The sequence below is a fragment of the Haemorhous mexicanus genome, chromosome 11 (assembly GCF_027477595.1).
Source record: "Haemorhous mexicanus isolate bHaeMex1 chromosome 11, bHaeMex1.pri, whole genome shotgun sequence".
NCBI classification, from domain to species: domain Eukaryota; kingdom Metazoa; phylum Chordata; class Aves; order Passeriformes; family Fringillidae; genus Haemorhous; species Haemorhous mexicanus.
Genome location: NC_082351.1, coordinates 18,692,803 through 18,830,085, shown reverse-complemented (window position 1 = coordinate 18,830,085; position 137,283 = coordinate 18,692,803). Strand labels below are relative to the sequence as shown.

At 44.3% G+C, this 137,283-nt stretch overlaps 2 protein-coding genes and 2 long non-coding RNA genes across 6 annotated transcripts in view; 2 read left to right on the top strand and 2 right to left on the bottom strand.

Annotated features, from left to right (window-relative positions):
- The first annotated feature begins 40,390 nt into the window (after window positions 1-40,390).
- Window positions 40,391-107,028, top strand: LOC132332435 (uncharacterized). The gene is made up of 3 exons (XR_009487900.1): window positions 40,391-40,766; window positions 48,511-48,623; window positions 103,287-107,028. It is a non-coding gene; the product is annotated as an uncharacterized LOC132332435 (long non-coding RNA).
- Window positions 87,743-114,565, bottom strand: LOC132332434 (monocarboxylate transporter 2-like). Of its 3 annotated transcripts, none has more exons than XM_059856777.1 (5): window positions 114,546-114,565; window positions 113,437-113,680; window positions 98,990-99,133; window positions 92,411-93,259; window positions 87,743-89,691 (listed from the first exon to the last, which is right to left on the bottom strand). In XM_059856777.1, the coding sequence occupies exons 2-5, from the start codon at window positions 113,651-113,653 to the stop codon at window positions 89,399-89,401; spliced, it is 1,503 nt and encodes a 500-aa protein (XP_059712760.1). In that variant the 5' UTR covers window positions 113,654-113,680; window positions 114,546-114,565; the 3' UTR covers window positions 87,743-89,398. The 3 variants fall into 3 exon arrangements, with proteins under 3 accessions (XP_059712760.1, XP_059712757.1, XP_059712759.1); XM_059856774.1 differs by lacking the exon at window positions 114,546-114,565 and adding an exon at window positions 114,302-114,531; XM_059856776.1 differs by lacking the exon at window positions 114,546-114,565 and adding an exon at window positions 114,320-114,531.
- Window positions 114,566-122,598: 8,033 nt separating this feature from the next.
- Window positions 122,599-129,217, top strand: LOC132332436 (uncharacterized). The gene is made up of 2 exons (XR_009487901.1): window positions 122,599-122,884; window positions 127,371-129,217. It is a non-coding gene; the product is annotated as an uncharacterized LOC132332436 (long non-coding RNA).
- A 3,115-nt stretch (window positions 129,218-132,332) lies between these two features.
- The window catches only part of KBTBD8 (kelch repeat and BTB domain containing 8), a 9,349-nt gene continuing 4,398 nt past the window's right edge, over window positions 132,333-137,283 (bottom strand). The window contains exon 4 of the mRNA XM_059856773.1: window positions 132,333-135,990. Coding sequence (XP_059712756.1) covers window positions 135,527-135,990 — 464 coding nt within the window. The 3' untranslated portion in view covers window positions 132,333-135,526. The remainder of the gene's footprint in view (window positions 135,991-137,283) is intronic.

The following is a 137,283-nucleotide window of genomic DNA, read 5'->3' as shown; positions in this document are numbered from 1 at the left end:
GGGGTATCTATCAACTTTAATATGTTCAATTTGAAAAGGAACAGGTTGCACCAACGATTTTTTTTCCTACTTAATGAGGCCCATTCATAAGTAGAATAACAGGATTTGCCTGTCACCCAGAGGAAATCATGCCATGTGTATTTGTTCTTTGGTGCAAAACTTGTGTTGATCGCAGTGATTTAAAACTTTTCCCAGCCCAGCTGCAGCCAGTTTGATGTCAGGATCCTTTCATCTGGAGACAGATGCACCCTTGGTAGAATCCTCAACATGTCTTTGTTCAGTCTCACAAAGTACCAGCAAAAGATTAAAAATAAAAGTATACATGGATTATTGCATGTTACTCCTCAGAGATAACTGCTGTGAGGTAAGATTTGACTTATCCAAGACCTGGTAGCAGATTGTAGAAGAATCTCTAGTGCATAATGTGAATTTGGCCTTTTGCATTTCTGTTCTGGCTGAGTTGGTGGGTGCTGGGCAGTGACAGTGACCATTGCACAGCACATGGTGCTCCCCATGTCCTGAGCCATTCCTCTGCTGCAGGACTGAGACACTGAAGAGGGAAAAGGGTTTCTGTGTGTCTTGGGTGAGTGTCAGGCTGGAGACAGGACCTGTGTCCATTCTGGACATTCTGGCTGCTGCCACTGAGTTTCCCCTGCCACGTTTCCTTTCATAAGCACAAAGTGGCCTTGCTGGGCAGGCAGAGGGCAGGAAGGCAGGGAGCTCCCAGGGCTGGCTGGGGATGGCAGGAGGATCCTCTCTGGGCCTTGGGAAGGGCTCTGCTTCTCCTGTCTGCTGTACCTCACTCTGCCTGCAAGGAGAATCCTCCACACTGGCATTGTGATGGTTTCCCACATCTGCCCTCCTTGTGTCCTTGGAGTCCTCACACATTGTCAAGAAGGAGAAAGTAAGAGAGAGCAATGCCATGAGGATAATAGTCCCTGGTACAGAGGAATGAGGGTTTGTGTTTTCAAAGATGGGAATATCTTTGAAATATGGAATGTCTTTGAATGAGCCAGGGAATATCCTGGCCCTCAATTCACAATTAAATCCTTGCTAATTTTTAATGAAATCTATCAGAGATAGCCAGGCTTGGACAGAAGGAAGCAACTGACAGAAATAGGTTGCTCCATGAATAAAGTGCTGTTGGGATGTGCAGATTTGGAAACTGGGACCTATTTATTTACCAGAGCAACTCTTCTGAATGCATGGATGAATACAAGCAGGTCATCATCAAGGAGGTGACAGTGACAAAGTATTGGTAAGCAAATCTGGTAAAGGAGGGCTCAGAGAGATCAAGTAAAAGAAATTTTGCATTTCTCTAGATACAGAGGTGAGAAAATGAGAAATTTGATCTTTCTATTATAATCGACATAAAGAATTACAGGGCAGCCAAAGGGCACAGAGCTAAACAAAGCTGTTCCCTTTAAGTTTATTTCAAATGTCTCTCTGCTTCAGCACTGTGTCCTTCAAGACCTTCTCTCTGTAATTGCATGTGGCAGCCTCGTTAGAGCTGGGTGCCAACTGCTGCTCCAAAAGAGACACAAAAATCAACAGGCAAGAAAGGGCATTGCAGCGAGTCCTTAGGAGGGAAGTTGCTCCTTTGTTTCACAGACAGGTCAGTAAAGGGGGTTAGGAAAAGCCACTTGGTTCAGGGGCACTGCTCTGCTTGGCTCTGTGACTGAACATGGCCAGCACTCAGCAGCTCCATCCCTGTAACAACTCTCCCTCCCTGAGCTTCCATTGAAGACCTGACCCTGGAGGGCAGCTCAAGAGGCATTTGCTCCCTGCCCCACCTGCCTGCTTAGCAAAACTGACCTTGTGGCTGAGCACTGTGGGACCAGGGGCCTCATTCAAAGGGGATGGGCAGCACTGGGGGCTGAACCCCACTGCTGCAATATCCTGGGCTGGGGGGGAGCCAGAGCTGAGCACAGAACCCCCTGCAGCTGTGGGGGGACTGCTGCCCTTCAGTAGGAACCCTGCAGTGCTGGCACTGAGCCTCACAGGGCTCATCCTCCCTCTGCCACCTGCACTGGGGGAGGTGGTTTGCGTGGTGAATGCAGAGCGGCTCTGTCCTGCCCCTCTGTGCCATGCACAGGCAAGCTCAGACTTTACTAGGAAGGTGGGAATGTTTTCTTTGTCAGGCCTAAGCTCCTCTGACCCTGCACAGGTCGTTAGGATGTCCTGACTTGCCCCTGAATGGGTGCCAGGGAAGTGATTTGGTGTTGGCAGCTCTGTGCAAGGAGCTCCTGGAGATGTTTGGGCAGGATGAGTGTGGACTTTGCCCCTCCCTTTTTTCCTTACAGTGAAAGGAAAAGTTGGTGGGGTGATTTTCTCTCTGCCTGTTTTGTTTTTTCCATTTTTTAGGCAGACATGGGAAAAGGGGCCTTTTGGGAATTCTGGTTGCAGCATTCCTTTCTGATGTCAACAGAAATTATTAGGGCTTGCCCAAAGAATCCAGTATTAATACAAAGTCAGACAAACTCCCATTATTCCTCTTGGACTTTCTTAATCCTGTCCATTCACTGAAGTTCAGCTTCATTGAATGGCACTGCTCAGCCTAGATCTTGTATTCCTGAAGTGCTGGAAAGCCCTCAGTGCCAGAGGCCTTTTCTGCTGTTTTCCCAAGTGATTTTCCCATATTGTGCAGCAGGAGGAATGTCATCCCAAGATGTTAATCCCTTTTGAGATGTGCTCTAAACAAGTGTGTGCAAAACACGGGGAAAATGAAGCAGTACATTATTTTGCATTTAATCTTCCATGCCTATTGTCTTGTAGCCCTGGTGGAATGCTTGACATAACACACCTCCACGGCTTGTCCACTGAACATCTGTCAGTCAGTCCTTGCATTCACTTCAGAGAGCACTCAGAGCAGAAGGGAAATGTTCTCAGATGTGCAGAATGTCACTTGCAAAAGAATGAATCTTTTTTCTGTATTTGCCATGGTGGGAGCAGGACAGTGCTGCTCTCATTCCAATGTTCAGAATGCTGAGTGCTTCCTCATCAGGACAAAACTGTTGAGGGCACCAGCAGAGCAGTGGGACTGTCAGTTCTCCATGTGCCCCACTCAGCCCTGGAGCTTCAATCCTATTGATTTCCTTAACAGAAACCATCTTGATTTCCCCCCCCCCCCCCCCACTATCATCTAGATTAAATTCATTGCAGCAATTTCTGCCCTCAGACCTGAAGGATTCTCACTGTCATGCTCCATCTGCTGAACCTGGCTTGTTCTGCATGGCAGCTGCATTGGATTTTCAGGTTGGGAAATTCCCTCTCCCTGTCACAAGGCTGCCCCTTGGAAAGGGCTCCCTTTGAAAGGACACAGAGGGGTCTGCCAGAGCACTGCCTCCTTCTAATAATTGATTTCCAGGTTTCATGATTGAGCTTGAGTTTTTTCATGTCACAGCTTAAGTTCTTCCCCAGTTGTTTCCAGATCTATCAAAGATCTGAAAATGCAGTAACAGCAGGAGAGCCCACATTTGCAGGATGTGTGTATGTAGGGTTCCTTTTGTTCTGCTGTGTGCTGTGCTGTACCAGAACCACACACACCCTGTGTTAAGGTGGCCATTAAAAGCAGGTGGTTCAGAAAGTGCCTGTATCACTTCCAGCCTTCAGGACAGAGCTGTGCAGTGTCTCTATGGTGTCCCAGGATCCCCATCCCTAACTCAGGATATGTGAGTCACAATTAAACATTCATTTGGCAATTCAAGAGCAGGTGCTGCTTTAATGGTTTGCAATAATTCCCAATCACAGAATCACAAAATGATTTGGCTTGGAAAGGGCCTTCAAAGATCATCCAGCCAAACCTGCCCTGCCAACCACCTTCCACTGTCCCAGGTTTCTCCAAGCCCCATCCAGCCTGGCCTTGAGCACTTCCAGGGATGGGGCAGCCACAGCTTCTCTGGACAGCCTGTGCCAGGGCCTCACCACCCTCACAGGGAAGAATTTCTTCCCAAGATCTGATCTGAATTTACCATCCTTCTGTTTCAAACCTACACTTCCTGACAAATGGTCCCGTTTATCTTTCCTGTAGCCTCCTTCAGGCACTGGAAGTGGCTTTTTCTTGTGGCATACATAAGTGCCATAGCATGATGAAAACTCCAGTGGGTAGGATTTTTCCACAGACTTCACCCCTTCATTCTTTATTCAATTCTGTCTTTACCCAGGAAGAGTTAAAAAAAAAAAAAAAAAAAACCACAAAACCCAGACTGGTAAAAGCAGAATAGTGACTAGATCCATAACAGTGTAATGTTTCATTTCTCAGGCCTAAAGCACAAGTAGGAGTGCAGGGTGAAGGCTGTCTTTGCAGCCCTGGTGGTTCTGATCTGCTGGCACTGGGGGAGCTCTGGGCTGGGAGCAACCTGCTGTGGCCCCTTGGTTCCACTCTCTTCCCTGCATCTCCAGCCTGGCTGGATGCCAGCAATTAGAAACTAATTGAGAGGCTTTCAAAATGCATCTCTTCCCCATTCCTTCTGCTCTGTTTAATCCTCTCAGAATCCCAGCAGAATTCTTCACAGGGGATTTTGCACCGTGTTTGTGTTTGCTCAGTGTGTGCAGTTAAAGCAGGTGTCTCAGCAGAGTGGGGCTCTTTGGGGACCTGGGAGAGACTCACTTCTCTTGCTTTTTTCTCTGCTGCTCTGTCCTCCTGGGCACTCTGTTCTGGCACAAACTGGGATGGCACCTGCCTGCACAAGCAAGTCCAGGTCCAATACCTGCACTGATCTTGGTGCTGTGGAGAGCAGGACATGGATCTGTAACAGTGGCAGGTGTTTCTGTGCTTTTCCCTTGCCTCAGTTTAATTTTGAATTCTGTTGCTGTTGATAACCTGGGAATTTCCCAGGAGCAGGGAGAAGGTGGCTTCACCTCCTCACTGTCTCCTGGCCAGTTTTTGTTGCACAGATTGTTGCATCCTTTGCCTGAGGAGCCCTGATCAGTGACCACCATTGTACCCAGCCATAGCCAAATATGCAACACTAGAGCCAGGCAGTGCCTTGGGGGGCCAGAGATCCCCTTCTGCTTTGGAAGTCTTCCCCCTGACCTGCAACCATCCCGTGCTGTTATGATCATTCCTCAGTTACAGATGTTTATTCCCTGCATCCAGCAGGGAGTGCAAACAGCCCTCCACCCCCTCCCTGCAGCTTCTCCCTGGCTCTGCATCCCCTCCCTGCTCACCCCATCCTCCTGCTGCTTTTGTCCAGGCCTTCCAGATTGCCAAGGGAGGGTCAGGAGAGTGTGGAGCCTTCATTTCCATCCTCAGCCTCTGCCAATTCCATGGAGGGTGGGTCAGCCCCCAGGTTATTGCTGTCACAACTCTTGTGGGTGTTGGGAGATTCAGCCCAAGGAAGAACTGTTTGAGCACAAGCATTTAAATGCCTGGCAAGGGGAGCACAAGAAATTGCTTTGCCATTTAGACCAAGATGCTCCCTAGCAAGGGGGAAGATGTCTGCAACAGGTTTTGAAAGCACAGAACAGGCATGGCCACCCTCAGCCTTCCTCCTCCTGCGGGGTGACTGCTCAGGAGAGCCTGGGATTGGGAGGAGGCAGCTTTGGGTCACTTTGCTTTTCCCCCTGTTTGCTCCAGCTCCCCAGCCCGTTTACCAGTGGAGAATCTGTTTGCATGGGTTTAGTGCTCACCTCTGATAAAGCTCATCAAGAGATTTATTAAAGTAATGTATTTACATCGTGGTCTGTCAGGTGTCAATAAGCAGAATAAAGCACTCAGACACTGCAGTTATAGAGACCCAGCAATTAAAGCCTTTGATGAAAGTATTTTATGGGGGTATATATTACCATTTGGTTCAATTATTCTGCCATTAAACATTAAGAATAATTGAACTAAATGGTGCCTGATAGAAGGAATACATCTGCTCTGATGAATTCCTGCCAAAAGGCACTTGGAATCTTAGTACAAGCATTTTGTCAACCAAGATAACAGTATTTTTCTCTCCAGCTGATAAAGCAGGGCTTTTGAATCTTATTTATGACGTATAAATTGGCTAATTTGTTACTAAATATCAAACAGCCCATAAGAATCAGGCAGTGTAATAGCTAACAAAATACTGACAGCTTCATCACTTGCTGACTGCATGGAGTACAATATATGCTCAATTAATAGAGAGTGCAATTATCACAGAAACTGTGAGCAAGAGCTAATTATACAGAAGCCAATCAAAACCAGCCCAAAGCAAGGCAGAATCTATTTCAAGGAACCTAAGATTTTTTTTCTCTCTCTTTTTACTTTTTTTGGATTCTTTTTTTTTTCTGATCTCCATAATTTCCCCACCTCCACAAGAGAAAAGGGGATGTGGCACCAACAGGAAAAAAAAGTCAGCCAAGTTTCTGTCCATAATGCTGTAGTTCCAACTTCCAACAGCACAGGTTCTAATTTCCATGTGAAACAGAAAATCACAGTGGTTTGCTGTTTAAACACATTGCAATTTTGGTGTAACAAGGGATAACCAAAACATAGCTACATCCTTTTCCCAGGGTGTGAGAGACTTGCACCCAGGGACAGTTTAAAGGAGATTTAAGAGAAAATAATGTCTTGATATGTATTTTTAAAAAAATGATGTGTTCAAGGGAGTGGGAAGGGAGTGCCCTCTAGGAAGGGCAGCTCTTAATTATGGGATAAATAAAGCACTTGGCCTGTTAAACTCCTGATGATCTCTTAAATACTCAGTGGTTGCTGAAGTGAGAGGTCAATCTGCTGCTTTCATTGGAGCTGAAGGAAAAAAAAGTCTGTATGAAAACATGGATTTAATGGATTTTCCTTGGCCTTGATTTCCTGTAGCTCTCATACTCTGGGAGATGTTTGTCAGTCTTGGAAATATCCAAAAATATGAAAATCTGGAGAAATAAAAAAAAAAAACACCCAAACAACAAAAAACCATTAGAGGCAAATCTTGTAAAGGGCCAAGAATTCTCCTTTGTTTCAGAAACTGAGAATATTTTGAATGATCCTGGTTATGCTCAGCAAATTAGTAGTCATTCCTGACCCTGGAATTATTTAATTTTCCATTAATGGGCGTTTTAATTAGATATGTTGATCTTTTACCTACCACCACATTTGAAGACCACAAAATTAAATGTAACACACACCAAAAAAAAAAAAAAAAAAAAAAAAAAAAAAAAAAACCAAAAAACAAAAAAACCACCAAACTAAAAATACCAACCAACCAAAACCAAAAAATCCAGCCTTAAACCACCTGAAATCCATGATCTGGCAGCCACAGGTAGCTTTCTGCTCAGTAGAGTCCTTTCTGGAATTAGGAAGAATATTGTTTTTACTCACAAGTGACTGGAAAAGGGACTTGGTTTTTTTCCCCTCTGAGGACAATAATCTGCACTTGAAGTACTGTGGTTGAAGACTTATTTTTTCTCTTGAAGATAAATGACCATTTGGAACGGAAGCTATTCACTGAAAGTTAGGAAATAACAGTTTATACTGAAACCAAAGGAATATTGTCCTGGTTTGATTGATGCATATGACAAAACCTGAGTTTTCCTGTGGTAGAGCCAGTGCCTGTTTGGTTTTGTTTTTTTTTTTTTCCTGGAATTTTTTGCTGCTGTTGTTCTCTTTTGATAAAAATACTTTGGATGAATGAATTGTACTCAACATGTGATGTTACATTTTGGAAGATGCTCTGTGTCCTTGATTGGACAAGAAGCTGTTGGGCTCCAAGGGATTTCAGAGAGAGGTGGAGTCAACATTTTTCTTTCCTTATTGACTCTTTTTTTTTTTTAAATTTTATACTGAAGTTATTCCCTGAATTTGCTGGCTGCAAAACCCTCTAGCTCCCAGCCTGCATCTCTGCATCCATGCAGCCTGTGCTTGGTGAAAAACAAGGTTGTTTACCCATGGAAGTGATCAATGGCTCCTGCAGGCCCAGCTCTGCAAACACATCCCACAGCAGGACACCACTTCAGCATGTGGGATGGAAGGGAGAAGCTGTGTTCCCTGAGCAGCCATGGATAGGTGCTGATGGGGTTTTTAAATTCAGTTTTATTTCTGAGGGGTTTGTTTGACTTTCACCTCCTTCCAGCTGTATCATAACCAGGACCTGCAGAGGAGTTCATTGCTCACACCAGCCTGGGAGGGCACCTTGTCCCCCTGGCCCTGGTTCTCAGAGCTGTCACCCAGCACTGCTGCTTTAGGATTAGACCCTGGTGCTGGTTTTTTGCTGGAGAGCTGATTCTGGTAAGCTGCACCCCTGGCTTAATGCTGGGTGATCTCACCTGGTGGGATCAGCCTTCTCTGGCATCCCTCAAAGCACTTCCACAGGGCTCAGTGACCCTCCCAGGCAGCTGAGCATCTGCTCCAGGTCCTGGCAGGACTGGGATTTGGGAGATGAAATCAGTGCTGCCCTTGTGTGGCTGGTCCTGCAGGCTGGCTCTGAGCAGGGAGGGCTTCCCCTGGCTGGGAGCAGAGCTCAGGGCTCACCCATGCCAGGGCAGGGCAGGGCTCAGACCCTTCAGCCCCGAGCTCTGCAGTGCTCCTGAGCAGCAGCAGCAGCCACAAAGCTGTGTGGAGGGGCAGTGCTGCTCAGGGCAAAGGCACTGGGGTGCTCTCCACACCTGCCTTTTGTTCCTGGCTCCCAGCTGGTCTCCTGGGGTACCAGGACAAAACCTCTTTTTATTTCTTTGTACCTCAGTTTGCTATCTGCCAAATGACATTGGTTTCTTTTGTAAAACCCGGGGCTGAAGAGTGATATTCCTATTTACTGCTGAATGAAATTCACCATTGTTAGCTTATTCAATGTCATTTTCCCATGATTTAAAAAATACCCTTCGTGGTTGCATTTATTTTCTTCAGACCTTTAGAGCTGTGAAGCCTTTTCATTTTCCCTGACAGCTATTTAAATCTAGCTTTTTTCAGTTGCTGGTATAAACTTCCAAAGCAGAATAATGTTGGCACACTGGGTTAAATAGTTATTGGATGCTCAATATCTTTGCACTTGCTAGTTCTCCAAGAGAACTCCTCTAAACTCCATGATGAGTTTTTCTCGCTCCATTTATGACTAATCCCATTAATCCTCTCCTCTGGCTCTGATGCTGATCATGCAGCATTTCTGTGCTCTTCATGAGACACAGATTGTCAGAGCAGAGAGACTGGGGTGGGTAATGATGCTCCCCAGCATCCAGCCCCCTGTTCCACCTCTGCCAAGAGAAATTCCAGGGGTGTTACAATTTGCATGGGCTATGAGTGTTGAAAGGATTGGGAAATCTTCAGCAAAAGCAAAACCAGCTGCTCCCAAACATTTCTTCCTGTGCCTGGACACAGCTGTCCAGCAGACAGCAGAGGCTGGGCTGGCTCCAGGCTCCTCTGCAGGCAAAACCAAAGGAGAGGTGAGAGCATGGCTGGCTTTCCTGGGCATAGAAAGGGAAGAAGTGCTGTGAGCAGGGAGGAGAAGACTGTAAGTGTTGTGGGGGGCTGCTGTGACAGTTCTTTTACTCCTGGTGCAGCTCAGAGCTGGTCTCTGCAGTTTTTCATAGCTGAGAATTGTTAAGTGGGGACTGAATTTCATTTCCTGCTTGAAAATAATGTTCCACTGGCACTGGGTGCTTCCCCAGATGGGAAGAACCAGACAGGGCATTTTCCTGCCCAAATGACCCCAGTTCATTTATTTACCTGCACATGAGTCAGCAAGCCTCACTCTGAGCAGGTGCTAAAGCTTTGCTGGGTCAGAGCTAATAAAGCTCTGAGTGTTTTCCAACAAAAAGGGAACAGAATCATTTAGTCCAGACTCTCAAGAACACCTTGTCAAGAGCACCTTGCAGCTCTCTCTGCTCCATGCTTTGCTCCATGCATGTTTGATATTCATGTTTCCTCCAACATCCTTTGTCCTGTGGTCAAACCTCTGCCAAGGTTCAGGGCCTTGGCTGGGGACAGCTGATTCTTTGGGTTGTCTTCTCCTGTGGGGACATGAAGATGTATGAGTGACCCAGCCAAGTACTAATCAAGGCTTGAATGGCTCCCAGTATCCCTCCTGTTCATTCTGAGTTGGGAATATATCAACCACAGAGCAAACCCGTGCTCCTCAGCAGTGTGTCACAATGATTGGTTGTATGGGTGTCACAATTCTGCAAGAAATACAGTAAGTTCTGTTCTACTGTCAGGAGTGCTGCCTCATGGGGAGGCATTTGTAACTAAAACTGTTGCTCATTTGCAGAATCTGTAAGAAGAATGAAACCTTGACTGGAAATATGCTGGAAAGCTGTCGTAATAAATTTGACATAATATGCATGACATGGATGGATAGATCATTGTTTGCCAGGCCTGGCAAATAAAACTGGTGGTGTGGAGTCAGAATTACAGGGGGAGAGAAACATTGTTCTACAAGGCATGTTTCAGAGAGGAACCAAATCTGAAACAGCTATATATTTTACTTGTGCTTAAATTGAATAATAAAAAAGGCTTGCTCAGAAATCTTACTGTGCCTGGGAGTAAGGCATTTTTTGTTCTTGTGAACTTCTAAGAAAGTTTCCTACTCATAAATAGAAGCACCTGCTTTCTTTTTAATGTTATTAAAAGATATTGAAGAAGTTGGAGTGAGATACCTAAGAAAGAAAGCAGAGAATCAGCAGTGTAGTGTTGTACCAGGGAGAGTTTTAGGACAAGCATTTTAAATTTCACTTCAGATATCTTGCTCCCATTCTTGGAGCTCTGAAAATTCCCTGTGTGTCTTTGGCAAATTGCTCATTCTCTTTGACCTGTGTTTTCAAAAGTCACCTCGAGGTTTGATGTTTGCATTTCCAGCTGGGGAGCTCCTGGAGGACCTGTGTGAAATAAATAAAATGTATGCAGCAGTTCCACTCTGGAGTTTTGTACCCTACCATTGATCTGTCTGCATCTCTCAAACCAGGATTATGTCTTACTATGTGCACATGTAATTTCTAGCCCAAACCAAATCTGAACACTTGGATGATGTGTAGCATTTACAAGAACACACACTCTCAGTAAAATACTGCAATGATGGCTAAAAAAATGAATTGGAATAGCTGGGAATTGCAGGCTAGAATTTTGAATTTTATTGTAGAAAATAGCAATTTGCTGCTCTGGAGATTTTAGCAAAATATCCCTGGAATGCAGTACCACTTCTGGCATGTACAGGGCTTGATTCTGGAGTGGGCTCTGGTATTCACACTTTGCCTTAAAAAGCAGCAGTGGGTCCATCCCAGCCACATCCAGAATCCAGCTGGGAGATTTAGGGCAGCAGTTTTCCAAAGTTCTGAAGTGAACTGGGCTTCAAAGACTTCTCTAAACTGTCTGTGTGTTTTCTGGGAGCAGTTTCATCCCACCAGGGCAAGATGGGCTTTCAGCAGGCAGCTCTGTGAGAGCAGGGACAGCTGGAGGACAGAAAGTGTTCTTCCCAGAGGAAGTACAGGAGCTGTTCTTCCCAGAGGAAGGGCAGATTCATTTTGGCCCCAACAGTAAGAGATGCAAAATCTAAGCAAGCATGGAAATTGCCCTCATTAAGCAGCAAAGCAATTTGCTGAGAACAAACTGCAGCTGATGAGATTCAGGGAGAGGTGAGGTCACTCTTGGGGTGTTGGAAGCAGGAAAACACCTATGGAAATGCTCAGAGAGCAGGGGCAGGCACAGACTCACTCTCTCTGCCCTCCTGGTGCTGATGAGGGGCTCTGGGGCTGTCAGTGCTGCCCAGCCCAGACAGGACATCATTAATATTCCTGTCTTGTGGCTCTGTGCTGCTTTGACACCAAGGGAAATGGATCAGTGAAAGAGAAGCTTGTTTTTCCTGTTGATTTTTTCCTGTTGATTTTTTCCTGTTGATTTCTACATTAGGGAGCATGGTGTGAAAAGCTCTGTTTCACCTTGGAGCAAAATTCTGTGGAAATATCCAAATGTTCAGGCAGGAAGATTCTGTGTGCTGCCCCAGCCTGTGGCAGGTGTCCTTCAGCTGGGTCAGGGTGGGCAGTGCCAACTCAGAGCTCTTGGCCTTCCTCAGCCTCATCCCAGGGATGAGATCAAGTTTCCTGCCACAGAAGGTCTAGGGATGATTGTTGGGCACTGTCCTCTGCTGCCAGCATGGGACTGAGCCTGACCTGGGCACAGGGACACCAGGAGGGACAGTGAGAGGAGGCAGCTGAGGATTCAGCAGGGAGTGACTGGGATGTGGAAACAGCCAGTGCCACGTTCCTCAGGACATCCCCAAGGCTGCTCTCCCAGCTGCAGAGCTGTCCCCATGGCTGCTCAAGCTCCCTGGAGGGTTCTCCTGGAGCAGGGAGAGGTGCTGAGGTGGCAGCCAGCCCTGCAGTGACAACAGGGACTGGCCTCTGCTGGCTGCCCAGGAGGATGGAGTCCTGCAGGCAGGAGAGAGCTGGGATCCTTCCCTCCCCCCTGGAGACCTGGTGATGGTTTTGGGATCCTGTGGCTGGCAGCTCTGCCTGGAGTGTTTGGCAGAGGGGTGCTGGCACAGGGCAGACAGGCAAGATGTGTCCCCTGAGCAAATAAATAACATTATGGAATTAGGAAATCCTGTTTCCACGTCCATGCCTTTTCCAGGGTGTTTCCTCAGCCCTGGGGACAGGCAGGGACAGGGAATGGAGCCCTTGGTGGTGCTGTGTGTCTGTGTGTCTGTCTCTGCCAGGGCACAGGCTCAGCCCTGATAACATTTCATGTTATCAATGCCCTGCCTCACCTCGAGTTTAATTACAGCCAGTTCATGGTGCAAGTCAGGAGTCAGCTGGGGAAATCAGACCTCTGAAAGGGGATGCACTCAGGAGTGGGGCTCTGCAGGCTGTGAGGGGCAGCATCCAGCTCTCACAGCCTCCTTCCCTGCTTGCTGGAGGAAAAGGGAGCTGTGCTGGCCATCAGCACCTGTTTGTCAGTGCCCAGATCCCAGACAGCTGCTGACAGGAGAGCTGCATTTACACCTCTGGAAGGTTTCATGCTGAAGGTCTCTCTCCTTACAAACCAAATTTTTGGTCTTACCAAGGGGACTAGGAAGCCACCCAGACAGTAACTGTTGGGGAAGCCAGAGGACAGCTCCCTTTGTGCCTGGATAAAGGCCACCATCTCTCCCACCTGCCCACAGACACAGGTCAGAGATACTTTCTTAGCAGCACAGGCTGGTTTTGATGTGCCCATGGAAAATTGGGAGAGATAAATGTTTTTGCACTCTCACCAACAAGCTGTCTGTGTGGGGATGAAGGTCACCTTGCAACAACTCAGAGCAATTATCTGGAGGAGGTTAGATCTCTGTCCTCTGCCTTCATATTATTCTCATAAACTGCATTTTTGGCATCACTTAGAAGCCAGGAACATATCAAACCTGCATATGTCAAATGCAATTGACATCAAATACCTTTCATCCAGCCCCAAGCCTCTTGGCATCTTTTGAGCTCTGCACCCAGGAAAGTGGCTTGTCAGAGATGATTTTTCCAACTGAGGAAGCAAGTAGCATAATGAGACAGTGTAGCTTCAGCATACACCTTCCAACAAGTTTCCCAACTGCTCAGAAACCAAAACATGAGCCTGAATAGTAATTAGCCCATGAAGGAAGCTGGGGATGCAAGGAATGTATGAACTTGTGTTTATGGCCCCTCATCACCATTCCCTAAAAGCATTTCTGCCTGCATTTCCCATTTTCAACAGCCAAGATCATAGAATTATAGAACAGAAACACAAAACAAAAATCCAGCTGTGTCAAGTGGCCCAAGCATGATCACTGCAGGAAATTGCCAGATGTGCCAGGTGCTGTGCAGATGTGCTCAGCACTCAGGAAAGCCCTGGAGCTGCTCACAGAGCTGTTGCTTCTGGGTTTCACAGCAATCAGGAGGTATTTTTCCCTATCCAGGATTCCACCTTTCCCAGGCTGGGGCAGCACACCTGGTCAGAGGGGAATGCCCACCAGTGTCTGCACAATTTGATTTGCTCACAGGTAACTTTGTTGGGTTTTTTTTACATTTCTTCTCCAGAGCAGCAGAGGGTGAGCACTGACCTGGGAACCGACAGGCACCAGATACAAAGATATTGTCAAAGGTGCAAAGGACCTGGGAACGAGGCCCCTTTTTCTGATGTCAGCTCTGAGCTCCCCAGGTGATGGAACTCAGCTGTGCTGAGCTTTCAAGGGCTGCCTGGTAGAAAAGCTGAACTCCAGAAAGGCTGCTGGAAGAGCTGGATGCTGCTTTAATGGGCTCTCTGGGATAAATCAGCCTTGCGCTGGATAGTCCTAGGTCTCACAATGCCTGAACAACATATATTACAGGTATTTCCCTTTTATCCTTTTCTTTTCCCATTTATTTTTTCTTTTAATTTTCCCATTTTTCCTCTGAATTCACATAGTTTCAATATTCCACACTTTATTTTTATTCCTTCCCTTCACATGTGCTCAGGGGAAGAGTCTTTTTCTTTCATAATAATTTTTGAGGTTCTTTATATGGGTTTATTTTCTTATTTAAGACTTGACTTAATTCCCCAAGAAGGATAAAATGCTTTCAGGACTCACCTTCCTTGTCTGATGTTATGAGGAATCAATCATCTTCTCTAATTACCTATTAGCTTTTATTTTCCAAGATAAAAAATGATGTATTTTAACAAAAGCTCTTGGCAGTGCTGGAGGATAGAGTTGGGAAAGGGAATGAGAACTAACACAGTTTTCTGGACAGTCACTTGTGAAAACATTCATTTACATGAGCTTCCAGTAGAACTTCACTTGGGAGAGTTTTCAGTAAGAGACCAATACTGGAAAAAACTTTATTACTTTTTAGTAATGGCACGCTGGAAGCTGGGCTTCCCCCAAAAGAGTCGATTTAGCAATTAGCACAGAAATTTGTGGATAGATTGGCTTTGAAACTGCCCAAGCCTCAGGCAAAGTCCAGACTGGCTCTGGCCTGCTCCCACCTTGCAGCTGCTCACAGAAACTCCCTTTTCATCAGCCAGCACAGAAACCCCGACTTCCCCCTGCTGCTGTGACCTCTTCATTCATCAAGCCACTAGCAGACACTTTGCCCTTGCCTTTCCCCACTCATCAAAGGTTCTTTCTTCTCTGCCCTCCTCAAAGCCTAAAACCAGGAGGAAATTATGCATTCTCCCTAATTACCGTGGTGACTTTTACAGAAATAATTTCTGTCTCCATGTCCTTCACCACTGAGAGGCTTCTGTGCTCATTAGGTTTGCTCCTTCCCTGTCTGGAATGTTTGGCTGCTGGTTCCAGTGGTGGCCAGAGCTGTGCTGTGCACTCCCAAGGGTGAGATGCTGAATTTCTAGAATTGGGAGAGTCTGGGTTTCTGCTGGAGCTTGTGAGCACTGCTGGGAGGAAAGGAGCAGGGAAGGAAAATCCCAGCCCTGATGCATGTCCAGGGTCACCCAGCACCTCAAACACCACCAGCAATGACTGGGGTGCCTCCCAAGTCCCTGCTGGTTATTTAAAAGGTTGTTTTTGTATAAAAATAACTTGCAGGATCTGACTCAAGCTGAGAGTTGCTAATAAGATGCTGAATGAGCAATTGTTTAATGGTCTGACACAGCAGAAATTATTGTTGTCCCCTACTTCATGCTGTTAGCCCTGATCCATCAAGGTTTGAGGTGGTGGAGCTGCAGGTCCCTTTCAGATGTGCTCAAAGTTTCTTTTTCCCAGGGGATGAGAGGTGTGTGCCCTGACCTGATCCAAAATCTACAGGAAAACCCACAAATTTCCTGTGTCAGCCATTAAATGAGCAGTGCTGCTTAAGCAGCAGTTGTGTTCTGAAATGCTCCTTCAAGGACTTGTTGGATCAGTTATGTTAAAATTGCAGAGCAATAGTGTCTGTAATAGACTTGTGCTGGGAGAGTAGCTTGCCCTACTTAATGTATTCATGGAAAGCTGCAGCTGTAGGTTTTGCTTTCATACAGGTCAAGCAGGGGGAATCACTGCTGAATCAATGTACCTAACTCCTCCAACGCCCAAATTTACAAAGAATACATCCCTTCTAAAATTTCTATCTGCTTTTTTTTTTTTATTCAGTCTCACCAGAGCAAATTCACATCAGGTGAGCCTCTAAAAAGACTGATTTTCTGCTCCCCTTGACTGCACAAGATATTCAAAAATTAATGAAAAAGTGACACCCGTCTGGCTTCCAGGGCATCACATTTATGACTGCATAAATTCTCCCAGGTCAGCTCAAAACCAGTTCAGGGTTAAAATCTCATCTAGTCACCTAGATTAAAAACTAATTTCTCTAAAGTATATCCTATATTAGAGCCTTTTCATGCAAATAAATAGCCAAGGGCCTCATTCTCTCTTTCTCTATTAGTTGTGCATGTCATGAATTTGAACAGAACATTTTGTCCTGTACTCTAATTACATGCATTATAAAGAAAAATCTATTCCTTGCATACAGATTATTAGGAGCAGTATGGAGGCCCCATTCCATCAGGGTGGCCGTCATGGTGGCTCATGCTGATATTGACAGTTTAATCATTTTGTTTCATAGGAGATTAAAAGTCAGATGATGGCTGCTCCTCTGTGGAGCAGCCAGCGAAGCCAATTGGAGTCAATCTGTGCCTAAGTGCCTTTTCTGCTCTGAAAACAGACTTGCAGTTTACAAAATATATTAGGTAATTATCAGTGGCTATGGAAGTATGATAAAAAAAATGCTGGCCTGATGGCAGAGTAAATAGGGTTACTGTTAAAAAAAAAAGCTCATTTTGCTCTCAGCTGTGCTGCAGCACGTGCACATGAGGACTAACTCAGTTGTTTCCTAATGTATTCATGTGCATGCTCATTAGCAGCTGCAATTCCCTTCACTTTATCTCACTGGAGAAGGATGGAGCAATTGATACACCAGACAGCCACCTAACACCTATTGCAATTACAGTTGCCTTTTATCAAAGGAGAGCATCACCTCCTTGGAAAGATGCTGAGAATTTCAATAAACATAGCAAAATATTAGACCTCTACCCTTGTTTATTTTGGTTTACAACAGCCTGAATTAGCTTCCCAAGGCAGGATGTGATTTAGCCTCTGTCTTTCAAGATGCAGCCTGGGAATAAGGAGTGTTGAGCTCTATTCATTCCTGGGTTCTCAGTGTGAGACATGACTCAAAGGGTTTTTAGAGGACTGGATAATGCTCTCTAAAGATCAGTCCCCTCCAAACCATCACATCTGGGGCACCACAGATCTCCACTTGCCTGGAGAAATGTTGATTAGAATGAAATCCCAATGGACCCTTCACCTCCCCAAGGACAGGATTGTATTCCTAAGAAGGCAGCATCTGAAATTCAGTGTGGGTCTTGTGTGAATGCAGCTCCAGGGTGAATGAGACTCACTCTGTACCTGCACCAGGTGATATGGGAGGGCTGCCAGTGTGTGTGTGAGATATCACCTGACTGTCTCCAGAGCTGTTCATTCAATTTATTTCTAGTCTGGGACAGCACAGGAACCCGATTTCTTTATTTCTTTTTTAAATCACTCAATTTAGTCTTTTTCTCTGGTATGTTTCAGACATGATATATGCCCTGTATCTTCCAATGATGACCTTAAAAGTTGAGAAAGATCAATAACTGTCCACCAAAAAATTTGTAACTTGACTCCCTTGAGTGCTTTTCCTTCAGTGGAGCACCTTGAAAAGTGTAAACCAGCATTCAGTAACTGCCTTGTTACTGTGAGAGTGCTGTATTTGTGGCCACAGATTTTAAAAAACCCAAACCAATAATTGATAAAATATCTTGTCTCTGGCTGAAATTCCTCTTGGAGTGGATAAAATGTAATTATTTTTATCTTAAATCCCTTTTGGTGCAGTGCCAGGAAGGCACATTTCAGCACAAAAAGGGGAATCAGAACTGTTAAAGATTTTCAGAGGTTCATGGGGTTTTTTGTTGTGCAGGGTCAGGTGTGGATGACCCAGGGAGGCTCCTGTCCCTGTGTGCCAGCTCTTGCTGTCTCTCTCAAGCCATGTTTAGCAAAGCCCTGGCACAAGGGCTCAACAGGAGCTGGGGAGAAAGTTTTATTGCACGCTGAATGTCTTCCTGCTGGAAGAAATATTCTGGCTGCAGCTCCCAAGCATTAACCTTTCACTTGGCTAAATCAGCCAGAATTGCCTCTGTGCTGTCAATGTTTGCACATAGGAGCAGTAATTATGAGAGCAGATCACTCCTCCTCTCTAGCAGAGTGCAGTCCTTGAGTAAATGAATTGTGATTGGGAAACAATTGGATGCTGGAGATGTTTCTAAGGAGAGCACCTTATTGACATTATTTTCAAACTAACAGGACACATCCTTGCAGTGCAAATATTGCTTTCTTTTGCAAATGTGAAAGAGTTATTACTTACTGCTCTGTGAGAGGACAGACCTGCCACTGAGATAATGGCAACTTAGTGTTCTGTTGTGAATCCTTCCACACAGACTTGGGGATGTTTATGATAGCAATTGCATAGACAACCCATTCTTCATTTCCAGCATAACTAAATTACAAGTGACAGCAATATAAAGCATGATATTTAATTGCCTCAATGAGCATTGACTTCCCTGAGCACACATGATGCACTCCCTGGCTGACACTCTCCAGGGCTATGTGGCATTTTGGGGGTCCCAGCTTGAGTCACTGGCAAGAGTTCTGACCTTCTGGAAATGCCTGTTGTGAGAGAATCTTTTAAACTGAGTCTTTTGTGGAAGGTTTTGGGTGCTGTTCTCCATCCCCCCCTCCCAGGCTGTGCTCAGTGTGACCTTGGCAGGCAGGGCAGAGGGGTGGAGGCAGGTCCCAAGCAGGGAAGTGGGAGCTGTTCTCCAGAGCTGCACATCCTTCTGCTGAACCCCCTGCAAACCAGGAATGTGGGGAAAGCAAAACAAGGCAGAACCAGTGTGGCAGCAACATTCTCTGAAAAAAATCCCTTTGCCCAGGATTTTTCTCCTGGGAAGCTGAGAAGCCTCAGAGAAAAGGAAAACAATTCTTATCTGGTTTGCTGTTCCTGTGCTGTGCTCATGTGGAATGTGTTTGGAGATTGCTCACCCACAGGTGATTGTTCCATTGCATTCTGCTGTGAGCTGTTTCACTCTTTGGCCAGTCAGGGCCAAGCTGTGTCAGGACTCTGAGAAGAGTCAGGAGCTTTCATTATTATCTTTTTAGCATTCAGTAAGTATCCTTTCTGTATGCTTTAGTTTAGTATAGTATTCTTTAATATAACATAGTATTATAAAGTAATAAATTAGCCTTCTGAGAACATGGAGTCAGGTGCATCATTCCTGCCTCTGTTGGGACATTCCCAGCTCATACAATAAACCAGCTGAGAGGAGAAGAGGAACTCTGTTGTGGGAGGTTTTCAGGAGCAAATTAGCCAAGCATCTGTCACTGATCCTGTGAGAGGATCAGAGGTTCCCTTCCCAGAGCCATTGATTTGGGCTCTGTGGAAGACCATGCTGCTCCTTCAAGGGTTCCCTTCCCTGACAGCATGCAGAAGTGCTAAGAAATACATTTGGAAATGTAGAAATACATTTGCCCTTCTTAACCCGGAGGCCTGGGGATGCCTCTGACAATAATAACCTGACATATCTGCAATCAGTGCAACCAACTCTATTTTACAAATACCTCTGTAAGTCAGTAAATCAGACATACCTCTTATTATTCCCAGACCCTTTAAGTCCTTCTGCAAGGAGAAATTCTTAGTATTTGGGAGCCCAAAGCATAATAAAGCCTTCAGCTGTTTTTTTTATGAATTGGAAATTACTGGAGCTATAACTTTTAAGAGAGTGCTGAAGTTTTAGCTGATGTCCTAAATTATTTAAAATCATATACAATGTAGTACCAGTAATTATTTTCAAATTTAAAATGACACTTTTAGAGAATGTGTTGATGATGTCTTCTGTTCAGGCTGTGCATAGCATGTGCATAACACTGTGCAGTTATAAAACTTTTAGTGGGACCATTTAATAAATTCTAGTGTGTGTTTCTCTGTAACTACACCTGATATAAATATCTGATGTCTGTTTATCTACATCAGATAAAGACACACCTAAATATCTTAATTGGAAAATATTCCTATGCCAGCTTGTCTACCAAGACCTCATTAAATGTGGATACATGGTGGCCCATTTTGGCATGTGAATATATGAGATGATTTTATTTCAAGAGCACAGAGTTCCATAAACGTCCTCTAAGATTTATCTGCCCTAGAGACTGAGTTAGTTTTTGATTGATTTCTAGAATTCCTGAGTTAAAGATGCTTTAAACTGATAAGCCCAGCTTGTACAAACACTTGGGATCCTATTAGACACACAAGTAAAACACAAATAGTTTTAAACTGACTGATTTGGGTTCATTGTTTACAGATTTCTACAAGGAAGGGATTTGTCCTCCTCTGCTGCATTTGTGCTCATTTCAGAGAGAACAATTTCCTTCAGGCAGAATTGCTATGGCCCTTTCTGTGTTACTGGTGTGGAGTCCAATCTGAGGACAGGTGAAGAGCCCAGCACTCATTATTGCAGGCACCAGTGCATTGTGAGAACATTGGATGCCACTAGGATTGCACATTTTTTGTCATGAAAATGGGGCACCAGAAATCTCCTGTGTCACAGGCAATGCTCTGTTCTGACTGATGCTTTGCAGCTTTCTGACTTATTTCACTATTTTGTCATTGGATTCTCTGACTGCTGTGTTCCCTTTTTGATCCAAAACAGGAAAGGTTAGAAAGTGGGTGGCAATTGCAAGCAGTCTGTGGGAAGAAAAATGTAGAATTTTTTATCAGCTGGATGTAGATCCACTGATTTTTTTGGATTCCTTTGGTTTAGTCAGGGTTGGCCATGTCTGCTGAGGACATGTTGCTGGAATGCAAACCAAATTCACACCACAGAGAATATTATCCAGAGAGATGCAGGCTGAGTGTGTCTGTGACAAATGTTGTCATGAGGAGGAGAAACAGAAGGAGTTCACTGTGTCTGAATTCCCTGAGTCTTCAAAGAATGTTTTGACCTCAGTGCTGTTTTCTTCTTTTTTGATGCTTAAGAAAGCTTCATCTTTCTTCCTAAGAAATAATCTTGGAGAGATGAATGCATTCAACCTTCTGCTGAGTTTTTCATCCCCAGGTTCTACAGAGCAAAGAGATCATCCAGCTGCTACTCAGGAAAGTTTATTTGATATAAAAACTACCTGGCTAAACCTCTAAACCTGTATTTGGAACGCTGTTGCAGGGTTTCAGCATTTCCCCCACTCTTAAAGGGGGCTGCCTTGGTTGGTTTGTGGAATTAATTAAAATGAATTGTTTTGGCAGCTGTGGTGCTCCATGCCTCACTTGGCTCAGCTGCATTGTGCATGTCAGAGGCATGGTGAGGGGGAAAGGCTGGCAGAGAGAGACTGGAGGATTCATTCTTCCCTCAAATCCATCAGGTGATAAAAGATCCACCTTTTTTTATGGCCATCATTGGTGTGAATCTTCACATCAATAACACATTAATATTGGAAAGAAGCCGTGCACTGTAGGCCAGAGGTGCAGGCAGGTTATTTTTCCCAGCAAAGCAATCTTGGCTCTGGTTAAGTGACTGTCTGGGCTGGGTTTGAGCATCCCTAGGACAGCACAGAGCAGCAGTTTGCTGGCAGAGTCTGATTCTGTGCATTCAGAGCCTTGGTTTCAGTCTCAATCCTAGCAGCTCCTAGTAATTCTGAGTCTGGGAAACCTCTCCCATTTTTCTTCAAGATTCCAATACCTTCAGGCAGAGAAATACACTCAGGTTGAAAAATGCTTCTCATGGAAGGAACCTGCACTATACATTATCTTACTGAGGAGGAAGGCCTTTATTTGGTGCTGGCTAAAGCTTCTTCAAATGGACAGCAAAGCTTTCTCTTGTCATGGAGGGACATTTAGGTGGTGCAGAAACACATTTGCAGGCTTGCTGTGAGCTGAAAGGGACATTTTGGGGTAATTCTGGGGAAGAGAGGCTTAGGGCATCTTCCCCTCCCCTGACCAGTGCAATAGATCTCAGTGCAATAAAAGTTGCCAACAGAGATGGCTCCCACCACTGATCTTGGTGGCTCTTGTCCAGTGGCTGAGTGACAAACTTGAATGAAGAATTTTACAGCCATTGTCATGGTTCTGCTTGCCATGGCTGATTTCCTTCAAGTTTTAGAACCTTTGCTCTAGACAGACACTCAACCCTGGCTGTAGCTGCAATGGCTGATGTCATTTGGCATTTATTTCTCAACATCTTCATCTGGTTGAGGACTTAAACCACTAAAATGATTTATTCTTTGAAGTACTGACAGACTTGGTCATGAAGTCATGGCACACACCCTAAATCCCCAGTGCATGCCATTGTCAGAGCAGTTCTGCAGGTTATATTTTCTAAAGGTGCATCTTGGGAATGTGTTTATGCCATCATCAGAGCTCATTCATAATTGGTGTGGAGTTTTGGGGGGCTTTTGGTGGTTTTTAGGACCCTCTGCCAGGAGCAGTGGAAAGGCTCAGAGCCTGCAGGTTCCTGTCCCAAAAGATGAGCAAACAGGAGAGCAGAGCATGGGCACAAGGAGCCCTGGGAGTCTTCATCAAATGCAAGCAGAGCTGCAATAAAATCCCTCTTCTTGCCCACTGTCCTGCCAAACCCAGCCTTTATTTCCCTGTCCCTGCACCCCAAGTTCTTTTGACATATCAATCAGAGAAAAGCTGCTTCTTCTCCCCCCACTTTTCTGCTAGCCTTAGTGAAAACTCACATCACACAGTTACTCCTTTTGTTCATCCCCACTTCATTTGCAGAAGAGGCAATCTTCCATCCTTAATGGAATTAATATTTTTGCTGATGTGTTTTGTGGCAAGAGCTCTGGCAAAACCCATTCCTTCATGTAGCCCATGAGTTCATGGTGCTTAGTGCTTTATGTGCACTGTAGGAGTGGCAATAGGTTTGATTAGCCATGACCACTTCTCTGGGGAGCCTGTTCAGTGCTCCAGCACCCTCTGGGTGAAAAGCCTTTTCCTAATGTCCAGCCTAAACCTGCCCTGACACAGCTTCATGCTGTTCCCTTGGGTCCTGTCCTGGTCACCACATCAGCCCCTGCCCCTCCACTTCCCCATCCTAGGAAGCTGTGGACTGATCAGGTCCTCAGGCCTGGATTCTGTGAAGCTTTAGGTGTGGTCTGGAAGCTGGAGGTGTGGAAGGTCCAGTGCAAAGGCTGCAGAGAGAAGGGGAACTTCATCAGAGTAAGAGAAGTGGACTGAGCTGAAATCCTGGTGGGTGAGACCAATGGTAGCACACTTGCTGCATTGGACAGGCTGCTAGAAATGAAAAGACTAAAAGTTCTTACTTCTTGTTTATTTTTTTGCTTGCTGCTTTTAGTTAAGCCAGTGGGAATTGTTCTAAGTAACAGTGAGCAGCCCCAGTGCTGCTGCTGTCTCCTTGGCACTGCATCCTTGTCTCTGCTCTGGGGCTCTCAGAGGATGCAGGTTTTGCTGCTCACTTGATCATTTTGATTTGTTACCCCTCAGCTGGGATCTCAGTTTCAGCTCACAGAACTGAGAAAGAATTTTTAAAGGTGGTATGTGAGCAAATTTTGTTGACATTTAAACATTCATGTAATTTCTACAGAGCTTTGGAAAATTTTGTTGTAACTTACAAATGTTATAACTTTAAAATGTCAACCTGATTGTAATTACAATGCCCCTTTCTCATGTAAGCTGCAGAGGAAAATAATTCAATTTAATAAAACCACTCACTGTTTAAACAAATGGGGGAATAATTAAATGTAATGGATGCTGTGGCTTCTGTACCAGTCTGTGAAATCTCTAACGAAATCTGCAACTCCATCGTGAAGCAATGACAGATTAAAAATGGAAAAAAAAAGAACAGCAGTCATTACTTTTGTGATCTTCAACAAAAATGTGCTCTGCTCCATCTGCTAGTTCTGCAGCTGTGGTTAACTAATAGACAGTATTCCCAGCCCTGCAGTAACTGCATTTGATGTGGCTGCTGCACAAACAAAGATGTCTTGGCAGAATAAGGTGCTTTATGATTTGTTAAAGAAGAGCAGCCTCGTTGGGTTTAGATTCAATGGAAGCAAGGGGGAAAGCTTTGTCTTTGACATATGGAAAAGCAAACAAGCCAAAAAATATTTTACTCACAATTTTCTGAAACTGTAAAACATAATATAGAATAATAGTAAGAATGTGCTCGAGGCTATGGAGGACTAACATCAGCTTTTAGAGCACCCACAAGCTGTGGTTTTCATTTTCCTTTCTATTTCCAGTGGCTCTGTTGGGTAAAACCAAAGACATGCCTGAAATGCTTCAGAAAATTTCCCACCTTACTCCAAAACCTTTGTCTTAGGTCGCTCATTGCTCTGGGTGGAAGGCAGCTGGCACAGAGACTCCTGTGATCTGAAGGAAGCAGAGCTGCCTTTGGCCTCTTTCCCTCTTGCTCCATGCTCACAGCCTCGGTGGAGATCCCAAAATTGTGAAGGCTGTGTCCAGGAGCCTTGCTGAACTGCAAGACACATGTAAAGCCCACTGGAAGCAAAACTTCAAAAGGTAGGTTCTCTGCCACAGTGCTTCTCACAATGCCAAAATTTCTTAGGAAGTGATTGTTTTTCAGAGATTTTACCTCCCACAGCCTTGACAGGAATCACAAGTAACATGTTACTGTAAAGCAGAATCTCTTTTACACAGATCAGCTGTGCATTCTGTAGTTTAATCTTAATTAACAAAGTTTAAACCACTTGCATGTCTTGGTTCAGGGACACAGCAGACAATGCAGGTGCAAGGCTTCTCCTACTCTTGTTTTGCATGGATTGAAGTGGTTGGTTTCAAAAGTTAATTACTCTTTTGTTGTCACAGAGTTGTGCCTGAGCATCAGTGAGATTTTCTCCTCACTGGCAGATATTGTTTTGCCAAAGTGGCTGTGAGATGTGCTGGCAGCCACAGTGCTGGTTCAAGCCTGGCACCAGGCTTTGAAATGAAAGGGAAAATGTTTCTCACAGAAAACTGCTCTGTCTGGAATGCTGCAGGGCTGGCAACAGGAAAACAAGATGTAATTCTGCTGTCCCTTGCATTGGCTCTTCAACCCAGAGAGAGAGGATTTATGTCAGACCCAGTCTAAATGGAGATTTTGGTATTTCTTCTGAGAAAGAATGATTGTTGCCATCCTCAGAAACCAAAGTATTTACACTGACCTAGCTACATAATGAGGCATGAATAAATATTTGTTAGTACCTGACAGAAGTGAACAAGGGACTTTTACTACTTTTTGTAGAGAGGCCTGACTGAAACAGGGCACAGTGAGTGGCCAGGGTAGAGCAGGACAAGGTTCTGGTGTTTGCTGTCATTGCTGCTGCCAGTGGCAGCAGCAACCTGGGGGCATTTGTGCCCCTCCCCAGCTGTCTGGGGCAGGACTGCCTTGAGAAAACTCTGCTCCTTCCCTCCCAAATGCTTCATTAATCTCCAAGCCTTCAGCTGCTTGCACCTGATTTTCTTTGCCTTTATGGATAGCTTTATTCAGCTCAGTGAGCCACGACAAGTTTAGGACCCAGGCTGCAGCTCCTGGGCTCTCTGGGTGCACAGAGCACAGAGATCCCCTTGAGCAGACCCTGCCTGAGGTGACAGGGCCTCAACAAATACAGATGACACTGAAATTCTGAATTCAGGAGGCAGATGGGGAAGCTGTGTCTATAGAAAATTAAAAAAAAAAAAAAGGCAATCTGAGACATGTTTATATTTATCAATATAAATACCAAGATGTAAATGCATATAGAAGGATGCAGCACCAGCCCACACAGACAGTCACACCAGGCCTTGGCTAGTTTGTGAATTGTAAGTGAACCTCAGGAGGGCCCAGCTCCTTGGGGATGTACATCCAGCAAATCCACATCAGATGAACACACAGCCCAGAGCCTTTCTTGGGACACAACATGGAAAAGCAGAGAAAAGGAGGTTGGTCTCTCTTATGAGTTTCTCTCCTTTGATCTCTCAAATGTAAAATTACAGCTCCTCCAGTCCACTAAAAACTACCCCAGAGATGAGGCCACATTTTTGGTCCATGTGCTCCTCTGCAGCTGTCATCTGTGCCTCCCCAAAAGACAGCTCAGAGGTTCCAGCCTGGTGTTTGTAAACAACACAATGATGAAGCTAATCTGGAGGAATGCACAAATGAACTGTGTTCTGTTCAGCCAGGAGCTTGCTAATAACTTTCTAAAATTGTGCTCCAGCATTAATTGAAATCATAAATCCCAATCACATTCAAAGCATAACCACTGTATGCCAGAGGCTCTCTTCAGTTCTTAATCACACTCTTCTGGGGAATTTTCTTGCTGCTTCTTCCTTCCCTCAGGAGTGGCCATATTTATTATTGCAGTTCAAATACCTGGAGATATTTCAGTTGAAAAGCCATAAAACATCTCTCTAAGCATGTCAATACGTGTTCAGCTTAACGTGAATGTCTGTGCCATTCCCACTGGAGAAAAGTAAAAAATGTCAGGGAAATATATTTAACTTGATTCTGCACAGAAGCCTCCAGATATCTTGTATCTAAAGAATATTTAAATTCTGTTTTGTTAAGACAGGATACTTACATTATGCAGTGGAGCAGCCAGGAGGTTATAGTCTCCACTAGACAATTTGCCAGACAAGAAAGATGGCTTAGTTGCAATGTTGACAGCTTTATTCTTGTGGTTTTGGCAGAAAAATAGGCAAAAAAGATTGCAGAGGCGTCAGGACAGAATACAACATGTAAGTTCAGAAAAATATTAACTGGTTGTAAAATGAGTGGGTGGATGCACTAAAGGTGGTGGCATTTCAGTTATATAACAACTTATTGCAACGTTTTTATGGCCAAATTATGCTCTTTTTCTGTGCTGTAATTTTGCATCTGCTGCCCAGCTCCAGTGGAGAGGGACAAAAATGTTTATTTGGAGGAAGAAAAGGGCAGTAGCCATTCATCATATTCCCCTGAATCATCCCACTGGTCTCAGTGAAGGTCCCCCTGAGAATTGTATTCCACTTCTAATATATTATACACTGTGGCTTTGCAGATCTGCTTTTATTTCCTGGAGCAGCCACTTGAATAAAGCCCCTGCAAGCACCCCTGAGCTGAGAGTGGGTTTAGGAGCTGTGAGGAGATGCTGAATGCTGGGCACAGCAGGGGAGTGGCCATGCCAGTGTGGTCTCCACAGGGGTTAATATCATCATCTTTCAGGCTGCTGAGGACCAGGCAGCCTGATGCACTCCACAGCCCCATCCCATTCTCCTGAGCAGGGCAGAGCCAATTCCTCCCCAGCCAGAGCAAATGCCAAGGTGTGCACAGGGCTGGTTGCACTGAAGGGTTGGTTCTCTCCTCCTACACACAGCTCTAAACCAAATTTTCTTAGCAATCCCTTGTGCACATCATGAGGGACCTCCCTGGCACCGTGGTCTCTATTCTAAAGAGCATCAGTCTTGAATAAAAGGAAAGAAAAGAAATGTGAATATTCCCACTTCAGACCTGGGAACTGATATGCATTCTCCTTTTCTTCTCCTTTTCACAAGTGTGGAGGCTTTCAGTGGAGGACCCTTGGAGCAGCTGTAAAACTTTATGGGGAAGATTGTTTTGTCTGTTCTTCAGCTGGGGCCCCCAGAGGTAAATTTTATACACTGAATAAACAGGATCTTGGAGCACTCCACAGCCCAGTCTGCTGCATTGTGCAATATCCAGAGCAATAATCTCCACAACTTTGGAAAGGCTCTGAGTTGTTGCTCCAAGTCCAGGATTTCAAGAGCCACCAGCACCAGCTCAGTCCCCTGCACCTCTCTTGGTCCCCTGGAACTTAATCTTTAGCTTCTCAGTGCTCCTCAGTGCATCCAGCCTGGTTATCTCAAGAACTGCCCTGTTTTCCTGGGGTAAGCTGAATAGGAAAGGCTTTCCCAACAAGAGAAAATGTATGCATGATTTGGAGTGGGATAATGAAAACCCCTAGGTGGTGAGATAATTCAGAGTTTTGTAACTTAGTGTTAAGAATTCCCTTAAAATTGGGTCCCAGAGGCAAGTGTGGCAAAGCTGAAGACCTTAGACAAGAGCAGGGATTTAATCACCAGGCTGCACACATTCCTAAATCCAAAAGGTGACAGCCTGGACAATCTCCTCAGAGACACTGTGCTTTTCTGTCTCAAGGATTCAAAGGTTGTGTGGGAATTTACTACAGCAGGAAGGCAAGAAATAATGCAAGAGCCAAGGTTCAGTGACCAACACAGGAGAAAACAATACAACCACCATGGGGAAAAGTGAATGAAATATAAACCAGGAGACCAGGGACACTTTATAGGAAAAACTTAAGACTGATAAAGAAAGAAACTAAAATAGAAGCTTGAAAATTGTCAGCAGAGTAGGAGAAAATACCAAAACCAATTCCTACAACTAGAGAGAAGGGTCTGCCTGCTTTGATGTGCTCCCTCTAGCTCAGTTCCCAGGAGGGTGGGAGGCCTGGTGAGGAGACAGCTGATGGGGGACAGATGCCTGGAAAATAGGTTTGCTTTCCCCTGTGGAAAACATGGAGCTTTTTCTCCAAACAAAAAATATTTTTGCAATTAAAAGAACAAAATATTTCCAGTGTACTTTCAGTGGAAGAAATCTGGCGGGTTGGAGATAAATTTTTGTTAAGAAAAATCATACAAAAATGTTATCAAAAAATATTGACACAGATCCTCTGGGAGCTGAGCTACTGACAGAGTAAATATGAGAAGGGAGCACAGCTTTCAAGGAGAAAGAGCACCAAAGGTCATTTTCCTGGTGCCAATCTCCCTGATATCATTCCAGCCTACCACCTGAACCAGGTTTTTTCTTGATTACCACTAGAATTTTATAGTCTGGTGCAAACTTATTTACTGAGCTCTTCTCTGTGTTTTCTAAACCAGTGTTTTCTGGTCTGGACATATTTCCATTGCATGAACATTTTATTTCCCATTTTTACCAGTATGCTGTGTGCAGTTTGGCTTAGAGAAACTTGTTTTTTCAATAAAACATCTACAGAATGTTATTACCAGGCATTTAATGGAGCATTTTTACAGTGATGGAGTTTTGTCAGAAAAGCAGAAATTGATTTTGTCTGTGTGTAAACCTGATGGGTGTGAATACTTCTGCCCTGTCACAAAATAAAAAGAGCATTTGAACTTCTCTGCGAGGTAAACTACTCACAACAATGGATATTTTAGCAGACACATGGGCTTGAATTTCTCCATAAAAACCTCAGAAAACTTTCAGGGAATATTAGAGATTTTTGCCCCTCCATTCATCCTCATGCAGCTCGAGTGCTTGCTGTGCAGTGGGTATAATTTTTTAGCAGTGTTCAAGACCAATTCCCATGGGACCATTTTCCCCTCAGTTATTCTGTGGGTGTTCAAAACAAAAGAGGAAAAAATATTCTATAGCCAGTGAAGGGAGCTGTGACAGGAGTAAATTTATTTAGGGGTTATCACTTTTTATTCCTGTGCCTTACAAAGATTTGCTCCTCTAAATGAGTTTAACCGAATCTTTTATGATTTTACAGCTATTCTGAAACTGTAAATTCTGGGATTCTGAGATTCTGAGATACTCAAGGAACAGAGAAAATCCAACCAAGAAAATCTCTAGAAGCCCCCATGTGGGTCAGAGGCTTAGGCTGGCTCCCCATTCATGAAATGCTTTGGTACTTAGTCTCCATATTGTAAAAATATTTGAAAAAAAGCAAATAAATTACACTGTCGTGCATGTTGAGAATTTTCTATGTACAGCAACACAGCATTTCAGTGGAAATTGTGGCTTTTCTGTGCAGATATTCAGTACCTTTCTCATGTCTGCAAGGGTTTTAAAGCCTAGACCTGGTTTAAAAATCCTCCAGTTCAACTTTGTGCAGAGATTTGTGTGTTTTACATGGACCCCACCCACTGAAAGTGCTCTGCTCAGAACGTCTCTGGGTTTACCCCTCCCCTGGTTTTTTTCTTTTTTTCTATCATGTTATCATCAGTCATACCTGACATGGCTAAAAGCAGGATTATCATGAAAAGAAGGCACCAGGTAAAGATTATTTTAAACCAAGTGGAAAGCAACACAGGAGAGGAAAAAAAAAAAAAAGGGGATAAAAATCTTTTCAGTGGAATTCTTTCCAGGATTGTTCACTTGGAATCCCAGGGCATTGTTGGTGTATTTTTATAGGCAAAAGCACTGTGAGCTCTTCAGCCCTGGGAGGGTGGAGAGCTTTGGTGTCTGGGCTGTTTGTGATCCCAGCTCACCACTCAGGGGTTTTTGCTCCAGTGACCTCTAAGCTGCCTTTAGCTTATTGACTGGCTAATAGGGAAAATTGATTTTTAACTAACTCACCAGTTTTTAGACCTGAACACAGTTGTCACTTCCAGTAAGGGTGCTTTACTCCATCATAGAAGTTGTCTCAGCCATCAATTCATCCTGGATGCTGCAAAAGGCAGGGATGTGCCAAGAGGTTTGGCAAGGAGCCCAGGCACAGAAGACATAGCCCAGAAGAGTCCATGGATAAAATGTGTTTAATATCATGTTATGCCTGTCATACATGGTCTGGCATTGGCAGAAAACAGCTGGCTGTGCCTAAGGGGCAGTGGGCTGAAAATCAGGAAATTCAGGGACAGGTACCAGGGAATACTAGAGGAAGAATTCTGGGGAAGTGTTTCTGAAGTGAAGTGTTTCACTTGCAGGTCAGACATTCTTGCCCTGAGACCTTTGAACCTGGAGTAAAGAGGCAGCTGGAGATGTAATAAACAGAAATATTGGTCTGAGCTGGACCTACTGCAATTTCAATATCAACAATCTGAACTGGGAGATTTCACAGGTGGAACTGTTGCATCATATTTCATAAATGTCCTGCAAGATCCAAGTTCAAGGGTTCCAAGTCTCAGTTTCCTGCTTCTTCTCATCTCACCTGGACCCTTGGGAAGTGCCAGCCAGGCTGAAGAACAGGGTGACTGAGGTGGAAAACACTGTTTAGTTTTTTATTGTTGTTGGGTTTTTTTTCTGTGGAAAAAAAAAACCAAAAGAAAGTGATTTTGGCTTCATCTGAAACAAACAGTTTGCCCAAAGCAGTGTATTTTTATCTTCAGGCTGCTTAATCAAAACAAATCATTAAGTTTTACAGGAAAAAAATGTAATCTTGAAATAGAAATTGAAGGAGCATCAGCTAGAAATGACAAAATGAAACATGAGAAGAAAAAAGTGAAATGCATTCAATTAAAAAAAAAAACATTAGAAGTAAAGATTCAAAAATTTTCAGAAACATCTTTTTTCTTTGTTTAATTGAAAATATTTCTCTGTGTCAAACCAAACTGGTGAGTAGCTCTGTGCTTTCCTTTCAAATTAATTTTGAAAGAAATTTTCATTTTCTAAGTGAATTTAATATATGCAATTCTTTTTTAGCTGCTTCTAGGTTCAGTGCATAAACATTAATGTATTTTAATTAACATGATGACATGAGTAGCTCCAATGATTTGATTGAAGTGATTTGATTGTTTAGGATAATAGCAAACTTTGCTGGGAAGGATATTGCTGTTCTGGTAAGTTCAGTCTGTGGAGCAGCAGCTGTGCAAACCAAGCCCTTGGCATCATAAAAATCCTAATTTGCAGGACCCCATCTCATAGCTGGGTGTTAAAATGTTGAATTCTATAGGTGGTCTGGAACATATAATACTACCACAAAGTGCTAGTATGGAAATCATTGGTTAAATTCTGCAAAAAGTTCCTTGAAATGAACAGTAAAATGTGTGTGGATGGAGCAGGAACTAAAACAACAGCTGCTGATTTGGGATAGCCATATAATGTAAGTTTAACTTTAAAAATCCACACAATCCATAATCAGAGAGAGCCCTAGGCCCTCCATCTTGGTTCAGACACTTTTGTTCCAAGCACAGATATTTCCTGACCAACATTTTTGGACAGATTTTTTCCTCAGTACATCTGAGCTGCGTCTCCTCTCGTGACAAACAAGACTGTGAGCTGATAAAAGCCACTCTGGTGCACTTGGCAACCTGGTGCCACTGATGAAAAGCAGCAGCTGAAACCATCTGAATTTAATGAAAATCCTCCAGCAGGATCACTGGGTGTCATGCAAAGATGCTGCTGGGAAAGATGGAATTTTGGAGCCTCAGTTCAGGCTGGCAAAGTCAGGGGGTTACAGAGATCATGGTCTAGAGAAGGGATCATGACCCCTTTTCATTTATCCATTGGCACATGCTGAAATTCTCATTCTTGTGTGGTTTTGTCTCCTCTTTCTTGGTCTGTCAGCCTCACAGAATTGGAATTTAAACATCTTGTTGGGCTCACAGCTAGACTGCTGTGCTTCAAGAGATGGAAAGCAAAGAAAGTAACAAAGCTCTGAGGTGCTCTCCTGGCTTTGGACCACATCTTAGCCTGTAATTTGTGGACACAGGGGCCTGCAAAAGAGGAAAAATCATAGAGCAAATATCTACAGGTAGGATGTGGTTCTATATTTATAGCTGCTCTCAAATATACATGCTGGTCTTCATTATATAAAGTGTGTGGCTCAGTGTAGCTGGCAGCATGGCAAATTTTAAAGGATACTTTTCCTTGAAAGCTGTAGATTTTGATTCTCTATCAGAAATTTTGCTCTTGTTATACACTCTGCAGCATTCTCTAGGGGCTGAGTGGGACTGCAAATGTGTTACAAGAACATTAAAAAGTAATGTCTCACAGTTGTGTCACAGAAAGGAAAACTCCAACTCATTTGTGGATGATTTTGAGAATATGTTACCTCTGAAACAGGACATAAATGCACCTGCAGTCTGCAGGCATTGAGTGCTCCCTTGCTCTGCAGGAATCTCACTCATTCCTCTGGGACTACTGGAGAATGGTAACACTGATCCCTGGGTGAGGAAAAGAACCTGATTTTCCTCTGAAATACAGACATTGACCTCATCACTCCTAGATGATGCTGTAGGCAGATGTGAGTTGACTAAAGGGAAGCAAACACCCAGCCCAAGATGTTCCTTTTAATCTCTCATCTGCATCTCTTTCTTGCTTTTCTCTGATGTTTAAGGGTGTTTTATGCTCTTTGTGTGAAGTGTTGCCCCCTGTCAGAAGCAATCAGACATGTAATAGACTGTGGGCAACTTAGCTTAGCTCAAGACTCCAAAAGGCATCAAAAACCTGCTTTTGAAAAGATGTGGTGTTTACTTGGTGGTTTAGTTTGTTCTCAATAATTCATTACCTACTAATGTCTTTCTTTTTTTTTCCTTTATCTTGCTTATTCTCAGTGGAGGGAGTTGGATATTATCTGAAGGCAATGGTTACTGTAAGGATGTGGAATAAAGACCCCATGATGGTTTAGCCATTAGTTGGAGTTTCAGATTTGGGGGTTTGCAACATTATTCTTTTCTTTTCAGTGAATAATATCTCTATTAAATCCATCTAAGTAGGCAAATGAGGAAATAACCAAATTTTTTGTGAGACAAATACTCTTGAATTGTGATGTTTATTAGAGTTTTGTGTTGAGTTTCAATCTGCAACTTCATTTAAATGTGCTAAATGCTATGAACTGTCTGAAGCATTACCTGTGTGCTTTCTGTCAGAGGATCACCACTGTTTATTTTACCCTGCTAAGGAAAAACAGTTTAAAATTTCATTTTACATGAGCCCATTGAACAATTTTAGGCAGGATCACTGATTAACTGGGTGGTCTGCTCTTCTGATCCTGCCTAAAATTCTTCAATGGGCTCATGTAAAACGCAATTTTAAACTGTCTTTCCTTAGCAGGATAAAATAAACAGTGGTGATCCTCTGACAGAAAGCACACAGGTATTAAATAATTTCTGTTATTTTGATCTCACCAAGCTGATAGATTCCATATTGCAGTGTGAACTGTGCAGCATAGCTGAGCTACCAGGAGGTGCTGTCCTCATATTCATATTGCACATATGAATACATGTGTATGTGTGTGTATTCATACATAATACACATGTATTTTTATTCTATGTTCTATTTATACATGCTGTGTTTCTCAGGTTTTGCTCATTCCTTTTTGTTAATTATATGGCTGCTGCATTATAGTGAACTTGTGTTTTGGCATCTTTTACAAGAACATGTTTCCTTGTGCAGTTGTTTCTCTAAAGGTTAGAACCCCATAATCTTATTTTTCACGTCCAGTGTTCTGAATTCAGATGTACAGAGAAATACATCCCTGCTGGAGAAACACTTCAGCCATGATTTTCAGTTTTCACCTTTCTATTGTTTGTCTGTTCTCATTGGCACTCAGAGGCATGGCTGGAATATCTGGCTAACAGAACAGCAGCCCCCCTGAAGTCTTTATCTTTGTTGTCTCTCTCTACCTCCAGCATTCTGATTGAGCCAGTTTATGCATCCTGAAGGCAGAAATCCCTGATGGAAACATCTCACTTCAGCTCATTCATAACAGGTATTGATGAAAGCTCTGGCTGCCTCTGCCAGGGTTCACAGAGCCCCTGCCATTACCCAGCAGCATCTGCACCAGCTCCCCTCTGTTGTATTTGCAGGGACCCCTGTGGCAGGGAGGAATGATGAATCTGACTCCATGCTCTCAGAAGGCTAATTTATTATTTTATTAATACTATATTATATTAAAGAATACTAAACTCTACTAAAGAACACAGAAATGATACTTACTCAATGCTAAAAAGATAATAATGAAAACTTGTGACTCTCTCCAGAGTCTTGACACAGCTTGGCTCTGTTTGGCCAAAGAGCCAAAACAATTCACAGCAGAATCCAATCAAACAATCTCCAAACACATTCCACATGAGCAAAACACAGGAGAAGCAAATGATATGATATTGTTTTCTTTTTCTCTGAGGCTTCTCAGCTTCCCAGGAGAAAAATCCTGGGCGAAGGGATTTTCCCAGAGAATGAGAATGGCACAGCCCTCTCCTCCATAGCTGGGGTGTGCTGGGGTTGTGCAGGATGCAGGAGTGGAGCTGAGCCTGGGCTGCCTCTGCACTGGGACCTCACAGGTGCCCAGGGCAGCCCTGGCAGTCCATTAAGCAGCTGCCTAGTTTATCACTCTAGAAACATTTTAGGAGGGTTTAATACCCTGAAATTAAAACTCTCTTGCTGCTCACTGCAGTCTCATTCTCCAAGAAACTCAGCCTCGGTGGAAAATCCAAACAAGTTGCAGGAATGTCCTTCCCCTGTACCTGTGTAGCTCTGGAGAGCTTTGTAGGCTCAGTTTTACTGAGCAACATCAGCACTTCATCCCCTTTGTGTTCCTGTTGTTCCAGTCTGGCATTCAAGTACTTCCTCCTGCAGATTAATTACACAGGAAATATCAAAGAGATTCCTCTGAATCCAGAGTACATGTTTTAACCCAAGGTGAATACATAACATTCCTGCTGTGTTTCTTTCTGTATACAAATGTGCCTCCTACTCAGAAGGATTTTATAGGTGTAGTTGTGTTTATCATGTCAGTGCAAAGTTTTGATTTGGAGAAGTATGTTTAGACCTTCAAGTTCAAGTTTTTTGTTGAGATAAACGCAAGATGTAAAACCATCAAAGCAGCTTACACAAGAAGAACTTCACTGGGTTCCTCTCTGGAGAATAAAGGGTGCCAGGAAGTGGTTTCAGTCTGATTTAGTGAAAGGTCATACTTGGTCTTTTCTGACAGAGATTTAAACTTAATACAGAAAATAATTTCCATTGCTCACACTAAAACTCCCTCATGTCTGAAGATGTCTTGAAAGCTGAATAAAAGCAGGGAGTCCACCAAAGACTGGAGCTGCAAACTGAAGCAAACACCTGCTGGAAGTGAAGGGCTGTTCCCATCACCTTGTCTGCAAACCCTGTTCTCCCCTTTATTCCTAAGCCATCCAGGGGCCTCAAAACCATCTCCCATGATTGCCCCAAAGAGAATCTCTTTGAAGGCTGGCACATTTTAGCTATCTGTAAACTGGCAGTGAACCCCCAGACCCCACTCACACCTCCTTCTCTTCCCATCCCTCTGCAAACCACAGCTCCAGTTCAGGGTATTGGCTTTGGTTTGAATCCACACTGACTTAAGGGAAGCCAGAACAGGTCAGACAACACCACCAGGATTGCAAAAGCATCATCATTAAGCAAATCCCAGTTTTGCAAAGTCTGCTTATCCCCTTGTTGGGTCCTTGTTTTCCCCTGGAGTGTGTCTGGAGCTCACAAGATCACAGTCCTCATGCCAAATGCTTTCTGCCTCACGTAGCACCTCCTGTAATCTTTTTTCTTGTACCACAGGAATGCAGCTGCTCATGAATAAAGCAGCTCCATTGTGGGAGAAGGGGGAGATTGCTCTGATACCACACTGCAGTGCTGAACTTCAAGTGAGATAACTAGAGGTCTTCCTGATTTACCATGCTGCACATAAGGGCAAAACCTGAAAGAACTAGGGGTTTGTTTCTGACATGGGAAAGCCATGGTCTTAAAATAATAAAAATGAGTCTTGCCAACAGCCTCTAGATGGCTCTTGAGGCTTGCTTTGTCAATTAGCAAGTACCTGAAACGAGTCTGCATCAGCCTATAAAAAGATTTTCTTATTAATCTATTGCTTCTTGCAAAAGATGAAACCCTGGAGTTTTTTGAACCCAGTGGGAAAGCCTCCTTTGGTTTTATAAAAAGCAGTGAGACCACCTCAGATGAAGAGAGGGAAATTCTTGTCTCTCTACCCAGAGAGTCCTGATTGTGGATTCCACCTGGGCATATTCTGCTGTAGTTGCTTCATATTTATTCCCTCAGGTGTGCAAATTACCACTCTTGACTGAAGATTCTCAGGTAAAAAAAGGAGCAGCCACCCATTTCCCTGAGCAGAACTGCTTGGAAGCATCCAATGTGCCTGGTTTTCAGAAATTCATTTTAGAGGGGTGCATCCCTTTTTCATATCTCAGAGGGCATCTGGTGTTTGTTGGTGACTCACAAAGGAGTGGGGAAGAAGGGTGAGGAGGGAAGGAGGCAAAACCTGTTCATAGTTTTGAGGGAAATCATCAGTCCATGCTTCATCTGAAACAAATCCTGGGAGTTACTTGCTGCTCAAAGTGTTACTGAGCAGATCATACTGATAATTGTGATATTTGTAACCCAAAGGGCCACAGAGCAAACTGGGGGGTAAAATCTGTTAGGAACCTGGATCATTCAAAAAAAAAAAAATATTTGTACCAGAAAGTGCCATGCACAACTGAGAGCTCCCATGGCTCCTCTAGAGTTTGCTCCAGCACAGGAATTAGTTATTTCTAAAAGCCAGATGTGATGAGAGTTAGATACTTAACTTCAATGCTAACTACTTGAAATTAGTTTCTCCTCTGGATTAAAATTTCATCATTAAAATTCTAGGGCAGAGCAAATATTTCTTCCTCCCCTAATCAGATAAATGGTCAAAAAATATCAAAAAACCCCAAACATACTTGCACAGATTTGAAACATGTAGTTGGAATACCTAATAGTGCTTTCAATAGAAAGAAAAGTTAAAAGATCATGCCTGCAATGAGAATATGTGTGTGCTTCTTCCCTTAGGTACTAAGAAATTATACATTGTTTACTAACACTCTGAGAACTAAAAACAATGGGTAGCATTAACATTATTCAAGCACCATGCAGCAAAGAATTCAGTGTATTCTTTGTTGCAAAGGTTAATATCTCAGTGGGTTTTATATTAAGAAAACCTGTAAAATATTTATAAGGTTAAGTACAATACAGAAGTGGCCAGCAGAGACAGTTACAGTAATTTCCTATAGTTTTGGGGGGGAAATTAAAAAAAGGTCTTTATAAGTCAAATGTTCCACTTTAATCAGAGGGACAGATCTTTGCCTGTAACTCAGCTGCTGTCCACAGTGCTGGAATGTGTCCCTGGACAACCAAGAGGGACACACCTTTCCCCTGTGAATGTACCTATATATTGTTTGGCACAAAATCCATGTATAGAACTCTTCTTTCTTGGAAAAATTTTGATGAGAAGGCTAATTTTGAACAAGGAAGGCTAATTTTGAACTGGTGCATCCAAACCAAACAATTTTGGATGCAGCAGTTGACCACCTTTCTATGCTTGGACTTTATTCTCATCCACCAAACCTGTGCTGTTATTTAGGGCTGAGTATGCTGAATGCAAGGGAACATCACAAAAAATACTGAAAAACTACTGATCAAACTCATAATCTGCATGTATCTTTTGAGATAAACTTGTTCTGGATTATCTCCAGCTGGGAATACCACCCAAGCTGATCTGGGAGCAGCTATCTGTGCTTAAAGCTAAAATTTATGTTGGCATCAATATTTTTGTTTTATCTAAAAAGGATTGTGCCTTAAGACAAGAGTTTCATTCTTAAAACAGCATACAGGATTAGCCAGCAGATGCTCACCGAGGGCAGAATCTCATTTTTTCAAACATTGGGAGAACAGTGTGCCTGGGACCAATTTATAGAAATTCACTCCAATGTCACATTTTTTTACAGGTTATATAAATAGGTATGAAGAAAAAAAAAAAAGATAATCATGTAACCACAGAGCAATAGCATGACCTGCAGATTACAAGGTAATTAAATTTGAGGCTACCAAGCACAGTGCTCCAGGAATAATTTACCTCTTGGTGTGGGGAGCTGAGATGTTCTGATGTTTCTTGCTAATGCAAAATGAATTAGCACTGGGAGCTCCAGCCTGCCAGGGCTAAGGAATTAAGGAGTTCCCCACCTGTATCTCTCACTCCTGAACACTCGTGATGACAATCCAATTTGGAAAGCAGCAATAACCATGTGGTAACTGTCTTTAAGAGGCACTTACTGTGTCATTTCATGGTGGGACTGCTTTGAGGCAAGCTGCCCTCATTAGGTGGCTGTCACCTGCACAGACCCCAGTGCCTTTTGCTGCTCATTGGTGCCCTTGGTTCCTGCCTTGAGCCAGGTGGAAAGCAAATGTGAAGAGATATTTGATAAAGGGTTTAGACAAGGTTTAGGCTGTGCTGTTAATTTCTAGGTGAGTAATCCAATCCCTTCCTCTCATTGCCCTAGGAAAAAAGGTACTGGAAGTGTTTTAGAACATAAAGATGTGCTCCCACAAAAGGAGGAGCTGGATCAACATAGATATATCACTCCATTGGGTAAAAGATACTTTTGTTTTTTCACTTCTGACTTGCCTCTGGTCAGGGGCTGAATGGAGAGTAAAATGAAGGTGATCACACTGATTTGCTGTGATGTGCTCCCAGCTCCATTGCATTTCATTGATTAACTGACAATTTAAATAAACAGCAGTGCCAGCAGATGCATTTTAACAGGAAATGTTTTTTTGAACTTAAAAATGTGGAGTCTTTTTGATTGTAAATTGCTGATAGCATGTGTCTGCTCAGGCTACAACAGTTGGTGCTGAAGTCACTGGCTTATGTCCATAAAACAAACAAATTGATGTTGTCTTTGACACCTGGACTCAAGAACAGCCAGTGGCCAGGTTTTTAGCTCTTCTCCAAACACAATGAGACTTAAATGAGTTTTAAGTGCTCTGCTGGCTGCAGGTGTTTCCTGTATCTGGGGCAATGGATATTTTTAGCTTTTTCATTGTTTATGTCTTTGCCAATGTGTCCCTGAGAAGAGATGAGAGCATTCAGAGTGCTTCCCTCTGTGCAGTCCTAAGGAAACATTCAAGGGAGTGCTCATGAACTCCTCCCCAAAGATGAAGTGGGGCTTTTGCACATTGCAATTATTAATCTTCCACAGCTGGATGGTTTCTGTCTGGCTCTGAGCTATCACTCAGCTGTGCTGGTGGAGGCTGAGTGCCTTTCCCTAAACCTTGCAGCTGTAAATGTCAAGAATGTACAAACCCAGGCTGCAATCTGCAGTTACTTGACAACTCTTACAATTAAAACTCAAAATAATTTTGATTTAAGTGTATCAGAAACTCCTAGCCTGAATGAGAGTATCCTTATGAGGAAAATCAGGCAATCTGAATTTTGAAACCTGTTCCTAGGCTCTGTTTAACACTGGCACCTCCAACCTATCTGTTCAAGTTCAATGACAGCTGGGCATGAGGGTGTGTGAGCTCCTCTTGTCATGAAAAACAATACAGAGAATTCCTAGAGGTAAAACTGACCCTCATTTCACTGTGTGCAGGACACACAGAAGCACTGAAAACCCTAAAAATACTGATTGAATTGTTGCAATGATGCATTTCTTCTAGTCTCCTGGAAAACAAGTAAACAGTGCTGTGAGAAACAAACCTGGTATTTCCAGAGGCACTAAGCTGTTCCTCTGTGTCCAATGTCAGAAATTTGACACATACTTTATATATATATATATATATATTACAATATCAGTGTATACATCTTATCTTTTTATTGAGATGTTTCAGATTTCAAGACTATTTTTTTGTAGAAAAAGTTTTTTTTTTGTAGAAAAATCCAGCAGCTGGCCAGCTGTCTCTTCAATGCTCTGAAGATTCCCAGCTGATACTGGGAAGGTGAGACAAAGGGAAGAGAAGGCAGTGTGAAGCTCAGCATTGCATCCCACTGCTCCCTGCTGGTTTCTGTTTGAGGCCATGTATTGAAAGACAAAAACGTTGTTGTCTCCCTTCCCTGAAATGGGAAATCTTTTGGTTTATTCTGGTTTACAGATGAGCCTGGAGCAAACCTCCTGATCAGAGGAGTCCCACGGATCAGCCTGGGAAGTTGCAGCAGGGCAGAGATCAATCCACCTAGGGGGGCAGGTCTGCACTAGCCAATGCTGTTTGCTTAATTTAATTAGACTTCTGGCTAAGTGAAAGTGAATTTCAGCCCCGGAAAAAAGGAAAAGGAATGTTATGGCAAAGGAAGGAGCACTCATTTCCCCTCCAGGAATACCAGGTCTGATTCCCACCCCAACTCCTAAACGTGGTGTCAGGAATTAATGGAAGGATTCAGCAGGAGGCAAAGGTAGGACAGAGGGTGCCTGGGATGGGGTGGGCTGGGCACTCCCCCTGCTGCAGGGCTGCTCTGTGGGCTGCAATTTCCATCTCTGCTCTCTTTTCCTATCCCATCCTCGAGCCCAGCTGGCAGGCAGTGGCAGCATGCCAGAGGACTGGCTCTGCCCTCCCTGAGGTCAGCACAAAATGCTTCCTCAACACAAACAAGGGCAGGTCCAGCTCCAGAATGGGCTGTGCTGGCACTGCCAGCAGATCCCTGCAGAGCTGATCCTGCTCCAGGCCAGGCAAAGGCAATGCTGCCACACACACCTCCCTGCCCCCTGTTTTCTTTTTTGTTTTTTTTCTTTTTGTTTTGAAAAATGACAGTGAATTCACACAAAGCCTCAATTACAGAAGATTATGGGCTTCAATTTAGTGTGTGCTGTAAAGTTGTATTAAATGATCAAATGCTAATGAGGAGAAAAGTTCTTCTAGAGAAATAAGGAATTAGCATAAATTAATAGACTTCCATATGTGCAAGTTTTATGGGGTAACAAAGTATCTCATCACCAAAGCATAAATATTTAATTTCATTCTTGTTGGGGCCAGTACACAGCATTGCAGTCAGCACAGAAATATGAATTAAAGCGTGGGAGGGAGCAGAGTGCTGCCCAATTCAGGTTCACAGAGAGGTCACTGTCATGGCTCTGCTGCTCTTTCTCTCTGTTTTCCAGCTTCACAGCTTGAAGCCAGGTCCAAATGGCAAAGCAACATATGCATGGCCTTGTCTGCAGCCTGGGGAGTCTTTTGCTGGCTTCCCTTGGTGTGTTACCACGTTCCCCAGCTCTACCCAAGAGTAAATCTGCTGGTTAGCCCTGGATCCTCCTGCTCCTACAGCTGAGAGAAAAGGCTCCAGGGGCATTCTCGTGGTGCTTTCACAGCACCTTCCCCAGCCATGTGGAAAAGAGCTGCTGCAGGTACAAATTGAGTTGAATTTGTGATTTACATACAATGTATTTCACATTAATGCTGTGAATGAGTTGCTATAATTAAGATTAATTTTACTGAGGTAAAAAGCAAGCTCAGTGCTATCTGTTACCTTCCTGAACAGCTGTGGCACTGATTAGCATAGGCTGCTCCAGCCACGCTCTGCACACACAGGGAAGGGTCTTTGTGCCACTGAAACAAACAAATGGGACTCTTGGGCTGGATTTTTCGTGTACAGCCCAATTTGTGGGACTCAGGAGAAAAACATGTTCCAGTCCTGCTGTATTTCTCATGCTCTGGTATTGCATTGCTAGAAGAATCTCTCTTCAACAGTGCATGGGTGTTCATGGTGTGTGTTTGCTTTCTCTCCTACAATTGTGTAAATAAGGAGGTGTCTAAAGGGATAAGTTCATTTTTAGCCATAAATAAATATTGTTGTGCCCAGCATTTGGATATATGTATTCTGCTGTGTTCTGTAATTAGGTGAAACTGGAATTCTAATCTGAAGCTGTACATGTGAGTACCTGCATGCTTGATACTTGAGATGGAGAATTGTGGTTTTGAGAGGAGTTAATCTGATCATCCTCTTACATTTTGCAATAGAAATATGAGCAAATTGTTCTAATCCATGACCACAGACAGATATGTCATCTTCCAAGTCTTTTGGGTCATTAGGTCTTATTTAATCATTTTGTTAATAGGGTTTTTACCAGTTTTCTATATGCTGGGCTTCAGGAAATAAGGGTTTTTCCTAAGTGTTCCATTTTGAATTCACTTCTTCATTAATATGGCACTCCAGGGCAAGGATCCCATCAGGCTAAAGGCAAACTGGACACTTGTCCAGCAGGGAGAAAAGGCAATTTCTTTTGGAGCACAGAGCTGTTGGATATGGATCTGGTGAATATGCACCTAAAAATCCCACTCAAACCTCTCTGCTCTGGTGCATGTTACATCAAGGAGAGCAGGAGAGCAGTTCTGGTATTTCTGGGGGTAACACAGAGACTACAGCTGTCTGATGATATTTTGATTGATCTGAGTTGATGCACTTGCCTCCAAAGGAGGGACTGGTTTTGACTTAGCAGAAGAGAAACCCTGTCTGATATCACTGCCAATTACACCACGTGTACCTGCTCACTGTCCATTGGTTTTCTACTTTGATTTTGGCTTTTTTGAACCAGCCCTGGGCCAGGAGTGTGGGTGCTGTGTCAGTGATACCTCAGTGATCTGATCACAGCCTGAGTGCACAGAGGTCCAGGAGAGCAGGTTTCTCTTTGGGGACTGGAGAGGAACTTGCTGCCAGCAGGCTGTTCATGTTTGCATCTTCCCCTTGCACCAGCTGAAACTAATTCAAATTAGTCCCTTTTGAGAATCATTATGTCAAGAGCTCTGTCTTGATGGCAGAGCCTGGGAGGGCAGAGGAAATGTCAGTCCTGTCTGGAGCACAGTGCTGACACTTGGTGACTTTCTGCCAGGTGAGGTGTTTGACAGCTGTTGTGGGGTGTGTGCCCCCAGCCACTGGCCTGACAACCACCATGAAGCCAATTACAGTCACAGGCAATTAATGTTCCCCTCCTCAGGTTCTGGTGGAGATGATAGCACAATGCAGGGGATCAGCAGGAAATCTGTGACCTTTGGAAACAGAAGCCTGAGACGGGAGCTGGGCTTGTGTCTACATCAGCTGTGTCCAATTAAGGCATGGAAGGGAGATGGAAAATTACATGTTTCATAAAAGCAACAGGAACAATTTTTCCCTCTCACTTCCAAGCACAATAGCTTCTAGCTGACCTGAAAATACCAGCCCTTTCCCCACACCCTCCCTGCATCTGTTGCTCAAATCTTGTGGTTGGTCTCTAACAACAGCTGCAAATTGATGCAGATTTTCTGTGCAGTGTACAGCCCTGAGTGCACCACGTTCCTCCTGTCTGAGCTCTGCAGGGACAGCTGCTCCCGTGGTGCAAACCAATGTCAGCCACTGAAATGGAGAGAGAACTTTCTCTGCTGCCTTTGAGCTCCTTCCCCAACATGGATTTCAGCCTAACAAGGGAAGAGAAGATCCTCTCCAGGGTGACATAGCAGATTAACACGTGTACAGCTATCCCAGGGTGGGTTTTTTTGGCTTTACACTCTAGAGAGAGATGGGAAACAAACCACGAGAACTTTCAGTTTAATTACTGGGTGACATGACTTCATTTTCAGTTTTCCCCTCCTTCCCAGCTGCACCAAAATCAGGGATGTTGTTCTAGTCCAAGCTGAAGCAGAGGCATCTCTTTCTGTCCTGGTCACTGTGGGTCATGGTTTTTTTATTTGCCTCTGTGTATGTGAGTGAATGGCCCATTTCTGGTGTGGGCAGGAGCAGAATCAATGTGCAGAGGTCCAGTTTACCATGCAGAAAGCCAACAAAGAGAGGTTTGAGCAAATAGCTTGGAATTGAGGGAGTTCTTAGCAAAGAAATTGTGTGACAGCAACACCTAGAGTTCAGATGTTTCATCTGCTTTACTCCAGATGCAGAGAATTTTCTTATTTACTTTGAGAGGAGCAGGAAGTTGCCATGAAGCCAACTGGGATTTTAGGCCAAAATATTTTCAGGATAATTGGTCTAAAAGGATGTTGTCTGGATAAAGCAGCCTGGAGCCTTGCCTGTGTAGTTTTAAGGGTTTTCCCATCAGGTCTTACAAAAAAATATGCAAATGGAGAAAACAGAAATTTTAAAATATTTTCTAAATTTCACAGCTTTCAGTTCAGCTCTGCTATTCTTAAGAATCATGGTTTTAATTTGTTGGGTTGGGTTTTTTATTGCTCAGCATTTACCATAGGATATATTGGTCTGTTCCTAAATTAGCCTCTGGATTGTCAGGACATAAAATGCCAGATGAGATTGCAAAGTAGATATTTCTGAACACTTATCAGTGTCTTTTTGAACATGACTGTGTATTTTGGGGGGAATCTCTGATGTTAAATGGTTTAACCTTCCCAAAAGCATTTCCTGTGGTGAATAAGGCACTGCCTGCCCAGTGCAGGAGGTTTGTAGCACTTTAGGCTTCAGCATGAGCCTGTTTAAGCCAAATGCAGAGTTGGTTGGCTGCTTCTAGCAGCCTTATGCTGAAATATTTCTCCTCTTTAATAATAAAGGTGATTCCATGAGAAGGAGGCTGAGCTGCCAGAAAGGGCTGTTCAAGTGCCATGTGTGTGGGGACGAACTGCAGAGTGACACCCAAAAGAGGCTGCCAAGAAATCCCCTCTGCACACTTCCACAAATTCAGGGTACAGTGAAACCTTTCCCCTTAAACCCAAGCACATCCTAATTTGGCAAGTCAGTTTTGTGCTGATGTTAGCTGAGAAAGAAGGGGGGTGAGTGAGGAAGGGAAGTTTATTTTGGTGTGCCCATAATGCTGGGATCAATGAGGTTGCAGATATTTGGAGCATGGAAATCCCCACTGGAACAGCACTGGTGGCTGCTTGGTGCCCTTGGGCCACAGATGTTGGGTCCTGGTGTTGATGTCCAATATGTGCAGCTATTGAGGCAGATGGTGTGCAGCAAAATATTCCTGAACTTTTGGAAATATACCACCCTGGAGCCCAGCAAGGGAGGCAGCTGAAATTGGAAAATAATGTAATAGAATATTTTATTTTTCACAAAAGGCTTTAGGGCTGGGAAGACTGCCATTTCTGACAAAGGGCACTTTGGCTGGCTTCCCCATGTTCTGCACTGCTTTGCTGTGACCCTCCCTTTGCAACCTTTCCTCTTTTAGACTGAGACAGAGGTTTGCACTTCATTTTATACACATACACTCACAAGGCAGCAGCCACTGATACTGAGTTTGAAGCCTTATTAAATGAAACAGCTTAATGAAGAATTTAGCTCAGTCTTTCTGCAGCAAAGGACAAAAATAACTTTCTGCCAGAGTGAAATGTCTGCTTTCTTTGAAGGTGTGTCCATTCAGCCACAGGTCCATCTGTCCTCTCTCCAACAGCAGAGGAGAAAAAAGACAAGGGAAGAGCTTTAAGAACCTTGATTCTTCAGAAAACTCAAAGATTTTATTAAGTTTGTGAAACTACATGGAAATCAACAGGATTGGTTTCCATTTATTGACAGGAAAACTGTGAGTTGCCACTATACTAAATTTGTGCCTCACAGTTTTCTTCAGGGCAAATATAATGGCTTTTTAATACACTTATTTGTTTTGTAATGAATAGCTTTCTGGAGGGATTGAGCTTTTTCAGTGTGTTGGGAGTGGTGGGGCTGCACTTCCTTCTCCCCCTTGCAATGATGTAATTATAGTGCTGCTGGAAGGAGCTGGATTGCTTGCAGGATTTTCCCACTGAAAAAAAAAAAAATAAAAACCCTTTTCTGTTTCAGTGTTATGAATTCACTTTGAGGCAAATTCATTCCTGAAAGACAAGGCCAGGTCTTTATCTTCTGAAGAGAATCATGGAGAGAGAATCACAGTTCCTACAATTCCTGCTCCTTTTGGGCTCCTGAGATTCAGTAGTCAGGTGGGATGCAGAGGGAGCTCCAAGCAAAACAGTGATGATGAGCAGCCTCAGTGGACTTGGCTCACCTGGCAGGTGAATTTGCTGAGCTCTGTCCAGGGATGCTGCTAATGGGAGCTTGAGGATAAGCAGCACCAATGAACTAATACAAAGTTCGTGTGCAAAATGTATTTACCAGCTCTGTTGCCAAGAAAAGTCAAGTAAAAAGCATTCTAGATAATTTCTATGATTTGGATTATCTGAGTACAGTTTGGGCATAGATTTAATACAAAATTCGGGGTGAATTCTCCAGGACAGTTTAATTCATTTCAATGTTGCACAGTTCTGTAGTACAGTGAATGATAACCAAATGCTGTTTGGAACGACAACAACAACAAAAAAGTAGAATGAATAAAGGAAGCAAATATATAATTTTATTGGAGTAGTTCTAGGCACACTCCAGAAAACCACCTCCTGGTTTCTAGAAGACTCTGAAACACTCTGCTCAGAAGAGATTTTAAAATATTTTACCTCCAGAGTTTTGATTTTTTTAGTTTTCCCTGCAGGACAGACTTCTCTTGAGACAGAGAATTGTTGCTTGAGCAGTCACACAACTGGCTTTGAAATGTGTCTTAGACCTTTTTCACCTGGAACTGCAGTGATGTTTTTAAGTTTTGCAGACTTTAAAAAAAATTCTACTAGAGAACATGTAGGCATGCAGATCCCTAAGATATTAGCACAATTGTGAACTATATTTAAGCAGACCAATGCCTTCAAAGTGCATCCTGAACATTAAAGTTTTATTTGGGGCTCACTGACATACATACAACTGGACTTTCCTATTTGTGTCTGGGAAGGTGTTCCTGACATGAAAGGTGTTGTTTAAATAAAAGACAGAACACATAAAATTCCTTCTTTATGTTCAAAGCAGACCAAAGAGTTTCTAACTGCAATGACTATCAGCTATTCTTGCTACTTATTGTAATGCACATGAGTGCTTTGGATTAAAGGATGTGCTCAGTCCAGGACAGAGGGATTTACATGTGGGTGGAAGCTTCCAGTAGAAGTTAATATGCATTTGTAGAAATCCATTTGCATAGGGATGAGACTATATTTTGAGCCTTCACCATCTGGTCTGTCCTCTAATGATGAACCCAGCATCATAATATTCAAAATCCACTTCTTCAAATGCAGCTCTACCTGCATTTCTCCTCTGTAGAGAAACTTGCCTCTGTCTTGTTTACTGAGAGCAAGGTACCCTGAACAGCACTGAGAATTTCCATTTTCCCTTGCTACTCCAATCCCAGGAAGCCCAAGAGCTGTTGATGCAGCTGCAATATCAAAATTTAAGCTTAGTGTCCCTCAGAAATGGAGCATGAATATTCACTGAGCTGTGTGTTTAGGAGCTGTGTCATGAGCAGGGCTCTGTTAATGTGTGCTTTGCTCTGATGCTGTCAGCCTCATTTCCTTACAGAATTATAGAACCTGCTCTGTTTTGCTGTGATTCTGACAATATAAGTTTAATGGCCACCATTAAAGGGTAAGAAAGGGGAGATCTGTTTAGCTCCTGAAACCTTATAGCCCAATATTACTGCCTTGTGCTGTGCAAGAAGCAAGGAGCTCAGCAGCAACATTAAAGTGCCTGCAACTCTAACACACAGTGACAGAAATGCTTAAATATGTATGCCCACGTCAGAGAGAGCTCATTTCAGTTTTACCTCTGGCTCAGATTTTTATCAAGGGTGCCAAAATTGTTGGGAGGGAACAATAGTGACAACCAGAGCTGGAGCAAGGAGCTGTTTGTGGAGCTCTCCCAGAGGAGCAGCATTCCCTGCTCCCCCTGGGGAGGCAGTGCCACAGCAGAGTGGGATTGCTGGCAGAGGGAAGAGTATTTTTGATGTGTTCAGAGCTGTCTGGAGGCTGGTCTCTGTCATGCTGACACACAGAGGGGTCTCCCAAAGCTGCACTGAGCACCTCTCTGAGCACATCACTCCTGTCCTGTCTAGTGATGGGGTTATGCTCAGATTTCTTACAAGAAATCTGGTGCTGTTCCTTGCCCCTTGCAGTGGGTTTAGGAGATTTGGAGATGAGAAATGAAGAGTGGGTGGCTCAGATTTGCTTTAAACTCCCTGTTTGCCCTTTCCACTGTGAGTCCCCACTGACCCTGGCCAAAAGCAAGGGCATCACTGCAAATCCCAGGAGCACAAGTTCAGGCTGGAGCAGCAGGGATGGAAGAGATAGATGGCATAGTGCATGCAAGGAAGGTGCTATTTCTCCTTTTTAATCTTCTTTTCTTTGCCTCATCTGTTAATCTCCAGAAGCCAGAGGAAGCAAAAGTCCCCCAGCCCTGGGACAGAGTGGTGGATTCCCAGGGACTTCCCACAGGACTGAGGGGGAACAAAAGCAGCCAGGGACCAGCAAAGCTGCTCAGGTGAGTAAGAGCTCTCCACCCAAGAGCACCCAATCTCCTCTTGATTTCTGTCCCTCTGTCTGCTGGATGCAGAGACCACCCTGCCAATTGCCTGGCTTGGACATTAAATATTCAAGCTCAGAATTTTCTGGGAGCGCTCAGGGATTTAGACACACACTTTGCATTAATTTTAATGGACAAATCACCTAAATTACCTGCTGTGCTTGGGAGAGTCTCAGCTTGGGGTTTTATTTATTATTTATTGAGTATTCCCTGAGTAAACAGAACTTAGTAGCACAAAGATGATCTGGCAGGAAGAACAGTCTTAAAACGTAAGCTATTATTCATGCAATTATACTGCATCCCTCATTCTTTGTTATTATTGTTTGTATTACTGTAGCACCTTGAGCCTCAACAGAGACAAAAGTCTCTCCATCTCAGCTTCTGTTTGAACACACATTAGGAGCCAAACCCCATCCTAAGAGCTTCCAATTTAAATGGATAAGGAAAAACAAACTGTGAGAAAAGCAAGTGTGGAACAAAAAAGTTTGCTTGTCCAAGGTCATCCAAGAGATTGTCAAAGAGACCTAAACCCCAGGAATCTCAAACTCTTTGGACAGTTAGACCCCACTGCTTCCCCTCTTTGGCATCATTTCCATGTGTGTGTGTGCCAGGATAAGGTTTGGTGGCTGAAGTTGCTCTGTTCTGTGCACTCTTCCCCACACATCCTCCTGCTGGAATACAGCTGTGGGATGGCCCTGCACCCCCTGTGTGTGTGAGTGTGATACATCTCTCAAGGGCTGGAAGGGTTGAGATGCAGTTCTCCTGCAGTTCTCCTGTCTTTGTTGTTTATTTATAGGAAGACAATGTATTCTTAATTTCAGTTTTAAGAAAGGGGTGATTCATAGAGAACCTGCTTATACATCAGTGTGGAGCTGAAGGAACTAAATTAGGTGGAAAAGCTGGAAGAGAAGGAAAGAAGAAAAGCATTGCTAGAGGAAAAGAGCTGCCAGAGGCAAACCAGGCTCTTCCACCCCTGATAAGCCATTTCTGAAGCCTCCTTTGCTTTTAGCTGACCTCTAATGTCTCTAGCCTGCAAGAGACACAAAGGCAGAGGGTGTTATTACTATTCCTGAAGGCACTGGGAGATCTCAGTGCTGCACTGCAGAAACTTAATAATATATTTCCAAATATCAGCCACTGAGATCTCATTAAAGTCATTCTTTCCCAGGTCTCCACCCCATTTTCTATCAAATAGTTATTTCTTGAATTGAACAATTAATAAGTAATGGTGAGATCTGGAGTGATCTCATAATACTCTGTAAACTTTTGAAGACTATTTCAATTTATATTTCAACAGTGCCTTGGGAGAAGGTTTGGTCCTGCATAGAGACAGCCTTTTGATATGAGCAGAGTCTCATCATCAGACAATTAAATCAGATGACTTGTGAGAGGCAGGAAAAGGACAGGGGCTGAAACAGGCAATAATGGTTCAAATCAAACTAAATCAATGTGGGCCCTTTGCACACAGAGCTGCTGCTGGATTAAATGGGGATCTGCAGACCCCAGAAATCTGGCAGAGCTGTAAGTGTTTAAAAAACCCTTCAATACCTGCCCCTGGTCCAGGTCAGAGGAGACATGTAGGAACAGTTCAGAACAAACAGCTTTCTGAATGGGAGAAGTCCATAAGCTGCTTCAATACTTCCAGCAGTCATTTTGCCTTTTCCCACGATGGCCCAGCAGTAACAGGGATAACCTGGAAGCCAAAGTGCAGCACTGGGCTCCCACCCTCCTCTCCAGCTTGCTGTCCAGCTGATGGCTCAGAGGCAGCCTGGCTTGCAGCTCTGCTGCCAATCTCCCTCTCTGGGGACTCTAACCATGCCCCAAAGCAGTCCCTAATCCCCAAGGTTACTTATGCTGTTTTCCCAGCTATCCATTCCTCATGGGAATGTTTCCATTCCCTAAGTCTGGTGGAACCCCACAACACCTTCCAGCAACAGCTGTGCCCCTTCCAGGACAGGACACTGAGGAAGGAATCCTGAGCCAGAGCATCCTGTGGGCACCTACTGCCTCACCAGCCCAGTTTCACACAGGGAGAGATGCAAAACAATTCCACTGAAAGGCCCACTGAACCTCTTCCTTCCCAAACAGCAGCTCCCTATTCAGGCTACCTCAGCATGAGGAATGGAACTCTTTCCTGCTGTCTTTTTTTTTGGCTGTCCCCACAAAGCACCCATGTCACAGGGATAATCTCTCTCCCTTGGTAAGAGAATAATGTTTGGTGTCATTTCTCTCATATGCCCTGCAGGAAGCAAGAGCAGGATTTGACTCAGATAAAAGTCTCAAATGACCCTTGTAAAAGCAGGGAACCATGCTGGCTTTCAGAGTAACAGCAGCATGGATAAAGTGCATGTCAATCCACCAGGTCTGTGGATCTCAGTGCTTCTCTCTGACTCACAAATCACTTTTCAGGTAGGCTCAGCACTCTGGCATAGGGCAGAAATCACAGTGAGGTCATAGAAGCCACCAATTACAAAAGCTCTCTGAACTCCTGGATGGAAAAACCTACTCCTTTCAAAATGTGCATGCTCAGAATGCCCTGGGTGGAACTTCTGTTTCACTTCACTGCTCTGCAGTACACAGGAGGCAATATTGCTCTGTGTGAAATGTCTCTTTGTGTTCCAGGGAGTGACTATCTCCAAATACTCTGGGTTTGAAAATTAACCCCTCCTGGATGTGTGTGCATGTGTTTGTTTCATTTACATGGAATTGTGAGAGGCCTGTCGTTAATCCAAATCTCACATCAGGCATAAATCCTTTACCAGTGATAAAGAAGCCAAAATAAATGGAGTTCTAGGGAGAATACCCTGGGATTGGGGTGAGAGTGGGACAAGGCTCCCTGCTGGGGCTGCTGGCCCACAGCATAAATTATGAAAGCTGTGCTCTTCCCCTACCATGCACTAGATCCCACATTCTTTTTATTGTGTCCATTGTTCTCTTCATAGCTTGTCCTGCCCTATTTTTTTTCCTTTTTTCTAAAGCCTTGCTAAAAAGAAAACTCTCAATTTTATAAGGGAAAGCAATATATGACAGTTCTATTCCAACCATTATCTCCCAAAATAAATTAGAAAAAAAATGCCTCCCTTCTGTCACACAGCAACTTCCAAACTGTTACTAACAGCAGACAGAGTCCATAAATCATTCCCAAATTGCCTATCAGGCCACAGTTGGGTTTTTATCTACAAAATAAAGTAGGGCAAATATATAAGGTCTATAAAGTTTAAGGACATAGTATTTACCATTGGTAATTAAAGCCAAGTGCTCTACAAGCAGCACACTGTCACAGTGGACTCCAGGCTGATGGGCATGGGCACAGCTCCATTAGGCACAATGAGGCAAATCACATTAATTTTAGCTGAAGATCTGTTTCTTACACATCTTATTTTGCTACCAAAAGGCCAGGTGGTTCTTTCCTGCCTTGCATTCTGTAATCCCAAATTGATTTCAGTGGGAATATTTGAGTTACAAGGTACTGCTCAGCATGAGTGGGGATGGTTGTACTCAGGGCCTTTGTGTGCAATAGATTTGTTTTTAAAGCCTATAAAAACAGACACTTTTCTTTAGATATTCTCTTCAAGGGCTATAATGCAAATAGTTATAACTCTTCACACCGTTTGTCCTTCTTTTATTTCATTTAATTTCATTTAATTTTCTTTTTATTTAATTTTGTTTATATAATAATGGCAACAAGCTGGAATATTCCTAATCATGGAATGAGAATGTGCAATTGGCTTCCTCAGGCACTCATCCACAGAAGGGTTAAGGGAGTGTGGTGATCCTTGTCCCTCTGTGGGACACATAGCGTGCTAATGTTGGATTTCTGAAGTCACACTGCTCTGTCAGCTCTCTCCCTGTCAAGCAGGTGCTGAGTGAAAAGTTATTCAAGGATGGTGTTATGTACCCTTCATGAATTATGCATCTTAAACAAACTTACATGATCTGAAGCACTCAAGTGGAAGCCTTTTAGCTGCAAGCAGGCCACTGGAGAGCTCAGCTACAGATCTCCAGTAATGGTTTAAAGCAGCTCTCTGGAGCACACTGCTCTCCTTCCCTCCTGGACTCAGTGGCCCATGCTTCACTCTGTTGGCTTCTGCATCTGCAGTGGGGCTTCTGAAATCCCTGAAGGAAAAGTCCATCTCAAAACATCTTCAGTGGTGAAAAAGGCTGTGTGCTTTGTCTTCTGGTGGGCTTGGGGGAGAAGTGCTGCCTTGGCTGAGTTTTATTCTGAAAGACTGAGAAGGAGAGACTAATTCTGCCAAGGTCACTGTTTTCTTTCCCTTTCATGAAAAGATAATGAATGTTGTTTTAATATTTGCTTTCAGTGAAAGGGAGCCTTGCTGTTTCTTCATTGCAGCTCTGAGCTGGTTGGGGAAATGCACTATGTCACCTAATCAGCCTGTGACAATATTACCTGGCACTAATTAATTGTTTCCTCTTCAGAATGGCCTACTTGGGTGCAAGATATGGCATTTCATTTCTGATCCTCTCATGATGTTAATCTGGTGGGAAGATGGGTGGACTGTCTACTCACACTCCATAAATCACAGATATTCAGCACTCCTCAAGCAGAGAGAAAATTTAACTTTTATTTATTTAATTCAATTTGATCTTGTCACCTGTGAAGGCAGGCTGGAAGAGAGCTGCTTTGTCTAGACACTAAGTTATGATTTCATTGTGGATTCACCACCAAACTTGCATTGGGTGGGGCTTTATTCCACTCAGAGCTCCTCAGCCTGAGATAAGGTGCTGCACAGAGAGCAGCAGCACACAAAGCAGGACATTATAAACTTATGACAGCCTGGCTCCAGGAGCTCCAGTCCCTGGGACTCAGTAGTGTTCATCCTGCATCTGGCTTCTCCCTGGCTCTCATGTGTTCCTTAACCATCCCTCTGTGCAGAGAGCAGCAGCAGCTGTGAACAGGACAGTGTTCATCCCAGCTGTCCCCACCCTGGGCAGCCACAGGCCCTGGGAGCATTGCTGCTCATTTTTGGGGGTAGAACCAAGTCCATGTGCATTGATCCCACAGTGGCAGCGTGGGCAGCCCCTCCTCCTCAGGTGTTGGTGTCCAGCCTGGAGAAAAGGAGCCTCAGGGGTGCCCTCACCACTCTGCACAGCTCCTGAAAGGTGCCTGTGCTCAGCTGGGGCTGGGCTCTTTCTGCAGGCAGCACTGACAGAACCAGAGGTCACAGTCTCAAGCTGCACCAAGGGAAATACAGGTTGGATATTAGGAAAAGGTTTTTCACACAAAGAGTGATAAAGTTCTGGAATGGCTGCCCAGGGAGGTGTTGGAGTCACCATCCCTGGGTGTGTTTAAAATTAAAGACTGGATGTGGCACTGGATGCCAGGTTTAGTTGAGGTGTCAGGGAACAGGTTGGACTTGATGATCTTGAAGGTCTCTTCCAATCTTGTGATTCTGTGTTGGGGAGTGACCTGGGGTCTGACCAATCCCCTGTGGACCAATCCCCCTGCTCCTGCCCACCCTAATAGGCTAAAAAGGCTGTGGGGCCCTTTCCTTTTGCTTTCAGGTGTGACCTGGGGCTTGACCATGTTTGTGTCTTCTGGCCCTGCTTCTTCCTGCACAGCAGAGCAAGAGGCAAGCTCTGGTGTAAAAGGTCAGATTTTATTTTTATTGATTTTATTTTTATTTTTTGTTGGGTTCAGCAGTGCTGTGGTTGAAGTTCTTTGGGATCCATGTGGCTCTCAGAGATGAGCAGTCAATAACCCTTGGGCAGTGGCTTCCTTGGAGGAGCAGCTTTGTGGGGCCTTGAGAATACAAGTTGGAGATGTGAAACTTCATGCAAACAGCTTTGCATATGTTTGGGAACAGGGATATGTTCAGAGTAATTCTATTCTTTCATCACTGCTTTTGAGGAACTGGTATTAGTAGGTTAAATTGTTATGTAGATTTTTGAAGGAGCATCATTTCCATCTTGTCAAGCACTTGGTGAACAAAATCTTCATTGGTTGGTTTGAAATTAACAAGTAATTTTAAAAAATTTCTTTCCCCACTGTGGTTTTTTTGTTTTGTTTTTTTCCTGTTTATTTTTTGTGTGAAACCACAGAGTGGGGGAAAATTCCATTTTCTTTATTGGTTTGTATTGCAGTGGGCAATGGGCCTTTTCTACATTTTATGCTATGTCTAAGATGGGGTTTGTGTCAATCTGACCAAAAAGCAAGAAAAGGAGAAAAGAAAAGAGAAATTTGAGATGCCTTAGTGCAGAAAGAATTGCTTGCTTACATGTTGCAAAACACATTGCTGATACTTAAAAAATATACAAAATATTTGCATGTCTCTCTGTAGGGACTTTGTGCTGTGCTTAGAGTAAGCAGGGCTCGTCAGCCCTGCAGGAAAGATTTGTCTTTGGGAATCCTGGCAAAGAAAGTGAGTTTGTGTCTGAGTTTCTGCCTCCTCTATCCAACTTCTGACTGCTTGGGGCAGGTTAGGTGGAGCAGGGCAGCAAAACAAGATTGACCAAGCTTAGGTGAATTGTTTCAAAGGATGTTGCTACAGCTCAGCAATTTTAAGGTTCTGGTTTGAGAAACAAAGGCTTTGGAAAACAGGATTCACTTTTTTTTGCTATAAATTTGCTGGACTGGATTTGTGCTTTTCCTTTTATCCTGAAGGAGATGCAGTGGTTAAATGATGAGGACTGCACTTAAAAACTGGCATTGCTTATGAAAATCACAGCTCATTCCCTGCCTGTGTGCACATTTAACAGGCTCGGTTTCATCTTTGGAGTTTCTATAGTCATAAAAAGTATATTCCCTTCTAGCCAAACTTTCTTGAAGTCCAGATTATTTGTGGGTGCTGCAGCCTCAAGTGTGATGGGGACTGCTGCAGATTGCTGCATTTCTGGTGTAATTAGCCTTTGTTATTGCAGTTTTGACTGAAGGGCATAAAGAAAATGCCTAAATGTTTATAATAGTGCTGAGTGGCTGAGGAAATACATTCTTTCATTGGCTTAACTGCATAGCCAGCCTATATGGAAATGTGATTTCAAATGAAACTTCAACAGCTTGAAAAAAAGTGAATGACCCAGAGAGAATTCAGGTTATGAGACTCAAAGATGCACCTTTTTCCTCTGCATTTTTAAAGTCAATCTGAGCTGGTCCAGCTGTCCAAGCAAGGGTTTAATTGCCAGCATGTCCTTAAGAGAAGAGCGAGCTTTATTGAGTGCAAATGTTTTTTAGAAGAGTCAGAAGAACAAAGGAGCTGAGTTTGACCCTGTGAGATCCCCCTTTAATCAGAGCTTTGATCAGCCTTTTCCCCAGAGAGCTGGCAAACATCCTCCCTGGCAGCAAGCAGGCTCTTTTGGGCTGGAGCCCACACAGACACCCAGGGAGCTGCTCTGGGGGGCTCTCACTGCACCAGCCCTGCCCTTTGCTCACCCTCATTGCCATTTCTGAGCATCACATCCTCAGACAGGGATTACAGCTGTAAAACCTGTGTGAACCCAACCATTTGGATAATGAGCCTGTGAGTAGAATCCAGAGGACTTTTTTGAAGTGGATTTGAAAAGTCAAATTTTCTCAACAGTGGTTGTAGTAAAAATACAAATAAGAATTTTGGAGAGCAGTTACTGCAGTTATTTAAGAGTGGCAGTGAGTTGGCAAGCCTTGACTTTTTTGGGAAGAATCTGCTGCCCATATTGTTATAAAGTTTTCTTCTAGAAGGGGGAGAGAAAGAAATGGCAGTGTTTGTCACTGGGAGTGTGACTTGGCCCTGATGTCCCTCCCTGACTCCCCCACTGCTCACAGTTGCTCTGCTTTGACATTTTGCCTTGGATGCTGTTCATATCTGCCTAGCACTGGACACTTACTAAAAGGTTAAAGTAATTTCTCCAGCTGCTCTTTGACCAGATTCTGTTTGGAGGCTCCATGAGGCAGACTGAGGCCAGAGCCCCTGGTGGGGAGTTTGAACCCAGGTGGGAACCCCAGCAGGGATGGCTTTGCTGAGGCCACAGTTTGACCTTTAGCTGAATACATCAGGTCTGTTTTTATTCCATCCTGCTCGTGCTCCCAGAGCTAGTTAAGTCATTATGAGAGACACTAGAAAGCCAAGCCACAGCTAAATCATCACAGCAAATAAAGGGAAATTGTAATTACATAATGAAATTAGGTCCCAGTCCCCAGTTACCTGGCTAATCCCATGGAGCAGCGTGGGGCTGCTCCTCCCATCTCCCTTGGACATTCCTGGGAGCAAGCCTGCAGTATTCTTCTGAGAGTTTAATTGGGATTTTTCCTTCAGATAAAATTCTAATTTAAAACCAGCTATTCTCGGTTTATATGGTAAGGAAAAAAAAGAAAAATAAATCCATAAAACTGAAAAATTATTATTAATTATCACAAAAGGGTTTAAGTAAATGTTTAAGTATATGGAGTGCCCCTGGTCTAACTTGGAGGCCCTCAGCAAAACCATTCCAAAGGATCTTTTAAAACCAACTCACTGAACAGCATTAAATCTCTGAAAAGGCAGTCTTATGCAGAATTAGACTGGATTTAATTGAGCTTACCTTAATTCACTTTGGGAACAAAAATCAAATTATTGCTCTCTTAGTCATGAATAATGATCCCTACAAAAAAGTAAATATGATTCAACAAATTCATTTTATGCTGGTGTCTACTTTTAATGTTGATATATTTCCCCAGTTTTGCTATGTAGACAAGATCTCTACCAAGGTAAATTTGGAATAAATCAGAAGTTATTTCATGATTTCAAGATTCAGGAAGACAAACACAGCTGACCTGAGCTATGCACGTTGGCTCTTGCATGGAGCAGGAGTTTGCTCCAAATGACCTTAAAAAAATCAGTCCCTCTCCCAAATACTGATGTGCACTGCTGTAACTGAGCACATTGTGCTAGGTTTTTTTGCTGTCAGCTTTTTTTTAGGGCAGAATTTTTATAATGGGGTTCCTAACATTTAAATATAAGTACAACATTTAAATACAAGTACAGATCCTTTTTTTTTTTTAAATTTCCAGAACTATTTTTTAATAGAGAGATAGAAACCATGTATTTATGGAGCTAAGCTGGCATCCTATCATGTGATGATTTCTCATCTAGGTTTTTAAAGTCCTGTACTTGTTTTTAAGGTCCTGAACTTTGTTTTAAATTTAAGCAAACTTAATCTGTCAGAATAAATCTGCTTCATTATGTATAATGTTAAAGCCTTGACTTTATTTGGCATGTACAAATAAAAAAACTGAAAAATTTGATAAGACTGTTAAAGTGCTCTGGAGATAACATAGTCCATTTAAATCAATAGGAAAAGAGTCAGAAAATCTGCTTTTTAGAGATTTTGGATTTACAAGAACCCTTGGGGAAGAATTTTTGGTAGCACTGTGTTGCTGAATTACAGAAGTGCTTTATAAATCTCAGCTGTTATCTCCAGTAGAGTCTCACAAATGCAGGCTGCTGGGCTTGATCTGCCCAGACTGGCTGGATTTCACATGGATTTTTCACAGACATTTCCTAGAAAGGTGCTGAGCCAGTTCCACAGGCTCTCCTGGAAGGTTTGAGTTGCTGCTTCCCAGCTGGGCTGCCTTCACTTCCTCTGCCTAAACCTTTAAACCTCTTCAGAGTTACACCTGTTTACCCTTATCAGGCACTGAAAAAATGGATTATTTCTGAGGCAGAACCTGGTTTCCATTCACCCCAGCACAGAGATGTCTTTGGGTGCCAGCCCAGGCCAGCTCCCACCTGGACAAGACCCTGCAATGCCTCCAAACTCTGCTCTGGCCACAGCACCTGCCAGTTAAATGTGAAAGTTGAACAAAACCATTAGCACTTCACTGAAACATTTCATATGACCCAGACAGAAATAATCAGGTTGGCTTTCAGGTCTTTTATTGCTGTCTGCAAAATGCCTTGAGTGCAAGTGTCAGATATTGGTTGCAAACAAAAAGAAAAATGAAAAGCAGCCAGTTTGGGACCATGTGAGTTCTTCCTGGGAGTGCACAGTGCTGCAAGGAGCCAGAGCAACAAATCCTGTAGTCCAACCCTTTAACCAGGAGCATTCTTAATTTGTGGCCTTTGGGAAAGGAGCCACTTAAACAACACCTAAACAACACATGGAGCAAGAAACTGAAGGGGACTTAATTTCCTTTACTCTGATGAAAATTATCCTTCTCTGCATCCTAGAGGGTCTGGCTTGTAGGGAACCAATCTACCCCTAGAAAAATCAATAAATGGTGGCTGACCTGAATGAAACAGGACATTTGGTTTTACCAGTTTAGGATTCTTTAGATGAAGGAGAAATCTGTGCTTACAACAGTCTTCCCACCAGACCTCATTTATTCCTCTCAGGTCACACCACACCCATTTTTAGATGCATTGAGCTGATTGTCTATTTTTTAATTGCATCAGTAATATTTAATATGTGCTGAAGCAGTATTAAAATTTAAATTATTTCATCAAGCCAGTAATTTATTTTCCACCTGGCAGACAGACAGTCTCTCATGCATAAGAGTAGACAAGAAGAGTGAGAGATGCTGTATTGGATGTACTTGAAGACTAAAGCACCTTCTGCAGTCCTGCAGGGTGAAGAACAGACACTTTGATGTAGTCATTGTGGTTTATTGATCCTATTAACATTATCTTCTGGTAAAATCAATGCTGGAGTTTGTCTTGCAGGAGACATGTAAATGAGAAGATGAAAAAGAATGCCAAGGCAAATGGTTTCCTGATGGAAAAAGAGATATGAAAGGAAATAATGGGAGGGAAGGGGGTGCTAAGCAAGGACAGAACCTGGGGACAGGGCAGTGAGCACAGGACCTTGCCAGGAGCTGTCCTTGCAATTGAAATGTGCAGTGCCTCCCTGTCCTGTGTCTGGTGAGCCCCTCAGTCACACAGAGCACTGAGAAAACCCAAACATCTTGGACAGGAGAGACAAAAACATGAAAGGAAAATCTTGGGAATACCTTGCACTCCTTTCAAAGGATTTTAAAGGATTTTTAGAGTCAGATTTTCAAGTAACTGGAATCACAGAAATAACTTGGAATAAAATAGTATTTTTTCCCCCATCACAACAATTGAATATTTTCTTTTTTAATATGACCAGCTCTTTGCAATCACCATGAATTCATGCAGTCATTTGGCTGAAGGATGCTGCATTTTCCAAGGGAGCTTTAAGGACTTTCAAGGAGCACAGGAGGTACCCAGGAAATGAGATCTGGAGGCAGCTCTAACAGGACCTTGACCTCTGTGTGTGGCTGCAGTGGGGCAGCATCACTCACAGAGAGCAGTGGAGGCTCAGGGAGGCACCCAAGCTGACAGAGCCAAAATAAACCTGAGTTCTGTGGTAGCTGAGTCTGGACACAATGAACCATCAATGTCCTCTGCATTCATCTGGAGACAATGGTGGCTCCTTTCTTTCAGAAGTTTGGGAGTTTTGTTCTTCACACACCAAGAAGTCCACCTCTATAACAATGTGTTCTTAATGGCCAATTAGTGAGTTTCCAAGCCACAATCCATATTACAGAATGACAAATTAGAAGTTTGGTGTGAGATCATTTTCCTTCTGCAGTACATTTAAATTAGTGTGGCTTCATTTGCTGGGCAGCTTGGTCAGATGAGGTGTCTTTGCATGAGTGAGTGTGTAACTATGTTAGTTTTTTTAAAGTTCATTTCATCTGTAAAATATGAGCTTATCCAATTCTCTGCTCTACCAGTTCAGCCAGGTTATTAATGAAAGGTAAAAAAATATTTCTGGTAGAAATTTCAGTGATGACACACAAGCTGTACATTAAATCCTCATCCCCCCAAGCCCCTCTCATCAATATTTACCAAACCATCACCCAAAAAACAACCAAGGAAGAAAAGAGCTGTGCTGGTGAAAAGTGTCCTGTCCCTGACAGCATCCAGGTGCAAGTGGGGGAGAGCACAAGGATGGGCAGGTCTGGGTGTTCTCTGATGTCTTTGGGCCATCCCTGAGTTAGGGCTTCACCAAAGTGGCTTCTGGACCTTTAGGAGAAAACCTGCCTGTCCCTCTTCCCCTTTTGAGTTCCCTCTTCCCCTTTTGAATCTATTGATGGTCTTGTTCTTCAAAATATATTTTTGTCAGAACCTTTTGTGAGCATGTTTCTTGGGGTTATGTTTCTTTTGGTTACTTTCATACCTGCTCCCTGCTACATTCATCAGGCTATCTAGAGCTCCTGCTTGGATGAGAAATAGGGAATAATCTTTCCAGCCTAGCTTTGATTCACCATTCATTGAAGATTTGTATCGTGTCCTCACTCAGTTATTTATTTTTAATTTTAGTACATGAGCGAGGCAGCCCTTGTGCAGACCTTCTGCCTGTGGCTCCTGGAGAGGCTGAAGGTCTCCAAGGTGTGTATTGAGGACCTGGAGCTGGAGGATTTTGATCCTGGAGCTCACCCTCTCCTCTGAACCTGAACCCAGGCAGGATGAGGCCACAAGCCCATCTGTGTTGCAGCATCTTTCCAATAAAAGACCCACAAAGCCCCATAGTTCAAAACCCTCAAAATGACTAAATAAATAGATGGACTCATTAGTAAGCTCAGACTCCATTGGCAGTTTAACATGAGGAGCAATTTAATTGGGGCCTAGACTGCTTTGTGTAGCTTCATTAATGTAATTGAGTAATGCATATTGATTTTTCATGGGGCCCAAATCTTCTTTTCTTCATCTTGTCTAAGAAAGCCTGTTAAGGAATTATTAATCACATTATAATTGCTTTAAGATCTATGCTCTAATTAAAACCATAAATTCTTTATTACATCTTTATTTTAATTAGACATCCAGAAAGACAATAATTTTTACAAGAAAACTCATGCAATCAAATTACCCCACTTAGCAATGCTTCAAAGGGCCTGTGCTCAGGACACACAGGCTCCAACAGGACTTTGTAAATGAAGACAGGCAGGATTCCAGTCATAATCAGAGTTAGATGTCCCCTGAATATCATTAAGTAACTTTACAAAAAGATCTTCTCTGTGCAACAAAACTGGGTTCATCCACAGGAGTCAGACTTTTCTTTTTCTTTTTGTTTTTCTTTTGTCTTTCAAAAATGTAGGCACCGAGAAGCATGTTCTGAAATTTTAAGAGCCTAATGAAAGGTTTAAAATATAATCCTACTGTAATGAAAATAAGCTTATTATCATAACCTCCTTCTGGTATTTTCTTCTGGGTGTCTTTCTTCCAGCTGTGAGAGGTATTCTTTAGTTGCCAGAAGGAATTAAAAATAAGTATATTTCCTCATCTGTGGGGAAGGATCTGGTATTTCTCTCATTTATGTTGAGAAACTAAATTCTGGAGATCAGAGCCTGGCCTAGAATTGGTGTGGTTGATTTTTTAGTTTTGGAACTGTGGATGCTATGTGTCTGTTTTGCTAGAATTTGAGGATTCTTTACACACTCTTCCACTTTTTTTTTTTTTTTTCAGATTAAGGTTATGTCTGTAATATGAAATAGCATTGTGGTTTGAAATACTTGCTAGCCCACAATTTACTTGGTCTGGAGTCCAAAATTCTATCAGAAAGGTTAAAGACTCAGACTGAAACATTTCTTACTATCCAAGCATGATTGAGAATTCACCTTATCCCACATAGGGAAAAAATGCCTCAGAGTGTTCAAAACATTCACAAGGTTCAAAACCTTTTGGATTCCCCACCTGTAGGTGGGGCTTGTGCCAGAAATCTTTATCACAATTTTGGAATCTCTACCTGCCATGGGTGGTTTAGTCATGGCCAAAGTCTCATTGCAGCCAGGAGAAGAACCTTTGCCAAACAAAACATGCTTTTTTCTGTATTTATGGAGAAATGTGCATTCCTTATTGCCAGGCAGATTCTAAACTGTGGCTGTGAGCAGAGCACCAGGTGTAAACCAGTGATGTGCTGCTGCAGCAATGAATGGCCATAACCCATTTTCCTTGAAGGATCTGGAGTGTCTCCTTTCAAATCCCAGAGCAGCACTCCAGAGTGTGCTGCTATTTAGGCTGCAAGGTCTGACTGAAAAGGCAGCTCACAGCCTGGCAGTTGGTAAATGGTGAAAAAATGGGTTTATTTGCCACTAAGTCCCCCACTCATCACGGGGAGAAGTCCAAATACACAGGCAGAGCATTGCCAGACACATCACTTGTCAGGTAATGCCTTAATAGCTGCAATAAGGTGTTGCTGGAGGGTTTGTGATAGTGGCAATTGCAAGTGCAGCTCTGGCTCAGCTGTGACCCTCACCTGTGCTGGGCACTGCCTGCCCATCTCAGACAAATTCAGGTATGCAGCCCCAGGCTGCTCTGAGGTCAGCTGAGACACAGAAAGAGGGACTTGCACACATTCTGCTACTGTCTCTCCTCTCTTCTGCCTCCCCTTTTGAACACCTATCACTGTTTCCCAGAATGTTTTACAGTTCTGTGTAGCTATAACTTTGATTTAACCTCTGCTTATTTGTGGACTCAACTGCTGATGTCTTTCTCATCTCTAAGGCATGGCAGATGGTGACAGAGTAAATGAGCTCAGGGTTTGGGTGCCTCATCCTCAAAGTACTGCCTCCACCTGGAACCTGACCCCAAAGTCACTGCCATGGGGACCTTTCCCTTTGTTTCAGTGCACTTTGAATCAGGAAAGCTTGATACAGTGGAGGGGAAAAATGTGCATGGAAATGTTTGAAAAATGTGTAGATATTCCCTAGAAACACCTGACCTGGCAATGCAGAGCAGTCCCTCAGAAGGGTGATAGTGCTGGCTTCCATCTGAGTGAAAATGGAGGTACAAGGGTGGGAGGGTGCAGGAAAATCTCTCTTTGAGATGCAGAGGACTGCCTGGCACAGGCAGGTTAGCTAATAGATCTAACAGCCCTTCCAGGAGAGCCCTCCTCTGCCTCTAACCTTTTTGTGAAGTTTGCAAGATAGCTCTGCCCTGGCTCCTGCTTTAGAGAGTGGGAGCATGATGGGGTTTCTTTTTTTAGACTTGAGTTCTGAGGCTTTGCTTTCCTGATCTGTCTTTGCTTAGGCTGAAAACAGCACACAGATCACGGTGCCAGCTGCTCACACAAGGTAACTTCACCTGCCCACTGGGGGTCCTCAGCACCAACAATGGGACACAGTCAGTGTAGCACTCAGGGGTTGTGTTGTTTGGGAAGCTGTTTTAAGTCATTGTGTGTTTCTTACCTCCATGCAAACAGGAGCCAGTTGATGCCAGGGAGCTTCACACTCTCCCTCCTCACCACTGACATCTCTCCTCCCTTCCCAACCTCTGCCTGGCTCTGTGCTTTTCTCCTGACCTGCCACCTGATCAGAGGCAGAATCCATCCCTTCTGTCTGTGATCCTGGTGAGACAGCAGAGGAGGTGGCCAGTGCTGCTCTGGTGCTGATGCTCAGGGCACTCAGGGACCTGCAGGGAACTGGGACCAGTCTGTCCAGCCTGCTGCCTCCTGCACTGTAAGAGTTACTTTAGCTGTGAAACCCCAGAACTGAGCACTTGTGTGTGAAAAAGCCCTCAGCTGTCAGGTTTGGGGGGTTGAGATCCATCAGTACAACTTTACCTGAGGATGGGCTGCTCTGTGGAGGCTGTGCTGTGGCTGGGTGAGTAACACCCACTAAAGGCAACAAGAGGAAGAGGCAGCCAGAGTGCAGCAAGTGTTTTGCCCATCAATTACCCCCAATTCTTCACCCAGAAAGATTAAAGGCTGTTTGTTTGCAGTTATGTGTAATGTCATGCTCTGTTTGTCATCTCATCAGCCCTCCTGGGATCACAAGGCAGGCCTGAATGCTGCAGTGCCACCTTTCACAAAACAGCCTACTGAAACTAATTAATAGTGCACCCTAGTTAACACATGCAAACTTGGCATTATTAGTCTAATTAAAAGGATTTTAACAATCTGAGTTTCCTTCTCTGTCCCCCTCACAAATTCCAACATATGCAAGTCGAGTAAATTAAACCCATTAATCACCATTGGTGCCAATGATATTGGTGCTTATAATGCAGGCTTGTCTCTGAAGAGAGGCACTAACAGACCTCGTTATGTTTAATTTCACTCCTTAGCAAAGGATAATAAATACAAATTGTAACATCACAATAAAATATTTAATTATTCACGAGTTTGGTAAGAAACATAATTAGCTCGCTGGTATGTGTCTTCATTTGGGTGATAATGGATCCAATTTAGGAGCTTAACCATTTCTGGGTAAAGGCTGAAAATGTGAGGTTTTCTGGGACATTATTGCTTAAATATAGAGAAAATGAGCCCGTTTCCACAGTCTCCATTACCTCCTGTGCAGAGAGCTGTGTGGACATCCCAGCTCAAACTGGGAAAACTGGAACTCTCCTGCCTGTGAACAGGTTTGGGTTGATCTCCTCAGTCTTGTACAGATAAGGAAAGCTGAGGGCTGATAGTGTTTCCACAGATGATACTGGAGTAATCCCAAAGAACAACATTTTAAGCTTAATAGTGGTGTATTTTTACTGTGCTGCAGGAAGACTTTGCTTTGGGATTTGCAGGTTTGAAATTGGGTTTTTGCTGGTTTGAAATTTGGGTGTTTTCATTCAGCTCCATGAAAGGTGAGGCACAGCTGTCACAAGGGGTTTAGGTTTGCCCTGTTTGCAAAGGGGAATGGGCTGGATGGAGATCATGCTTGTCCTTCTCACCTCCATCCCTGGACACAAGGCTGCAAATAATGAAAATACCCTGGCAGCAGCTATGGATGGGCCTGTGGCTTGCAGAGGTGCTGCTGCTGCAGTGGGGGTGCAGGGGTTAACCTGATGTAGGAGGCACCCAAGCTGGCAATTCAGCTGCTGCTGTTTGCTTTTATGGGATCCTAATTTTATTTATTTTATGTTCTCCTTATTGCACGTATTTAGGTGACAGATGTGAGCGTTCCTTAATCTCTTTCTCATTACCCTATGAAATTGTGGCTGTGTTCTGACAGCTTTCAGACAAAGATAAAAGAGGAGAGAGGAACTTCAAACATATGGAAATTTGCAGACACCCTGGACTGACTCCTGGTGAGGAGATCACTGAGCACAGTTAGAGGAATTAGTTAAGGCTGGTGGCCTTTGAGTTCCTGGTGTCTGCCTGCAGATGTGAGGGGAAGCACTGCCCCACCAGCCATGATCCCAGCTTTTGATTCTGTATCCTCCAGGAGTGAAGGGAGCTTAGGAGTGGATTAATGCTCTGAACAGATTAGTTCAAACTGTGTTTTCAATGCATTTGCCATGCACCCCCACACTGTAACCTTTGCTTAAGAAAAGCAAAAACCACCAGGAAACCCAGGATGTCTGAGCACCTGTGTGATGCAGCCAGTACAATTCAGATTTCCTGTGCAAGGTAATTAACAGTGGATTTCTTGGTTTGGCAGAGTATGCTGTCTTACCACAAAGGGCTCGGGAGCTTTATACCAAAATGAATAAGAACAAGGTGCTGTATTTTTGCTTCATCTGAATTATTTTGCTTTATTTGCCATACCCATTTTCTTTACCCTATCACCTTTACCCTATCTTTACCCCCCTCACCATTTCCAACCCAAACAGATTTTCAAAGAAACCCTTAAACCATAAATTTTATTATCTCTCTAAAGAAGACATTCAAATTAGTGCAAGAGAGAGTGAATATAATCTTGCAAGCAATGTAATAAATGTAGTGTGTTATTTCTTTCTCCACTAATTCTTCTGAGCAAGATTTACTGCCTTGGCGAGGTTTTTTTAAATAAATTAAATATAACATGAACTAGATAGTTGTTCACATGGAGCTAGAGCTGGAGAGGCTCATTAATCACTAGTTTAAATCCCAGAGTATCCAGTCATCCTAATTAATGATTCAGGGCTGAACTTTACTCTGGCAGAGGCAGCAGCACCAGGCTGTTACCCAGCTCAGCTGATAGGGACTGAGTCAGCCAGAGGAAATGCAGCAGCCCTTTGGGCTGGAGAGGCTGAGCTGCTGCCTGGGCAGCTCTGCACCCTGTGCTGCCCAAATCAGCTGTCCCTGTCACCAGGAGCCATGCTGGCAGCAGCTGGCTGGTGCAGGTTTGGGGTTTGGGGCTGCTCCTCTGGGGTGAGCTGCACAAACAGCAGCAGGCTCCTGAGGTGTGCTAGGGAGCATCCTGCAGACTAACCTGGGCACTTCTGTCTCCAGCAGGTGCTCCAGGGACTCTTGAAGTGGAAGGGGGCAGATTTATGGACAGGGAGGGTTTGTGGATCCCTGGGAAGCTGCTTGGCAGAGGTGCAGGGACCTCAGGAGACAATCCAGGACAATTCATGGTGCCTGAGCTCTCCCCTGAATCCTCTCTGGGCTCCTGGTGCTCCGTGCATGGGAGCAGAGCAGCTTTTGTGCAACCAGTGAATAATTAAGGGTTGTGGAGTTGAAGCTCGCTCTTGCAATAGGAAAATCATAAATCATAATCCCATTATTCAAATTAATTTACCTGCTCTTTAGGGTTCCATTTGTTCTGCATTTCATTTATCTGTGTTTCTAAAACAAATAATTCACTCTGTTCCAGTGCCTTTTTTTTTTTCCCATGTAGTGCTTTAGCATGTGAATTTTTTGCATTCCTCATAAGTTCCAGGGAAAGGACATTGTCTGTTGGTGTGGTTGTAGGAGTTTATTATATATTGGCAAGAAACTCCACTAGGAAAGTGTTTCATCCTGCCTTGGAGAGTGAGGGACCCACTTAGGCCCTAGATTAGCAAAGCAACAAATCACCAACTCCTTTGCTTTTCTGCAGCCCTGCTGCCTGGAAGTTAATTAATTAGGTGGTCTTGAAGGGCTGAACTTTGCTGACTTTGGGGATAGCAGAGGTTTTGTTCCTCTTTTGTTTTGTTACAGGCAAATTCTTACAGGAAAAAGTGAGCCTGAACTCAGTCTCAGCACACTTAAAATCTGCATAAAATGAGTTTTGCAGTTGCATCATTATTTTAGACTTGTAGTTTTTCTCAACTGTTCTTATAATTAATTTAACCACAAGAGCTCTTAGGGCTCTACTTGCTTAATTCCTAACATAGAATCAAAGGTTTACAGCAACAAATAATTTTTATTCTTGTTGATTTTTAGCCTGGCTAGTGGAAGCTGGGAAATTTTAACATATGTAATTTCAATTATTTCATGAAACATTTAACAAGAGCCTATTTCATTCTTCACTAAGGCAAGTTGATATAAGAAGGATGATGTTATGGTTAATGTAAATCATAATTATTACCAGGTGCATCACTGAACTGGGAAATTGTGCTAAAAATGTAAGTTTTGCTCCATTTCGTATTGAAAAATTACTTTGCAGCCTGACAGCCATTAATCTCTGTTACAGGAATGTTATTCTTTATTTTGGTGAATTACAGAGCTAAGGCATAACAAGGCATAAATTATCAGGCCACAGGAGTCCACTTTGCTGAGCTGGGCTCAAGCAAACCCTGGTGATGAGAAGAACCCAACCCTGCCCACCCCAGTGCTGCCCACCCTGGGCAGCCCACCCTACCCAGGGTGGGCACCCTGCCCACCCCACCTGCCCACCTCAGCTCCACACAGAGCCCTCACTGCTCTGCTCCCCAAAACTTTTCTTTTGGACAAACCTAAAATGCTTTGCCAGACCAGCATCCCATCTTTGTAGCTGCCACAAGGAGAGATTTGTGGGCTGGGTGCTCTTCTGGTTGCTAAATCCTCTCTAGAAATAGGTTTCCTCATAAAAGAGGAAGAATTTAATCCAACAGCTTCACTCCAAAGCAGGATGGGATATCTGTGTGTGGTACTCAGCTCTGAAGTGGGGGGAATGCAAAACTCTGTTGCTTTGTTTGTTCCCAGGGGGTGAATTTGCTATTCCATGGTAGATGCTTGAAATAGATCCTACCTTGTAATAAAGATGCTTTTCCAGAAGTGATTATCTCTCTGTTGGGCTGGGTGGGTGGGGAAGCAGGGCTCTACCAGTACTGTGTGTAGTAAGGTCTGTCCCACTAACAGGGAGAGTACTTGTCCAAGGGAATTTTTATCAGAAAATACCTAAACGTCCTCAGAGCAAAGTGCTGCTCACCTCAGTTTATGCCATAACATCAGAAATATAGAGCCCTACTATTCTGTGCTTTATGAGCAGCAGACACAACTAAACATGAGTTTCCAAGCACTGAATTATTCAATAGGAGTGTGTAGGTTTTTGAGATGATTCTCCACAAGGCTTTTCATCTGCTCCCACTGAAGCAGTTTTGGTTGACCCTGCTCTATTTAGTGTGAATCCAGCTTCCAGGCTACTGATTCCATGGAAGGTAGGAAATTCAGAATACACTTTTTGATGGTTATTTCTTTCTGCATACAAATGATAACTCTTCTCTTCCTCTCACTTTTGGCAGCTGTTCCAAATCAGGGTAAGCATTGTGACTTTTCACAGCAGTGTTTTAAAAAACAGCCCAGGCCTGTCCATCAGCACATCAGCACCTGCCACACAACACCTAAACCTAAGCAGGTGAATCTCAGTGCCCCCTCTGAAATGCCTGTATTTCCCATTTTGTTGAAGCTCCTTATACTCAAATTACTGCCCAAAAAGCCCTGAGAGCCCCTCCAAAGCTTTTTATGGATTGTGCAAACAATATTTCTCAGCAGAATCTTTATTAAATCCACCCTCATGTTTTTTCTGCACACTTCATCCTTGTCAGTTTCCCAGGACAGGATGAGCAGTTTTGATAACATAACTGAGGGACAGACCAGAGCAAAGTCTGCCTGCCTTTAGTGACCATTTGTAATTTTGGCTGTCACCCTCAGGCTGCCAGGGAAGGGAGTTGGACTGGACACATGGGCATCTCTGCTCTCCTCACTTGCAAAATGCAATATTGGAAGTGTTAGAAGTGCACAGCAAAGCTGAAATGCAGCCTGTGAAAATGATGATAACAGCAAATAGGAAAGCATTTACTACAGGATGTGTTGGTCAGGTTGACAGCACTGTGAGAGTCTTGGCAAGCCTGAGATGTGTGCCCTGACAGTGCAGAGTCAGCAGGAAAGTCCTGAGGCAGCTGATGGCTCTGTTCAAAGAAATGGCTCAACAGGTGCAGCTCCTGTTGCATCCAGGGTTTGCTGCAAGCAGGGGACAGCAATGTGGAGCTGCCCTCTACCTTAGCAAGGCAAGAAGTGAAATTAAATATGTTTCCATAAAGTTGGTGCTTAACCCAAATGGTGCTCACAGGCTCATTAGGAACTAACCTGATTAAATTTGATTTGCCTAGGAATGGAATTCTGGGCAGCTAGCTACAAATGATTGCTGAAAAATTATTGGCATTTTCCATGCCTTAGCATCTGGCATATTGTTCTATAGAAAGCTTATTTCTCCTGGAAAATGTTGAAGTGAAAGTGGTTCTAGTAGGACCATTGCCTGCACCACAAACATTTCTCTATGTGCCATTTTCTGGGCTCTTAAAAGAAATGTAGTGTCTGAGCCTGAAAGAACAGATGTGAGGAAATTGCAAAATGGATGCCAAGCATCATGAATTAACTCTGCTGGTCAGATGTTCAACACCCCTGGATGATTGTGTGCTAATCTAAGAGCAGAGTAAATCAATCATTATCCAGGCTTGGGATATCTAGGTAGACCATAGGAAGCCTCTTGATTAATATGCACATCCTCACCTAGATGAGGGTTAGCTCTGCAATTCATGGTTAAACTGAAGGCAGGAAGAATTGCTTTTTAATAACCTTGATAATAACCCTTCTGATAGCTCCATTTAGGCATCATTATTGAATAATAGCCTGTGCATGTCATCGAGTCACTCTGACATTAGAACAGAAAATACACAAATATCCTGGTCATGCCACTGATCAAAACAAGAGACAGATCCTCTTCTGAGGCACATTAACTCAGTTCCCCTGGTAGTAACAGAATGGAGTCGAATTTCTAAACAGACACCGAGGCAAAATGATGCTTAAAATTTTGATGCAGTATCTGAAAGATTTTATAGATTCTTTAAAAAGCTTCTCTGCTGTCATTCTGGCACTGCAGCAACAAAACCTGTGCTCAGTGGGTTTGGGATAGGCTCAGAGGTCCAGATGGATGAGCAGCAGAGCTGGGGGGAGCTGAGCCACTGCAGATCCCCAAGCTGAGAGATAATCAGGGGTCTTACAGGGTGCTGAACCAAAGTTTCATGTCCCCATGACTTACAGAGCCATCTACCACAGCTGCCTTTGTGGCAAAGTTCAGCAAGTCTGGGGAGGTGTGGTACACACAGAGAGAGAACCAAAATTTGGGATATTCCTGCACCCCTTGGAGCACCTTACAGAGGCAGGAGATGATTTACTCCTGGAACAGGCTGCCATCAGCTCCCAAGTGCCAGCATCAGTAACACCACAGTGAGTTACATCAACTGCTCATTATCTGCTCCTGCATCTGAGCTTGCTCCCACCCTGGAATATCTCTGCTGCTTTCACTGGGAGCAAGGCAGTGTCCAGCACAGAGCACTGGTGCTCTGCACAGTTAGCATAACTTCAGCCATGCATGGCATGTGAAATGCTCATTTCATTGAGGTTTTTGTTTATTTTTTCTTCCATTAAACCAATTACTAGCTAATCACTTTGTATAAAATAACACAGTATGACACTAAAAGATCTGATCCATGCAAGCCCTTCATGTATAACAGCTTTGGTTTAATTTCATTTGTAGGATTAACAAACAAACAAACCAGCCTAACAGCAAAACTGGGATTAATGAAAACAAAAATGAAGGCAAATCATTGTCACCCGTGTTCAAGCAGTGTTAAATTATGTAAGTTTTGTTTAAATGTTCAGCTCTGGTGGCATGAACCTAAGAGGAATCTTCATACCAGATAGACAGCAAAGAGAACTAAAATGGTACACTTGTATTATTGGCTGTTTCTGTCAAGCTAGCACTCCATGGTCCCTGTCAAACCCCTTTCCCTTTTCTTTTTGAGGTGATAATGCATTTGTTGTGGTACCAGCCCTCTGTGTGTGCACCCATCCCCCTGAATGAGGCATTTGTTGGCTGGGCAGAGAGGTGAGACCTGGGTGAACAGTAAAAATCAGTGACAGGAGAACAAAGAAGTGGATGTGACTCGAGGTACGGGGATGTGAGAGCACTCCCACTGCCTTATAATTTGTGGACCCTAAAGATTGCTGCCAAGGAGCTTGTAAACCTCATTTCACTGCTTGGAAATTAGTGCCAGCCACTGATAGCAGCTTTCCAAGGAGATGAGGAATGTCCTCCAGTTCCAGATGGGCAGGATGAGGGAGGAGGAGGAGGAGAAGAGTCAGTGTGCTGAGGTTGCTCAGCATCTGTAGACCAAGCCCTTCTTTGGGATGCCTTGTGCACCAAAGGACTGCTCTGTCCTGCTGCAGAGAGGGAGCAAGAGGTGCCAAACAAAGCCAAGGTGGTGATGGAAAGGAACAGTGTTCCAATCACTTGACCTCTTCCAGATGTATTAATCAGGGCAAGAGGCACTTTTCCTGATTTGGGAAATGAAGGACATGTTTGCTCAAAGTTCTGTCCTGGGTGGCTCCTTACAGGCTGTAAGATGGCAAAGAAATGCTGCAGAAGAACCAGATTTTTTTGAAGGAAGGTTTGAAAGAGATTTTTCAGGGTAAACATTTCTTATTGCCCTTGCTCAGAACACTCTGGCTCTGTAAGGATGTACAGCATCCAAGTCCTTCAGGACCTGCTGTGCTCTGGTGCTTTGCAAATGCCAGTGCAGAACTCCCTAAAGAAGCAAATCCCAGCCCAAGTAAATCAAAGCTGTAAACTGAAAGGTGCCTGTAAATCACAGCACACTTTCATAACTCCATTCACATGTGAACAATATCTGAGGGTCCCTGTATTAGCAAGCTGAGGTGAACAGCTCTGTGGACAAATCTCTATTAGCTGCCAAGAAAATATGATTTATCCAAAAACTCTGCAACGCAGAAAACTGATGCTCTCTCCCAGGTGGCTTTTCCCCCCATCCCTACTACTTATGGCAGAAAAGAATATTTAGAACTGCCTGACAAGCCAATTAACTGTCAATTAGCTGCTTGGTGTGCCCAGCACTGGTCACTGTGCAGCTGGACAGATTGTCACAGGCCTGGAACCAGGAGCTCACTTTCAGCATGTTCCTTCCTGCCCTGCTTCCTTCCACGTGGGTGTCTGGATTCATCCAGAAGTAGAAACAAATTTTAGTGAAGAAGGCCCCTTGGGTTTTGCACTTGCAGTGCCCCCTCAGCCTTGTGTTTGGGTGGATTTAGAAGGATTTTTGCTTCTCCAGGTTTTACTTTCAAAACTTCAGAACTTGTGGTAGCAAGAGTGAGGAGGATTTCAGCATGAACCCATCACTGCTTACTGGGTTGGGGGATTTTGTTCCATTACCTCTAGTAGTGCTTAGTTACAGTTACATTTATTCCCAACAGTGCTGAGGCAAAATAACACAGTTTGCTGTAAAAAAAGCCCCACAAATTTGTGTTTTTTTTTTTTTTTTAATAGAGTACCTTGAGTTCTTTATTTATCTTCTCCTGTGAACACACAGTCAGAGCTCTTTTTTATGCATTGGTTGTACATTACAGACCCCTGTATCAGTGGCTGTTTAATCAGCTACCCTGTAGAAGGAAAAGGGACACAAACCTGCCAGCATTAGCATCACAGGAGCTAAATATACTCCTTTCTTGCTCCCTCTCTCTCAATGGAAGCTGACTTCTAATTTCCAAGCTTCATGCCTTCAAAAAGCCAGATGATGCCCATTTGTCTGCATGCTGGCATTGTTCAATAGCTAAAATATTTTTCTCCTTCTCTAGGACTTGTTCCCCTTATGTAATGGGCTTTACAATTTTCCAGTGCTTTAAACCAGTATTTGCTGCATTAAGGTTTTTTTTTCCACATTTCCTAAAGCTTCTCTTTAAAGATGAAGATAAAAATGAATCCTTCTCAACAGTGAGTTGGTATCTCACTTATTAGTGTGATGGTTTTGAGGTGCTGATGGAGGGCAGTTAATCCTTATGGAAAAGGGAGAGGGAGATTCCCCCTGCATATCCCTGGGTCTGCCTCAGTTTCCCCTCCCTTTCTGCAGTGTCTGATGGGGCTGTTTGGCAAAGCAGTTGAGTAGTGCCCACAGAAAGTGTAAAATGCAGCTAAGCCAACAACTTGAAGCTGTGTCTGTGCATTGTTTTCAAAGCAATATTGGATTTTAAACTCTTATCTCCAGATGTTAATCCTTAATGGGAGCAAAGATGGAGCTTGACTTCCAGAACTCAATTTGTAAAATAGTGGCCACATGTTCCCTTCGTCCCCTCATTGCTTTTATTACATAAAATGCAAAATTACAATTCCCCTGCCTAATTTTTTCTGCTATACAGAGAATAGACTGGTCATCCAAAAACCCATTAAGTGGTGGGTTGGTCTCACATGAAGTCATATTCTAAAGGGATACAACTCTCAGAGGGTTGAGTTGATGTTTATTATGAGCTTAAATTTTTGATCCATTTTGGCTTCTAGAGGCCACATTTTTACCTAGCAGGGACTTTCAGTACACCCTGAAGGGTGTTGTGGTATGTGCTGGCCATCCACACCTTCTGCCCTGCTATTTTGGGCAGCAGAAGACAACTGCTAGTCCCACTTGTAGTCATTACATTATGTGTGATTTTGCACATAGCTGCAGAAAGACTAAATCCCTTTTTTATTTCCCTTTTATGCTTTTGTTTTAGAGGATTTTTCAAGTTTAAATTAGTCTGTGCAATGAGAAATGAGCAGCAGTGAATATGCAGGTCTCTACTTTAGCCCTACAAGGAAGAACACCTAAAATTCAGCCCCTCATTTGTTTGTGTGTACCTGGGTAAAAATTGCTTTTCTGCCACAGTGGCAGCCCTTGAATTGGAGGGAAAAAGGATTTATTAAAGGTGGGAAGCAAGAAATTTGGAGAGGATGGAGAAAACGATGCAACACTCAAGGGTAAATGATTCATCAATCCAGTCTGCAGCTTTTTGGGGCTACAGGGAAGAGCAGTAGGTTGAAGTTGGTGGATATTTAATCCATTTTCCCTGCGTGGGGCTGGCAGTCCCAGTGGCAGGGTGACAGCAGTGACGGGAGCGCTGCCATCGCCGGCGCCAGATGGGACATCTGCTCTGGCTGGAGGAGGCAGAAACCTCTCACTGCCATTCCTCCTGCTTTGGGTTCCTTTAGGTAAGATCTGAATTTCCCCCAGTTCCTCCAGAGCCTGGGGAAACCACAGGGAAGGCAGAAGGAGGCACATCTGGAGTGGTGCAGCAGCTGGGACAAGCCCGATGCTGCAGGGGATGCTGGTATCGTGTGAATGGCTGTGACCTTTTCAGTATTCCAGATTTTGATTGATTGGCCATTTCCCTTCTTTCCCATGCTGTAAACAGGGGAGCTGTGAAATAGGTGGCCAAAATAAACACAGACTTACGTAGGCTAAGACAAATTTATATTGGATTTATTAGAGAGAAAATTTTGCTAACTCATTCTACCCATAAAAGTTATAAAGAGGAAAGAAAGTGACATAAAATCAATCCATTTCCATGACAAAGCTCATTATGAGAAGAGAAAATATAGTCCCATACTAACTTGTTCTCATTACTGTTCTAAGATTTATCATGTCTGGTGCAATGTGCAAGGCAGGAAAGAAAAACCTTCCTTACCCTTACCTTAAAAAAAACCCAACAGACAAAATAAGCCAAACCATCCTCATCATATCCAGTGAGCAAATATTTTGTCAAGCCTCATAAGGGGCACGATTAATTCAAAGGTGGGACCTTGGGGAGCCCTTCCAGGCTGGATGCTCCAGGGCAGGGCAGGTCACCCTGTCCTGGCTGTCCCTGTCAAACCAGCTCTTCCCTTGGGGTCAGTGAAAACTGGCACTCTGGAAGGAAGATGCTGCTTGTGGGCTTGACCAGATGAAGGAAACCCCAGCTAACACCTCTTAGCTGGTGGGAGCAGGATCTGGAGTGGGAAAGAGTTGATGGGAAAAAAAAAAAAAAACAAACCAGACCTGAGTTGCTCAGAGCTGGGAAAGGGAATGGCCACATTCAGGCCAGCCCCAGGGTCAGTCTGCTGCATTTTACCTGCAGTTCTCATTCTCATCTCAGCTTAAACACAGCAACAAGTCCAGGCTGGAAGCCCAGAGCTGCCTTTGCAGATGGGCTGTGCTGCATTTGCCATGCAAGCCCACAGCCCTGGCTCTGAGGGACCATTCCAGAGTCTGCTCTCATCCTCTCATGCATTGCTCCTTGTGTACTGCTGAACAGATGCAGTTCATTTTGGAGCTGACATCTGGTGCTGTCAGAGTACATAACTGGTGCTGATTTGCAATGCCAGCTGAATCCTCTGACCTTTTTGGTGCATTTATAAAGGATGCTAGTTCTGTGTGTGCTCTATGGATACACCAGGCAGTGTGTTTGTTTGCAGGGATGACAAGGAAGAAGTAAACACCCAAAACAAAGCCTGCCAGATCTGGCCAGAGTAAAATCCCACTGGTCAGCTGAAGAAGGGAAGAGATGACAGATAAATGGAGGGTGTAATGCCCTGATAAACACAGGCATTTCCTTAAATCAGGATTACAAGTGTTGCTTCTCAATTCAGTCTTCTCCTCATCCATGCAGATAACATTCCAGCCATCTCCTCTTACCTGTGGAAGATGGCACAGAAATACTGGGATGCTTTGGCTGGATGTTGCCTTCATTGTCCCAAAATTTGGGAGGGCACGATGAGATATCACTGCAGCTGGAACAAAAATTCAGGGATAACCATACTTCACGCTCAGGATCTGAATCCTGAGCCGTCCTTGAAACCTAACCTAGAATGACTTGAGTGGGAATTGTATTTGGGGCAATGCAGCACCCTGTAGCAAGAACAGCTTCACTCTGGAAGTAGGAGCCCTCAGGACAGGTTAGGATTGCTTCCCCATCAATTTTTCTGGGATTTATATTGTTGTATGGCTGTAGTTGATTAAGGTTTTTGTTTGCTTATTTTGTCTCAGTTTTGTGGTGGGGCCAGATTGGGACCCGGGGAACAGAGAGAGAGGCTCTTTAGGGATATGCTTTGCTTTACCTGGCTGTTAGCATGCAGCTCTCCCTCACCCCAAAGCCTGTTGGCACAGGAAAAGGCAGGATCTAACAGTGCAGACCCTCAGCTCTCAGCTGAGAAGGGCACCTGGTGCACTTGCTAGCTGCAGTTGTTATTTCCTGTCCCAGTACTGTTACTTGTTACTCAGGTCATGAGGATTTTTGGTGTAGGATTTTAAGTGCTGCATGAGAAATCTACTAACCTTTACCTCTAAACTGGTTTTTGCAGCCACTCTGTTGCTTACCCTCACAATGTACCACCTAAGCCTTGGTAACATCTGCTGGTGCACTGAGCACTGATGCTCTCCAGTGCTTTGTGATCCCATGGTATGTTCCAAGGGCAGATGAATGAAATCCTGCAACTGCAAGGAGCTCATCAGCAGCTCCTGTTCATCCCCAGCACAACCTATTTTGTGCCTGTCAAGGGTCTGCAAGAGCAAAGCTCTAGCTGGTGATTTCCATCTTTCTAAAGTGGCACTATAAAGTTTATACATTATAAACTTAGGAGCTCATGTCTAATTTCAACTTGCTTCTGTCTTTAAAACCTGGCTCCTGGAAGTGTCCCCAGTTACATCTCGTGCTGGGATCAGGCCAGACACCTCATGCATGGATTCCCTGCTTCCCATGGCTGTGTACAGAGTGTGGAAACATTGCTGGCTGTCCCCATAAATCACTGCTGAGTGAAATCACTGCTGAGTGTGTCCATGGTGGGTTTTTGTTCTCACAGCACTGAGCAGACATCTGAGCCAGGGGACCCTGAGGCACCACATTCAGCTATTCCACTAAAGCTCCACTCTTGCATAAAGGTAAAACCTTACAAAAGGAAGACCTTGTGAAGTCGTGGCTCAGGTCTGTTACTTTTCCTAAGTAGAGGAGAACTGTGGGAAAGAGACTCAGCTGAATTAGAGGTAGAAAAACAATTTATATCACCATCACTCACATCGTGGTGTGTGGTGGTTGATTGAATTGTGTTTGTTTTGATTTAAAACTGTGTAACTGAGAAAAGCCTGACTGCTTAAAGAGGCCTGGTTTTTCCAGTAAAGCAGCTCTCCTTTACACCTGCCTGGGGACTTGGTGTCACTGCAGATCCTCACTCACACTCGCTGTTAAATGTGTCCAGGAGAGAAATCCCTCGTGCTGCAGCCCTTTCCTGTGCCACAGCTCCCACCCAGGGCTGCCTTGCAAAGCTGCCACTGTTGGTGCCTCAGCCCAGGAGCAGGGAAGTGGCACCAGGAAGCCTCAGTCAGTCAGTCCAGCAGCACGCAGGTGTGCAGAAGGGCTGCTCAGCCTGGGCTGCCAAAAGCCACAGCTGACTCAAAACACATCTCTTTTGTTCTCCCTCCTTGTTTCATGCAGTAAATAAAAATAAATCCTCCAAGGAGCAGAGCATTTAGGCTCAGCATGTTCCTGCTTGCTCAGAGCACATCAGTCTGTTGTTCTTCCTGGCTAATCAGATAGAGCGGAAACTAAAACATTCTAAATTTGTTGTTCCCTTTTATTCTGTACATAATCACTGCTTCGTGTTTGCTTCTAAATAGCTGCATAAATACACATTAAATGCAGTGACATCTCTTTTGGGACTCAGCCCAGTGTTTCCTGGTTATTTTCTCACTTTTAAAGAGATTGGGTGCTCAGATATTGTCACATTTCTTGTAAAATCCTCTGTACTGTGTATAATGGATATTATAATGCTGGGCTCGTTCTTGTCCTCTGCAGGCATAAGGGAGTTGGTGACACTAAATGAATGTGGAAGAATAGCATGTGCCCACATACCATGTGTGGAAGCACAAAAAGAGTCTCACTCTGGGCAGATATGAAGGTTATTTGGGACTGACACTTCTTGCAGTGTTCCCCCTTCACCCAGCCTTCTCTCCTTCCACTCTGACTCTCAAGCTCTCACCCCAGATTGCAGGGATCACTTTGGCTTAGTGGTTCATGGTTCCTGCAGAACTGCTGGCTCCTCTTTCAGTCTGGTTTCCATCAGCCAGGACATGTGCTGTCACTTCTGGCTTTTTAAGGAGCCTTCCTGCACGTCACAAGCCTAATGGCACTTCAGGATTTCAAGACTGAGGTAGATAGAGGTCTCAGAATCTGAATTTTTGACTGGCCAATAACTGTCCCTCCAGTACAAAAAGAGATATTTAATGCTGTATACACTGACGGCCGCCTCTAGAAAACTGAGCACTGCAATCTTGGCAGAATTCATAAACAAATTTTGGTCACTTTCCAGTGCTTTCTGAATTTGTTTCCCAGAGATGGGAATATTCTCAGCCCCTGAGGACAGTGGCTTTCAAATTCACCCATTCAGGCAGTTGCAGAGCATTATTCCTAGAGCAGCAGTGGCCTCAGGCAGGCACATCCCTGGGGGCTGACACATCTGGCCAGCTGAGAGCTGGAGGAGACTGAGCCCACATGTGTCCTTGGTGTACCACTCAGTCACATTTGTTTTTTAGCTTTCATTTCCAGTTTGTTTCATTTTATTGGAGAGTAACAAGAGCAGTCTCATCAGTTTAATCCAACCCACAGGTAGGTTTTTGCAGCATGGCACAATGAAAACTGATGAACATTTTCTCAGAAAGGGCTGTAATTGGTTAAAAATGCCTATTGCAGTTTAACCATTTCACTCTAATAGGGAGGCAAGTGTCCAAAACAAGTACACATAGGTGAGATGCATGCATGAACATTAACAGCAATTTGGTAAAGAACTGGGACAAATCCTGAGGGTGAACAGAGCTCTGCCTGAGACAAACCTGTAGCTGAGGTGCTATAACACAGATGAAGGTGGAGCCCAGGCCTTGGCATTTTGCATCCTTTGGTATGCCAGGTGCTCCTCACATCTACACCACAATTTGTCACAGCTGGTTACATCCTCACATCATGTTCAATACATTTCCTGGGCACAAAATGAAAGATGATCAGAGAAGTTCTGAAAGACCTGACACGGGGAAAGTGGGAGATTAATTGCAGCATCAAGGCTGAGTGTGGCACAGAGTGGGAGCTGGAAGAGCTCTGCTCCAGGGGAAGAATCTGAGGAGTAGCTCCTTGTGGAGGAGCACTGTGCACCACTTTGACATTTTTGTTACTGATATCACTGTCCCCAGCGTCCCCAGTGCAAAAATGAATGGGTGTGGGCATGGGGTGGGATGGGGGATGGATGCCCACCAGCCCTGCCCTCAGCCCACAGAGAAGTGCTAGGCTTGTCCTACTGCCCACTGCCTCCAGCTCAGAGACCATATAGAAAAGTAAAATATCCTTCTCCTTCATCTGTTTTTATCCCTCCCTCTCTGATCTGTGTGTATTTTAGGATGGAAAATGTCAGGCATAGCATTAAGGCAGTCATCTCTCAGCAGATGGGAGTCAGGGGGGAAACAAAACTCTTTAAAGTTTATAGCAGAGGGTAGTGTGAAAAAGCAGCTAGACCAAAGCAAACAGCCTCGGGGCAGAGGGAGTTGGGCATCTCCGCTGCAGGGAGACGCACACGCTCCCTCTGCAGGAAAATGCACCTCTGTGCTGCCGGCTGATTAACCTCAGCCGGGCCCAAAGGTTCCTGGGGAAGCACGGGGGAGTGCGGAAACACGCGGGGAAAAGCACGCACATTGCAAAGGGAACCCGGCGGGATGAGAGCATCCCACGGGGGAAAGGTGTGGCATCCCACGGGGGATGGTTTGAGCATCCCGGGGGGAAAGGTGCGAGCATCCCGCGGAGGATGGTTTGACCATCCTGGGGGGAAAGGTGCGAGCATCCCGCGGGGGATGGTGTGAGCGTCCTGGGGGGAAAGGTGTGAGCATCCCGTGGGTGAGGGTGTGAGCATCCTGGGGGGAAAGGTGCGAGCATCCCGCGGGGGATGGTTTGAGCATCCTGGGGGGAGAGGTGCGAGCATCCCGCGGGGGGTGGTTTGAGCATCCCGGGGGGGAAAGGTGCGAGCATCCCGCGGAGGATGGTTTGACCATCCTGGGGGGAAAGGTGCGAGCATCCCGTGGAGGATGGTGAGCATCCCGGGGGGAAAGGTGCGAGCATCCCGCGGGGGATGGTTTGAGCATCCCGGGGGGAAAGGTGCGAGCATCCCGCGGGGGATGGTTTGAGCAGCCCGCGGGGCGGGAGGAGAGCAGGGTGGCCGCAAGCACGGGGCAAGGCTGATCTCTAGCGGTGTGCTCCGGCTGCACCGCTCAAAACTTGCCCAGATTTTTTTTTATTTTCACTTTTAAGTAACACATCAGAATGTGTTTTCTCCCACCACAGCCGTTTCTGTTTTAGCACTATGTGTATCTGTTGGAGCAGCACTCCTCTAGAGTACCGGGCTTCCTGACAAAGTTTGTTTGGATACAAAACGAAAATGTTGATTTTTGATCTTTCTAGAATTTCTCAAATCGTTGTTCAGAGTGATTGTTTCTCTTTACTCCCTGCTGAATACTTGTTTTTTATTTACTTCCCTGTCATGTCCAACCTAGCTCCTCCTATGACTGATGGAAGGAGAAAAGGTGGAGGAAGGAGAAGAAAATGCCAGGCTTGACATGTTTTTCTTTTGTTTTAAGTGGATTTCTTCCTAGTTCCAACAAAAATAAGTGGTGGCCCTTGATGTATAATATTTTCAGGGTGAGAGGAAAGTGTGCAGGTCTTGCACAATGTAGAAGTTCACGCCTTGAGCTGGTCAGGGCTGGGCTGGGCAGGAGCCTCTGGAGGCTTGAGGGCATGGTGTGGAATAATATCCATGCCAGCACAAGCTGGGAACACAAACACATGTAGAGGAATCTCTCAAATTTTTTCCAATCTCTCCAATTTTATCCAATTTTTTTTTGGTTTGGGCTTTTGTGGGGTACACACTTCTTCCAAATTCCTGCCATGAGGGCACTGTGAAAAGCAAGCATTCAGGGCTCACACCCCGGCATTTCAAAGCAACCCTGGACTCTTTCTGCTGCCTTCTGCCTGTTATTCACCTTTTGCCACTGGCTGTCTCTCTCACAGCCCTGGCAGCCAGTCCTGACAGCATTTGCTGCCCTGTGAGGAGGAGCTGTGTGACAGCCAACAGGTAATAATAGTCCTGCAGCGAGCTGCTGGCACCTGTATGGATCCTTAGGCTGATTCATGCCTCTCCCTCTGACACCCCCTGCTCTTCCTGGCATTAAGGAGAAGCCAGTGAAGAGCTTTGCAGCTGGAGGAAGCCACATGTAGAAAATGCCTCTCGCTGAGTCCTGCTGGGGAATCCTCCTCACTCAGCTGTGTTCACAGCTCCAGAGGCCAAGGCTCCATTTGGGGGCCTCTCAGGCACAGGAGAAGGAAAGAATTGCCCTACTTCCATTCTCTTTTGGGCTCTTCCACGGGATGAGTGATGGTTCCCCTGCAGGGTTTGCTTTTCTTCCTGCATTTCAGACAGGACAGGCTGTGCTTCACCTCAAAGGGGGCACCAAAGTGGCTTTTTGTCCTCTGTCCCCCCTCCAGGTAAGGCTCCTGTACTCCCTCCTTTGGAGGCCATATTGATGGAAGACACACTTAAAAGCCTTCCTGCTTATTTATATAAATATTTATATGGCTGCTTTGAGGCATTGAAGTTTTACCTGTTACAGGCTCCTGATTTTCTAGGTTTTCCTGCCCATATTAAAATCCCAATGTCATGACCTGCACATTAAAGTAGGATGTCTGGGAAGTGCAGAATGCAACCTGCAGATAAGTGCATGGAGGTCCCAGGTGTTCTCTGCAGCTCTAGGGAGCACAGAGAGGGTAGGAGCCACCAGGCCAGCAGAGTGTGGGGCCCATGGATGGCAGAAAATCCACAATTGAAGCGATAATGGATCAAAAAGAAGGACCCAGGGATGTCTCAGGGTGTTGTTAGGGCCATGAGAAAGCTCTAGAAACAGCCTGCACTAGAAAGCTCTAGAAACAGCCTGCACAGGTAGGACTGTCTGTCACATACATACATATATATATCTATTTATATATATGTCTATGTATATGTATGTATATATATTTATATGTATGTATATATATGTGTATATATATTTTATATATTTATATATGTATATATATTTTTAAATTTTTTTATATGGATGGTATCTATTGTCTGCATGCAGCACGTGCACAGGGGTGTGTGCAGTGTCCAGACACATCTGCACATCTGGATGTTCTGCCCACTGGCCAGAGCTGTCCTAACTGGATACCTGGGGCCTGGGCTCATGGCTTACAATGGCCCTGAAGCAAGAGCTGGTGCTGGCTGTGTCCCTGGTGCTGCCTCCAGCTGTCCAGCAGCTTTGTCCCCTCCTGCACTGGCTCTTGGAACCCTCCCTCACATTTCTGTTCGTGTTATGCAAAGCAGGAGCAGAGGCAGCTGCTCCCAGCAGTGCTCACAGCCTGAGTGTGTTGAGGGCAAAGCCCTGCTCTGCTCATGCTCTCACTGTCATTTCTCACAGGTAATGGCTGCTGCTAAATCAGCCCCAAATTGGTTCTCCAAACAGTGCTTAACTGCTTACATGCTTAGAAGTAAACCACGTTTAGCTGCCTTTAACGCTTTTCCATCTTTATTTTTATGCATTAAGATCAATTTCATGAACTTTCCTAGGTAAGATGATTGCCATCGGCAGGAAGAATGTAGTAAATTAATTATAGATGTGTGTTAAATTACTTTCATTACCACTCTGAGTTCTGGGAGGGAGTTGTGTGAGCAGGATGACTGATGAAACAGTGTTTTTACATATTCCCCCAGTAATGGATATTTTTACTTGGCTGCCAGTGCTGTTTCTCAGCTCAGAGAAGCTGGAATTGCACATTTTAGAAAATGGAGGTTCAGTTTAAAATTGATCTCCAAAGATTGCCAGAAAACTGTGGCTAAGGCAGACTGGCTGGAGCACAAGCTGTCTGTTGGTGAAGCACAAAGGTGAATGAGGGAGGATTCATCCTGTTTGCCTCAGACACACCCAGATCCAAGGGAGTCACTTGCATTTGGGGCGTTGTTCCTACACACTGCCAAAGGCATAACAGCCAAGACAAAAGTCTACATGAGTGGAAAGTTATTTTCCATATTCACCTTATAACAACCTTGGTGCAGGGTATTTTCTAGGGATTGATGGTCAGGCCAGTTTAATAGCTCTCTGCTGAACTTCAGGCTATCAACTTTCCACAGTGTGTCATTAATCCCTGGAAAATATCTAGGTTTATAGCAGATATGAGTGAAAAATAATACACATGTGAAGGTAAGTATAGTGTTATATATACTGGGATTGGTGAAGGTAAGTGTTTAATTATGTGCTGGCCCTAATTGCTAACTCCAGATGCACTTCAGAATACAAGTAAATGAGGTGCAGCTTAGTTACACTGTAATTACAAAGCAGCTTCACTGCACTTTTATTTATATGGTGTATAATTACTGTCTTCTCTGGCTGAAAGCTGAAATCATAATATCATTGTTCCTCATGTGTCATACTGAAATGTGCTACAAAATACTGTATTTTAAAGGATTTCTGTAACAGGTAAGTCAGAGCACAAATGCCTACTCAGTAAGCTAATTCTATTTATTTCTAGCCACTACACTCACAGTCTTTTTTGATTAAAAAACCCCAAAAGTCTAAAGAAATAAGAAATATGAATCAACATACATCACGTCCCAGGGCATGAGCTGTTAACAAGTTTTATTACATGGTTTGTCCTCCCTGGAAGAGGGGGAAGTGGAGCCCAGACATGGAGAGCAACCTGTGTTCCCTTCCCTGTCCCTGTCTGTGGTCTGGGGTGATGCTGACAAGAGCTCCCCTCTCACTTCCATTGCCACTGCCACCTCTGGGATCAAAGATGCACCATCAAAGATGCTTGAGGATTCCTTCTGGTACCAGGTTTGAGAGACTCAGTCCTTTAACACATCAATCCAGGCATCCCAGAGGAATGCAGCCCCTGCTTGCCAGCCTTCAGCAGGTGGGTTTCCCTTGGATCTGTCCCAGTGCTGGCTGTGGGTGTGTGCATGTGCACACAAGGTAGGTAGGGCTATCTCAGAAGTCTGAAGCACATCACAGAGATTTCCCTGCCCACGCTGCCTCTGTAGGAGCAGGGCTGTGGAGGTTTCCATTAGACTTTTACAAGTGCCAAAAAACCCCTCCACAGTCTGCTGGGAGAATAATTAGAGTTGGCAAGTTTGCTCAACAAGCACTTCTTATACATGGTATTAATGGTGATAGGTAAAGTCTGTGGTTTTTTCACTTAATAATGCATGGAACCTCCTAGATAGTCCAGGGATCTCTCTCTGGAGTAGTGCTTTGTGATCAGGCATAACTAATGGTCAGGAGTGATTACATACTGATTAAAACTACTTAAGAATCTCATCTGTCCAGGAAGGGAATGCCAGGCTCTGCAGCAGGAGGCAAGAGCTCGTCCCTATTTCATTTTAATCACACCCATCCATCTGAAAGACTCTGCTTTGCACATCAAACAGGGTCCAGGACTCATGAGGAATCTGATGTGTTAGAATTAGACCTTGAAGCTGCCATCTTTGGTGAATTATCTTCCCCTTCTTGGCAGCCAATGGATTTGACCAGGGAAGTGTAGAAGCACATTCTTGTTTGGTGCCTGTCCCAAACAGCAGGATTCCCACAGGAGGGGGGAGTTGCTTCATTTGACACATTTTGTTGGGATACCTTTGCACCCAACAGACAGGAGTCTAAAACCCTTTGGAGAGCCTATGGGAAGCCTGTGTTTCTCTGTGTCTCTTTTTCCATGGATTTAGTCTGCAAAACCTGTAGAAAGATGACAAATTCATGGGCTGGGGAGTTGGACCATGGGCTGTACCATTCAGAGATGATGATGGTGTGAGGGTGGGCTGTACCCACTGAGGTGTTTGCACCATTAGACTGTTAGATGCTTTATATGAAGTAGATGCAGACTCTGCAGGACAAAGGGTTGTACAGTGTATAAAAGGGAATTTTGTCACTGGTGATAGCAGGGTCTTGACAACAGTGACACAGAACATCCCATTTACCCCTGGATGTTCATTTTTTGGTGCCAGGATGTAAATGAGCCTCTTTTCAAATCCAAACTGAAGCACAGCAATACTTTAGTGAGTGTCAGAGAGGACAGCAAATCAAATCTGTGTTCCTGAGCCACGCTGCCATTGTGGGAAGCTTTGCTGACAGTTACAAATGTCACTCATCAAAACGCCCTCACACAGTTCTGATAAGTCCAAATAATACTATTTTATAGACAATGTCACTGCAGAGGGCACGAAATTCATCTTTTAAATTCATTTCATATGTAATCTGAATGCACCTGTGTTGTCTATGAGGTGTTTTCTGAACACAACCAAATAAATTTGGTGTCAGCTGCCACGGGAACTGTCCTTAAGAATAATCTCCTGTGTCTTCTAAAATGATTGCATATTTCAAACACATAGATTGGCACTTCATTTGTTTGTTTGTTTGCTTACTAATTTTTAGCAGAGTTACAACCAAATTGCCTTTACTCATTTTTGGTCCCAGACTTCTCAGTCTCCTTATGTGTTTTGCACTTTCTAGACATGGTTCATTCATTCTATTTAAATGATTTTTAAATGTGGGGCAAAGCAGCATCTGGCCCAAGGTGTGATAGCAGAAAATGTCCCCTTCTAGCAGCATGACACTCCATCCTGTGGCAGAGTCACTGCTCTAACATTCTTTTTAAAAGGGAGGGGGCAATGTGTACAAATTTCACCACACCAAAGTAGTGAAATATTTGAATTGTAGCTCCATGCCTTTGAATTTGGAAAGTTAAATATAGAGAGGGTAGAAGTGAGGGGAACTGTAAACAAAAAATGAGTCCATGGGATAAATCTAAATCCAGTCTGTGGCACTTGTCACCCCTCCCCATCAAACACCACTCTGTTGGCTTCTTTTGTGGTTGTTGGGAATGATGGTCCAGCATCCAAATCAGGCTCTTGATGAGGTCTGAGCAGCCCTGGAAACAATGGCAATTACTTCTAATAAGGTCACAAGCTAATGAAATATAAAAAGAAAACTCTCATAACTACACTCCAAAGAAAGTGTTTGCAATCATCCCTGCACATCTGACATCCCAAATATCCCCCCTGTGCCTAGCACGCATATTTATGGCACAACTCTCACACCTCTTGACTTCCTTACACAGGTGCTTTCCAAACCTAAGTAAATATGAATTTTGTGTTCAATTTGCCACACAAATCACTAAATTAGATGCACAGGCAGCTTCTACTGCGTCACAAGAGCTTTTTGTAATGGTTATTTCATACTGCACTAGTTATTTTTAATAACTGAAGACGTTCTTAGGAAGTTTGAGAGCTTTCCAAGAAAGGATTACAGCTCGAGTCTGCAAGGTGTTGAATTCACAGGATGTGAGTCAAGGAAGCATTTCTAGGGCTTATAAGTACAGAATTATTTGGCATTGCTTTGCTGCAGTGATTAGTGGGATGTCATGCTCAGAGGTTTGAGTGCAGGGTGGCAGCAGGAGCAGGGGACACCAGCCACAACCACCAGCACTGCCTTAGAACAGTTCTGGCTTAGAACTACCTGACAGAAACAGTGCCATAATCTTAAAGGCAGTGTCAGGTTCCTTGACAGGAGAGTGAGTAGGTTAAATGAAATGGCTGCTTTGTGTTAGAAGAATTCTGAAGCCTTAAAGACCAACTTAGCCAATGAAACATTTTTTGCCCTCAGGGGCAATTTCACAAAGGCAACTTTTCCAGAGGATTTTCACAGATAGCTGAACAGAACACCTTTTAATCAAAAATCTTATCTGTATTAACAAAGTTTTATGACCTAAAAAGCTTGCTTGGGGTTTCTGAGAGATGAGGAGCCTGAGTATTAGCTCCTGCCATAAGGACATCTGGGGATCTGGGTCATTGCACTGAGGATTAATTGGTACAACCTGGTGGAAAGGTATGAAAATCATCTTGTCAGGTCCTTGCCAGGTCATTCTGCACAGCTTTCAGACTCCTGGGCCCACACAACTGGGGCTGTGAGTCAGGCTGGCCCAGACCACCAAGGATATCAAAGGAATCCAAATCAACAAGAAGGTGAGGTTGTGACCAAGAGTTATGTGAGCATGTGCGTGGAGGCAGGACTAGAAACCCTCAGAGGACAAACTCCTTACTGAATCAAGAAGCTGCATTACACACACAGGAAAATGCAAACTAATTTAATTTTTTTAAATAGTTTTATTAAGTATATGACAGTATATGACAGAAGGCATATTGGAAAATATTCATGACCTTCTATTAAAGCCTTCCTAAACAAAATATCACAGACATATTTGACAGAAATAAAGGGTATTAAAAAAATGCACTGAAGGCCTAATTATTTTGTATAGATTTTTTTTCCACAGAAAATAAAAGTTACAACATAAGGCTAAAATTTAAGTCCTACTGAAGTCAAAGACCACCATTCTTCAAAGAAACAAAAGAATTCACAGAAAAAGTTTTGTTCAAGAAGACCAGAATGACCTAAGTTTAAGAGTACAGTGTATTTATGAAAGTATTTTTACAAGCCTTTCTCCATACTGTGTACACAAGTGACAGGAAAATACAGTTCTTTGAAGACAAAACCATGAAAAAATATGATCTGACCACATATGAGTACCATTGAAATAGAAAAAGGAGAACTAACTTCTGGACAAATTTTAGCTTTGGATTTGGGTGATCTGCCTGAAAAGTCCTTGTTTTTATCTAATCAAATCCATGAAATTCCACAGAAGTCTGATGATTCAATTGTGTGATGCCATGCTCAGCATCCACGGCTCGAGGGCATCAGCTGCTTGGTATAAAATACATCAGAGTGCAAATTCTTCCCAGATCAAAATCATCACCACAGGAGGAGAGCCTCCCACGTGGTCCCAGCTCCACCTCTGCATCACTGACCTGTCAAATTTGACTTTGTGCAGCAGGGTGGCATCAGGCCAGCAGGTACTGCAGTGCCAGCAGCAGGGAGGTGCCCACTCCAGCCCAAACAAGGGGGAGGCAGCTGGGTTTGGATTCCCTCCAGGATGGATGCAACTGAAGCAGGTTAAAAAAAAGCCTGGCACGAGGTCCCAGCACAGAGACTGCTCAAAATCACCAGCTGGGATTAGTGTGAGTAGTGTGAGGCACACAGCAAGCAGAGTGCACTGTGCACAGGTTTAATGCACTGCTATCCATTGTATTCCCTTTTTCTAGCAAGGGGATACCTGGGCTCAGCAGGGCTTTTAGGCAACTCAGGGCAGTGGATTCCATTTCAGCTCTGGCATGCCTAAGCTTTATTCACTGATGCAATGATGCCCAAAGCTCCCCTGTGCTTCAGTTCTTCATTTGTACAATTAATTAATAGTGGCAACACTGTCTCACCAGAGTGCTGCAAAGAAAAAGCTCACTAGAAATGGTAAGGCACTCAGAAATTGGATAATAAGCACTTTGTAACCTCCTAGGGAAAAATTAAACTTGCACTGTTGGAATGTAGGTCAAGGGTTAAGCTTAAGACTAAATTTCTGCCCTGCACAGATAAAGCACCTGAAGAAGGACTCCTGTCTCATGCCAGCCTCATCCTGGCCCCCTGCAAAGGATCACATTTCCCTTTTCTCTGGGAAATGGGGAATATCTAAAGGAAAATCTTGCAGGACCTTTGGTAGGCAAGCAGCTACTGCAGTGTCCCAGCAGTTTATGAGAAGCAGGACTTGTCTCTGTTCTAGTCTTCTCCTACAACAAAGAAGAGGATGCACATGGAGAAGAATAGAGTAAAATTTTAAAACCTAGTGTGATTTCAGAGCTGGTGCTCATTTGAGCAGCCCAGAAGTCATTTCCCATTCAGCCCATGAGAACAGGTTTAAGCTTCGTTTGTGCCATTCATTTCCTTCTTTAGTCCTTCTCCCTTCTCTCTCAAAGGTTCCAGCTCAGGCCCATCCTGTGTGGAGTCTTGGTTCCAGTTTTTTTTGCCTTCATTTTCTGTCCTTACAGATTTAGGATCCTCTTCTTTTGCCTTTCTTTCCTTCTCCTCCTTGGCAAGCATACGATAATTATAATAATTCATGATGAACAGAAAGGTTCCTGCCAGGACCATCACAGCTCCACATTTAATGAACATATATTTATAGTCCCCAAAGGTATCAATAAGAATTCCTGTAAAATATATATTAAAAAAAAAGGAAATTTAGAGATGAAGGGAAGGGTATTGTGTTTTCAGATCCTGTATATCAAGGAAGACTCTTGTGGCTTTAGGATAAAATATTCTCTGAACTTCTGATCTCTTCCACAAACCCTCTGAGCCTGCAAATACTGAACATGTGTTGCACTATGCAGTAGCCTGTGGGTAGTTGACATTGGTACAGGTAATGCTCTGATAATTTGCACAGTTCAGTAGAAGGGGACAGAACCTAGACTGCAAAGTCTGGACCTTTTCAGCACACCTATTTTTTTCCGTGCTCCTCTGATCACAGAGCCTGCAGGCAGCCTTTCCACTAACTCCAATGATCAATGACAAGGATGTCCATTTGGCTTGGCAGCCAGAAATCAGCAGCTTTTGGGAAAACTTTCATGAAAAGGCACCTGCCCACTGGGTCTCATCTCAGGCTCTTGGCAAAGACCCTGTGATTTATCCACCACGGGTCACCCAGCAGCATTAGAGGGGGCTCAGCTTTTGGTCACAGCTGCCCTTTCTGCAGTTGCACTCCTGATCCAAAGAGGAAAGGGCACAGCGTGAAACTGGAAAACATTAGTTCCAGGGAAAGCAAAGATGATGCTGTCAGTGTCAGATAATTTCAATGCCAAGACAAATGTGACAGGTTCCTCTCAAAGGTTAATGCCTCTGCTATGGAGTTACAGAGTAATTGAAGGAAGATGGCTTAATTGAAATGTCACCATTCTCCATTATGTCAAAAATGTAATGCAAATCTTATTGGGATTATGATCCTGAGCATTAATTCCCATTTACTGGGCAACACAGACCATTCTCAACATCCCGAATCCTAATTAAAGTAAGACCCACTCCTAACCTGGCCTTCACAATACAGACAGTCTTCCCTGAAACTGGCCCATCATCTCTGAGCTCTGTGACGTTTTGGGATATGTTCTCCTCCTCAGAAAGAGGGACCTTTAATTACATCCCAATTGACCCTTAATGTTGAAAAGCTGATGATTAATTATCCCACTGCATTGCACTAACAAGGGTTTTTATGGTCACCAAATAGATTTCCTGATCACAATAATAATAATTTTTAACTGGTTTTGGTCAGTGGCTTTTCCTGAATCATCCCTAGCTGACTTGGTTCACCATTTTCCATGCACTGTGTTTTTCATGCTACTGGTGAAACATCAACCAAACGCTAATTGCAACAATTTTTCCTTTTCTGCTCATCAGGATGACCTAGAGGTCTCCTAAATAGGTTTCAATGAGAGTTTTAATGAGTAGAGTATTGGAAAATTCAACAGTAGGATAGTCTTGCCTCTTTTCCTTTGAGAATAAGATAAAGTCATAAAACACATTGGGAACAATTTACTTAGTTCATTAAAGCAGAACCCTGCAGTAGGTTATTAAAATGCCAAAGAACCAATAAATTTGCTGCTTATTAAAATGGTGGGGAAAACCCTACAAAACTAATATTACTGATTATTACACAGAACTGTTTTAGCCTCATTAGCAGTCTCTTGTCATTAACTTAATCTCCCACACAGAAAATTACATAATTCAGAAAACCATTTTAAAATTGTATTTTCTTTTGTTTGTCATTAATTAAATAATGAATCTCTAATCAAGAGGGTACAGCTGCTTCTGTCACACTGTATGAGCTACCCAGTAATATGAAGAATTAAACAGCTCTGCAGGATGTGTCATATGAAGCATTAGCCAGATCTCAGTTTTGAATTCAGGAAAAAGGTTCAAACTGCAAAAGGAGCACATGCTATAGAGGGAATATTAAGGCTGTTAAATCACTGGATATCACTGCCCTTACTTATCTTTAGATGACTGAGAGTCCTCCTGGAGACTCTATATTGTCTCTTTGTGGGCTCTGTCTTTTGATGTTTCAAACCATGCCATCCAAAATAAACATTTTTTAAAATTATTTTTAGAACAGACTTAAATCTTTCAGCTGCACTAATATGACTGAAATTCTTAAGTGGCTTACTCAGAGCTTTAGGGACAAACAGTGAGGTTTGAGTCAACAAGAGGCTTTCATAGAACTGTTGTGTTTTACTGAAATTGTGGTGGACTCCAGCCTTTTGCACAAGGAGGAATGTCTAGGAGGAGCTGTCTGAAGTGCAAGGTGCTTGGTGTTGTAGGAAGTCCCACTCTGCAAGTTCATTTCAAGTGTCTGAAGGGATCCAGGATTAAAAGATGAGTCTCCAAGACTCACTCCAACAGAAAGGAGGAAAGAGGAGATGCTGGAGGAGACATCAAGAACACCCTTTCCTGTCCAGTTACTAGTGGAAAAACTGTGATTATGAAGCAGAGAAAACACATCTAGAATAATTTCATGTTGCCCTGATTTTTTTAAGATTTTTTAAGCTTTCTGATATTTACATTCTTGTAGCGAACTTTCTCACACACTTTCTGTAAATAACTTATTGTTTTGCATTATTTTATGGAAGAAGAGAAATTTGATGGACTGTTAGGTTGTCATTGGAGAGGTGGCACTTTCACCCTCCAATCCACTGTCACTTTCAGAAAACTATAAATGTTGGAGTCAGAAAACAAACTTCCCTTTTCCTTCACCTTGAGAGCTGCAGTGTGTGCACTTGTGTTGTTTTGTGTCCCATAGTGACAATTTCCCGCAAGCTGTGCTTGCAAAAGTCTAAACCCAAGTGACAGGGCAGTGCCAGCAGGGGAGGCCAGCACACTCACCTCCAATGGGGGGTCCCAGCAGGATGGTGCAGCACTCGGCGATGGTGACGAGGCCGACGGCGCTGGTGAAGCGGGCAGCTCCCACCAGGTCCATCAGCGTCTCGAAGAGCATGGCACACACCATGCCAAAGGCCAGCCCAAAGAAGCTGGAGTACACAATGAGCCCTGTGTAGCTGGAGGCCAGCGGGCACAGGAGGTGGCAGGCGCCGTTGAAGGCGATGGCGAAGCTGAAGAAGTACTGGATCCTCGGCCTCACCCACCTGCTGTTGGCAACGATGCCAGTGGTGGGGCGAGCAACCATGTCCACAATAGCCAGGATGGAGAGCAGGAAAGCAGCTGAATATTCATCAATGCCAGTGTGCTTTGCATAGGGGGCCAGGAAAACAATGGGGGCAAAGAACCCCAGGAACATGAGCACGTTTCCGATCAGGTAAATCAAGAACCCTCTGTGCTTAAAGAGGGAGAAATCAAGGTACTGATTGACTTTTTCAAAGCAGTCCTTTTCTCCTTCCTCTTCTGTTTTGTTCTCCATGGGGCCATCTTCAGTGATCTTTCCTTTCAAAGCATCCTTCCCTTTCTCAGTCACCTGGGTTTTGACCGGTGCTGGGCCTGGCCCGATGGGTCTGAAGAGAGCTCCTGCCACACAGCAGTTTAGTAAAATTGCCCCAAGAATTAAAAAGCTGCCCCTCCAGCCAAAATTGTCAAAAAGGAATTGGTTGAGAGGTGCCAGGGTGCAAAGCATCACGGGGCTCCCTGCCATAGCAAGGCCATTGGCAATGGGTCTTCTCTTCAAGAAGTATTTCCCTATGATTATCACGGATGGCTGAAGGTTGAGAGCAAGGCCAAATCCTGGAAAACAGTTCAGATAAACAAAGGAACATTTGAGACCCATTTCTCCTCAGCTCATTGTTTAAGGAAATTCACAGTCAATTGGTTCACTGGTGGCTCTTCAACACAATAATCTGGATGAAAATGTTGCTCAGGGTGTCTCTGAGTTCTGGCTGCCAGGTTTGGGTAACCAGACCCCAGAACCCCTCTTTCAGTCAGAGAAGCCCCTGGCCTTTGCACTGTAAATCTCCTGGGTGGCAAAACTAGCACCAGGAGTTTGCTTCAGAGTGAACCAAAACTATTCCCTCACGAAATGCTGGTGGGTTCTGTCCAGACACAGTGCCCTTGCTGGGGGAGAGGATGAATCTGTTTTTAAAAAATAGCAACTGCCAGTTTGAGGAAGTTTGTTTTGGCTTGGACAGTCTCAACCACCAAAGTTCATCCATCCAGGGCTGGCCTCCCCTTCCATGGGCACCCAGCTCTGCTGCTGGGCAGCCAGACCTGCACAGAAAATAACATCATAATCCTCCTCAGCCACAACTGATTTGGTGCTGTGAGCAGTTCAGGTCTGATGCAAAAGATTAAGAGGTCTGCAAGTACACAGCAAAACAGCTACTGAGGATGCTAATTACACAGGACCCCAGAGTGTTTCTTTTAATTAGAATTTATTTTTATTGCATTTAGATATATAAATGCCATTATAAATCTGCATTGCTAATTCAATTGGCCAGCTTTTCCTGCACAGGTGGAATCTGCAGGCAGAAATACCAAATGCTGTGATGGTCTCAATTTTCTGTGGTTCTGTTTGAGAAAACTGCCACATAGAACCATAGGATCACACAATCAGTAAGGCTGGAAAAAACCCCCAAGACCATAAGAGTCCAACCTCTGACCAGTCATCCCCTTATAAACTAGACCAGAGCTCTGAATGCCACCTCCAGTTTTTTCTTGAACATTTCAAGGATGGTGAATCCACCACCTCCCTGAGCAACCCATTCCAAAGCTTAATCACCTTTTCAGTGAAAAAATTCTTCCTGATGTCCAACAATTCTTCCCGATGCCCAACATCAATAATCAATAGTTAAACATCAATAATATTTTCAAGCCTTTCTTTGACATGCAGCATTTTCCTAAAAAGTTCATTTTTCAGAACTCCATCAAAATGGCATTTGAAAGTCATGCCACATATTTTCCACTCCATCATCCAGGAAAGAATGAGCCACATTAGAACAAAGCAGAAATGTAATCCTTGAAGTGATTATATCAGAGAACATGAATCCTGAAAATAGGGTCATGCAGATTTTTTTCTTGTTCATTAGTCGATATAATTAGTTTGTTTAACTGTGCAGTACATAATTAGGCATATTGCTTTACAGAAGAGAATTTACAAAGGTCAAGGTCCTCAAAATTAATTAAGGAACACTATCATTAGTCACTGATAGAGTAGAATCCATCTGATGCAGCAGAATCCAGCCAATGCTGGAGAGCTTCAGTTTAAATGGCTTTACAAAATTATGATTTTTGCCAAGTCTAAAGTTCTTTTTTTTTAATTACTTTGAAGTTTACAACATTAAAAATAAATTGAAATGGCAACAGATTAAAATAATTCTGGATACAAAACATTCTCAGCATGAACTTTTTTAGATAGTCCATATGTCAGGCAGGGCACATCTTTGGGAAGTGCAGCCTGCTTGCAATGCCTATAGGGCCAAATTCAGGGTGACCTGGGAACCAGAGGAAAACCACAGCCCTGGTTAGAGAACACCCTTGGACAGAGCTGAAACATAGAAATGTCTCTTTTTCCACCTGAGAAGATGCAGCACAGCAGGTGAGAGTTTGCATTACCTCCCCATTTCCCAGGCTGGTCAGTAAGGGCAGAAATTGAACCAACATTTCCACAGAGTCATTTTTGGTAAGGACACACCACACGTCTTCCAAAGGAGGAAAATCAGACTGGATGCCAGATACCCACTTAAACAATAATCATCTCAATTTTTTCTATTATGTGAACATTAATTTGCCAGTCAGACAAATCTAATTTAATATTACCTCATGCTCTTCCCATTAATTAAATTTGGAGAGTTTCAAATTGAATAACTGGAATTTCAATTTACTTTAAGCTTTTGGCTGACTTTAATAGGAAATATTTGCATCCATTTTATTGCAGTTTTCAGAAGCTGCAGCAGCTTTTCCATAGCTGGAATTGTTACTCAATAACCACATTTTCTCCCCAGAGATATGACAGAGAGGTCTGTCAGTGGTGTTGCAAGAACAGAAGCAAACCTGTGCCAGAGGGAGTGTCCTTTCCTGGGTTAAATACATCTCACTCATATCACAAGGAAATAAGTGGTGCTACAAGACTCAGCTGTGTAGCTATTGATCTTGTTCTTACTTTATTAGCAAGGAACAATCTGACCAGGTATTTCAGTGCTCAGCCCTTCCAGCCATGGCAAAGACTCTGCTCTCATTAGTCCACGTGCCTCACCCAAGGTCCCATTTTATTTCATGGCAGTTTAAATGGTGCACATTGAACTAAAATCTGACCAGTTGCTACCACCTTGCAATTAGCTTTGAAATTTGCTGCTTCTGCCTCAGACTTCAGAAGAGGTTGCATGTTGAAACACCTACTTAATGCATCCAGGCTGGCATCTGTCCAGGTGGACAGCTTGCAAACCCCATTTCTTTTTCTAAGCACTGCAGGGAAACAAATGGGAAGAGGCTGTGGGGTTTCCTGTGCATGCAAAGTGCCTCATGCAGCCCAGAGAGCCATCAAGGACAGAGCTGCCTCCACCAGCAGAGCCTGGCTCCTGCTCTGCATGCAAATGGAAACAGGCATAATCGAGTCAGCAGCTGAGATTGCTGTGTCTAATCCCTCCACTGCAAACAGATACTTCCTGCTCTGCTCCTCTGAAGAGATTTCTATTAATATGCCAAAGGCACAGGACTGTAGCAGAGACCTCCTTGTACCAAGACCTTGTTTTTACCTCTGTCCCTGTGACTCACATGAGCCCAGGCTTTTACATCAGCCTGTTTTCTTTCTAGGCTAGTAGGAAGGAGGCTAGAAAGAGTGTGATGTTTACAGGTTGCTTTACAGTTACTGCAAATCCCTTTTACAAAAGCCTCTCTCCTCGTGCAGCAGCACTGTCACAGCTGTGTGATGGGCAGGTGGCTTCCTAATTGCCCTTGAATGCTTCCATGCCAGGCCTGACCAGAAAAGATACTTCAAGCTTAATTGGAGGCATCAAGCACTGTGTTAGCAGGCTTACAAACATCTTCCCTTCTCTGTCAAATTAATATTCCTTCCCAGCACCCCCCGTGCCTGCAGATGATGGGTTATCAGCCAGCACCTCATGCACACAGCTGCCCTTGTTCAGCAGGCAGGAGGAAAAGATGCACACAATGATGTGCCCTGCTCAGAGGAATCAGCACAGCAGTGCAGAGAGAGGTGGGTGTCTGAGCCCTGTGCCTCAGGGCTGGCATGAGGGTCACCTGTGTGCACTGAGCACTGCCCACACTCAGCTCTCTGTGCTGGGTGATGGACCAGACTTGCAGACACGTTCAGGGACCAAGAGCAAGGTCTTTATCAATCCTGGCTCTGTTGGGGTTATGCAGGGAGCTCCCTCCTGTCACCTTTTTGGCCAAGTGCTTTAGAACAGAGAATCTGGTGCCTTCCTACAGCCCTGTTTCTTGTCTGAGTCCTTCTGCTCACCAAAGTGCATGGAATATTTTCAGCAGAGGATTTATGGTGTCCATATGCTAATCCAGCATTAGTCAACTTAGAATCACAGAATGGTTTGGGTTGGAAGGGACCTTAAAACTCATCCCATTCCAACTCCCTTGCCATGGCAGGGACACCTTCTACTGTCCCAGGTTGCTCCAAGCCCCATCCAGCCTGGCCTTGGACACTTCCATGGATGAGGCAGCCAGAGCTTTTCTCTCAGCCAGGTCCTCTCAACCCTCATAATTAAGAATTTCTTCCAAGCATCTCATCTAAACTGCCCTCTATCAGTTGAAATTCATCCCCCCTTGTCCTGTCACTTCCCCCTTTGCCTTCCCAGAGGGCATTTGTTTAGGAGGAAATGGTGTAAGCTCATGCATTAAGAAATATTGGGAGCCATTGGTTAATTTTATTTCCCATCACTTTGTTTCTGGAGTCTCTTTCAAGGAATCTGCAAGATTTATTCATCCAATAATGACACAATTTCATTTAATTACAGTGACAGTCCTTAGGAATAGTAAAGTTTAAGAGAGGGAGTGCTACACAGGGATTTATTCACTACTGTACAGATTTAATAAAAGAATATTGATATAGAAGAACAGGGTGACAAACTTTCTGTCCCAATTTACTTTGCTAGTGGCTGGTTTTATTGATTTTAAATGTTGAGCTCACATTTTCACATTCAGAAAGCAGCAACACTTAATGCATCTGCAGAGAGATTGGGAACATTTATTAAACCATACACCTGGCAACCTCAGAAGCCAATTTTGAACTCATTGTGTCATGCTTCCAAGCAGATGTCCTAGCTGCACTGGAATAAACTTTGGCAGTATCTTATCCAAAACAATAAACCAGAAATACTTACAATTAAGCATCTATACTCACACAGGTGGAGAGCTCTATTCCATCTACCTTTAAAAGCAATAACCTGGCACCTGCAGGCTTTAAAGATGCTGGACTGAGCCTATGCCTCATTCTACTTCAGTTTCCAATATGGAATTTCATATTTCAATACAGGCAATTCAAATTGGAACCTCAAGAAGGAAATACAGGGTCGGTTTTTTTTCACAGTAGGGATATTTTTGGTCAACTCCAGCAGTTCTCATTTTCAGATTAAGAACCTCCTCACCTCACAACCTGGAAAAGGGCAAGTCAACTGAAGCAAACCCCTGAAATCTGATCTCATGTATCTCACAGAGGGAAGATAACACACAGTAAAACAGGAACAAGGGTGCTTTCTTTATAGTCACACTTGTACCCAGAAGGACTTGCTGTGCCCAGGGCAGAGCACAGCCAGCCTGGGTTTGCTTCAGGGGGAGCTGAGGGCTCTGATGGCCACCATCCCCAGCACCTGGCCCAGAGCACTGAGCTGCACAGAGCACAGCCCTGCCTGGATCCCACACACCATGTCCAGCCAGGAACACAGCACAGGGATCTGCTCTTTGCTGAAGAGCATTGATAAGGACTGTGGCAGTCATATTTTCTGGAAAAATCCCTTTGCCCAGGATTTCTCTCCTGGGAAACTGAGAAGCCTCAGAGAAAAAGGAAAACAGTATTATCTCATTTGCTTCCCCTGTGTTTTGCTGCTTTGGAATGTGGTTGAAGATTGCTTACCAACAGGTGATTGTTTCATTGGTTTCATGTGAATTGTTTTGACTTAATGACCAATCAGGGCCAAGCTGTTTTGGGGCTCTGGAAGGAGTCACAAGTTTTCATTATTATCTTTTTAGCCTTCTGTAGGTATCCTTTCTGTATTCTTTAGTATAGTTTAGTATAGCATTCTTTAATATAATATAGTATCATAAATTAATAAATTAGCCTTCTGAGAATATGGAGTCAGATTCATCATTCCTTCCTTCATCTGGGAACCCCACAAATACAATAAAGGAGGGCCTTTGTCCCACCAGATTTAACCTCACAAGCTTTTTATCTTCCCATGTGTTTGTGTTGGTGCAGACATTGCCCAGGGGTGCCAGCCCCAAGCCATCAGAAGGGAGCCTCACTGTGCAGGGAAGGAGGTGCTGTGTTCTCACCTGTGATGAAGCCCACGCAGATGTAGAGCTGCAGGATGCTGGTGCAGAAGGCAGCTGAGATCATCCCCACGCCACACAGGAGCCCCCCAAACATCACCACGGGGCGGCTGCCGTAGCGGTTCACCAAAATGCTGCTGATGGGGCCTGGGGAAAGAGGGCAGAGAGGGCCTTGAAGTTGTATCTTCTGACAGAAGGGCATGCTGGACACCAAGCAGGTAAAGCTCTGCAATACCAGTGGGCCTGAGTGCTGCTGACAGCTCCCAGGGTGAGCTCGGGAAGAAAATGGAAAAGCAGAGATCTTCCACATGGAGATGGCAGCATGTCCAGTGCCATGGATGTGTAACCAGTGACAGCTCCTGTGCCCAGGACTTCCAGGTGTCACCAGAGAAGGCAAACAGCAATAACAAATCATGTAAACACAGGATCTCAGCACAGGAGCTCCTTGGTTTATGATGATGTTAAACTGCAGACACAAAGCAGTGGCTCGTATTGTGAGGCAGATATCACAAACGCTGCTGCATTTTTAATGCCTCTATTTAATGCAATTCCAATATTGCTGACCAGGACTGAAGCTTCAGCAGAACAGTTGTTAATTAAATCTTAATAGCAGTCCATGTAGGTAGGAAATGTTGGGGATGATGGATTAGCCAGAGCTCAAAAGAACCAGTCTGGACTTGACTTTATGCAAAGAGGAGGTTCAGGGCAGTGCAAAATTATGAAAGAGGGAAATGGCTTGACAAAAACTGTGCACACTGAAGCAAAGTGTTGAAATCTGAGGAAGTGAGACCAGTAAAAATCAGAATCACAGTAAGATATATATTGGAGGGACTTTGATGGTACCTCAGGACCAACCTCCTGCTCAAAGAAAAGCCAGCTCTGAAGTTAGAACAGACTGAGAAGTCAGAACTAGAAAAGCCAAGCTGAACAGGAAAGAGCAATCCAGAAGTCCAAGCTATGAGATGCAAAGAAAAGATTCTGTATTACTCAAAAGTCTTGAATCAAAAGACTTCAGAAGTGATACTGGAAATGAGGAAGGGGAATGCAAGCAGATTAAATATCTGAATTCACCTGGCTGTTTGTGGTGCTACTCATCATACAGTAATGGTGTTTCAGAGCCCAGTGTGCCTGCTTGCCTTCATTCCTGCCACTTCCCACACCACTCACACATACAATACTGCAAACTGGTATTTTAAAGGCACAGGCATCTCTGAAGAGCTTGGCTGTGGGACCTACCTCACCACAGAGCCATGGTGAAATATTTATCTTAAATAATCTCAGCCAGAAATAGCTCCAGAGCTCTCTCCAGACCTTGCAAACCACAGAACTCCTGATCACAGGAAACCCAGAAACCCCAACCCTCCCTTAGCATGGCTGACAGCATCCAAACAAGCCCTCAGCTGTTATAATGTGCAAGAATAGAAAACAGTAGATATGGCTGGTTTAATCTGGGGAATGAAGCCCACAGAAATGGTTTCCATTTGATGTCTGAGGTCAAAACACTCATAAATTAAATGCACACAAGCACAGCCTCAGCAACATCCCTGTGACTGTGATCTGTGATCTAGTCCCATCAAATGCACCATTCAATTAAAATCTCTGGGTGTCTGTAATTACACGGAGAGTTTTTCTGCTAATGCTGTAACTGGATTCACACAGGTGCATCCTTTTGCTGCACAGAATTCAATGAGAAGTTCTGGGGAAAGGGATATGTATTTGAGATCAGGACAGTGAGAAAGACACCCCCCTCTGAAGAGTTTCCCCTGGTCAGGGCCTGAACTTGCATCGTGCTTGAGCTGCTCTCAGCACGTCCTGTAATTCAATAGATTGAGCCAGTGTTCCTCAGAAAGGCACCAACATATTCATCTGCAGCCTCAGGGCATGCAAGGCTTCCATTTTTCAATTTTCCACATGTCTGCATTTCTGCAGAATCAATCTAATTACTCAGCTAAGAAAATGTGGTTTCCATTACCTTTGCCCACTGGCAGAGGGCTTTCACCCTATAGCATGTAGTACCAAGGAGCAAAGCATTTAAAACCTACAATGTTCCTGCTAAGGCTCCTCTCCTGCTCTGCCCTGGGACAGCTACCATGGAGAGAAGCCCCTGCTGAGAGAGGAAAACCAGGACTGCTCACACATGCCCCACTCTCACAGCATCCAGCTTAGGAGAAGGGAAATTGGGATTAATGTCCCTCTCAGTCCATAAATGGTTGTATTGGCTTCACCCATCAGGAAGGATGGGCCTGGACCATGACAGCAGATAATGAGCTGGAAGGGGCTGAGGGTAGGATACATTCTGCCCAGCTGTGGGGAGAGCTGTAGACAGCTGTTATTTTCCTCTGCTTCAGCTGTAAGAGAAGTAGAGAAAAAGAAATGCTTGTATCCCAAATACTGGCTTTACAAATGAGAGCAGCCTTTCTGTGTCCCTGTCTCGTGTGTGCTGTGCCCTCAGCCACATCCCAGCTTCCCAGCAAGCACTTATTAAGCCATGAGACTGAAACTTTTCCCCATTCTTGTCTTGTGTGATCTCTCAGCAGTGTTTTGCAGGAGGTCTGCATGACCTTCACCTGCTGCAACCATAGCAATCAGTTTTACAACAGGAAAATCAGCCCCCTGTTTGCCAGTCTGGGCGGGAGAGCTGAGCTCACAGGGAACTGGGACAAAATGCAAAAGCACAGAAGCTTTCCCCTTTACAGCCTGGAAGTGTCCAGACCCTGTGAGCCTGCTTTGGTAAAGAGCCACATCCTGCAGGATCACAGCCCATGCCTGAGGGACAGCACCTGGGCAGCCTCACCCACACAGAGCTGGGCATCAGAGACCTCTCAGACACTGGCTGCATCCAGTTGGAGCACAAAACAGAACATCTGGACTAAACCTTCTCAGCCACAGAGAATCCACAGTAAAAGCCATGATGAGCACTCAACCTGCAGGAAAATCTAGACCTAGCAGGAAAACCTACATGAGACACCAAGAAATCCAACCCAAAACTTCAAAAAATTGGGAAGTCAAACTTTCTTGAGTTGTTGCTCAAAGGCTGAAGGGTTTATAAAAGTCCTGAGCAGACCTTTCAAATGCATTGGAGCAAGTGCAAAATCATATCCCCAGAATTACTTCCACTTAAGTCATTTGGACCTACAGAAACATCCACAGGCTTTAGCAGAGCAGCCTTTCAAAATCTGCCCAAAACTGCACATGCAATCTGTCACATCTGGGAGCTGTGCACACTTCACCTCCCAGCCCTGCCAGCCTGGGCAGGTGACAGAGACCCCCTCACCCTGCCCAGGTGTCTGCAGCAATCAGCATCACACCCAGCAGATCTGGGTGCACCCCCTGCCCTGCTCTGCCCCGTGTCACCTGCACTGTTTCTTGAGTAGATTAAACAGCAAATATTAGATAAGTTTACCAGCAGCATTGTGGGATAGCTTCAGAAAACATTAAATAGCTCAATTTGGGACAGAGGGCTGAGGAAGAGGGAGCACAAAGCCAACACTGCAGTTGTGGGAAATGTGAAACACAATTACTGCTATGCTTGCAGCTATTGCACAAATTAAAAGTGTGACAGGCCCTGGCAGCACGGTGGAATTGAAAAGCAGGACCTGTCATTTACCAGTTACTCAGCTGGCATGGAATAATAGAGATATTGTATATTAGCACAGAGAAAGCATTTAGGGTAAAAGTGTGTGCAGCTTGGATCCCAAGGCCCCTTTAGCTGCTAATACCTGCCTGGTCAAACGTGCAGGAACCACAGGCTCCCTGTCCTGGCATCCCAAGGAACTCATTGCTCCCTCCTGCAAGCCTGCAGCAGGACAGGCTAAGAGGGATCAGGGTGATTTTTGCTTCTTAATTTCCAGCACCAGGTGAGAACAGGGCAGGAGAAACAGCTGGCAAAGCTCTCAGAGAGCTGCCATTTACCTGGCTTGTCCTTGAAGGAGCAGCAACACAAACACTGTGCCAGCCCCTGGAAAGTCAGAGCGAGGAGCAAAAGCCATCCCAGCTGCTGAGAGTGTCCCCAGTGCACTGAGGCTTCTCAGGGAGCAGAGCAGCCAGGGCTGTCCCCACAGCCCCAGCACCAACACAGCACTGCAACTGCTAATGATGAAATTAGAGGTATCACTCAGTTAACCCCTTGCACCCCAGTACATTCCAATGACAGGAATGCTGACATTAGGGCAGTGTTTTGGTGCAGGAAGGGATGGCACTGCCTCCTACCCACCCAGCCTCATGGCAGCCCCTTCCATGACCCAGTGATTTCCTCCTTCCAGTGAACTTCCAACCATGGCTCTTTTATCATCCACTGCAGGGGGACAACACAGGACAGCAGAGGACACAGTGGGGATGCTGAGCCTCATCCTGCTGCTGGCTTCACTCAGAGCTGTGCCTGTGGCTCTGCACCTCCCTGGCTCACTGGGACCTGCTCTCCATCATCTCCATCAGCCCACGGTAACAGCAAGGAATGCCTGCTCAGAAGTGCTTCACTTTACACCCCAAGCCCTTGCAGAGCAGGGTGCACACCATGAGGCTTCCAATTCTGCCTGCAGTAAAACTCTGCAGCCTGGAGAGCAGCAGTTTGCAGCAAATATCCCCAAAAGATGCAGCTGGGATCATGGAGCCCCTGGAAGACTGATGAGATGTAAAGCACTACCCTCAGCCCATATAAATCACACTGGTTTAGTGCCTGTCCTGTTTAAAGCCTCTCTTTTCTCATACCTGTGGCAGATTTCCATTCTTTGTTAGCTGGTACATGAAAGGCTGTGTCAAAGTGGCTGCTCTTGGTGGCAAGAGAAACACAGGGACTCGCCGGTGGGGAATGCAGCAAGCCTCAACTCATTTGTTAGCTTGTCCAATTACTTTTCACCTTGAGTTTTGTGTTTGCACAAGTGAAAAGGACCCTGAAGAGGGGACAGTAAAACCATAAAGAAGAAGCAAAATACCCTGGGCTTTCCTCTCTTCTCCTCCACAAACCCAGGCCACCTTGTCATTCATTCTTCTTGAGTCACTGAACTATGATCCAGAAAGGACCATAATGCAGAGCTGGCACATAACAAGAAATATCAATCCAGACTGGCTTAAACTCTTGCAAGTATGACAGTGCTCAAAAAATAGACACCTGAATTGCCTTCCTGTTTTCCTCAGCAAGCCTTATGAATTTTTTATGAGCTGCAAAACTTCCAGTGCCGGTGTGAAACACTGATGTATTTCTAATAGGGACTAAAACATTCTCCTCTCCCATACCTCCGACCCTGTGTGTGTGTATATATATATATATATATATATATCCCTTATTTGTAAGGTCTGGTTTGTCTTTTTTTTTTTTTTTAACTTAACTAATAGTATTCCTCCTTACTGGTGGAACTTGGCCTGGATGAATTTCTGCTGCAATATTTCTGTGTAGGGCTTTCAGATAAGCAGCAAAGAGCTGAGGCCGTGACAATCTGTAACCCAGAGGCTTCCAGCATTGTGGGATTTTTCCAGGTTTCACAACACTGACCTTCTGACAGTGTAAAGTGGCACAGAGCCAGTGCAAATGTTCTAGGTCTGCTGGTCAGACCGTTTGATGACCACACAGGTGATAAAACAACAACACTTTAAAATACTCAACTGCACAGACCACCACTGGAAGATTTGGGACCACCAGTGCCCCAACATGCAGCTCAGCTTTTCCTGCTTTTCCACAGTGACAAGTCACTCTAAAGAGCTCTTCCTGCTCAGGGACATTGGCCAGCACCAAAAGAACTGCCCAGATAGTTAATATTTTCCAAACTATTGTGAAAATACAAATAGGAACTTGGCATGCCGTGATGCCATGGACTGTGGGGAGTCACTGGGGACACAAGAAGGAGTGCAATGTACTCAGAGGAGAGGGAAAGGGGGGGAAATCGTTTATACTAATGAAACAAAGTCTATTATTACACCAGTAGTAAAACAACAACAGGAGCAGCCTGCAATTTCCTCAGTAATAATCTCACTCCCTCCATGGAATAACAACCCTGCCTTTGGCTTGGTAATTTATCCACCAGGGTACCAGCCCACCATGACAGAGCAACCTCCTCATTACCCCTGAATGAAAGCAAGTGCCCCCACTTTATTAATGAGCTGCCAGACCCCCCAGCCTTGGGAGATGGGGGGATCAGCCAGCAGCTGCTGGTAACAATGCACAGCCTGAAAGGGAGGCAGCCAGAGAAAACATAGGGCCCAGCTGCCAACGTGGGGGGAAAGGGATGAGAGGGTCAAAACCTGCAGCCTTTCACTCTTTGTAATGCCAGAAGAGGCTTGGGTTGCTCATGGCTTTAAGTGTTTGTGTCAGCAGGGTGTGGAGAGCTGCTGCTCACCCTCGGTCCCTGAGCCCTGCTCCTGCCTGCTCCAGATCACTGGAGAATAACTGGGGGTACCTGCTAATCGTGATGCCTCATCATTATTAGTCTCAGCTGCTTGGTTCAGATGGTTTGGTTTTCACCTGCATGCTGAGGAGCCCACAGACCCTTCCTCAGGCAGTGCTGCTGGGGACAGGATGGCCCCACACTGGGGACAAGTGGCAGTGAGCACATGCCCCAGGTGACAACCACAGTCTCAAATATTCCTCTGCCAGACCTGACAGAGCAGCTTCCAAAGACCTGTCCACACCTAAATCACCCTGATGCCTTCTACTACATTGCAAATAATCCATTTTAAATAAGGAGGCTGAAATCCAGCTCATGGCACAGCAGCTCCAACAGCTAACCTGGCCCCAGAGATGCTTCATTTGCTTCCTCACAGGTGAGGAGAACAGTCAGTTCATTTAAGGGGTAATGGCTGCAGCTCCAGCACAATCCCTGTGAGATGATTCATAAACCAAGCATGGGAGAAATTGTCTGGACACACATTATTGAGTCATCAGACTGGTCAGTGCTGTGGTGCCTGGGCAGGCCTGGCACTGTACTCACTGGGAAGGTGGTGAGGGCAATGATCCACTGCAGCAATCCTCCCTCCCTCCCCTGCACCCAGCAGGCGAGCCTTAGGAGCACAGGGACCCTGACCTCCCACCTGAAACTGGCCACAGCAGCAACCTGATGTTAAAAAAAAAAAAAAATAGAAGAAGAAAAACAAAGCAGACAAGGTCCAAGCTTCAGAAAGACAAAGTGTTCTCTTCCTTATCCACCAGTCTTATCTGATCAGTGCTCTGGCACTTCAATTTCCAGACTACCCAGTTCAGATGCTGCTCCTGCAGGAGGTGCAGGAGGAGCCACAGGCCAACAGCTCCCAAACTGGGGCTGTGGCCAAGGTCCTTTCTGTCCCTTTCAGTTTAGGCAATAAATAACCTCCCCTGCAAAGGGACAGCACTCAGGGGTTCCCCCAGCTGCAGGTTTGGATCTCACCATGCAGCAGATCACAGCTCACCTTCACAAGGTCATGGCATCACAGTGTTTGAGTTTCTCCTGGATTTCTTTAGCTGCCCTTTTGCCTTGGCAGGACCTCTGGCTGTGATCTCTTCCATCACTGGAAGCCCAGCTGCAGGGCAGGAGCTCCCTGTGTGGCAATGTGGAAACCCAGGGCACTGGGAATATTTCTGTGTCTGCTCTGGGGTGCCCTGACCCCCAGGGCAGCACTGACTCTGACCCTCATTCATGGAGAAAGCTTCCCAGACTTCAAGATAGACTGGAACCCACAAAAGTGTGAAATAGATTATAGAGAGCAGTGTAGGTGTGTCACCTGGTGAGAAATTGAGGGTTTGGGGTTTTTAGTGTGTTGTGGATGGAATCAAGATGGAGGGCACAGGGTGTGGTCCTGGGTTTCTTCTTCATGCTTCTTCTTCCTCCTTCTCCATGGGTTTGGGTGGCATTTTGTAATTGGGCAGAAAAGTCCCCATTGCAGCTCTTTGGGATCAGTTACTGGGTTAAAAGGGGAAATAATCCAGGTGTCAGCTCTTAATTGGATAGTTTAGTCTTAAAAGCCCTTGTACCAAGAGACTTGGCCATTTTGTGCCTTCTAATGAAAAGCTGCCCAACTCACAGCAGTGAGACTGTTTTACTGATGAGAAAAAATAAACACCTGTGTCTGAACATGAACTACTGTCTCAAGTGCCTTCACTCCAGACCCAGAGAAACCCACAGCTGGCACCCCCACATGGCTGGAACATCCATTCCTGGAGGTCAACAGCCCTTGGTTACCACTCTCAACACGCTGCTCCCAACTTGGCCCCTGCCTGCTGGTGGTCTCCAAAGGGCTTTGCCCACCCTGGGACCCTGCAGGACTTGACAAGAGCTCAGTTACACTGGAGAGCCCATCCTGGGGCAGAAGAGCATAACAGAGGATCACAGGTCCTGCTTTTCAATTCCACTGCAATGCTCTGGGACAGGTTGGCATCTGGGGGAAGAAGTTTTACATGTTTGAATTCCACTTGGGGGGAATGGATTATAACTTATTCCTTGGCTTAACACCCTTAACAACCCCCCAGCCAAAACTCTTCACTTCCTTCCTCCTAGTTCTTATTAATCTTGGTTTTTATTAAGTCTATCACATCTCTATTACTGCTGCCTGGTGACCTTGGTAGCTCCAATGAAGGGCAAAATGATAAAGCTTTGTGACCAAGTCCACGAACACAGAAATATTTCACCTGAACCTACAGTGCTATTATTGCCTTTAAGTAGAACAGAGCTATTTAAAAAAATAAAAAATATAAGCCCATACGTGGTGACCTTGCAGAGCTGGAGTGCTCTGTGAGAGTCAGGAGAAGTATATGAACCTGCAGCACCATTCATTACAGAACTCAAATCATTCCTCATCCAGCTTTCTTATCAAAACCCAGGATTCTAATGGTGCTGCTGCCCCAGGGATTGCCCCTGCCTGGGGAGGAGGTCTTGTTTCCAGAGCCTGGGAGGCTGATGGGATGGGACTCCCAGAGGTGGGGATGGTAAGGGAAAAGGTGAATTCCAGCATCAGGCAGCTCCAGGAGCACCTGGCAGGGCCTGAGCCAGGATAGCAGGATGCTGGATATCCACAGCTCTGTGAATAAACAGAATAATCTTCCTCCTTTTGTTTCAGCCTCCACAAAATGCCCAGGTGGAAAAGCACATCCCTAGGGAAATCCTGGTAAAAGCCCCACTTGAGAATTATGAATGTTTGTTGAACCAGCAGTAGAGAGAGCTGACACAGGTGAACATAACCTTGGAAAACCCCACCTCCCTCCCGTGCCTCAGTTTCCCCTTGCTGTGCTGTGGTGCTTCACAGCTCTTTGAAGGCAAGTGAGATGGGTGGGGAGCCCTGGGTGGGGTTTTCTGGAGGCAGAGGAGGTTTTGACAGAGTCTGGACCAGAGCAGGGGAGAACACTGGCAGTTTTGATTAAGTTAAAAACTGCAGAATCAAACTCATTATTAATATAGCTTTATGCCACTGCATGTTGTAAGGTTCTTTCTAAACCTGTCACTGCAATTTATCATGCTAGCAGTGTAATAAAATACAGCTATAAAATTTTGGATTAAATGTTCAAGGTCAATGGTGGACTTTCAGCTTCCCTATCTCTTCCTTGCTGCTTTAGCAGATCCTCTATTAAGCACTTACAAGCTCTGGGAGAAAGTTTTTTTGGAGGAAAAGATTTAGTTGTGGAGCATTTCCAGAATTAAATCTCCAGGTAATTTGATCTTCACCAAATTACAAACCAATAAATAACAAGACTAATAAACACTGGTTGGTTTCAAGTGGAGGCTTTTTCACCAGAAGCACTCTCATTTTATTGTGTTTACAAAATGTGGCTCTCTGATGCTGTCTTTGTAAAATAGACAGAGATTCCTTAATTTCAATGGGAATTTGGATGTGAGAGAGCAGCACCCTGGAGATTTTGGGGGCAGTTTTACAGCAGGGTATAGCAAAACTGAGACAAGACTCCACTGCAGTACATTCTGAATAAAAGCAATGATGGTGCTGATGCCACGAGCCTGAGCTTTTTATGTATTAAAGGGCAGCAGAAGCAGCACCTATTTACACCTACAAGCTGTATATAAACATGCACAGCAATCACAAAAGAGTGAAATTCTTCAAAACTACTAAAAAGAAGCTTCAATGTCCCCTGGTGTTGCCCCAGCTATTCAAACCAAGCAGCTGAAATGACTCTGCAGGAGGATCTGCTCTCTGAGCTCCCTTTGGATGATTCCTGTCATTCCATTAGAAAGATGGAGGAAGCATTTGGCCACGCAGTAAGCATAAAAAAAAAAAATTAAAAAAGAAAATGCAGATCCTATCCTAGTATTAAATTATTGTCTCTATTCTGGCACCTGTGCCAGGAGGCTGGCTCGTTGTTCAAGCTCTAACAGTTGGCCATAATAAAAGATTTTACTTCTTCTCACAATCCTTACCTCTCTTGCAGCCTCACAGGAGACCATAAGAGCTACAAGAACATTACTGCTATTAAATTAGTGGCATCACTATTTCTTATTTTCAGAATGTTTGGCTGTTTCCCCTGATGCTGAATAGGGCAACTAATTTACTAGCAAATTAATACTGCTTATCTTTTCTTTCCTTAGAGCTCTGCTGCCTCCTGCTTTCCCTGGCTAATGGCTGTCCCCTGGGACACCTCTGTGGCTAAGCTTGAGATGTGTCACCCTTAAAAGTGGGACAAGGGCAGCTCAGTTTGGTGAACCTGGCACCACCACACAGCCCACATCAGGAGGTGCCAAGGCCAAAGGCTTTTGGCTTTGCAATGAAATTGTTTCCTAAACAAAACTCAGCCCCATATGTGAGGCAAAACGTTGGGAATCTCAGTCTTGTGTTGGCACAGTGCCCAAGAAGGCAGCTTGCAGAAAGAAGCCCTGCCCAGGGCACCTGGCAGCACGATGGGTACCCGGTGGTGCTCCACATTTTGGGACATTTGCTGTGTCCTCCTGACCCCCAGAGGCTGTCACCTGGGGGCTGAGGTGCAGCTGAGAGCACCTTTAGGGAAGGATGATGCCATGGCCCTTGGTCCCTTACACAATCAGAGAATCATTAAAAGACCTCTAAGATCACTGATCAGATCCTTTTCCCTTTTTTTTTTCCCCATGCATGAAAGACTCTGCTCTGTAATACCTTTCTCATTTAGGGTAAGGAATGAGTTCTTCACCCATGACAGGAAAGAAAAGAAAAGTAGAAACATTGTAAAACAAATCCTTCTTTTTCAGATTGATAGGGCTTCAGCCTGTGGGATTTGGTCAGAGAAAAGCAATGTTCCCTCCTGCTCCTCACTCTCAAACCTCCCAGCCTGCCCTCTGCAACTGGAAAAGTGGAATTGCTGAACAGGAGCTCTGGCAAGAGCTACAAGTACCCCATCATAAAGTCCAGGCTATCCACTTTACTGCACAGTAATCTGTTTTACTGCTTGTATTATAGTGACAGAATTGTTTTCTGCAACCTAGTTCAGATTAAGAAACTGGGGGATAAGACACATTAACTCCTGTAATATATATTGCCAGAGCCCTGGCAGGTGTAAAACAGCTTCCTGGGGAATTCAGCAGAAAGTGAAGGGCAGAAACAGTCCTGGCTGCTGATTTTCAGTTTTAGTCTGAAAAGCTGGAACTCCTTTGGTGCTACAAGCAAAGCCTCAGGTGGTCACTGTAAATCTGCATCCATGCTGTCAAAATCAACACAGCTTCTCCAGTGGAGATTTGGGTTAGTTCATGTATTCTCAGAAAATAAGCTTCATTTGCATTATTTATGAAATGCAAACTCAAGCTCTGTTACAGTGCAAGCAGCACAGTCCAAAAACAAGTCCTTAGACCAAGGAGAACACCAAGGAAACCAGGCACTGTGTCAACAGAAGCTGTGGCCAGTGAAAACATCATCCTCTGCATGCCCTGCCAGGGCAGCAGGCTGCCCCTGGGGCTGCAGGGAGCTGGGATGGGGCCGGGATGGCCTTCCATGGCCTCACCTGACACCAGCAAATGGGACCCCCAGCCCCCAGGGACATGTCCCCCCCTCCAGGGACATGTGCCTGATGCTTCATGTGCTCAGTGCCCCCACAGGGCTGCAGACAGCATCACCTCCACACAGCCTGTGGCCCTTCTGCCTCATTTGGGAGAGGAAGGGAAGGGATGGACATGCTGTGGCAATAATCATTTGGTTTGGTAGCTCTGTTAGCTGCTCAGGAGTATGTTGAAATCTTGGTGGTTTTAAAATTTCTTGTTTTGGAAAGATTAGCAAAAATGTTTTCTGGTTTTTCAGCAGAGTAAATCAAAGCTTGCATGCTCACAATTCCAACAGGCACTGCCACAGAGCAAAACCTTTAATGAGGATTTCCAAATCACTGGAGTCATGCATAAGCTACACCCACTCTGGAGTTAAATGCCCACTCAGTCAAAGCAGAGTGTTAAACACACTCTTGGACACTCCTGCTTCATTGCTCCATGCTCCAGCAGCTCCCACCACGCCCTGTCTGCAGCCACTGAGGCACCCAGCACCTCAGCCAGGGGCACAGGGAGGATCCCAAGCACCAGATCTCCAGAGCAGAGGAGGGGAGGCTGGAAACTGGACATGAATCTGAGCAGCTGCAAGCAAGAGACAGTACAAAGAGATTGTTTGGAGGATTTTTCACAAACAGGATGGGACTGCTGGGGTGCATTCCTTGAGCTTTTATTGCAGCATCAGCTTCACTACATGGTTGAGACAATAGAAAGATGATAAAAGCTCACATACAACCAGCAGCAGCCAAAGATTTCTTTGTTACAGAGCATTTTAAAAACTTTCTGGCCAATAGCATATTGCTAAAGCTTACAAACAATTGTTCTAGCCAATCACTAAAAGAACACATAGACCAGCTTCACACAATGCTTCCTCGTATGCCTTCAATTAACAAAATACAACATGCTACTATTAAGCTTAAAACCTTCTTCTATCTTGCTAAGCATATTTCTCTACAGTCCTAAGGTCTATCTTAGCCAAACCTAAAGCTCAAGCTATTGTTTCATGTCCTTGCTTGCTCAACTATTGCAACTTTTTCTACTTTCAGACTTCGCAGCTGCAGCTAGTTCTATGTTTTCTGTTCTTTCTGTTTCTAAAACCTACTTTTACAGCTTTCTAGAAATGATCTTACCTTTACTATTTCCCTCAACAGTCACCTGCAACTCAGCTGTATCATCTCCCCCATCACTATGTGATAGCATCAGGGAGAGTGATGTTACAGCTCCTGCAAAAAGGCAGGAGATGCTCAGTTAATCAGGATAAAAGCCCACTGCAGCACCCCAGGTACAGAGCACACAGCACTGACTTGGAACACTTGGAGAGACAGAGAAGAAGATGGGCTGGATAAAGAGCAGCTGGAAGGAGGCAGAGGGGATCAGAGCAGCATTTCACCTGCTCCAGCTCCTCCTTGGCCATGAGCTGAACCCCAAGAGGCTCAAGCTCCCCATCTAAATCCCTGTGAGCAACTTGAGGTGCTGCCAGGTGCAGGGTGCATGTTCTTCACTTGGTCATGGTCAGGCACAAAGCATCTCTTCCATACCAGGGGAGGGGACAACTTTTTTTTACTGGAACACAAAGCAGAGCTGCCAACAGCTCACAGAGGCATCCAGGGAGCCCCAGCCCACAGGTAAATACTTTGGCACATTTATTGCAGTGTAATGGGACAGCCAATGAGACAACAGCACTGGCACAAGCAGGGGATTTCTCTCTCTAAATCACTGCTTGGGTTCTGCCCTCCAAGTGCTCCATTTGGGGATTCTTGTGTAGGAACTCAGCCTTTGCAGAGCTCATCTCTGTAGGACCAAGTCTGGGTTACAACAGAGGGGATTACAATAGGGCCTGACTCAAGCCTCACTTCTACCCTACAAACTTATACAAAGCAACTTTATTTTCATTAGTAGCTGTGCTCTTCAAGAAGCACTACAGTGCATTATTAAAGGAAAAATAAAACCACCTTTGGAAAAACAAAGATTATTCTCAGAATTTCTTTAATAGACAGGATATATATTGATGAAGCTTCCTGCAATTGCAGAATGTGGTTCCTGTCCACCTCCAGCTGAAGATTTAATCAAGGGCAGCCCATGTATTTCATTCAGTCATTAAGGTGATATTGAAATCATAAAAAAGAGCAGAGTTACATGCACTGCTTTACAACTGATGGGAATGACTGACGATTTCATTGCTGTCATTATCAGCTGCCACAATAAACAAACAGCTCCTTCATTTATTATTCTACTCCACACTCAGCCCTGGCTGAAACCCAGACCTAGTTATTTCACACCAGCCTATTCTCAGGGCTTTTTCTCTGATGCCCATAGAAAGTTTTCATAGGTAATCTTCTGATTTCTGGGTAGGAGCCCCTCAGGCTCCTAGGCCATATGACTCGTCTGCCTAAAGAAACATTTGGAAACATGATCAGAAAGCAAATCTGTGGATGGTGGCCACACAGATGGACACTTGGTTGCTCTGCTCTGGCCCAGAGTGGAGATTTCTGGCTTACTGCTGCTCTTACAGCCCCCCGTGCCGGTGGCTGGTGTAGGAGCACTCACCTGCACCGTACGTCGTGGCCAGCATGATGGAGGAGACCCAGGCGATCTCGCTATAGGACGTGCCAAAGAAATCCTGGATTTCTTTGAAGAAGATGGCCAAGCCTTTGGGGAAGGCGTAGGCGAAGCCGATGGAAACGAAGGCGCCGAAAACAACCACCCAGCCCCAGCCGCCGTCCGGCGGGCCGGGGGCACGCCCTGCCTCAGCGCGGGCCGGCATGGCCGGGGGGATGGCTCCCCGGGAGCCCTGCAACACAGAGGGGGCGGTTGTGGGGTCAGTCCCGGGATGCTGCTCCTCTGGACCCTCAGTGCTAGGGTGCTTGCTGCTCCTGCAGACCCCAGTCCTGAGATTCTGCTCCCTTGGATCCCTCGTCCCAGGATACTGCTCCTCCAGACCCCAATCCTGAGATTCTGCTCTCCTAGACCCCCAGTTCCCACATGCTGTTCCCCTGGAACCTCAGTCCCAGGATGCTGCTCCTCAAACCCCCAATCCTGAGATTCTGCTCCCCCGGACTCCCAGTCCTGAGACCCTCGACCCCCAGTCCCGGGATGCTGCTCCTTTGGACTCCTTGTCCCAGGATACTGCTCCCCACATCTGTAGTCCTGAGATTCTGCCCCCCTGGACCGTCAGTCCCGACATGCTGCTCTCCTGGAATCCCAGTCCTGAGATTCTGCTCTCCTGGACCCTCAGTCCCGAGATGCTGCTCCCCTGGAATCCCAGTCCTGAGATTCTGCTCCTCTGGACCCCCAGTCCCGGGATGCTGCTCCCTTGGACCTCCAGTCTCAGGATTCTCCTTCTCCAGACCTCAGTCTTGGGGTGCTGCTCCCTAGCCCCCCAGTCCCGGGATGCTGCTCCCCCTGAGCCCACCTGCACCGCCGCACACACCTCGGCTCAGGTGAGTCCCGTGTGCTGGGCCGCCCACCCGAGCCCCGTGCGCCGCCGGAGCTGTGCCGGGGGGGGCAGGAATGCCACGTGTACCGGGGGAAAACCACAAACAGCGGCTCCAACCCGCTGCTCCGCCCCTCCCCGGTGCCTGCCGAGCCCCGGGACACTGGTGTGACACAGGTAGGACGCTGGTGGGACGCGGGACCCGCGGCCGGACCGGACCCACCTGCGGAGCGCGGCGCTGGCGGCTCTGCCCGGGCCGCTCCGCTGCGCTCCGGGCGGGACCGGCCCGCCCCGGCCGAGGGACCGGCCCCAAACCCCCCGGCAGTCACATCCCTCACTCCAGTCACATCCCTCACTCCAGCACTCCGTCCTCTCGCCTTTCCTCGCCCGCAGCCGAGGCAGCAGCACCAATCTGCCCGCGGGCGTTAATTAAACCACCTTCAGTTAGTTAAATGCAAATTGTTCTTTTTTACTTCCCCTGTGCTTGCACCTGCATCCCTCCTCTCTTCCTTACTAAATCCCAGCTCTTTTTTCCTCCATACCAAGTTGTTTGCTGCTCTCCTGCCCCCGGACCACATCATCGTTATAAAAAAGGTAAAGGAGAGTGATTTTTTACACGGGTAGATGCTGATAGGACAAGAGGGAACAGATTTAAGCTGCAAGAGGGGAGATTTAGATTGGATGTTGGGAGAAAATTCTTCACTGTGGATGTGCCAGAGCATTGGCACAGGTTGCCCAGAGAAGCGGTGGCTGCCCCATCCCTGGAAGTATTCAAGGACAGGTTGGACAGGGCTTGGAGGAACCAGGGAGAGGGGGAGGTAGCAGGGGGGTTAGGGATGGGCTCTAAGGTCCCTTCCAACCCAATTCAGAATTCTATGACAGGTTCTGTGATCACTGCAGACTTCTGCCCCCTGTTCATGCTCACCAATTTGCTGTGTATTCTAGTTTTCACATGGAGCTCTGGTTGGGGAAACATTAAGCAGTGTTTGCTCTTGCTGGGTAGGTGCAGTTTCACCACAGACCTTTTATCTTTCTCAACCATGCCTCCCCCTGGCTTAGCTAACAGCCCTGTGTGTGTCCCACTTTTCTACTTGCACCATGAAGCAACTGAGAGAGGGAAAAATCAGAGCCTTGCTCTGCAGTTTACCTGGCACAGTTAATCTGGAGCTTTAAAATCTCCTCACAACACAACTGTAAGATGTTTTATTACTGCCATTTCTTTCTTCCTATAGAACTGAGAAACTCAAAATGACCAGAAACCTTTACTCCCAGCTGTGGGGTCACAGTGTGATGACTTGGGGAGTTTTATTTTGGTACAGCCCTGACCCACTTCATGGGCTGTGAGGATACCAGCATTCAGCTGCTTCAGCAGCTGCTTTCTGTGTTCTGTTAAAAATCAGAAATAAGGCCAAAATGGAATAAACACACCTAAGATTGAGCTTGGCACATCCTTAGCAGCAGCATGGAAGGTGGGAGGACAGATGCAAAGTGCAGGGAGCAGGGTGATGAAGAAGCAGGTACAGCTTCAGCCATGGAAGTTGCAACAGCTCTCAGCTGGAAGATGGGAATTTCCTTCTCCAGAGCTACTAAATTGTGTGTCATGCTAAAGAATGGCCCCTGCAGCCAACCCCAGCAGGACAGCTCTGGGTAAACTTCATCACATAAACTCGTGGCAAACTCAGAACTGGGGCAGGACACCAGTTGCAGCAGGTGATATTGGAGGCAAACAAATGATTTCTAAAGATGTTAAATGTGGTGTTTGCACTGCTGCTGCTGCTCTGAAGAGAAGCTCACAAAGCAGAACAGCCCCAGGGCAGAGGGTGGGACTGACACTGGAAAGCCTGGGCTCACTGGGTCAAAAAGGACTTCTGGCAATTTGGGAGCCTTGGGCTCATCCCAGAGCAGCTGCCTGTGCCAGTGCTCCCCCTCCTTGTCGGGACCACAGACTCTCCCTGGGGACAGGCTCTGCTTTCTCATCCACTGACAGCAGACACTTCCTGGAGGGCAGGTTTTTTAATTTGCTGGCAAGCAGCAACAAAATTGATTAAAATTGCAAAACACCTTTTTAAATTGCTCATTTCCCTATCACAGTATTCCATGTAAATAAGTGCCTGCTATTGTAATTCCCAGGGCTCTGCTCCAGAGCTGCTCAAAGAAGAGGGACATGCAGGGAAAAGGGGCCAGGACCAAAGCAGAATCTGAAACTCTTCCTCTCCCCTCCATCTTCCAACCTTCTCAAGGCTTTCTGTGACAGTTCCCAGGTCAGGATTTTCTGGTCAAATGAACTCACAGCCTTTACTTATTGAAGCCCAAGGTTTGATGGACAATATTTAAAATTATAGAAGTAGAGAATGGCTTGGGAGGACAGGGAGCATCCCTCTGCCATGGCAGGGACACCTTCCAGCAGACCAGGCTGTTCCAAGCCCCATCTAACCTGGCCTTGAACATTTCCAGAGATGAAGCAGCCACAGTTTCCCTGGGCAACCTGTACCAGGGCCTCTTTTCACTTTACCCATACAGTAGAGCACTTAAATTCCCCCCAAAAAAGTGACTAGTGAGGACAACTTGAGTGTTTTTTCTTGTCTTTGAAAAATTAAAAAAAAAAAAAACATGGTCAGGAAAAAACCTCTGGGCCCCCTCAAAAATCAAAAACATTTCTGTTTATTTTCAGTGAATCACTTTGGTACTTGGAAATAATTTTATTCAATGCCTTTTATGCAAAGCAGTTTCTAGGAGCCAAAGGTAAGAGCTACAGCTCTATAACTCCAACAGAGTTTTTCCTTTATTGAGTCTTTGGAAGTCAATTAAAGACTTTAGAAATTGCTTCCACATTACATAAAAAAATCCATACCTAGCTCTGCTGCTTGAAAACAGCATCTGGTAAATGCCAGAAGAGGCACCTCTGCACTTCTTTCAAGGGCCCTTAATGGCACACCCCATTTCTTAAACCTGCTCTACTGTCATGTTCCATTTGCTCATAAAATGCTGCAGCACTGAAATCCAATCCATAGCCAGCTAAAATGGAGCTCCTGGATTAATGGATGAGAATTCAGACAGCAATTTTCTGCAAAACCAAAGGGCTGGACCCATGTGATACCATCACTGGAAGATGATAATTCCCTTCTCCAGAAGGGAATGGCACCTACATCTGGTGTCATTCTAAAGATCATCCCCTGCAGTTGCCTTGTGTGACTGTCCTAGGAGAGAGACATCCCAGTCCTCAAAAACTAGGCCCATTTATTTGTGTTCCTAATCAATTTCTTAGCTTTTTCCAAGGGATCAATCCATACAGGTACAGAGTAATACTTGAGAGTAGATTTCAAGTCACCAAAATTCTTTGCTCAGGACTCCAAGCAGAAGCCACAAAATGCCAGCTGGGGGACAAAGCTTCATTTCCCTCCCCAGTAGCACAGAATTACCCTTGTACCTTGTGTTCTCCCCACCCCTGAGCATGACCAGGCTGATAAAACACATTCCTCTGTGTTTAGCCAGAAGACTCCAGCACTCAGGGATTTACCAGTAGTGTTTTCATGCCTGGGTTTTTAATTTAAGGGAACCTAACTCTGGCTGGTGGCTCCTGGGGCACTGAGCAGCAGGAGGGGTGCAGGCAGCACCCAACCAACGTGTTCCAAGTGGCATCTGTGGGTCAAACATGGTCAATCCACATCCCCTGACATCTCCCTGGCTATTTGGGAGAGGGGGAACCTTTAATTTCCATGCAGCCTCTTTGCTGCTGTGTGAGATGTTCTGCTGCAGGCAGAGCCACCAGCCCCTCACCCCTGCACCTGGTGATGGGGTGACACTGCACAGAGCCAAGTGACATCAGTGCTGGCACCAAAACCACCTGGAGCACTGGCAGAGCCTCCTGGCTTTGTTTTTCATTGAGTAATATGTTTTACAAGGGGATCAAGGAGAAGCTAAAATAGAAAGTTATGAAATATCAAATTTGCTTTTTGCTAAACCCCAATATTAGTAACATGAAGTGCAGACAGCAGAGGGATTCATTACATGAAATAAGTTTCTCCAGAGCCAGGAAACCTCTCAGACAGCTCCAGCCCTATGTCTGTGCCATCAAACCAGCTAGGTGCATGAAGCATCACTGCAGGATGTGCTGGTTTCCTGGAGAAAACAGAATAAACCAAGCAATAACATCCCTTCTGTTTTTCCCTTGTTGCAGGAGTTTAATCAACAGCTCAAACTAAAACATTATTGTTGGTAAAAAAAAAGGTGACAATTAATCTAGATCTAATAACTGGAATGCTTTCACTGGGGAATTAAAACAAATTATTCCTTTGCTATTGCATCTTTGTCTCATTTACATTTTAATCCCAGAAGGATCTTCCTCTGTTATATTTGGAAAATGACTGCATAGAAAAGGAAAAACAACATGGTTGAAGTACTCAGAGATGCATCAAGAATTTAGCTACTAACTTTATGGCACAAGTCTGGTTATGCCAAGTCCTAAATGGCTGAAAATGAGGAGAAATACTGGGTTTTTTCCAAACACTGCTGAATGCAGAGCCTGAAGGCATTTAAGATTGTGCACACAAAGACAGGCAAACAAACAGCTGGGGCAGGAGGTTGTGTTGAAGGTGCAATTACACATTAGCCAGAGCAGAGCAGGTCACTCTTTCTTTATACTGAAAATAAGGGGACTCCACTGGTGACACAGTGCAGAGGGAAACCTCTGCCTTCCCCACCCTGTGCCTCTCCAGGTCCAGACTCAAGCCTTGGTCTTGCTGTGAGGTTTTACCACAGGATAAGGAGTCCTTAATTTTTGCTCAAGGTAAGCACATAATGAATAAAGACTCCTTCGTGTGCCAAAGTAAAACCAGTGTGGTATCCCAGCTTATCCCAGTCTGCCTTACCCACTTAGCCTGCCTGTGATTTCTGGTGGAAGTATTTTTGTGAGGTTTCCCTTACTCCCTTCAGTGAAAAAGAACCAGGTTAGCAAAGATCTACAGCTTAGACAGCCAAAATGAATCTGGTGAATTGTGACACATCCTACCCCTCCACCAGAGCCATGTCCTGGGCATGGCCCTCAGCAGCTGTGGCACATCTGGCAGCAAAGAACCACTGCTGTCTCCCACCTCCAGCAACCTCCTAAGTAGCTGTCAGCAGGGCAGAGAAAGGATCAGCTGCCTGAATAACACTTCACCAAGCTGGAGAGCTTTAGATCTCATTAAAGCCTGATGATGTTTGAGAGAGGAGAGATGTTGCAGGATCACCATGCAGAGTGATCCCCACTCCAGAGCAGCAAAACCCTGGAACTGCACAGTGCTGGCTGAGCCTGAATTGAGGGTCAGTGACCTGGGGACAGGGGGATGTCACAGCAGTTTCCAAGTAGTCTCTGGAACACCACTGTTTGCAGATCATAGTACTCCTAGTCATTACATAATGCAGTATTTTTCAAAAAAATTAACCCCACCTCGCCCAAGTTTTAAGATGATGGAGGGAAAGTCAATTAGAAGTACAGAAAAATATCAGAAAGAGGCAGCTGGGGCTTTGCTTCCCCACCAAATAAAATTGTGATTGTAAGTCCACAAGGGTGTCTCCTCCTGACATGAGTTTCCCCAAGACATCTCCCTCCAGGACTGAGTGTTCTGGGAGCAGGTGCTGCTCATGTGTGTAGGACACCTTTGATCTGCTCCAAGGACAGGCATGGTCTGAGCAGGAGCCTGTCTCAGCTGGCACCTCACAGTGCTGGTCACCAGCGAGCTCTGGGCAGTGTAAGAGAGCAGGTGGGAAGCAGGACAACAGGATCAAGCCTGCAGCTCCCTGGAACACAGCCAGCTCCTCCTGATGGGGTGGAGGAAAGCCAGGAAGTGCCTCATTACCATCCAAATTCAGTAAAACGCTGGGATATGGAAACAAGAGACAGAAACAAACCTGGGAGGAGCTGAGTGCAGACATCAAGGGTTGCAGGGAGCTGTGTAACATCCCTGTGCCCTTATCACAGGGTTGTGCAACTCACAGGATTGCTGGGGTGAATTCAGCAGGCTCCTGGCTCTGAATTCCCCTTGCTGCTTTGCCCTTCTGGCTGACCACTGTCCAGCAGATTGGGCACAGTGCTTTAGCATTAACTTCCAAGGTCTTACACAGAGAGTTCTTGAAGAACTTGCTGAACTTCTGACATTGTACATCCCTGTTACCCCACAAGGACAAAAACAGGAGATTTTTTGGCCCAAGTGCAGTGTTTACTCAAGCCTGCAGTAATCCCAGGCTTGCAGGCTGACCTTCCCAAGAGCTCCCTCAGTTCCACAGAAATGACTCCCTGTAGGATGGGCTTCAAAGAGGCAACCTTTACCTGGGTAAGGTTCACAGGGCACTTCATTGCTTCCCATTCCTGAAGACCTTCGGGGAAGCCCCCTTTTCCCAAAAAGCCTGAGGCTGAAATTTGCCAGGCTTCTAGTGCTCCAGTTCAGCAGGTCAAACTCAGCAGCTGAAGATGAAATCCTGGCTCCACTAAAGGTGATGGCAAGATGCCTGATGGCTTCAGTGCAGCCCAGGCTTTACCCAAAAAATTATGTTCAATGTTTGTTGAAGCTTTTGTTTTGTGTTTACTCTAGTGCAGGCTGTCCTAAACAACTGTTTTATATAAAGATAGCTGCAGCTTTTCTGAATGCTGTAAAATAAAAGCTGGGGTTTGAAGGGATCCCCTGCATTTCTCCAACCACTCTGGGCAGGATTTGTTGGTGCTTTCCTCCTTCCTCAAACACAGCATGCAGCTTCACTGCATGCTACAGAGTTGCTGTAGACTTATGCTGCTATAGCTGAAAGGAAGATCAAACAGAGTATTCAATTACTTATGCACTCAAAGGTATTTATTCCCTGAGATGAAAGTCCTAAATCTGTTATTATTGCCATTCCCTCTTCTCTTACTATTAGCATGCTGCTGCTTTCAGATCTATGGAGATGTCAACACCAGTTACTGGCAGCAAAACTGAAAGATGAGAACATGACAGGGAAATGTTTAGAATTATGAATCATGCTCAAAAACAGATGAGACACTTGATCTCCCTTAATTCTAGAAGAGTACACAGGGATTTTTTCTCAGATTTATGTTTTTCCATTATCTATTTCACATGCTGCAGGGATTTAAAAGCTGAGTGAGGTGAAGAACAGCAGGTACTGTCTGGGGGACAAACCCCTGAGGGGAAAGGTGCTCTTGGAGCAATGAACACAGGGGTTTGTGAAAGGGACAGGACCCCCCTACCAGCATGGAGTTCTTGGCCCAAAGTCTGGGTGAATATAAATGCAATGCTGAAAAGGAAAGGTTTACTTTCTTCACAGCATCTCATATTTTCCTGCTTGTGCTGCACCCTCCTGTTGTTACAGGTGGCATCTGGGAAAGGCAGGCACTTGCACACACAGCTCTGGTTTATAATAACAGCTCTGCAGCAAGATGGTGTCAGAAAAGTATATTTAAAGATGGGAAGATCAGTGATGAAAGCCACAAGTCTGCTACTGCAATGGCTTCCTCCCCCATCAATACCACAGCCAGCAGTTCCCTTGCTCTCCTCTCCTCTATTTCCCACCAGATGTCAAGAGCCCTCACTCAGGGAATGTGGAGAGTAAAAAAACAGAAATCCCAACCACTCTGAGGCATGTGCAGTGTCTGGTGCTCAGTTTCAGACCTCCAGCTTCCAGAGGGCCCTGAACAGCCACCCTAAGGAAATGATCCCTTTAAATTAATCTCTCTTCAGTCACTCTGTCAGCCCTTCCCATCTCCTGACACAAAACCACCAGAGCCAAACAGCAGCCAGAGGATACACAGCCATTGTTTCAAGGGGAATCAGTGGTCAGTAGAGCTGCTGATTTATTCCCCCTGGAAATGAACCCTTCTGCCCATCTGCAGCAGAGAGCACAGGGAAGGAGCCCAGGGAATCTGCCTCACTGGCAGTCTGATCCACTCCAGCCACACCTGAAAAGGCTCTTTCCACCAGCAGCTCATCCCTCACACCTCTCTGGTCACACACATCTCCTTTCACCTTGATCCATCCCACACCAACTCCTTTTTTATTGCCATGTAAAACCAGTTCCTGAAGCCCAAGGGAGTGTGACCCTCCTGTACCCAGAGTGTACCCCTGATCTTTGCAATGAGTGACCCAGGAAGCCTCCAAGCCTCCCTGTCCTGAGGATGAGAGGGTACCAAGAAGATCCCTCCATGTACAAATTTTTTGGCAACAGCCTTCCCCAAAGAGTGTCCAAGACCTCTTTTTGGGAGAATACAGGTTTGGGTAGGTATGAGGTTACTCACACCTGGGTGGCCATTCTTGTGCTCTTAAGTGTTAATCCTCTTACCTTTCACCCTTGCAAAACCAGCTAAGAACCAGCAGGATCTGCTAAGAGCCCAGGAATGACTGCCAGCAGCTGCACCTCACAGGCACCAGCAGCCTAAGCCAGATGATCTCTACTAACCATTAACAGCAAGATTACCCAGCTGCTCAGCTCAAAGTGGCAGACTGATAACCTGGAGACATCCCTCAGGGAACATCCATTTGATGATTTCATTATGAGGATAGGAGATACCTTCCCACAACAGCAGCTTTTGCAGCCAAGGTACAGTGAACATTTTAATCTGAAGAAACCAGTGAATGTATTTGTTCTTTTAGAAAGATTCTACAGAGAAACGTCTAAACCATCATCTCTCATTTGAAGCAAGATTTTAGCTACAGATTTAGGGAAAAAACATATTTCAATGCTGTCTCAAGGTATACATGCACATATTCCATGTCTGTGCATCAGCAAAACTTGGGCTTTGAGTTTCAGTGGTTTCTCTGCAATCATGAGTACAAGCCACCCATTTTTGTTTCAAAAGGAAAGACAAGAATAGGAACAGAAGACTAAGTATACTGAAATAACTGCCCAGACTCAAATAATTCCAAGCCTCCACTCACCCACACATAGCAGGATTTCTGATGAAATAATAATTGATGGTTTCATGTATGCTGGCAATAAAAAACTCAGCACTACTGGTTTTCACAGTTTTGTCGATATGTATCATCAGAAAACAGAAAGCCAGGCTTAGAGTTAGCACTTTTCAGGAACTTTCTCAAAGAAATACATTCTCCCCTTTTGGTGTAGGGCTCAGATCTGCTCTTTCCAAAGAAGACACAGCCTTGCTTCACTTACCTCCTCCGTAGGTGGTAGCACACATGATGGATGTTGTCCAGGCAATCTGGCTGTAGGAGATGTTGAAGAAAGCCTGGATCTCTTTAAAGTAGATTGTGAAAGCTTTAGGGAAGGTAAATGCAAACCCAATTGAGATGGAGGCTCCAAACACCACGGCCCAGCCCCATCCACCATCGGGGGGGACATAGCCCAGGTCTGACAGGACTGGAGGAGACATGGTCAGGGCAGATTCCAGAGCAAACCCTGCTTCCCAGTGTCCTGCAGAGCAGAGGAGATGTGTGTTGTACAGAATGCTCATAACATGTGGTCAGCATCATTTTAAAGCAAATTAAAATAATTTAGAGCTACAGAGAATCACGCACTCTTGAAGCCTCAATCCTTTTGCTGCCTTTTAACAGTTCTATTGTTCAATTCTGACACAACCAAGACCACCCTTCCCTCTGCAATAACCCTGTCCAGCTCTTCCACCTGCATTTTAAATACATACCCTCAAAATACTCCTATGGCCTCCATGTCCAGACTGAGCTGACCTCAGTCCCAGTGCCTCCACTTTCTGCTCTCTGCCACATCCAGCCTGTGGCTCTGTGTCCCACCTTGGGAGATGGCTCCTGGAGGTTACTCCTGTCACAGTCCCTCTGGAGAGAACCCAATGCTGTGGCTGTACCTTTTTAGGGTGAATTCTTCATGGTGTACTTTTCAGACATGGGTGGAAGTCCTTATGATTTCAGGTGATTCCTGCTCAAAAGAATAATCCCCATGATGTAAGCAGCAGTGAACAGCCCACAGTGGGCCCAGCTCCCCTGTTCTGCAGGGCTCTTCTGGCTGTTGCTTCCCTCAAACCAACAACCAAACTGAGAAACTGCTTGCAAAGGGGCTGAAGTTCCTTCCTACTTATGGGCAGCAATTCCACTCGTGCCTGATGCCTGCCAGGTTACCAGATTATGCTCAGGAACAGCACAGATCAAAGAGGGCATTCACTCATTTGCATTCTTCCCATTTTCCCTGGTCATTAAAATAAAATGAGGATAAAAAGAAAAATAAATAAAACATGCATGTCTTTACTGTGAATCTTTCAGATACATCAGGGGTGAGTTTTGGAATCCCTTTACAATACAAATAGTCAGACCTCCATTGAAAACTTTCAGTCCTGTCCTGAAAGATAATCACTGTTTTTTTTTTCTTGTCATAACCTCTCTTCACTGTCTTTTTTTGCTACAGACCAAGAAGATTCATCTCCATTTATTTTTAATTGAAGGAAATTTATGTGAGCCCACGTCCAGTGCTCTAGAGGCCCTCAGAGGGTGAGAGGTTGCACTGGAAGAGGATCTCCACACACCTGCTCCATCCTCACCCCCATCCCTGCTCCATCCTCTCCCAGCCTCTGGGGGTGAGGAGGCATGGTCAGACCCAGTCCAACAGAGATTGATCCTCTGAGACCCACGAGAGGCTTCACTGCCATTTACCCAGAACCACAGAATGGTTTGGGTCGGAAGGGAGCTTAAAGATCATCCAGCTCCAGCCCCTTTACACAGATTTCACTGGAACATGAGAGGAACTTGGCTGTAACTGGAAAAATTATTAGCCCAAAATGCTAATATTTAATAAATCCACTCTAATTTCTATCTGGGTAATATCCAGAATTGCAAGTTGTTGGGTTTCCTGAGATTTCTTTGCTATATCAAGAGATGACCAACTAAGTCTTTTACAATTAAATGATAAATAATAAGCAAAATGCCCCATTACACTGTGAGGGATGCTATGTTTTAATATCAGGATCAGCAAGGTTGTACTTGCAAAGTTTCTCTTGCTCTGATATTAGGTAATAAAGTGGTCTGATAGATATTCACGAAACATTTTTTTTCCCTTACAGGTACCCACAGTATATGGAACATTCTGATGCAGAGTCTGTTATCATCTAAGCCTTTCCATAAAGAGAAATAATTTTCTTTTAGAATTACATTAACTCGACTTCATTACTGTGGGGTGAGATTTTAAAAGGAAAACCCAAGTTAAAAAGTAATAGTGGTGATGTTGGAATGCCTGTCTGTTGATGTTTAAGAGATCTTATTACTCATCAAATTGCATTTCATTGCACTGCTTCTTTCATTTATGGTTATTCTACCCAGTTTAGGCCATTCAAATTTTATGGAGACTACCAAACTCCCAAAAATATTGACATATACTAGTGGTTCTGAAATTAGGCAAAATAAAACTGATTAAGGGGTGGTTAGAGTGAGGACATGTTTCCCTATTTAACATTATGTTTGGTATTCACAGTCTGCCAAAATTTAGGATATGAAAAATTCTCAGGCCCCTCAAATTCAAATTTGTGGCAGTCCTTTAAAAAAGTTGAGCCTGAACATTATATAGGGAATTAAAAAGGCTATTTTTTATTACTACCAATTCTAAAACTGTGACTAATTACACACCACCTTTAGAAGTCTTCATGATGAATACATTTGTGCATTTAATTTGATTTTTTTGTTTAATGAGAAATATATTGAGAAGACATTAGCATAAAATCAGACCATGGTAGCAGATCATTGTCAAGCTTTTCTATATCAAGGCAAATTTATACAGTAAACCAAAGAGAGGAACCAAAGTCAAAAGAAAATGTAGTGTACAGTCAAAAATAAAAATCACACCAGCTGACTCCTACTTCCCCAACTCTAAAATGAGGCTTCCAGAGAAGATTTAGGGAAATCTAACTTTGAGATTATAAAATTTGGGATTGTTTTCAGCAGGTTTAATAGTCTGAGCAACCAGCAGGCAGGGATGTGATACAGTCCCAGTCTCCCCTCATTTCTCCTATGGCATCCCCTGAGGTTTGGAGACATCAGCACCAAGGAGGGTCCAGGACCATTCTCCCATGGGCATTACCCCTTCTGTTAACACCCTCTTAACCCCAACTTTGTCATTTTAAAGCAAGAGTTGTCTTTCTCTGGCACAAATATACTTGTCAGCTCTCTCACTTTACCCCGATTTCCTTTTTGTGAAGTTAAAAAGCCTGGATATCCCATTTCTTCACTTACCACTCCCTGCAGGCTTCCTGCTTAATTCCTGTTAGTTTATTTAGACTTATTCTTTAGACAGGTATTCTGGATCTTTTCTCCACTATTCTTCAATCCTCTTCATGAATCTCTCTGAGGCTTCTAACAACAACTTGGAAATAAAGGAATTCCAGGTTTCTTGCACAATCAAGGCCCTTACATCTCAATCCAGTTGACATTTACCATCCTCTTCCCTTGATTTATTGAACTGCCATCTTTTGGAACCAACAAATACAATCATAACCTTCATTCTGTAACCCAATCTATCTGTAACCCCCCTATCCCCAGATGAACTGGGGACTGTTCTTGGACTGTACAATTATTTTTCTACACCGCTCGTTTTATTTGGTTGGGGCTGGGTTTTCTTGTGAGATGAAGCACCTTGAAAAATCAAACCTGAGTCTAATGAAGCTTCACCTGCTGATCCAAGGGCTCCATGGGGCCAAGATTCCCTCAACCCAAGCACAGCACCACACACAAACACTCACTGACCACTGGGCTGCTCCCTGGCCGGCGAGGCGGCGCCGCTCGGACCCCGTCCCTCGGCAATGCTGGCTGCTGGCTCCTCTGGGAGCAACCCGCTGCCTTTTAAAGCCATCTGCTGACCTTGTCCCCCACCCCAGAGGAGATCAAAGGTTCTACTCTCACTTGGAACACCCTCTGCCACCTGTTAGACCCAAAGGCTGCTGTATCTCACATTAACTCCTCTTGAACGGGGTGGCCCTTCACAGCAAACTCTCCGTCTGCTGGGCTTGGAATGCTGGCATGTCTCAGCTCCCTGTGGATGTTGATAAATTATTTGTCAGATATCGTTTTTCCTTGTACATATTAACTTATTCTTTCTTTACAATCTATTTTTGCAGGCTCTGCTCCCACTCTGGTCCAGGGAAATTTGCATATGGAGGTCTTTGCCCATCCTGCTGCAGGCGTTTTACCCCTCTGCCTGAAGTTCTCCTGCATGACTTCTGGGTCACCCAAAATCCTCCAAAAGATTGATTTTGATCACCCAAGAAAGGAAGGAGTTGACAAGTCACAGCAATACTTATCAAGGGGTAAATATCACCCCGGAGTGAAGGGAAAAGATACAGAAAATTCCTGATTTTTTTTACCAGTAACCAAGCAGTTGACTTGGACTATTAAATGAGCAATGTCCACAAAGTGAGTTCATGCTTTGGAAAGGTTAATCTAACCCAGTTTCAGCAGGAATGTTTCCACCAGACTTATGTTGCAAATCCCCATTTGGGGGATTTAAAACCTTCCCCTGCCGTGTTTATAATCCTGATGTTGCAACACACTACTGAAGCACAAAAGAAAAATAGGGAAAAAACTGATTGTAGGTGGGCCAGGGAAATGTTTTCATCCAATTTGAGTAGAAAATGAATCAGAAAGGTAAATGGAAATAGGAAAATGATACATTACAGTTAACTTTGCCAGTCAGCATCTCCTGTAGCCCATATTTCCTGCCTTGTAGCCACATGCAATCATCCACACTCTTCCATAGCAGATATATCTTCCTTGCAAGGACACAATTAGTGCCCAAACCCACACACAAGTTCCCAGTTTGCACTAGCACAAAAGGCTGGAAATGGTGCTCTCCCAACCTGCTCAGATGTTCTTCTCACAACACAGGACATGCAATACTCATCTCCCATTTGAAAAGATTTTCTACCAGGCAGTTGTAGCAGCTTGATAAAAAAGTCTCCAGTGGTCAAAAGACAGCAAGATAAATTCTGGGGAGAAATCCATTGAGGGCTATTAAACACAGAGATGTCACCTCTGGCATTGCAGATGGCAAATTGCTGGAGCTTGGGGAGTATTGACAGGCACTCCATGCTTGTCTCCCCAGGCCCTCACCATTAGCTCAGAGTCAGGAAACAAATTCCAATTGCACTTCCTTGGGCTGATGGATTTTGTGGTCCTGCTCTTTCTGCCTCACCACCCATGGCTCCTACCAGCTGTTCTCCCTAAAAATGTTTTACAGCCAGAAATACAACAAGCATAGCTGGTGCTTTTTCTGTCTTCTGAAATGAGTAAATCCTTAAAGGCAGTTGTGGGTGCTGTGGGGATTTGTTGCTGGTTGTTGGAGGTGCAGGTGGTCCTCTGTGCTGCACCCCATGAGAGGACACCAGGAGCTGCCTGTGGAGGAGAATGCAACCACTCCAGACCTGGAGTTCATGGAAGTCATTTTTTCTAAAGGTGTAGTGTTGGAAGAATACTACTGTAAAATAGAATGGCATTGCAAGAGACGAAATTCCTTTAGATTTTCAGAATTAATTAACTGCTACTCTTCCAAAGATGTACTTTCTGTTTTGCTTGTGGATACCCAACAGCTCCCTTGACACTGAGCCATTTTAGACTGGGGTTTTACCAAATCAGAGCATGGATTTGCCTATATAAATTAGTGCCTAATTTATATAGGTTTTTGCTGATACTTACTGGCTGTGACCATTTCTAGTGCACTTCAGACACAATAGCAACTCATACTATTGAAACTGCTCTTCAAAATCACTTCAGAAAATCTTGGACACCTCCCTTGTGGTAGCAGCAGAAACTCTATTTCATTGGCCTATAAAAAATTGAACTTGAAGGACTAATCCAACTGCTCTTTCTTCTTAACACTTCCTCTCCATATAGCAGTTTTGATATAAAATGTGGTATAACTTTTACTTAAAATGTACATTTTCAGAATAAAGACAATTTCAGCACTTAATTTATTGGCTGTTGGAGAAGGTTAATTTGATATTCACCAATTGTTCCCACCCCTGAACTTTTCTGAATCTATAAAGAAATTTGTTACTGAAGGAATATGAACTGCATCAATCTGGAAGGGTTTAAGGTAATTGCAGAATTTATCTGCAAATCTTATTCTGCAACTGATGTGCCACATACCATCTTCACATACCACCTTGACTTCAAAATAATTGATCTAATGGAATTTAGAACTGAGTTTATAGATAATCAAAAATTAGATATTTATCATTAAACAAAAGGATCAAAAGCTGGCACAAAGTGAGCCTACAGTTCACAGTTCTTACAATTGCGTGGCAGTGAGGGCTGCAAAGCAAAGGTCATGTGCAGATCTAAGGAGGCATGGGAACACAGAGGGCATTCTTTAAAACAGATAGATATATTTGGTACCATTTAGGTTGATGTTTTACTGGTATGTTATCATTGCTAGCACTCAGTGACACTTAAAGGTCTAAATATGCACACAGCATGCGTAAATTGTGGAGCTGATCTGTTAAAAGACAGCAGCCTGAGGTTATTCGGGCACAACCTCCAGTCCTGTTACCCTGGAGTGCCTTTGGGACCAGGCTGTGCCCTGGCTCACAGCCACAGAAAGAGGGAGGGCAGAGGAGAAAGCTGTGACCCACTTGTATGAATTACACAGAGGTCCTCCCATGCTGGCAAGGTCTCCCCATCATCCAGGTGCTGCAAAGAGTAGGGCATAATGCTTTACCTATTTCCCTTTTGTTCCTCTTCAGGGAGATCAAGGCTTTCTTCAGTCAAAGCTTGTGACATGCAGGAATACAGCATAATCCTTCAAGAACAGTAAAACCCAGCACTTTTTCCATGAGGAAATACAATATTCAGGGTTCTGTCCATGTGCTCAATCACTCTCACTGTCTGCTCACTGCCCCCCAACCCCTCAGGTGGAGGCTGCTTTAAACTACACTTTGTAGAGGGCCAAAGCTTTCAAAGATGTAGAGTCTGTGCAGGATTTGTGTCCTACTGGTTGGTTAAAAACAAAGAGACCCCACCAACACCCGAAAGGGAAAACTGACAAATGCCTTTGTTGTACTTCAGAAATTCCTCTTGGAGAGATGCTAGAAATCAGTTGGTTTTGCTGCTCCTAAACTTGATCACATAATCTTTATAAAAGTTCATAAATACCTGCCTCTTAGAGTAGATATTTGTACTTTTATTTGTGTAGAACACAAAATCCAGCAGTGAGGCACGGGGACCTTAGTGAGATATTAAGAAATGGGGGAGGTTCCACCTTTGCTGGTCTCACTCTTCCATCTTTGAGAGGCCCAGAGGGGAGAACATGTGCAGAGAGATAAGGAGAAAGCAACAGCTGGATGGTTACTTCCCCACCTCTTGGCTGCACACGAGTGCCAAGCTGGGAGATACTCCCCTGCATGCAGCATGCACTGCACAGCTCTGGGGCACAAACACAGTGCCAAAGTTCATTTAATTAATGCTACTTTGTTTTAGATGGTGTGCAAGGGTTTATGAGCTCCTGTCCTTCAGCAGAAGCTTCCAAAATAACATGACTCACTTCCAAAAGCAAGTCTGAAAGGAAAAAAATGCCCACAAATAATTCAATCCCCAGCCTGCAGAAAGGAAGAATGTCTCAAGGGCTCAGCTACTTTTCTCTTCAAAAAGATAAACTAGAATTTACTGTCGTATCCAAAGAAGGAAAATCCTTATTGACCCTTAGAAGAGTATAATCATCTGCAAACCTGGGGCTCCCCAGCTCCCTTGGTTAGCTGCTCACCCTCTTTGCACCTGAGCAGGGTGACCTGACCCTGCCAAGTCATCCCCTTCTGTTACAGCACTGGCATTGTAACACAGGCCAGCATTGAATGGATTTCACAAGAGCTCCACAGGAACTTGGGGCACCAGGGGACAACCCATGTATCTGTTCTTTGCCACAACAGCAGAAGAGAAATTAGGGAATCAAAAAGCATGGTTGAAACACTCCTGTCCCTCTCTTGTTCTGACCCTGCTACATCTCCTGTGCATTTCCTGCTTATGCAGGAACTGAATTCCTTTTTTACTCACACAAGTGTCTTGCCCCTTTTACCCAATTTCTTTTTCATCAGGTTGTATCATTTTAGACCCTGAAGGAAGTGATCCTTTAATCCAGCTCTCTTGGACCCCTGCTCCCTGAAGGGCCTGTTCCTATGGGATTGCTCCAAGATCTCTGAAAAGGCAGCCTGGAGAAAGCCTCATGCTCCCGTGCTCAGGTGGTCTGTGGCAAACACCCACAGCAGGTTACCCTGACCAGACTGCCTTGAGCAGAGCCCCTAAGTCTTGACTCACTCATCACCCACCCCAAGACACACTGTGATACATCCCAAGTGCTGCCCCCAGATCCACGGTGCCTCCCTGGTCTTTCTCAGAGTGCAGCCCTCCACAGCAACATGCCAGTCACAGGAGCCAGCCCACCACAGCTCTGCAGTCAGAGCAGGAACAGAGCCCCTGACTGCAGACACTGCCTGCAGAACCTGACAGAGCACAAGAGAATCAGCACAACCTCCCCAACAAGAGAATTCCACGGTGTTTTCCCAGGCTGCCATGACTCGGCATCAGCACTGGCCATGAGAGCCTCTGGAAGGGAACAAAGGCTCTCAATCAACAAGTATCATGTGCAAGCAGTTCTGCTAAGCACCATCACTGCAGCAGTTTTGCTTTGCTTTAATAGCCAGAGGCCTCTAGTTCCCAGCTCTGCAGCAAGGGTGCTGGGAAATTCAGTGTAAAGGGGGTTGGGGTTTTCCAATACACAGTGTTCTCAGGCTGGAATGCCCCACTTGACACTCCTGCTTGGATGCCAACTGCAGCCAAAGGCATGGAGAAAGGGAAGGGAAAGACCATGTTTCCTGAGTGTAAACAAACCAGAAGTTACACCTGAACAGCCACAAGGAATGAGACAAAAGAACAAAGCACCTTCCACATTAAAAAAAAAAAAAAAATTACACACAGGTGAGACACAAGTGTAGAAACAGAAGAACTGAACAAACATCAAAAATACATCAGATTAATTTTCAGAAATTTACTAAAATGCACACAGATTTGCCACAAAAACAGTTAAACTCCACTGTATTTCAACAATAGGTTTATTTTAAGAAACATAACATGACATTAAGTAAAAATGCAAAATTGTGCAATTATGGCAAAATGTTTAAAAATCCACACATTTGCCCTCATAGGACTACAGTACTTCTTACTAACATACCTGAGCACTGAATGTTGGATGCCACTTCTCAACAGCCTCGCAAACAGGGAGCTCTTGGATCTCTTGTAGAACATACACATACTGCATGTCTGGTGCACCAAAACTGCTTTGAGTTATTCTAAATTTCATTGATGGAAGCAAGTGGAAATTACAAAATGTTTCCTTCTAAAGTAACTAAAAATTTTGGAAGAGATTTACACTCACCTAGAGTTTTTACAACACTAAAAATTCATTTCATAAAGGGAAATAAAAAAATGCAAAAAAAAAATCCAAATGAGCAAAATGTACAGATCACTGTTCAAATATTATCAGTACCTTTGGTGCAATTATTTTTTTTTGTGCTGTGCAAGTTTACTTAAGCCTGACTCTAAAGCAAAACTTTACCAGGAATCTGACTTTCAGCATAATGTAAAAGCATTTAAGAATTGGCAAAATGTCACAGCCACATTACTGTCTCAACAAACTCCTCATGCAAAAGATTTAGTATATTCTACTCCCACAGCAATTTCCAGGATTTAGCTTTCAAACACATGACAGACTTGGATCACACCCTCAGTTTGAATGGTTAAACAGAATGGAGATCTTCGTACTTTAGTGCAGATAAACAAAATTAACAAACCTACTGCAGAATTAACCACAGCATATTGTACTTCTATACATCACATGACCAGTCAACTGCTAACTCAATTCTATTTCATAGTTTCAAGTAATATATTGAAATTTGTTCTACTAAATAAATATAGATTGTCAAAAAGCAGCAAGAAATCTTGTAAATAGTCAACCAAGCTAAAAAAAAAAAAAAAAGAAAAGAAACACAAACAAAGAAACAAGGAAAAAGTTACATAACACTTTGCAAAAAAAATGGTTTTACACACAAATGCAACACTGTTAGGGAGGGTGCTTCAGAAAGCTTGCAGCTAGAGGCCTACAACAGCGCAAAGAGAGCAAGCCAAGGACTAAGGATCATTAGTTAAACATTAAATTAGTTGTACTTTTCAGAAAACCCCTTATTCCTGGCTATGCATATAGATAAAACTATTCAGAAGAAAACGAAACAAAGAAACAATACACCTCAACACTGTTGGAAAATGCAGTCTTAGCGAGAATTGCCAAATTCAGGAAAAAACCAAAATGCAGGTGCTCGTGTTGGAAGAAGAGTTTGGTGAATATCTGGAAGATGAGGTATGTAATGCAAAGAGGCATTTTATTTTGCTTTTCATTTCACAGTTTTTTGTTAGTTTTTGCCTCTCAAACAATTTGTGCAAGAATTAATAAATAGAACCAGGCGAGTATTTTCATGTATTAGGAAGATTCCATTTGGGAACAGGAAGACCACATAGTAAACAAACAGTATCCAAATCCTCAGCCATGCCAGGGGGATAAACAATGAGCTAAATATTTGGCTGACTGAAATATCAGCTGCTAAGCCAGATAATGGTAAGCACTTACAGGCAGTGACGGCCAGTGCCATGTCAAGTTAACTGGTTTACTTAGGTCAAAAGTAAGATAATTTAAAGCTCTGCAAAAAGTAGAGCTGTAAGAAACCTGGTAAATTACAGCTGATGCAAGTTTTAGGAGTCCTCTTTTCCCTTTTAAATCCAATTTTTACTACTGAAATAGAGGCTGAAGGTCGAACTTATTTTCTTTTTAAAAATAAGTTAAATGTTAAATACATAAAGACAAGTGTTGCAATATATTCCTTATTCTGTATTTCCCCTAAGATTTTTTAAGCCATGGATGCTTATTGTCAATTTTGCTTTAATACACTGGAAAATGCTGACAGCTCAGTAGTGCAATTTTTCACATTATAGATCAGAAGGAAACAGAAGATAGTTGGGGGCTTGACTGCAAAGAGAAAAGAAAAACAACTTGCAAAGTTAAACCACACTTTTCCAAATCACCAGAGCACATGCCAACTCTGCACATAGCACTGTACTGTAGTGGAGACAGAATGAACACTCCACACAAAGAGAAAAAATAAAAGAGAATCAGTGTTATTAAGGCCATATCCTGTCACCATTCTGTGCAAGAACACCACTGCAGTAAAAATGTTATGTTAGAAAAGAATCTGATGACAGGACAGGGCCTGAAGACAGACACACACTCCATGGAAAATAACAGGCTGTCTTAAACAGTAGCAGAAGGCTGGCCCAGTTCAGACAAACAAGTATTAAAAATGTACTAGCACCATCAACTTTTGGGTTAAAGCCCTTTACGGGGTGAAAAAAAAGGTTTTAATCAGTGTTTAAAAAAAAAAAAGTTTTTACAGCACTACACCTATGTGGCAAAAAACAGATTTTGGGGCTTTTTCCCCACTATCATTAAGCTCAATCTCAACAAAAATCCACAGACAGGAACTGGTACAACAATATGAACAGGCCTCCATCCGGGGCAAAGGTACTCCACAATCCAATTCTGACTTGAGTATTTCTCCCAAATTGCAGTGCACAAACAACATCACAAACATCTTAGCAGACTTCAAAAACAGTACAAAAAGAAGAGATCATTATGAATCAGGATCTACCATTCCTCTCTATGTACTTTCAATCTAAATTAAAAAAAAAAAAAAAAAGCAACAAAACTTAGTGATATTGCCTCAAATTTTACCCGTATTAAAAAAAAAGAGAAAAAGAAGAAAAGTCACTTCAACACATCTTGGACATCCTTAACTATTAATGCTAGATTTTCTTTCACTGTAGTGCATAGTTATCCTGGCTCTTCCACTTAATTTGCTTTTACCACAAAAAAAACCTTTTGTATGACATGATTAAGTGTTTACCAGAAAAAAAATGCTGATAATTGCACTTTGTAACCTCCTTCTCATTTTTCAGGAAAATATCAGTAAATATGAAACTGAACCAACAAGTCCCTCCCCGGACTGCAACCTTTAAAGAGCACCCATCCCCATATACAAAAAACTGTCTGTTTCATCTTACAATAAATACTGACAGAATTTCTTTGTTTTCTTTTAAGACATGTTTTCTCTAGCATCAAATTACCACTGAAATCACTAAGGCCTGTTACTGAAAAAAAAAAAAACAAACCAAAAAAAAGAATTTAAATAACTTTCTGAAGACACTGCGGATACAATTTAGCAACAACACATTCAAAATGCCGGCCTAAATCCCAGAGCCTGTCTGGAGTCTCGTAGACTTTCTGCCACTGGTCAGTGACCTCATCGTACTGGTAGAGTGAATTCTTCCTGCTGGTTCTGAAAACGTGTTCTTCAACAGTGACTTGAGTAGCTCTGACAAAGAGATGGAGTTTGTTTTTGAGGAGAACAAGTTTGATGTATGGATTGATGGACTGGTCGCAGGGGAAGTCTTTCTTTCGAGTCCACTTGTTCTGCTCGATGTCGTAGGCCTCAACGGTGAACATGCGCTGATGGTTCCCGCAGGTGCCAGCGATGTAGTAGATGGAGTCGTTGTACACTGTTGCCAAGCCTTGGATTCTAGGCACAGTCATTGGGGTCAGAAATCCCCAGTAATCCTTCTGAGGATCATAGCAAAGGAAGAACTCCCCTGAAGAGAGAGGGAAAATAAAACGTAACTCATGCTTTGTTTCCAGATCAACAGTTCTGCAGCAACTGAGCTCTCAGGTTCGTTCTTCCACAGACAGAAACACTCCAAATTTTGTAAAGCTTGGTTCCCAAAACAAACACCCCAGCATCCTCAACGGCTTTCCTTTTAGAACTTTACAAAAATATTAAGAGCATGACTAAAACCGACTTTGAATTTCTGATTCAGCAGAAGCAGAGAGAATTTGAAACATATTTTACACAGAAATTTGTGTAAACACATATTACAGTTTACACAGTTTCTAGGTATCCTAGAAAGAAACACATTTTACAGTTTCTAGGTATCCTAAAAAGAAACATTTTACACAGTTTCTAGGTAACCTTTATTACTTCTAAACCATGCTTTTTAATTTGGGACAAAACCATTCAAGATTCCAGTCTTGAAATATCTCAAGTACATTTGTTTCACTCTAACATCTTCACCATGTGTCATCTGCAGATAGGGAGTCTCACAATGATTTGCTCAGGTTTAGCAACTTTCAACCTCTGAATTCTGTCTTATACTACACTCAGATTTTGAAGCTACTGGTATCAGGTGGCTGGGTTACACATTTAGGCTGATTTCCTGAAAAGGAGGCCAGGTGAGAACCTGCATGAAGCTACTGATTCATGGTTAGGTTTGTGGTTAGGTTATAAAACACCTCGCACAGAGCAGCAGCTACAGACTGCAGACAAAGGAAGTTCAGATGACCAAAAACTCATGCTCTGTACATTTCATGAAAAGAACATGGAAAAAAACCACCTTGACTTTTGTAAAGTCCAGTGGGAGAAATGCCTCACATCTGCCAAATACTAGAGGAATTCAAATCAAACATGATTTCTCCTGGCTATCTCAAAAATTTTAACCAAGCTGTTGTGTGACCAAACACCTCAAGTATAACAAAGAATGCAAAAGTGAGACAGTAAAATTGGTGGAACAGAGTGTAAGTCTTACAGATAATACTAATTTTGATTATTCAGTTTTGTTCCACAGTGCAATCTCCTGTGGCTGATGATTGCATCCATAGGCATTTTCACACTCTCATCAATTCTTATTGACTACTTCTAACAAAGGAGTTTTCCCTAGAAAAATTACTAAAAGCTGACTTCTTTGTACTACAGCACAGCTCAGTCAAAGTTTTTTCTAGCCACCCATAACACTACTCTTTAGAATTTGCTGGTTAGCACAGGAAGTAGCTCATTTGTATGAGCAGTCAGTTGTCACTTAAAGCACTGAAGCACAGAATCAGCACAGCTA

Bases quoted from the DNA above. Each gene is read 5' to 3' on its own strand.
- LOC132332434 (XM_059856777.1), bottom strand. From the start codon at position 113,653: ATGCCGGCCCGCGCTGAGGCAGGGCGTGCCCCCGGCCCGCCGGACGGC. The intron at 99,134-113,436 runs GTGAGTGCTCCT...CTCTTTCCCCAG, and splicing joins GGCCACGACGTACGGTGCAG to GCCCCATCAGCAGCATTTTG. The intron at 89,692-92,410 runs GTGAGTGTGCTG...TATATTTTACAG, and splicing joins GCTGGGACCCCCCATTGGAG to GAATTCTTATTGATACCTTT.